Below are 138,901 nucleotides of genomic sequence, written 5' to 3'. Positions count from 1 at the left end.
TCTTAAATAGTCCAAACTAAAGTAACTCACTTAATTAAACTAGTCTGTTTCTGGAATTACTTCCAATTCCAAATTCAAGAATTTTGCTGGAATAATTGCACTTGAACTAGTCGCAGCTATAGATTCAAAAGGATTCGGAGGCACTTTCAACGTATCTTCCTCTGCTTCAAGCATATGAACTACACTTTTCATGGAGGGACGGTGCACCGGGTGCCACTGGATGCACCATAGTCCCACTATTGCAAGTTTCTTTGCAATTCTAAAATCTCCATCATCGTCAATTGGAATATACGTGTCATCTCCTTCGAGCAAATTGTGTATCCAATTCGGATATAGAACTTGAAATGTTTCTTGACTCGCATTTGTATTTTTTCTTCCTCCAACCATCTCAAGCAACAACATCCCATAACTGTAGATATCGGATTTGTAAGATACATTCCCGAAGTTTCTAGAGAAAACTTCAGGCGCCATGTATCCTAAGGTTCCCCTTGCTGCTGTCATGGACACAGTGCTTCGATTTTTGGAGCATAACTTAGCTAAACCAAAGTCTGAAATTTTTGGAGTGAAATTTTGATCTAACAAGACATTGCGAGGATTAATGTCGAAATGCAGAATTCTTTGGTTACAGCCTTGGTGAAGATATTCAATCCCTTTGGCTATGCCCACAGCAATCTGATGCATCTTGTTCCATCCAAAGAAGGTTTCCTTGTCACTTGACAGAGCAATGAAGCTCTGGAGATTACCATTGGGGAAGAAGTGATAAACCAAAGCGCGGTGAGATCCTTCGGCGCAGTAGCCAAGCAAGCGAACCACATTGACATGGTGGATTTTGGCCATTGTTCCCACTTCATTTATGAATTCTGTCCCATCTCCATCTGCTTTATTAAGAATCTTGACGGCAACCAGAATTTGATTAGTTAATTTACCTTTGTAGACAGCTCCATGAGCTCCTTCACCTAACTTGTCCTTAAACTGCTTTGTAATTCTCTTGATATCAGTATAAGAGAATCTTGTTGGGTTTAATGCTTTGTAGTCCTTCAAAAAAGTTTCAACTCTTTGTTGATCTTCTCCTTTGTTTCTATAATAGCAATATATATGATACATGACACCCAGTATTAGCACAAGGAGAGTTGCACCTGCATAACATTATAAACACATTGAACTTTCCAAGTAAATATACCATAATGGTGTTTAATCCAAGTTTAAGTTTGTTACCTGTAAGGGGTAAAAGAATGGATTCATGGTGTTCAGTGCCCTTGTTGGATACGTTGCAAGCAACAAAGCATCCACTCTTGAAAGTTTCTGTCGACCATACCAAGTATAATGGTTCCCAATTCCACTTTATGTTACATAAGGAAATTGGCAAGACATGACGAGTCAATTTTGTGCAGAATACAAGGTTGGACTCGATGATGTTGTCGTCATCTAAAGCAATAAGAATCGGGCAAGATAACAGATCTTGTTCCTCGTAGTAGCCGCTGAGGATGTTTGGTGGCACGCTTGAAGAGCAATCAAAGAAAGTACAGTTTGTTGGGTGTAGAGGATCATAAAAACTATCGAAATCAAGTGATTGTTTAATGGATTGGAAAGGATAAAATGATGAATAATTGAGTGTGAGAAAGAGTTGTGGAAAACAGTGTTTGGGATCATATACTTGTAAAGTGTTTGATGTGTAGCTAATGCTTGTGACGGGGAGTTTTACTGAGGATGGAAAGGCAGGCAGCTCAAGGATATTGGTTTTGTCTTCTGAACAGTAGAGACGCACGGGACATGGAACGGGATCATCATGGTAAATTCCCATGTCCGGATTCAAATTCAGCAGCAGCATCAATAATAATGCTGCCATGGTCAATGATAATATCAGATGAGATGGGAAATCAAAGTTTTCTTTGCTTTGTAAATGAACCAAGTTCAAAATGATAAAATATTGATTGTAGGATGGGTTAATAATTTTTTAAGAGGAGTGCTAGGGTATTTGTAGCCATCAAATAGTCATCAATAATAATTTTAATGGTGTGAGATTGGTGTGGGATTTCTTTCAATGACTCATTTTTTCTTCCACGTGGCGTTGACCTGCCACGTGGCGTGCCACGTCATCATGCCACATGGCACTTAACGTGTCACGTCATCGTCCAACTGACAGAATGACTAATTTGACTTATTTTTTATCTTTCAGGGACTAATTTGATTAAAAAAATCATTCGAAAATGAAAATAAAGATCGCATAATTTTTCAGAGACGAATTTGAGTATTAACCCAATAAAATATATTGTTAGATTACTAGACTAAAAAAATTGAATGGATAACTAATTAACGTCCAAACAATTAAAGTTAAACTTGAATGGAGTCTTGTTTATCACAAAATAATCCATCATAGTGTTGAACAAAGTAGATTTCCGTTTTGATTTAGGCATTCCTAGATGAGCAGATGGAAAAGCTTGTGGTGTTCACTACCACTCTTACACTTGCTCTTTCAAACTTGTTGCAATGGAGGAGCATGTAGACCTTCCTCTTGCGGCAAAATCACCAACATAAAACATCCTTTCCGGCTGAAGGATGATCCGGCAAGCTGTGGGGATTCCAGGTACGAGTTGTCTTGTGAGAATAACAGGACGCTGTTATATCTTTTCCCCGGTATAAGCTACCATGTGCAGGCAATAAACTACAATAACTTCACCATTCGGCTCGTAGATCCCGCCATCTCAGACTCAGGGGATGACTGCTCCACCCTTCCCCGATATTCTTTGTCCGTTAGAAATTTCAGTGACAGCTATAGCTACATGCATATCCCCAAATACAGTGAACCATATGGAGCCATTCAAGAACGAACTCATTATGTTGTAGTAAGAATGTTCGAGAACGTGATCTTTTTGAACTGCAGCTATCCGATCAGGGATGATCCACGATTCGTGGATGCTTCGCCTTGCGTTAAAGAAGGAGGCAATGTTTATGCTGTTCTTGGAGACATGGACGTGGGTGAATTAAGAGATGAGTGCCGTGTGAAGATGGTTGCTGCCTCATCCTTTCTTGTTCCACCGAGATCGTTGGTGGATTCATTCTTCATCTACCAAAACTTGTCATACGCTGAAATCCATAGAAAACTGAGTTACGGATTTCATCTTTCTTGGATGATCGGCGGTGCTTGTTCATCTGCCTGTGGCCAGCTCACTTCTTGCTTCTTCAACGAAACCTCTCCAAATCTCATCACTTGCCGAGCGCATCGCTGTTTCACTCCAATAACGTTCAATGAATGCGGTAAGAAAATTAAACTCCAAACATTATTTCCATAAAAAAAAATAATTTTGATGCATTACGAATGTAAAATAATTTTACACTTGTATCTAATTATATCAGCAAAAATAATTATTTTTTATATTGATGGCATAAATAGTCATTAAAATAATAAATATAACTGTACAATTGTGTAAAATGTTTTATAATATTAATATAATATTAATACATTAAAATTAAACTTAAAAAAAAAAGAAGAGAGTATAACCTAATCACATTAGAGCCAAGGGACCGGCCAAGACTGGAAAATCTCAATATATGTTTTCATTTCTTCCGCAAATTAAAATGTTACTTTTATTCCAACCATATATTGTATTTCAGTGAAAAGAAAAGAATGTTTGTTTGTTATTAACAAAGAAATTTGTGTGTTCAACTACCATTGCCGGCTAATACATTTTTACTGTCATTTAGGTGACGTGTCAAAGCTCCAAATCATTGCAGAAGGTATAAATTTTAGCAGCTACTCAAATAAAGATGTTAAAAATATTTTTTATAAAAATCTTTATGTTAAAAGTGTACTTTATTTATTTAACCACACTTTACAAAAAATAACATTTTTAAAACATATTAAAATAAAAAAATAACACCCTTACCATGTTTTTTAATAAATTTTCACTGATTGTTTTCTACAGATTTTGCATATGGATTTTTGGCAGGTAAAATGTCATTCCGTAGCGTATTATTTAGAGTTGGACGATTTTATTTTCCCATCCAATAATATTCTCTTGGGATAAAAGCGAGCCGGTAATAAATATGTTATTATTAATGTTATGTGCATAAAATTATATATGTTAAATTAAATTAAATAATTTTGTTTATTATTTATGTGGCATTACCGGTTAAATTGGTCTATATTTTTGTATTTACATAGGATTTAACAAAGTGACTGTCAGATATACCGGAGAGACAATTTCTGGAAAAAAAAATGTAGTAGCTGCTATTAAGATAGGTGCATTCACAGGACGGTTTCTAGTGCCATACATGATCCTCAAATATGCATTAGGTGTTATGTTTTTCTTTGCATTGTTGATCTACACATATCAAAGAAGACATATATCAATCTATGAGAATATTGAAGGCTTTCTACAAAACAATACCCTCATGCCAATAAGGTATTCATATAAAGAAATAAAGAAGATGACATCAGGTTTTAAGGAAAAGTTGGGAGAAGGAGGATTCGGCTCAGTCTACAAAGGACGGTTAATAAGTGGTCCCTTTGTAGCCATAAAAATGTTGGGTAAAGCTAAGGCTAATGGTCAAGAATTCATCAGTGAAGTTGCTACAATCGGTAGAATACATCATGCCAATGTGGTGAGGTTGATTGGATTCTGTGTCGAGGGTTCGAAACGCGCTCTTGTATATGAATTTATGCCGAATGGTTCTCTAGATAAGTTTATTTTTTCGAAAGTGGATAGTGTATCATTGACTTACCAGAAACTTTTTGAAATATCTCTTGGTGTGGCTCGTGGTATAGCTTATCTGCATGAAGGTTGTGACATGCAAATTTTGCATTTTGATATCAAGCCTCATAACATTCTTCTTGACGAGAACTTCATTCCTAAAGTGTCAGATTTTGGTCTTGCAAAGCTTAATCCTCTTGATAACAGTATTGTAGCTTTGACAGCAGTAAGAGGAACAATTGGTTACATGGCTCCAGAATTGTTCTACAAAAATATTGGAGCAGTATCTTACAAGGCTGATGTCTATAGCTTTGGAATGCTTTTGATGGAAATGGCAAGTCAAAGAAGAAACTCAAATCCAAATGCAGAGCATTCGAGCCAATTCTACTTTCCATTTTGGATATATGATCAATTGGCTCGGAAAAATGATGAGATAGAGATGGAAACTTTGATGCATGAAGAAACGAGTGAACTAGCAAAAAGGATGTTCATAACTGCATTGTGGTGTATACAATTGAAGCCAAGTGATCGTCCTTCAATGAATAAAGTGGTAAAAATGTTAGAAGGGAATGTTGCAAGCATTGAAATGCCTCCAAGGCCTTCATATTATCCAAATAATATGATTCACAGGGATTCTGAGATTAATTCAGGAGTAACTACTTTAAATAACTCTTCAGGCTCTTCAGGTTTTGACGAGGAGGAAATTACAACCAATGGTATGTGAGTGTTTTCTCGTTGATGACCAAAGCAATTTGCTTTTTTGCAATCTAGTTTCTTATTAAGTAAAAGGACAAGTATAACAAAGCAGAGGTGATATTTTTCTACACTGTGTTTTTAGTTATATTATGTGCGGCACGCTTTTGTTTATTAAAACCAATTGAATGATAATTTGATCACTTCGTTGTGGGCATGTGCGTATTAATATTGTTATTTTGATAAAATAAGTTAAATATAAGTGTATAACCTTTGTTTAGAAAAATGTTATTAATACCCCTTTCTTTAGAAGAGTGATATGTGTACTTGTGGTTGTCAAGACATGATTTATAATACAACATTTGAAACTGGTAGCATGCATGCAGGTGAATATTAATAGCAGAGAAGGAGAAACACAAATAATACTATGTAATTTTACATGCTAGTAAGTTTCATATGGTAATGGTAATTAGAACAAATTTTTGCTAATTCATGTGTTACATTATTACTTTCTCTCTTTACATGTGGAAAAAAGATACTAATCTAAGTTTAATTAATGTGTTTAATTAAGTTTCGGTAAAAAAAAAAGTCTAATCAAATCTTTATTAGATACGATTGATGTGTTTAGTTAAGGTTCAAATTTAAAAGAGTAAAGTATCATTTTTGTCCAAGGTTTGAGGTAAGTTCCAAAGTTGTCTCTAATATTTTAATTGTCTATTTAAGTTCCTAACGTTTCAAAATTGACTCAATGTTATTCTGTCATTAGGATCCATTAATAGAATTGACGGCGGCACAAAATTGATACATAGAACTAAATTTTAGTTTTATCCTTTAATAATATCAATTTTTTACTGTACATAGTATTCAATTATTTTTTAATCACATCTAAAGAAATTATACTTAATCACATTATTTTTATTCTTAATAAATTTATTTTTTTAATAATTTTATACTTAAAATTATAAATGAAAATAAAAATATAAAAGAAAATTATTTAGAATAAAAATAGTATGACTTAGATATAATTAAAAAATAATTAAATATTATATAAATAAAAAATTAATATTATTAAAGGATAAAATTAATACTAGAGCTAGAATAGGTTCTTTTGTTGGATAATCTTCATTGGTTATAATTGTAAGTTTGGTTTGTTCTCTTTATGCTCTATGTATGATAATTATGTTGGATTTACAATTCTGATTAATTAATAATGTTGACTAAACAAACAAACACACACGTACTGACGTACAACTTCATTAAAAATTTTACTGTCTTGACTCGTCCTTTTACTCAATAACTAAGAAACAAGATTGTAAAGAAGTAAACCATGTTGGTCATCAAGCAGAAAACTTTAACAAGGATTCGATGTACTTTCCTCCTCAAAACTTGAAGACACATAAGAATTATTTGAAGCATCTACTCCTGAGGAGTCAACTTCAGAATCTCTTTGAATCACATCATTTGGACAATATGAAGGTTTTGGAGGCATTTCAATACCTGCAACATCTCCTTCTAACATTTCCACTACTTTACTCATTGAGGGACGATCCCTTGGCTTCAGCTGTATGCACCACAACGCAATTATAAACATCTTTTTTGCTAACTCACTCCTTTCTTCATCCATCAAAGTTTCCATCTCAATCTCATCATTTTCCTCAGCAGCCAACTGATCATAAATCCAAAATGGAAAATAAAATTGACTTGAATGCTCTGCATGTGGATTCGAATTTCTTCTTTGACTCGCTATTTCCATCAAAAGCATTCCAAAGCTATAGACATCAGCCTTGTAAGATACTGCTCCAATATTTTGGTAGAACAGTTCAGGAGCCATGTAACCAATTGTTCCTCTTGCTGCAGTTAAAGTTACAATACTATTATCAAGAGGATATAGTTTTGCAAGACCAAAGTCTGAGACCTTAGGAATGAAATTCTCATCAAGAAGAATGTTATGAGGCTTGATATCAAAATGCAAAATCTGCATGTCACAACCTTCATGTAGATAAGCCATACCACGAGCTACTCCTAGAGCTATCTCAAACATCTTCTGATATGTTAAAGATATTCTATCCTCTTTAGAGAAGATATATTTATCCAAAGAACCATTCGGCATGAATTCATATACCAGAGCATGTTTTGATCTCTCGACGTTAAAACCAATCAACCTCACCACATTGGCATGATGTATTCTGCCAATTGTAGCGACTTCACTAATGAAATCTTGACCGTTACCCTTGGCTTTACCTAACATTTTTATGGCTACAAAAGGCCCGCTTATTAACTTTCCTTTGTACACTGTACCAAATCCTCCTTCTCCCAACTTTTCCTTAAAATTTCTTGTCATCTTCTTTATCTCTTTATATGAATATCTTATTGGCATGAAGGTGTTTCCTTGCAAAAAATCTTCAATGTTCCCATAAATTGATATATGTCTTCTTCGGAATGTGTAGATCAGAAGTGCAGAAAAAAATATGACACCCAATGTGTATCTGACGAGTATGTAAGGCACTAGAAATCTTCCTGTGAATACTCCTATCTTAATAACAGCTAACACATCCATTTTAGAGAAATTTTCACCAGTATCTTTGCCTACCACTTTGCGAAATCCTGTATAAATATATATATAATTTACGTGAAACAAGTTATTTATAGCCATGTCCTAACCAATGCAAATGAACGTTTGTTTTTAGGCTAAGGACTATATTGCTAACAGTAATGTTATTCATCCAAGGATGGTTTAGTCTTTAAATATAAGAGAAGAGTAGTGCTAGGGAGCCAATGGTCTAAGTGTATAATGTGACTAAATCTTTGCCTAATATGAATAAACTGAACATCACTCATACTATTCAGAATAACCATCTGGTACTGGAATTCACCAAGGATCGAACTCCTGACCTTTCAGTTCTAGAGCTTTAATACCATGTCATGTACCACTCATTCCAAAAACTTCAACTAATGAAAAAAGGTAACACTAATGATTATATCTCTAATACTCCCTAAACCTCCATTGTACACATTGTACAAATATACCATTGGCTCTCTAGACTTTCTCACTGAACACATACCGTTCTAATTATAAAAATAAAAGAGAAATGCTATTTGTACACCAAAATCATCCACTAGAATCAGCCACTAATATATTTGTGTATAAATACATGTGTGGTTTAATTTATTTTCAATGTGTATTTGTATTCTAACATATATTTTATACCGGTGGCTGATTTTAGTGGCTGATTTTAGTGTACACGTAGCATAATCCAATTTTTTAATTATTCATGTTTTCTGTTTTTGAGAAACAACTTCCAAGCTTGTTTAATTTAAATTAAATTGAATATATATTTCGAATTTTTGTAAAAGAATGTGTAAAACTTTCTATTGGGTGTATTTGTTTCAAAATTGTTAACGTCATAGGATATGTTTAATTTTGCATATGTCTCAGCAGTGCATACATGCAGAGACACAAAAATAGATATAGATAGCGAGATAATTTTATTTTTATATTTAGAACTGTATGTGTTTAGTTATATAAAACTATTTTATGTACACTAAAAATTAAATATCAAATAAGTTATTATATTTTTGTATATATTTATTGATATTAATTAATTTTTTTTCAAATAGATAATCAACCATAAAAATGATCAAACCTTCTGTTATAGTGAATAAATAATGAAACATATAGTAAACAAATAATCAAACTTATTTAGTTGTATAATAATTTTTTTTATAAAATATCAAACACATAGTATTTTTAATTTTTTATACGCAGTAACCAAGTATTGGTGATTATTTTTGTATACATATAATATAATTTTAAAAAAATTTACAAAATTTCTTTATCGTATATTTAGTTAGAAAGAACAAGGTTGTGTAAACTTCTTCTAATTAAATATTGTAAATTAAAAAAATATTCTTAATTTCTCATAAAAATTTCAGCTTTCATATCAAAGTAAGAGTCAGATTTGATTGGCTTTTAAAATACTTATTTCTTTTATCTTTTTAAAAAGATCTATTTTTAATAAATAAAAACTATTTATATTTGGATAAATTTCTAAAAAAAATTAAATATTAAAAATATCTTTTTTTAAAGCAAGATATAATTAGCTTTTAAAAAATTAAGTAATTTACTTTTTTAATACAAATATTTTTTAAAAAAATTATATCTAAATAGGTTTAAAATTAAATAATTTTTTTTCAAAAAAACCAATCTAATCTAACACTAATTAAAAGTAGAAAGAAAAGGTAAATGATGATAATTGATAAGTTGCACATCATAACATGACAAAATCTAATCATATGAACTACATGAGATCTTTCAAAATTATACTACTACTAGTCACCAAAAAAAAAAAAATTATACTACTACTCAAATAAAGTAGCAGCAGATTGAGCAGATGGTTTGTCAATCAACTAGGTTTCCAGCGATGGAATGAGTTTTTAAAATTTAATTTGGATACTTGGCAATATGCTTTTGTGCTCGTACATGTGGCTTCAACCTTAAAAAAATCTTCTGTAAAACAAAAAAACCCTTAAAAAAATATCTGTTAACAAATTGTTGAGATTATTGTGTTTTGGGTTATATGTCCCACGTCGATAATTAAATTAAATAAATTTATAGTATCTATATTTATATACAGTATAGTATATCCACATATTATCAATAGCATATAGATAGATACTTTTATAGTATATTATTATAATATTGAATTTACTGTCTCTTATACTTTTGATGAATGAAAATTTACTATTTTATCACTCATAAAAAATAAATATATAAGTTAAAGAATGAGATTTACCTTTCAAAATTCCATATGCAAAATCTGTAGAAAATAATCAGTAAAAAATTAGACACATGATAAAGATAATATACTTCCATTAATGCAAAAGAAAATAATAACAAATAGAAAATAACTTTTATGAAGTGATAACTAACAAGCAACAGTTTATTAAATTGTATTATTTTATGTTTGAGTTCTAATCTTCGTAATGCTTAGAGTTGAATACCTAAGCTAATTTCCTTGACAACGATTTTTCTTTCTTTTTTTTTTTCTTGGGTGAAGACAACCCAATTTTAAGTACATAACATATTTACACACTCTTCACATTTTTATCATATTTTTTTTCAATTAAAATCTTTGGGTTTGAACTCTAGACCTTTAAAATAGAGTAGAAAGAAAAAATATGTCAGGTGAGCTAATTAAAGCTCATTGGCGGATGAAGACAACTTGAACGAATATAGTTCTATTCATGTATGATTTATGGACTTTTTTTCTTATTTTTATGCAACCCAATCCGACTTATAGGCCTTTCAAAATAGAAAAGTATAAGTAGATAATAAAAATATTAAACAATATGAATAATAGATATATCGGATGTTCATTTTACTAGGTGTACGGATGGTTATTTTAATATTAAGATTTAGATAAATAATTTAGAAATGTAATGTATTTTTATTTAATTAATGGTTGTTCATGTTATTCAAGATAGTCATTATTTATCTAGCACTCCTCTAAAAAAAAGGCCTAAAAAATTAAAACAACACCGGAAGGGATAAAAATTCATACCTTTTGCAATGATTTGGAGCTTTGAAATTTTTCCTAAATCACAGTAGAAATACATTAACTCCCTAATTTTGAAGATATCATAAATGCAAAAATAATATTAAATTCAAAAAGAGAAAAATGAGCTAGGATTTACATAAACCTTTTAAGTTACAAAATTACTTTCTAAACCTTTCAATGTAGGATTTCTAATGAAGATACAAACATATAATACAAAGTATTAATAAACCTAATAATTTTTATAAGCTAATAAATACATGATAGAAAAATAAAAATGGATATTTATTTTTAGGAAGAATCTAAAATTATCTTATTTAACTTAATATTTATAATTTTAAAAATATTTGATAATAAAAAAAAATCAGTAAAAAACAGTCATAACTTGTCTTATTTAGCATTTATTAATTGTTACAACAATTAATAAATGCTAAATAAGACAAGTTATGACTGTTTTTTTTTGTCTATCTAGCATTACATGATAAAAAATAAAACTTACTGCATTGGACTCCCGTTGGACTGCCACAGAGATCCGTGCAAATGAGTCGTTGAGCGGTTTCGTTGAATGAGCAAAGATCGAGCTCCTCACAAGTAGATGCACAAGCACCGCCCAGCATCCAAGAAAGATCAAACCCGTAGCTGAGCCTCCTATGAATTTCACCGTATGACAAGTTTCGCTGTGGGGGACCAAGAAAGGATGAGGCAGCAACCATCTTCACACGGCAATCATCTCTTAATTCAACCGCCTTCAATCCTCCAACGACAGCATAAACATGATGATTACCTTTTTCAATGCAAGGGGCAGTGTCCATGAATCGTGGATCGTCCTTGATCGGATTGCTGCAGTTCAAGAAAATCACGTGCTCGAATACTCTTATTAAGTCTTCCTCCATTGTCGAGCCATTGACAAAAACTCGATATTGAAGGGTTCCGTATGGTTCATTGACGCCTTTGGAGACCTGGAAGGAGTATCCGTAACTGTCACTGAAATTGGAACGGGATAAAGAATAGCGAGGAAGGGTAGAACAGTCATTCTCTGAGATGGCGGGATCTACAAGCCGGATCGTGAAGTTGTTGTAGTTTATTGCCTCAACTTGGTAACTTTTACCGGGAAAAAGATATAACAGCGTCCTGTTATTCTCACAAGACAACTCATACCTCGGATCCCCACAGGTTGCGGGATCATCCTTCAGCCGGAAAGGATGTTTTACGTTGCTGATTTTGCCGCAAGAGGAAGGCCTACATGCTTCTCCGTTATCCTTCTGATTAGCTGCGCAAGTTAAAATTTGTTGCAATAAGAGTAGCGATGAGCAGAAGAGGGCTTTTCCTCCGCTCATCATGATTGATGTATGTGTGAGATGCTAAACAAATTTGTTGAACACCATGAAGTATAGACCATGTGGTAAGGGCAAAACTGTCTTTGCATTAGTCAATACTGGTATAATATTGACTTGGAATAAAGCAATTTGGTCTTACTAGGTATATTAATTTATGGAAAAGTATAAGGAGCTAATGGAATATTTGTTCAATGTGTACAATGAAGGTTTAGGGAGTATTAGAGATATAACTATTAGTGTTATCTTTTTCTATCAGTGTAAGCTTTTGGGATGAGTGATATCATGACATAGTATCAGAACTCTAGATCCGAAAAGTCAAGAGTTCGATCCTTAGTGAACTCCAAAATTAAACATTCCTAGATGGTTATTCTGTATGGACTCATTAATTTCTCCCTTGCATCCGTTTTTTCTAGGATTTATAATTGTGTTGTTGGCGATTTCTATGAAAAAGTTTGTTATTCTGTCAAGTGTCAACAGAAACAAAATTTCTCCCTTAACTTGCTTGCCATAACGACCATGGCAGCATTATTGCTGCTGCTGCTTGTGAGTTTGAATCTGAGCATAGGAATTTGCTATCACGATGGGGATGGTGATGATGATCCAGTTGGATGTCCCGCGCGTGTGTACTGTTCAGAAAACAACACCAATATTCTTGAGCTGCGTGGCTCTTCTTCTTCAGTGAAACTCCCCATCCGTCACATTAATTACACATCAAAAACTTTACAAATTTATGATCCCAAACACTGTTTTCCAGAACTCTCTCTCAGACTCGATTACTCATCATTTTATCCTTTCCGATATATTAAACATTCACTTGTTATCGATAGTTATTCTGATTCTCTAGAGCCAACAAACTGTACTTTCTTTGATTGCTCTTCAGGTGTGCCTGCAAACATCCTCATCGGAGGTCTGTTATCTTGCCCGATTTACAATTCTTTTGATGAGGACGATGTCGTCGAGTCCAACCTTGTATTCTGCACAAAATTGTCCCGTCATGTCTTGCCAATTTCCGTGTGTAACAATCGGACACGGTGGAGTCCATTAGACTTTGGGTGGTCAACAAAAACTTTTAAGAGTGGATGCTTTCTTGGTTGCAACAAATCCAACAAGGGAACTCAATCCAACAAGGGAACTCAACTCTATAAATCCATTTTTTTACCCCTTACAGGTCACAAACTTAAACTTGGATTAAACATCATTATTTTGCCAGCTTTTACATTGACTTTTGGATAAATCCTTTTTTCTTCTTATTACTAGAATAAGTTATTCTATTTGCATTGGATAGACAAGTTTAAGCATTTTGTTGTGGACCTAATATGATTGATTTTAGTAGGTATATCCATGACAGTGTCTATATAATTTTAATAATATTTTAATTTAAAATAAATATTATAAAAATTGAAATAATATTTTTTAGTTTAAAAAATAAAAATAAAAATTATGACTATAATTTTAATAATATTTTTTAGGAGTTGCTAAAATTATATAAGAATAAATAATTACTATAACTATAGATATAAGGTGAGTTTCTTGAAGGGTTTTAACCACACTCAGATCTGTCTTATTCCCAAGATTTCTGATACTAAAGATATGACTCAGGTAAGATCAATAAGCCTATCTTCAGTCTTTTACAAGATTATCTCCAAAATATTTGTACATAGGTTTCAGGGTATGATGAATAGACTAATTAGCCCTACTCAGAGTGCTTTTATTAAAGGCAGATTAATCTCTGATAATATCCTAATTGCTTACGAGTGTATGCATTACTTGAAGAACAAAAAAAAGGGTCTCGAAAATGAAATGGCGCTAAAATTAGATATGAGTAAGGCATATGATAGGGTGGAATGGCACTTTCTTTGGTTTATATTGGAGAAGTTTGGTTTTGACTCCCGATGGATCATGTGGATTCGAGAATTAGTGACAACTGTTTCTTATTCTGTTATTGTGGAAGGACAACCTTATGGTTTCTTCAAACCAAATAGAGGTATTCGACAAGGAGATCCTCCATCCCCCTATCTTTTTCTTTTTTGTGCAGAAGGTCTCTCCTTCTTGCTACACAAGGCAGAACAAAACAGACTAATTCAGGGTCTTCAGATACATAGGCGATGTCCCAAGGTCAATCACCTCCTGTTTGCTGATGATTCCATTTTATTCTGTAAGGCTAATCTTGAAGCATGTTTAAATATCCTGCATTTATTGAATTCTTACGAAAGCATGAGTGGCCAGAGGGTAAATCTTAATAAATCTGCTGTATTCTTTAGCCACAACACTCCGTCCACTACTCGTACACTACTGGCTAACTCTATGAATATTAATCATATTGGGGCTCAGGATAAATACCTTGGTTTGCCTTCTACAGTCTCTAAATCGAAAAAGGCTTCTTTTAGTATGATCAAAGAAAAGGTTCGGAAAAGAATCCAAGGGTGGAAGCGCAATCTTCTTTCGTCAGGTGGTAGACACGTATTGCTTAAGGCAGTGGGAGAAACTATTCCTATTTATACATTGTCTTGCTTCAAGTTGCCTGATTGTTTAATTTCGGAAATTCACTCTACTTTCTCAGTTCTTGTGGGGACAAAAAGATTCTGAAAGGAGGATGGCTTGAATTAGTTGGGACACTATGACTCGCCCACGAAAAGAAGGAGGCCTTGGATTTAAAGATCTCAGAATCCAAAATCTGGCGCTTTTAGGCAAACAGTTTTGGCGACTTGTAACACAGCCTACTTCCTTATTATCCAAAATCTTAAGAGGTAAATACTTTAGCAATGGTAATGCTATAACGGCAGAAATTGGAGTCTTACCTTCTTGGGGATGGAGGAGCATACTGAAAGGCCGAAAGATTGTTGAAAAAGGTCTTAATTGGGCTGTGGGTACTAGTGAGAATATCCGAACCTTTGAGGATCCTTGGCTGCCTCCTCCGTATCCTTTAATGATTTTTGACATGCCAAATAGACAGGCTATTTCTGAGTTGGTTCAAAGAGTTAAAGATCTAATTACTGAAGATAGAAATTGGAATCAGAATCTCATTCAAGAATTATTTTCCCAAGACATTGCAAACAGGATTTTGTCAGTTAAAATTCAGCAGAGTAGGGACAAATTGCAATGGGATTTGAACAAATCCAAGCAATATGATACAGCTTCAGGTTACAGAATTGGCTATTTATTTTACCATCCGCCTCTGGAGCTTTGCCCTAATTATATGCAGCAGAAAAAGCCGTGGATTGATCTATAGAAGTTGAACTTGCCTCACAAAATTAAGCTATTTATCTGGAAAGCTCTTCATGGCCGACTTCCGGTGCTTGCTCAGATTCATCACCGCATCCCATCTATATCACCAATATGCCCTTGCTGTCATGAAGCAACGGAAACAGTCACTCATTGTTTGATCGATTGCTCTAGAATTAAAGACGTATGGTCTCAGAGTTATCTTCGTGACTGTCTTCCCTCTCAGAGTTCTAACGACTTTTGGACATGGTGGACTGCATCAACAGAGATACTTAACCCGTTGAAGAATGCTGGCCGTAATCCTCAATTGCTTGCTATCATTTGTTGGAACTGCTGGAAAGCTCGCAACCAGTTGATTTTTGAAGGTTCTACTTCTATACCGTCTGCCATTCTAGCAAGCTCTGTCAAGTTGCTTCGTGAAATCTAAAGAACTCCCAGTTTAGGTCGTCATCTCCATGAGACAAGCCCTTAGTTGCATTCAATTTGATTTATCATTATTTCTTCTTTAAGATTTTTCTTCGTTTTTCGACCACGCACCGTTGGATGAATACCTTCAGTGTAGTGTTTTTGGAAAATCCCCACCTTTTATTATGCTGTCCTGCTTTTGGATATCTTTGTATTTCATTTTTTAATAATTAATGAAATATAACCTATTATCTTTGGAAAAAAAAAAAGGTGAGTTCTTTGGTAGCATAATTTTAATTGGCTAAAAATAACTATGTGTTGACTAACAATGTGTTTATAATGGCATGCAGGTGCAGCTCTCCTGTTCTCAACACTGGGTGCCTTGTATTATATATATTGCTATTATAGAAGCAAAGGGGAAGATCAACAAAGAGTTCAAACTTTTTTGAAGGACTATGAGGCATTAAACCCAACCAGATTCTCTTATGCTGATATCAAGAGAATTACTAAGCAGTTTAAGGACAAGTTGGGTGAAGGAGCTCATGGAGCTGTCTACAAAGGTAAATTATCCAATCAAATTCTGGTTGCTGTAAAGATCCTCAATAACACAGACGGAGATGGGAAAGAGTTCATAAATGAAGTGGGAACTATGGCCAAAATCCACCATGTCAATGTGGTCCGCTTGCTTGGATATTGTGCTGATGGATCTCACCGCGCTTTAGTTTATCACTTCTTCCCCAATGGTAATCTCCAGAGCTTCATCGCTCCGTCCACCGACAAAGAAACCTTCCTTGGATGGAACAAGTTGCATCAGATTGCTCTCGGCATAGCTAAAGGGATTGAATATCTTCACCAAGGCTGTGATCAGAGAATTCTGCATTTTGATATTAATCCTTACAATGTCCTGTTAGATCAAAGTTTCACTCCAAAAATTTCAGATTTCGGTTTGGCTAAGTTATGCTCCAAGAATCAAAGTACAGTGTCCATGACTGCAGCCAGGGGAACGTTAGGCTACATGGCGCCTGAAGTTTTCTCCAGAAACTTCGGCAATGTATCTTATAAATCCGACATCTACAGTTATGGGATGTTATTGCTTGAGATGGTTGGAGGAAGAAAAAATACAAATGCGAGTCAAGAAACATTTCAAGTTCTATATCCGAATTGGATACATAATTTGCTTGAAGGAGATGATACATATATTCCAATTGATGATGATGGAGATTTTAGAATTGCAAAGAAAGTGGCAATAGTGGGACTATGGTGCATCCAGTGGCACCCGGTTCAGCGTCCGTCCATGAAAAGTGTAGTTCAAATGCTTGAAGGAGAGGAAAGCAAGTTGAAAGTGCCGCCAAATCCTTTTGAATCTGCAGCTGCGACTACTTCAAGTGCAATTATTCCAGCAAGACGTCTGAATTTGGAGTTGGAAGTAATCCCAGAAGCAGACTAGTTTGATTTAATAGTATATTATTCGGAGTGGATTATAACTAACGAATCATTTAGTTATATCAAATAAATTGCAGTATTAGTATATATATTTGTTCTTAGACATCTGATTATAGAAAAAACATAATGAGGTTATCAATCATTGAAATATTTGTTATGTGTACTTGTGGTTGTCAAGACAAGATTTGTAATACAACATCTGAAACTTAGTTTGCGAGACTGGTTATTTCTGGTATGTACTTATGTTCGTTCCCACTAGTTTAAGGGTGAAATTTGTTGATCACATAAATTATGAAAATTATTTTTTAAGTTAATTGTATGTTATGGTGAGATTGGTAGCATGCATGCAGGTGAATATTAATAGCAGAGAAGGAGAAATTAAACACAAATAATACTACTTAATTTTACATGCTAGTAAGTTTCATATGGTAATGGTAATTAGAACAAATTTTTGCTAATTCATGTATTACATTATTACTTTCTCTCTTTACGTGTGAAAAAAGATACTAATCTAAGACTATTGAGCAGATTAAAACAATCAGCTATACATGACCTAAAATAATTATTTGTAAATTTATTTGTAACATTACTAAATTACGTCAGATAATTTTTTCCCCGTAAAGTTTTAAAATTAAAATTGAATTTACGGTAAAAAGAATTGTCCAAAATTTTTGCACGCTAGCTCAAGTAGACAGCAATAAGGCCCCACTGAATATAGTAATATTCTTATTCTTGTTTTAATCTTTTAATTAATAGAAAATTGGAAATAGTAGAGTTTTCAATTTGGATAGTGAATGCTGGAATAATTGCATAACTATTCAATGCTTACTTGTCAAATACTCGCTGGGACATACAAAATCTGATTTTTATTTATTAATCAACGTGTTAACATAAACGACTAGTCATCATCATATTTATGGCACATATTGTCATATTCACAAGCATTTCGTAATTTGGGGTAGAAATTACTTGAGAAATTGTTTATAAACCTCCAGAACAAGAATCTTTATTCCTTTTTTATTTTATCAATTGAAGAAAGTGCTGAATTTTCAATAAAGAACTTAAGAGACGTACTAACTAAGGCATTTGAAGAAAAGGATGCAGCCACACAAAAAGGAGAAAATGATAATTCTGTAACATATTGACAAACATTTCCTAACGTGTAGTTTAGGATAGAAATTAATCAATAAATTATTTATGAACCTTAATAATTTCTGTTCTTTTTTAGTTTTTATATTACGTTATAGAATGGAACTATACAATAAAGAAAAATAAGAAATATGTATATAATTATACAACCACCCATAAAATCAGTTACAAAATCAATTATGCAAATATAATATATATTAAAATATAAAATATATATTAAAAATAAATTAAATAATACATATATTTATACATTTTTTTACTAAAGATAGAAAGACTCGAATTCGCAACCTCTTAGATGAGTATAAAGAGACTATGTCGTTTGAGTTATAATTCATTATTTACATATATTTATATATAAATATATAATAATTAATTTTTTATATACATATAATATTTTTAATAATCATAAGAGAAAATTATATTAAGGACCGTTAAAGGAGGTAAACTAATATTAAAATTATTATGAAACACCGAATAAAATGGATTAAAAAAAGGACTACTTCAACCTTATTTTGTCAAAGCAGTTTAAGAAAAAGGAAATGTTATCTTCTGAAATACCTAGTACGACCCTTTCGTTTAATTACTTTTGAATTTCGGCAAAACTTTTTAAATTAATAATTGACTCATCTATATTATTTTCTTAATAGTACTACTAAAATGAGGTTGCATTATATTATTATTTTTTTTTTAAATTAGGAGTAAGACTCAAATCCATAATTTTTATATAAATATGAGCAAATTATACAATTTAAACTATAATTTATTAGCTGCATTAGCATTTATTAGTCCCAAAAAATATAGACCAAGAAATTTTTAAATTTATAGTAAAGAATTCTACCCCTATATACACGGAATAAAAATTCAAGTTATTATTGCGTAAGTCGTTGTTGACTTCTTCTTAGTTCTTACGCCCTAACTAGACTTCTAATATTCACTTATTAGTCATTTTGGCTGTTGTATAGTGTATTTTTTATTTTTCAATTTAACTAGATATTATTCATTAAAGTCTTCCAACTTTATTTTAGCTATTTTTTTACAAAAATTTCAAATATAATTACAATAATCGCATATAAATTTGATGTTCTTTTTTCTTTAACATTCAAAAAATCAATTTCAAAACTTTAAAATATAAATTATTTTAAATTAAATTTAAAATTTTTGAAATTATAACTTTTAAAAAAAATACTACAACATTTAATCTAAGAAACAAAGAAAACAAAAACAAAAACAATGAAGAGTTTTGCAAAAAGCATACGATGTCTTTTAACCAGGAAGCAAGAAAAATGAAAACAAAAAGTAAATAGAAAAAATAGTTTTTTCTTTTTTATTGTAATATTGTTGGTCTATAGTTACTTTAAAAAAGTGCTTAGTTTTCAACAACGAAGTTCAATCTATTAAGACATAATTGAGGAAGACAAGGATGTTGTAACCACACAGAAAGAAGATAATAGTTCTCAAACATATTGACAAAGTATTTAAGAAATTTCCTATGAACCTAAATAACTTTTAGTCTTTTTAAAAAAGCTTAATTTTCAATGTATAAAAAGTTCAAACGTATTAAATAAGCCATCTGAAAAAGATAAGGGTATAATAGTTATAAAACATATATTGATAAAGTATTTTCTAACGTAAAATTTGGATTAATATTTTCGGTAAACATTAAAATTGGTCCCTAAAAAATTTCAAATAAGATACTTTGATTTTCAATAAATTTTTATTCTTTAAAACTCCTCAAAAATTATTCTCCTTGGATAGAATGATCCTTTTGTTGTCTTCGATTAAAATTTTAATATGAATATCGAATAAATAAATTGTTAACAAATTTTTTTATAATAAGACAGTATAATTAAACTCTAAAATAGATTACTATAGACAAATTATTCTTTTTTTAAAACAATTAAGATAATCTATCAATAAAAATAATTCTAAAAAATTTTTAGAAAATAAAATTTTATTAAAAATAAAATGTATGATCTAAAATTCTTAAAACTAGTTTAAATATTTAGCCTATTATTTAACTAACTTCTCTTAAAGATATATTTTAAAAATACTATAAAAATATTTTAATAAAAATTATTAAAAGATAATATTTTTTATATTTTTAAAATATTAAATATATAAAAAACTTTAAAAAAATTTATTATTAACTTCTTAAAATATATCTTTATGATACCAGTCAAGATAACTAAATCCTATTTTTTTATTAACTATTCAGAATTTCAGATCAGGGCTTATTTTGTCAAACATGTTTGAGGGGGTGTTTTTTTTTTTTTTATAAATATCTTCTGAAATACCTAGCGGGACTAATTTTTTTTAGCTACAAATGACTTTTTGCAATTTATTTTAGATTAATTATTGCCTAATTTTATTATTTTCTAAACAGTACCATCAAAAAAAGCTAAGAATCAAAGAATTATAAAGTTTATCAAAAATACTATTCATACGCTAAAATTAATCGTTATTAATATATTTATATATAATTATATGTATAATTTAATTTATTTTTAATGTATATTTATATTTTAATATATATTTTATGTTAATAATTAATTGTAATAGCAAATTTTAATATAAATCTAATATAAAAAATTTATAGATAAAAAATACTCTTGACTAGTTGACTCGTGGTTTAGGTTTTTGGTATGGGAAAGTTTTAGGGTCCATCAATTTTTTAAAAAGTTGGCCAATATTTAACCATTAAAAGAAAATTAAATGATTTTATACCATTAAATTTAATCTCACACAATTAAAAATACTATTAATGGCCAATTGATGATTACAAAACACAAAAATTTTTGTCCCTAACCCTCTTTTTTGGATATTATTGCGTCAGAGATAAGTCGTCGTTGACTCGTTCTTACGCTCAATATCTCGAAAGAAGCAAATACCTTGGGATCATAAAATTATATATTGAATTGATTCAGATATTTCTTTTATTAAAAATGGATAACAATTATGATACTAGAAGTTCCTTTCTCTTGGTTGATTATGTAAGCTTATCCACAAAAATAAGAAGAAAAAAAAAATGGAGGGTAGAAATTTTGTTATTAGGAATATTTTGTAATATTATTTTGACAATGAAGTGTTAAAAACTTAATCAACATTCTACCACATGTTTTCTCTGCAATTTTTTATGAGTGACATAAATTAAAAAATTTCACACAAGCCATACAAATTTACGTCGAAATTAAAGCATAATGCAAAATACTGTATAGATTTTTGTTTAACATCACAAGCCATTTTACACAAATATAGTTATTGTCAAATTAACATTATCCATCTAACTAAGTCACTAACTGTTTTTCCTATAACAGATCTAAGAAACGAATCTCTTGTTCTTTGTAGTGAGTAGTGCGTGACAGACTCGTGTACAAGTAAACTTGGAAGAATACTTTATTTGTATATAACTATATAGTACAGAAGTATAATCTATAATAACACCCCAATAATATACAGCAACTGCAAGTTAAATGCCAAATAATATACTATCTTGCCAATGAGTAATAGCTCAAATGGCATAGTCTCCCCATACTCAATTAAGAGGTTGCGGGTCGAGTCTCCTATCTTTGGTAAAAATAATAATAATAATAATAATAATAATATACTATCTTGAACGAAACTAGTCTGCTTCTGGAATCACTTCCAATTCCATATTCAAGAATCTTGCTGAAATAATTGCACTTGAACTAGTCGCAGCTGCAGATTCAAAAGGATTTGGCGGCACTTTCAACTCGTCTTCCTCTGCTTCAAGCATTTGAACTACACTTTTCATGGAGGGACGGTGCACCGGGTGCCACTGGATGCACCATAGTCCCACTATTGCCAGTTTCTTTGCAATTCTAAAATCTCCATCATCGTCGATAGGAATATATGTGTCATCTCCTTCGAGCAAATTGTGTATCCAATTGGGATATAGAACTTGAAATGTTTCTTGACTTGCATTTGTATTTTTTCTTCCTCCAACCATCTCAAGCAATAACATCCCATAACTGTAGATATCGGATTTGTAAGATACATTGCCGAAATTTCTAGAGAAAACTTCAGGCGCCATGTATCCTAACGTTCCCCTAGCTGCAGTCATGGATACAGTACTTCGATTTTTCGAGCATAACTTAGCTAAACCAAAGTCTGAAATTTTTGGAGTGAAATTGTCATCTAACAAGACATTGTAAGGATTAATATCAAAATGCAGAATTCTTTGATCACAGCCTTGGTGAAGATATTCAATCCCTTTGGCTATGCCGATAGCAATCTGATGCAACTTGTTCCATCCAAGGAAGGTTTCTTTGTCGCTTGACGGAGCGATGAAGCTCTGGAGATTACCATTGGGGAAAAAGTGATAAACTAAAGCGCGGTGAGATCCGTCGGCGCAGTAGCCAAGCAAGCGAACCACATTGACATGGTGAACTTTGGACATTGTTCCCACTTCGTTTATGAATTCTTTTCCTTCTCCCTCTGTGCTATTGAGAATCTTGACGGCAACCAGAATTTGAGTGGACAATTTACCTTTGTAGACGGCTCCGTGAGCTCCTTCACCTAACTTGTCCTTGAACTGCTTTGTGATTCTCTTGATATCAGCATAAGAGAATCTTGTTGGGTTTAATGCCTCGTAGTCCTTCAAAAAAGTTTCAACTCTTTCTTGATCTTCCCCTTTTTTTCTATAATAATGATATACATGATACGAGGCACCCAGTATCGAGAAAAGGAGAGATACACCTGCATGCCATTATATATAAACACATTGAAGTACTAAAATCACTCACAAAAAAGAATGGAAATTCATAGAGATGAGTTTGATGGGTGCACGTGTTGTCACCTGCAATCGGTAAAATTATGGATTCATACTCCTTCCCTGTTTTAGGCTTCCCTTCATTAGGAGTCTCCAATTCAGACTCTTTGTTGGATATGTTGCAAGCAAGAAAGCATCCATGGCCACTCTGGAAACTTGTCTTCGATACCAAGTTGATTGAATTATCTCCCTGTATCAGATATGCGAAACTTGGCATAACCTTACGAACCAGTTTTGTGCAGGATACGAGGTCTAAGTCGATAACATCGTCGTAATCTTCAGCCACACGAATAGGGCAAGATAAAGTATCTTGTTCCTGGGAGTCGGAGTCTGTGGAAGAACAATTAAAGAAAGTAAGGTTGGTCTGCGTAACATTAAAAGAATATTCTCGATCACTATTGAAATAATATGTTGCGGATCGGAAAGGATAAAATGATGAGTAGTTGAGTGTGAGAAAGAGTTCTGGAAGGCAGTTTTTGGGATCATAAATTTCTAAAGTTTGTGATGTGTAATTAATGTGACGGACGGGGAGTTTCACTGGAGAAGAAGAGCCAGGCAGCTCAAGAATATTGGTGTTGTTTTCTGAACAGTACACACGCACGGGACATGGAACCGGAGGATGGTGATCCAGCTGGCAGTTCCCAAGATTGAGATTTAGAAGCAGCAGCAGAAACAATGCCGATATCTTCATTGCCAACAGAGGAATGCAAAATGTGCAAAATCACTTCAACCTTGAATAGTCTTGGACAAACACCAAAATATACAAACCAATACGCGTTTTACAATTTATTATTAAAAACTGCTTAATATTAAAAATTAATTAATTACCAATCTAAAACTCATTTAAAGGTTTGTTGTTGGATATCTTTACTGTATATTAAGCAGGAGAAAGTTATTAGCATGCTGACTTGCGGAGCGAAGACATCAATAGCCCTGACAAATGGAAAGACAATTTTGCCCTCTGGATGGGATGTCTTGATTTAGCTCCTTCCTTCCTTCCTCACAACCAAACACAAAAGTCTACCAAGTCAATGCTATTGACGAATGGAAAGACGATTTTGCCCTCAACAAAGTATGGATGGGATGCTTTGATTTACCTTATAACATAATCAAGATTTTTCATCATGAATCATGCATCAATCACCATGAAAACAGGCTCACTCTTCCACTACTTGCTCTTAATTACCACTGTTGCCTCCGCCGCCGGGGATGCTAACAGAACATGTGCCCCATCTTCGTGCGGCAAAGTCACCAACATAAGTCATCCTTTCCGGCTGAAGGATGACCCACAAAATTGTGGCGATGAGAGGTATGAGTTGGCTTGCGAGAATAACATCGCCGTGCTAGCTTTGTTCCCGGGGAAGAACTACCATGTTGAATCAATAAACTACAATAACTTCACAATCCGACTCGTAGATCCCGGCATCTCAGAAGATGATTGCTCCACCCTTCCTCACTATTCCATAACCGGATCCTATTTGTGGAATAATGAAGATGAAAGCAGACCATATGAAGGCAGTCAAGACCGACAGACTGATTTTCGTAATGGCTCCACACGAGTCGAAACTGTAGAATTATTCTATAACGTGGTTTTCTTGGAGTGCAGAAATCCGGTGAGGGACGATCCACGATATGTGGACACTGCCTCTTGCATTAAACAAGGCCATCATGTTTATGCCGTTGTTGGAGGGTTGACGGTGGTTGAATTAAGAGATGGTTGCCATGTGAAGCTGGTTGCTGCCTACTCATCATCCTTTCTTGCTCCACCGAGTTGGCCATATCAATTGAGCTGCAACCAAAACTATTCATACGCTGAGATTCATAGGATGCTCAGTTATGGATTTGAGCTTTCGTGGGTACCTGGTGCTTGTCAATATAAGTGTGGACTGAAGCGGAGTTATTGCGCAATCGACCAAACCGCTCAAAGTAGTCTCATATGTTTGCGGGATTCCTGTTACACACCACTTTTTGGGAAAGAATGTCGTAAGAATCTATAATTCCATCAACGCTTCGCTTTGGATAGTTAGATTATCAGATTGGAAGAATTAGTATATTATTGTTTCAATAATTTTATGTTATGATTTTAATTATAAAAAATATCTGATATATATTAATTAAAATTAATTATTAAGATTACTGAAACATTAATATTTTAAATACATTTAAATACTTTCCTATAAGATTAGGCTGCATTTGGATACTCTACTTAATTGTAAAATAGAAATACAGATACAAAACTTTTCTATCACAAAAACATATACTATTTCCATTCGAAAAATATTAGGTACAAACTTACAGTTATTTTTATTAAAATTATACTTAAAAATTGTTAAATAATTTAATATATTTAATTAAATTATTAACTGTCAAATTTAAATTTTAAATATTGCTTTCGTATGAATTTTTATCAAAATATATTTTTTTTTATTGTGTATTTTTATCACAAATGCTAAGAGTCAACATTTTTTTTAATTGTATTATAGGGGGATATAAGTCCATTTTTTTTATACTAATAGAATCCTAAAAATGGTGATTCTCAGTCACTTCTTTATTTTTATTTCACAAAACATAATACATATACAAAAAAAAATATGGGTGTAAGATACTTTTCTTTAACACCAGTATACGCACTATATCAAGATGTGAAGCGCACACAGGTCAAATATACTCTTTAGTCTTTTCTTCAATACTGAAACGAAATATTTTGTAGTATTATTTTTGCTATCTTCAGGACTCCAGAGCTAATTTGTTTCTACTGTCATTTAGGAAATGTGTCGAAGCTCCAGATAATCGCAGAAGGTATGCATATAATTTAGTTACTAAAACGAGTTAATTTAGTGTGCGACACGAGAATTTTTCATGGATCAAATTTATGTGTGGAACTATGTATAAATATAATTTAGTTCAAGGAATATTGTTTATCTCATTGTTTCTAATTGTATTTTCTTTTCTATTTTTTATCTTATACCATTGCACTTATTTTATTTTTCTCCTAGCGATCACATATATTATTATTATTATTATTATTATTATTATTATTATTATTATTATTATTTGCATACATTTCGATTAACTATATTACATTAAAATACAAAAGAAATCTTCAAAGTTTAATTTCATCGGTTAAATCAGTATCTTCTAATCAAAATATTTTATTGATCACTAATGAAAAATGATGACATAGTGTTGGTTTATGGTATAACCAGAAATATTTAGGACAGAGATATAAAAAAAATACGTAGGTGAAAGGAATGGGAATCACCCTATTTTACTTTACTGAAGCAGTACATTTATAGGATTTTAATCCATGATACTACCACATCACCACTAAACTAGGAAGTGGGATGAACAGAAACTGCCACATACCCACTAGATAAGAAAGTGGAATAACAAAAACTACTTTTCTCCTAAAGTGCAGGAACCACTAATTGACTAAAACAACAAACTGAAACAATAATAAAAAAAACTTAATGCAGTCCAAAAGCAAATAATTAACACTCCTCCTTGCTTTAGGATCTGCAAACTCCAATTTTCTGCCTCAATAGCTCAAACTTGCTGACAAGAAGTGGCTTTGTAAACAAATCTGCCAATTGATCTTCTGACCTGCAATAAACCAAAGTTATTTCTCCATTTTGCTACATCTCTCTTAAGAAGTAGAGCTTGATGTTAAAATATTTAGTCTTGCCATGACACATCGGATCCTTTGAAATCGCAATTGCTGCCTGGTTGTCGATAAACACTTCTGTCTTGTGATTCTGTTGGAGATGTAAATCACATAAGATCTTTTTCAGCCACAAAACTTGATTTACAGCTGCTGTTGCTGCTATGAATTCAGATTCTGCAGTGGATTGTGCTACTGTCTCCTGCTTCTTTGTGCACCATGAAAAAAACTCCTGAGCCTAAACTGAAACAATATCCGGAAGTGCTCTTCATGTCATCAATGGATCCAGCCCAGTCACTATCAGAGAATCCACACAACTTGAAATTTTGACAGCTCTCAAACTTCACACCATAATCAACAGTACCTTTAATATATCTCAATACCCTTCTTGCTGTCTTTAAATGCATTTCACTAGCACAATGCATACCTTTTCTGTCTTGAGGCTTGTCAACCTTTTCCCATGTGTTGTTTTTTTGAATCATTGAAATCTCATCCTCCATTGCCTTTTTCCATTTTGGATCCTTGAGTGCTTCTTCACAGCAACTAGGTTCGCATACTGCTACATTGCATCTTTGATAAATGTCTGACAGCAGTCTTGTGCCTCTGATGGGATGATCATCTTCTAATTCATTTTGACACAACTCTGTTGTTTGGTTTCCGCCATAATCATCTTCAATATTGTTACAAGGTTCAATTGTTTTTCGTGGGTTCTTCCAATCCCATTGTTGATCTTCATTGAAATGCACATCCCTAGACACAGTCAACTTTCTAGATTGAGGATGATACACTTTGTAGGCTTTTGAAACAGAACTATAACCCACAAAAATACCCAGAATTGCTTTCTTGTCAAGCTTGTCGCGCTTAACCTGTGGAACATGTGCAAAACAAACACAACCAAACACTTTAAGAAAGGTTAGTGAAGGCTTATATCCATACCAAGCTTCAAAAGGAGTTTTGTCTTTCAAAGCCTTGGATGGAAGTCGATTTTGAAGAAAAACGGCTGTGTTGGCCGCTTCAGCCCAAAATTCTTTAGGCAATTCCTTCTCATGCAGCATGCATCTGGCCATCTCCATTACTGATCTATTTCTCCTTTCACTAACTCCATTTTGCTCTGGAGTGTATGGGGTTGTGAGTTGATGTACAATACCAGCTTCTTCACAAAATTGATCAAATTGTGTTGAGGTGTACTCCTTCCCATTATCTGATCTTAGAAATTGTATCTTGCACCCACTTTGAGTTTCCACCATATTCTTGAACTTTACAAAGACTCCAGCCACTTCATGCTTGAATTTCAAGAAAAAAATCCAGCACATTCTTGTAAAATCATCTATGAAAAGAATAAAGTATAGACTACCTTGTAACAATGGAGTTCTTTGAGGTCCTGCCACATCAGTGTGGATGAGTTGCAGCTTTTGAGAGGCTCTCCAAACTGTTTTGGGAAATGACACTCTGTTTTGTTTACCAAATTGACAGGCATTACAATTTGGCAAATGATCAGAGAGTATTGGTAGACCTTCAATCATATCTTTCCTCTTCATGTTCAGCATCCTTTGAATATGACAGTGACCAAGTCGCTTATGCCAGAGTTCAGTGGGACTGACTTGGGTGATGTAAGCTGTCTGCTCCTCCACAATTGGATCAAATGAGAAGCTTTTTCCTCTCATTTTAACCCTTAAAATCTCCCGACCGGTAGTGTCAAAGATAAGACAATGTAGATTTTCGAAAAAAACTTTAAATCCCTTTTCTAACAATTGACCCACACTAAGCAGATTTTGGTCAATGTCAGGCACATACAGAACATCTGAAATGGTTTTCATACCTGAGCTAGTTGAAATTACAATTGTTCCTTTTCCTTTTGCAGAAATATAGTCACCATTCCCAATTCTGACTTTTGAGAATTTAGCAGGCTTCAAATCCTTGAAAAGAGTTTTATCATATGTCATGTGGTTTGTACAACCACTATCAATCAGCCAGCATTCAGAACTACTCCTTGCTGAGAAGCATGTTGCCACAAAGATTTGATCTTCTTCATTTTGCTCTACAACATTGGCATTAGCTTCATGTTGTTGAAATTTGCCTTTGCAAATTACAGCTTCATGTCCAAGCTGATTGCACTTGTTGCACTTTGCGTCTGGTCTTCTCCAACATCTGAAGGGTGGGTGACCCATTTTGCCACAATGCTCACAAGGTGGGTAATTTTTCTTTTTACCTTTGTCTTTGCTTTGGCTGCTTTGACTACTTCCAACTTCATGATGCTTGGCTGGTAAAGCACCTTCAACCACGTGATCTTGTCTCATAAGCCTTCGCTGCTCTTGGGCCTGCAAGGCATGTAACACTCCTGCTAAGGTGATTTTGGACAGATCCTTCGTATTCTCCAAAGTAGTTATTGATGCTTCATATCTCTCTGGCACTGTAACTAGAATTTTTTCCACAATTCTAGAATCAGTGAATTCAGTGCCGAGTAATCTAACTTTGTTTGCAATAGAAAGCAACCTGTCAGAGTATTCTTTGATTGTCTCAGAATCTTTCATTCTCTGCATCTCGAATTCTCTCATCAAGTTGAGCACTTGCATGCCTCGAATCCTCTCATCCCCTGCGTATTCTTCCTTTAAATAGTCCCAAATTGCTTTTGGTGTTTTGAGAGTCATGATTCTGGTGAAGATTATTGATGAAACACCAGTAAAGAGACATGATCTTGCCTTTGCCTTCCTTGTTTTTTTCTCCTTGTGCAATTTTATTTGAGCCATGGTAGGATTGTTTGGCAGCGGAGGAATTTCGTAATCCTCTTCCACGGCTTCCCAAAGGTCCAATGCCTCCAAATAAGACTCCATTTTAACTGCCCAAAGGTCATAGTTTTCTCCATCAAAGGTGGGCGGAGCAATTTGTGAGAGACTTGCTTCACCTTCCATTTTCACAGGCCCCGTAAGAAGAATGCTGTGATACCAATTTGTTGGTTTATGGTATAACCAGAAATATTTAGGACAGAGATATAAGAAAAATACGTAGGTGAAAGGAATGAGAATCACCCTATTTTACTTTACTGAAGCAGTACATTTATAGGATTTTAATCCATGACACTACCACATCACCACTAAACTAGGAAGTGGGATGAACAGAAACTGCCACATACCCACTAGATAAGGAAGTGGAATAACAAAAACTACTTTTCTCCTAAAGTGCAGGAACCACTAATTGACTAAAACAACAAACTGAAACAATAATAAAAAAAACTTAATGCAGTCCAAAAACAAATAATTAACACATAGAATATTAATTTACATAGGTGGACATTAGGACAAATCAGTTCTTGTGCCAAGAAGAAAAACGACTATGTCATTTTTTCTAGAGACAAAACACAGTATTTAAATGCCAGCTACTTTCTTCTTTCATCCTCTCAGCTCCTTCAATAATAGTGCAGCCATCACTGCCGTCTCCACTCTCAAACTACCACCAATTTTACCCCCTTTCCTTTTATCTCTATTATCCTATCTTTCAAACTACCATAATCACCACCACTGTCACCCAACACCACAACATAACCAACACCACTATTAACACCTTGATTGCCACTACAACTTTCTCAGCATCTCTTAAATTCCACCACTATCATCAAAGTTATTTAAGACAATAGCTTAGGTATTAACAACTAAGCAATACCTTAAGGCTTAAACATAAAACAGTAATACCCTAAATCGATCCATAAAAATTTTCTACTAAAAAATTCTGCAACAAATTTTAATTGCTAAATCAATTTCTAAATTTTTATTTTGTTAGCCAAATCAATCCTTACATAAACTGATTTGTTTAACTTTTTATCAAAATTTGACACAAAAGTTGATATATCTAATAAAATAAAAAAGTTTAATTACTCTATTGGTCCTATAGTTTTGCGAAATTTTTAATTAGATCCCTATACTTTTTTTCCTTTTAATTGAGTCCCTATACCATATTAAATTTTTTAATTAAGTCCTTATTAACGGTAAAAATTAAAAAAACGTTTATAAAATATAAATTTACTAATTTACCCTCACCCCTTCTCTTTTTTCTTTCACCCTCACCTCCATCATCTTCTCGCCCTCTTTTTCTGTCTCCACCCTTCTTCTATCAACAAGCTCCCTTCTTTCATGGCAGAAATGGTCATATAACACAATTTGCTATCACTTCACACTTCCCACTTCCATTATGAGACTCTTATCCACTGAGTAGTGAATACCATGAAAGCAATCCAATTCCGTATGTCTAGGTTGTACTATGACACATTTCATCCCACAATCCACTTCTAGATACCATCATCATCATTATCACTCCCTAAATCAATGATCTCCCGCTGCAGTATAGTCCAATCTCACCACCCCAATTTCACAATCTCATACCTGATTGACTCATGTGGTCTCTCTCCAGACACTGCTGCTCTTACTTCCCAAAAGCTTCACCTTCCTTCTGCTGAAGACCATACTCAGTTCTCACCCTTCTCAGGGAGCATGGTTTCACAGATACCCAGATTTCAAACCTCATCAGAAAACGCCCATTGCTCCTCTTAGTAAACCCAGATATCCTCTTGCCAAAGTTTCAATTTTTCCTCTCCATTGAGATTTCCAATACCAACCTCGCAAGAACCCTAACCGCTGACCCAACCCTTTTGACCCGGAGCTTGGAGAAACAGATCATACCCTCTTACAATTTTCTCAAGAGTGTGTTGATTTCTGATGAAAAGGTTGCAGCTTCATTGAAGCGCACATCTTGGGTCTTCCTCGAGGATCACAAGAAGAACCTCGTACCAAACCTCAATCTCCTAAAAGAGATGGATGTTCCTGAATCATGTGTTACGCTGTTGCTGACTCATTTTCTGGAGGCATTGATGCAGAAAAAGGAAAACTTTGCAAAGCTTTCTAAGGAGATTAAAGAAATGGGGTTTAATCCAAAAAAGACAACTTTTGTGTTGGCCATTCATGTGCTCTCAGGTGAGGGTAACAAATCCATATATAACCGCTGTTACGAGGTTTATAAGAGGTGAGATTGGTCAGATGATGACATCCTTATGGCATTTAAGAAGCACCCACATTGTATGATACTTTCAGAGGATAAGATAATGAAGACAATGGATTACTTGGTGAATAAGATGGGTTGGCCTTCAGGAATGACTGTTAGGTGCCCAGTGGTGTTGTTTTTCAGTTTGGAGAAGATGATTAAACCTAGGTGCTCTGTTGCTAAGGTTTTGTTAATGAAGGGATTGATTAAGAGGAAGTTGAGCTTGTCCACTTTGCTGTTGCCTAATGAGGACAGTTTCTTGGAGAAGTATGTGATCAAGTATGAGCTGCAGGTGAATCGAGTTTGGGAGGTAGAAGGAAAGGTGGTCAGGGGTGGAATAAGGGGGTGCGGTGGAGGTGGGAGGAATGAAGGTGAGAGAGAGAAGCAGGAGCAGAGGAGGGAGACGGAAAGGTGGAAGATGTAACACCCTAATACTTTTAAACTGAGTTAAGCTTTATTTGGATTATATTTAGTAGCTGATATTCAAAACCTTGGAAAATTTTTCTTTTAAAACAAAGATGAAATATTTATGTAAAATAATTTATAAATAAAATATATTGAATAATTAGTTTTTATTAGAATAGTTACTAGTTGAAAAATATAAGTGGATTTGAAAATACTAACATGAAAAACCAGTGTGCTAAACTATGAAGGCACAACAATGACAAGCTTTACTCATACCAAATAAAAAGGAAAACATCATAGTTACAATTGCAATCAGTCAAAAAGGATAAAACAAAATACATAGGAAATCCTAATTCTCTTATTTTGTTTAACTATGGCTAAAACAATCGCATATTCTTCCTTCTTAAAGTAAACATTTAATGTTTTGTATCTACATCCTCGATAGCTTGCTCCTACTAGTACACCTGTCTTTTCACCTCAACTGTATTACTTCGTACTGCATCGTTCCTGAAGATGGTACGGAGAGAGGGGTGAGAAACAAAAGTTTCTCAGTAGTTTTTATCTATATGGTGTCATCGTATCCATCCCCAGCCACTCCGAGTTTTTAAAATAAAAACAGTGATGATGCAATGTTGTTCAATTATTATTTTTAAAAGTTCTTATTTAGTCGGAGTGGTGTGACTTTTAGATGCTTCTCGTTTACTTATGTTATGACATGTGTAATGCATACAAAATGCCTATAGCGTTAAAACATATAAATGTAAACTCATAAACCTTGGTATGATATTCTCATAGGCCATAAGCAAGGCAAAATAAATAATAAACAAGAGAATAATAGTAACATTGCCATAGGTAAGTCAAACAAAATAGATCTGAATAAAATAAAGACCTTAAACAGTATCATACATCATATAAAAAGGAACTTTGGATAAAGAAGGATCTTTGAATGAAATAATAAACATAATCATAAATTAAAAAGGATAAAAGAAGAACAATCATGATCACACTTTTCATTGCACTTTTCATTACTTTTTCTCATAGCTTTTGTGGAAGGTATTGAGCTCAAACCGGTATAAGAGGTGGGAGTCCCCTTCCCTTACCGAAGGTTCTTATCCCAAACGTTTTGGCGATCACCTTCCCTTACCGAAGGATCATCTCGATCGATCCCCTTCCCTTACCGAAGGATCATATCGATATCTTGTCTTTGGGGGTCACCTTCCCTTACCGAAGGATCATTCCCTCAGTTTAATTTACAATCAAGGTTATTTAGACATACACAAGAAAAGAGTTATATCAACAAAGATATCTTATTATATAAAATTGATGGGCGTTCCCTTCCCTTACCGAAGGTTCCCAAAAGTTTGTCGATCACCTTCCCTTACCGAAGGATCATCTCGATTATCTTGTCTTTGGGGGTCACCTTCCCTTACCGAAGGATCATTCCCTCAGTTCTTTAATGCACATAAGATTGTTATTATAATACATAATGCGTATGAAGGAAAGAGACATTCTACCATGACATGCAAATAAAGCTAACATCTATGTTCGAAAACATTTAAAACATGACATATAAAAATTAGCACAAAAACCCCCTACCTCGAGTGAAGTTCCGCTAGGTATTCCGATGTAAATAGATGCGCTTTGTTAGTGAAGAGAGACTTGTTTCATGACTAGACTTTGTGTATACTAGAATGTTTTGTATAGAAAAAGGGAATAGAATGAGAAAGGAAGGATCAAATAGCTCTCAGGCATGTGCAGATTATGTTAGGAGGCATTTAGGTGAAATCTTCAATCTGGATCGTCACTTTGTGAGCCCTATAACTTTTTCTACGTTTGGAATTTAGAATTAGCTATTAGAGACAAATTTATAGAGAATTGAATGAGCTTTAAAACGAATCTTAAACGAAGTAAATCGGATAACCACATCTTGAGATATTCCCGAAATACTGTTAGTATATCAGGCTGGCTGATAAGAGCGCGATTTTCTACTCTGAACTCGTAACCGATTTATCTATCTAATTTAATTTAAATTTGATTTTATACTGAACTTAAGGAATAGAGCTAGTATTCTTATCTTTTCATATAACTAAATATCATTCAAATCTAATAAATGTAGAATTAATTATGACTATATTTTAAAAGGTTGTTTTATTGTCGGTTAGAGATTTACTACCACTAGTGCTTTCATATGTTTAAATTTTAAATTCAAATCTTAAATCATTACCATTTTAATTAATTAATTAGTTATTAAATAATGATTTGATTCAAAAAGTTGGGATGTTACAGAAGAAGAGTAAAGGGTTAATTTTATCTTTCTTAAAATAAAAAAGAGACATAATTTATGAATTTAGAAAAAATTGAGGGAATATTCAATTTAGGAATGGAATATTTCGTTAAATCAAACGGTTTTGTTATGGTAAGGACCTAATTGAAAAAAAAAATTGGTGCAGAGACCCAATTAAAAGGAAAAAAAGTATAGGGACCTAATTGAAAATTTTGCGAAACTATAGGGACCAATAGAGTAATTAAACCAAATAAAAAATTAAAAACTTATTTAGTGATTAAAATTTATTGAGAATTAAATTGTCGAACTAAAATTTTTTTAAGAACTGGTTTGAAATATTACTCAGATATAAAACAATACAAAATAATAAAATACCGCTTAACTATTGTTTTATTTATTTTAAAAATAAGTGTTTTTTTATTTTAAAATTTATAAAAAATTAATGTATTTAAACATAAAAATTATCCAGATACATTAATTTTTAAATGAATCTAAAAAATAAATGATCCAATTATTTTTAAAAAATAGAACATTACTATTGTCAATTGTGCATCGACTAATACTAGTTTATTGTCATTGCCATGTTTCTAATTTTTCACAAATTCTTCTCTACAGATTACGCGTATGGAATTTTGAAAGGTAGATTCTCATTCTCAGCAAATATTTTCTGTTGCACGGTGTGATTTCCATATTGAGTCCTAACTCTTAACGTGACTAAGAATATATTATTAGGGTACCACAAAACATAAAATATCTTTTAAAGAATAATTAATTTGCCATTCTTCTAATTTTTTCAAGAGTTAAATTGATGGTTGTTCTTATGTCAATTAATTATTTATGTAAAACCTTTTTACAGCTATCGAAAATCAAATTACATTCTTTGAACACCATGTTCAACTTTTATGTGTTCGTTAACAACGAATATATTTGAATTGTTTGATACTTTGATATTTACACAGGACTTCGGAAAGTAGTAGGAAAAGATGGTGGCGATTCTTTCTCTAAAGAGGATGTATTACCTATAACTATAATTGCTGTAGGAGTATTCACGGGATGGTTTATGGTGCCATACATGGTCGTCAAATACATATTGGGTCGTCTCATACTTTTCTTTGTAATGCTGATCTATACATGCCAAAGAAAACATGCATCAATTTATGAAAACATTGAGGAATTTTTGCAAGGGAGCAATCTCATTCCAATAAGGTATTCATATAAAGAGATAAAGAAAATGACAAGAGATTTTAAAGAGAAGTTGGGAGAAGGAGGATTCGGTTCCGTGTACAAGGGAAAGCTACCAAGTGGACCTTTTGTAGCCATAAAAATGTTGGGTAAAGCTAAGGCTAATGGTCAAGAATTCATCAGTGAAGTTGCTACAATTGGTAGAATACATCATGCCAATGTAGTAAGGTTGATTGGATTTTGTGTTGAGGGTTCAAAACGTGCTCTTGTATACGAATTTATGCCCAATGGTTCTCTAGATAAGTTTATTTTCTCCAAAGTGGATAGTGTATCATTGACTTGCCAGGAACTTTTTGAAATATCTCTTGGAGTGGCTCGTGGCATAGCTTATCTGCATGAAGGTTGTGACATGCAAATTTTGCATTTTGATATCAAGCCTCACAATATTCTTCTTGACGAAAACTTCATTCCTAAGGTCTCAGACTTTGGTCTTGCAAAGCTTAATCCTCTTGATAATAGTATTGTAACTTTGACAGCAGCACGAGGAACAATTGGTTACATGGCTCCAGAATTGTTCTACCAAAATATTGGAGCAGTATCTTATAAAGCCGATGTCTATAGCTTTGGAATGCTTTTGATGGAGATGGCAAGTCAAAGAAGAAACTCCAACCCAAATGCAGAGCATTCAAGTCAATTTTACTTTCCATTTTGGATATACAATCAATTGACTCAGAAAAATGATGAAATAGAGATGGAAATTTTAATGCATGAAGAAACAAGCGAAGTAGCAAAAAAGATGTTCTTAACTGCACTATGGTGTATACAATTGAAGCCAAGTGATCGTCCTTCAATGAACCAAGTGGTGAAAATGTTAGAAGGGAATGCTGCAAGCATTGAAATGCCTCCAAGACCTTCATATTATCCAAATGATACGATTCACAAAGATTCTGAGATTAATTCAGGAGTAACTATTTCAAATGATTCTTCTAGTTGTTCAGGTTTTGAGGAGGAACTTACAACCAATCCTATGTGAAAGTGCTTTGGTTGATGACTAGTGCAATTTGCTTTCTATGTTCTTGTTTCTATATTGTATTGTTATTTACGTTTATATGCTGTACGCTTTTGTTTATTACAACCAGTTCAACAACAATTTCATAATTTCATTTTGGATATTACAACCTATATATATTTCGCTAAGAATACATATATTTAACAACATCTCAGCGTTTAATTAAAGTAACATTTTCAGAATGTTAACAATGTCATAATACAAAATAATGATAAGTTGCTGTTGCATATTATACTGAAACAGAGACATCTCCAAAATAATACACCCTCTTTAGCACAAGATTTGTCCATCATAAGTGCCAGTCAATGAATTGTTTTTAAAATCCAAGATATCCCTACAAAAAGCATGTAAAAACAAATTCTTCATTCATTTTTTCTTTGATACAAACATGAGTGCATGAGTGATATATTTTACAACAATTAGCTCATTTATTCTGTTTCTGGAATCACTTCCAATTCCAAATTCATACATCTTGCTGGATTATTTGCACTTGAACTACTCTCAGCGGCAGATTCAAAAGGATTTGGCGGCACTTTCAACTTGTCTTCCTCTCCTTCAAGCATTTGAACTACACTTTTCATGGAGGGACGGTGTACCGGGTGCCACTGGATGCACCATAGTCCTACTATTGCTAGTTTCTTTGCAATTCTGAAATCTCCTTCATCGTCAATTGGAATATATGTGTCATCTCCTTCGAGCAAATTGTGCATCCAATTGGGATATAGAACTTGAAATGTTTCTTGATTCTCGTTTGTGTTTTTTCTTCCTCCAACCATCTCAAGTAATAACATCCCATAACTGTAGATATCGGATTTATAAGATACATTCCCGAAGTTTCTAGAGAAAACTTCCGGCGCCATGTATCCTAACGTTCCCCTTGCTGCAGTCATGGATACTGTACTTCGATTCTTTGAGCACAACTTAGCCAATCCGAAATCTGAAATTTTAGGAGTGAAACTTTGATCTAACAAGACATTGTAAGGATTAATATCAAAATGCAGAATTCTTTGATCACAGCCTTGATGAAGATATTCAATCCCTTTAGCTATGCCAATAGCAATCTGATGCATCTTGTTCCATCCGAGAAAGGTTTCGTTGTCGCTGGACGAAGCAATGAAGCTCTGGAGATTACCATTGAGGAAGAAGTGATAAACTAAAGCTCGGTGAGATCCATCAGCACAATAGCCCAGCAAGCGAACCACATTGACGTGGTGGATTTTGGCCATTGTTCCCACTTCATTTATGAACTCTTTTCCGTCTCCTTGTGTGTTATTGAGGATCTTGACGGCAACGAGAATTTGATTGGACAATTTACCTTTATAGACAGCTCCATGAGCTCCTTCACCTAACTTGTCCTTGAATTGCTTAGTGATTCTCTTGATATCAGCATAAGAGAATCTGGTTGGTTTGAATGCCTCGTAGTCCTTCAAGAAAGTTTGAACTCTTTGTTGATCTTCCCCTTTGTTTCTGTAATAGCGATGCATATAATACAAGGCAGCGAGTATTGACACAAGGAGAGCTGCACCTGCAATGGGTAAAATAATGGATTCATACTTCTTCCCTGTTTTAGGCTTGCGTTCATTAGTAGGAGTCTCCAAAACAGAGTCTCTGCAAGGGACAAAGCATCCATCGCCACTATGGAAACTTCTCTTCCATACCAATTGGATTGAAGAATACAGTAGCACATTTGCGGGTAATGGCATAACCTGACGAACCAGTTTTGTGCAGGACATCAAGTTTGAGTCGATAATATCATCGTCATCACCAGCCGCACGAATCGGGCATCTTGAAGAACAATTAAAGAAAGTAACGTTGCTGGGCTTTTCATCAAGAGAAAATGGGAAAGGATCAAATGATGAGTAATTGAGTGCGAGAAAGAGTTGTGGAAGGCAGTGTTTGGGATCATAAATTTCTAAAGAATTTGATGTGTAATTAATGCGACGGACGGCGAATTTCACTGAAGAAGGATGGGCAGGCAGCTCAAGAATACTGGTTTTGTTTTCTTTACAGTACAAACGGACCGGACATTGAACCGCGCAATTTCCAACATTCAGATCTAGCAGCAGTAGCAGAAGCAATGCCCAAATCTTCATTGCCAAATGTGGAAAATCAGTTGAAGCTTTACATCTGTGAATTATATTGACTTGGAGTAGCACGCAATTATAGAAACTAATAATACGTGTTTTCCCTTTCTCTTTACTTCCTTCCTCTCTTCTTCCTTTCTCTTTACTTCCTTCCTCTCTCCCTTCCTTCCTCACAACCAAACACAAAAGTCTACCAAGTCAATGCTATTCATCAATGGAAAGACAATTTTGCCCTCTGGATGGGAAGCTTTGGTTTAGCTTATAACATTATCAAGACTTTTCAATTTTCATCATGAATCAATCAATCACCATGAAAAGAGACTCACTCTTTCACTACTTGCTCCTAATTACCAATGTTGCCTCCGCCGCCATGGATGCTAACACAACATGTGCCCCATCTTCGTGCGGCAAAGTCACCGACATAAGGTATCCTTTCCGGCTGAAGGATGACCCACAAAACTGTGGCGATCGGAGGTTTGAGTTGGCTTGCGAGAATAACACCGCCGTGTTACCTCTGTTCCCGGGGAAAAACTACCATGTTCAATCAATAAACTACAATAATTTCACAATCCGACTCGTAGATCCCGGGATCTCAGAGGATGATTGTTCCACTCTTCCTCACTATTCCATGTCCAGTCACAACTTGAGCGAAACGGTACAATATGAACTGATATTTCAACGACGAGTGACTTATGTTGGTAATGGCGGTTCTATAACATTATCTGAGCGCATGGTTTTCTTGAAGTGCAGAAATCCGGTGAGGGACGATCCACAATACGTGGACACTTCCCCTTGCATTAAGAATAATGTTTATGCTATTATTGGAGGGTTGTCAGTGATTGAATTAAGAGATGATTGCCATGTGAAGCTGGTTGCTGCCACATCATCCTTTCCTGATCCACGGGCGAGATGGCCGTACTACGATGACTCATTGAGCTGCAACAAAAACTGTTCATACGCCGAGATTCATAGGATGCTGAGTTATGGATTTGAGCTTTCGTGGGTTCCGGGAGTTTGTGAACATTTCTGTGGACTCACGGACAATCCTTGCGCAGTCAACGAAACCGCTCCAGGTAGTCTCGTATGTTCGTTGGTGGTCAACGATACCTGTGTCACACCACTTCTGTATAAAGAATGTGGTAAGAATAATCCATCAACGCTTATACTTCTTCATTTTCGATTTCGAATTTGGATACGCTACTCGCACAATACTTAATTTGTTTCTATTGTGTGTCATTCAGGAAAGGTGTCCAAGCTCCAATTTATCGCAGAAGGTATGAATTTTTATCCATTTATCTGTGCAACTATGAATAAATTTAGTTCAAGGATTGTTCAACTCATTGTTTTTAATTGAATTTTCTTTTCTATTTTTATCTTATCTTATACCATTGGACTTATTTTATTTTCCCTGCCTATCACCTATATTTTTTTCCCTCAATGGTAGATATTTTATGATAATAAAATAAAGGGTTATGTTACGTGTACACTAAAATCAGCCATCAAAATCAGTTTCTAGTATAAAATACATATTGAAATATAAATACACATTAAAAATAAATTAAACCACACATATATTTATACATAAATATAGTAGTAGTTGATTTTAATGTATAAATAACATTTCTCTAAAATAAATGGTCCCAGTTGGGACAAGAAGGGGGTAATAATGAAAAAGTCCCCGCTATATTATTACTATTAGTATTATTATATATTTACATGTTGGTTGAATCAATTATTTGCACGCATTTCGATCAATTATGTTATATAATATAAAAAAACAGTATCCAACCAAGAATTATATATAAAAAGAGAAATTCTTAGAGATAAGTGATTTTTAGAAATTTTAGTTATTATTTTATGGTTTAATTATTCTGTTAGTTTTTATAATTTTATTAAATTTTTATATAATTTTTTAATTGAATTCTTATTTTAATTTTGTAATTAAGTCTTTTTTAATATAAAAAATATTAGAATTAACTGAATATTTTTTTGCAAATTGAAGATATTTATAATTAAAAATTTAATTAAATCTTTGATTGCATGTATTTTTGTAAAAATATTATGTTAATTTTAATATTTTTAATATAAAAAGGACGTGATTACAAAATTAAAAATAGTGTAGAGACTCAATTGAAAGGAAAAAAGTATAAAGATCTAATTAAAAATTTAATAAAACTATAAGGACCAATAAAATAATTAAACCATATTTTATCAATATAAATATTAAATTATTTTTAATAAATAAATTTTATTAATGTATATTGTAAATTTTGAAAAATATAAAATATAAATTATATTTATTTATGTGTATAAATTTTAATAAATATAAGTATAAATTATATATTTATTGTGTACAAAATTTTTATAAATATATATACAAATTATTACTTACCAAGTGTTGGCAAGCTGGTCATATATCATTGTTATATATAAAAATATATCTTTAATATTTATGTTTTTTATTAAATAAAAATATGAACTAATTTGTTTAATTTTTTATTAAAATCTGACATGAAAATTGATATGTGTAATAAAATACAAAGTTAAAAATTGATTTAGTAATTAAAATTTATTAAAAATCAAATTGTCCAACTAAATATTTTTTGGAAATTAATTTAAAATATTACTCAACATAAAATAATACAAAGCAATAAAATACTACTTAATTATTTTATTCATTTTAAAATAAGTCTCTCTTTTACGTTTTTAAATTTATTAAAAATTTAATGTCTTTAAACAGAAGAATTATCCAGATGAATGGACCTAAAAAATAGACAATCTAATTATTTTGAAAAGGAGTGAGCATTACTGTTGTGCATCGATTAATGCTAGTTTATTGTCTTTGCCATGTTTCTAATTTTTCACAAATTCTTCTCTACAGATTACGCGTATGGAATTTTGAAAGGTAGATTTCTCATTCCTCAGCAAATATTTTCTATTGCAGGGTGTGATTTCCATATTGTGTCCTAATGTGACTAATTAAGAAGATATTATTAGGGTACCACAAAACATAAAATATCTTTCAAAGACTAATTAATTTGCCATTCTTCTAATTATTTTTTAAGAGTTAAATTATCAGTAGTTGTTTTTATTCAATTAATTGTGGTGAAAACTCAGGTGCTTTCGACTTTAGATAAAGTTAATAACTGAAAGTTGTTAGATGATTTGATTGATTTGACTAAATTTTTATCTAACGACAAAGTCGACTGCACTGCACCTGAGTTTCCACCGTTAATTATTTATGTAAAACTATTTTTACAGCTATCGAAAATCAAATTACATTCTTTGAACACCATGTTCAACTTTAATGTGTTCGTTAGCAACAAATATATTTGAATTGATTGATATTTTATTTGATATTTTACCCAGGATTTCGAAAAGTAGTAGGAAAAGATAGTGGCGGCGAGTCCTTCAATAAAGAGGATGTATTAGCTATCATTAAGGCAGGAGTATTCACGGGAGTGTTTATGGTGCCATTCATGGTGGTCAAATACGTATTGAGTCTCATACTTTTTTTCTTAGTGTTGATCTACTACACATGCCAAAGAAGACATGCATCAATTTATGAAAACATTGAGGAATTTTTACAAGGGAATGATCTCATTCCAATAAGGTATTCGTATAAAGAGATAAAGAAGATGACAGAAGATTTTAAGGAAAAGTTGGGAGAAGGAGGATTCGGCTCAGTGTATAAGGGAAAGCTACGAAGTGGACCTTTTGTAGCCATAAAAATGTTGGGTAAAGCCAAAGGTAATGGTCAAGATTTCATCAGTGAAGTTGCTACAATTGGTAGAATACATCATGCCAATGTGGTAAGGTTGATTGGATTTTGTGTAAAAGGTTCAAAACGCGCTCTTGTATATGAATTTATGCCGAATGGTTCTCTAGATAAGTTTATCTTCTCCAAAGTGGATAGTGTATCATTGACATACCAGAAACTTTTTGAAATATCTCTTGGTGTGGCTCGTGGTATAGCTTATCTGCACGAAGGTTGTGACATGCAAATTTTGCATTTTGATATCAAGCCTCATAACATTCTTCTTGATGAGAACTTCATTCCTAAGGTGTCAGACTTTGGTCTTGCAAAGCTTAACCCTCTTGATAACAGTATTGTATCTTTGACAGCAGCAAGAGGAACAATTGGTTACATGGCTCCGGAATTGTTCTACAAAAATATTGGAGCAGTATCTTACAAGGCTGATGTCTATAGCTTTGGAATGCTTTTGATGGAAATGGCAAGTCAAAGAAGAAACTCGAATCCAAAAGCAGAGCATTCAAGCCAATTTTACTTTCCATTTTGGATATACGATCAATTGGCTCAAAAAAGTGATGAGATAGAGTTGGAAATTTTGATGCATGAAGAAACGAGCGAACTAGCAAAAAAGATGTTTACAACTGCACTGTGGTGTATACAATTGAAGCCAAGTGATCGCCCTTCAATGAATAAAGTAGTGGAAATGTTAGAAGGGGATGCTGCAAGTATTGAAATGCCTCCAAAGCCTTCCTATTATCCAAATGATATTATTCAGAGAGATTCTGAGATTAACTCAGGAGAAACTACTTCAAACAATTCTTCTGGCTCTTCAAGTTTTGAGGAGGAAATTGCAACTAACCCTCTGTTGAAGTTTTCTGAATGATGACTAGTCCAATTTGCTTTCTATGATCTTGTTTCTTATTATGTTAATTGTTAAGTAAATGGACAAGTATAGCAAGTGTGATATTTTTTTATATTGTATTTTTATTTATATTTATGTATGTGTTGTACGCTTTTGTTTATTAAAACCAGTCAAATGACAATTTGATTATTTCTTTGTGGGCACGCTTGTAATAATATTATTATTTTGATAGAATAAACTAAATATAATCTTTGTTTAGTTGTAACTCAATAATATATACAATGGCTAGAGAATGCAGAATAGTTAATATAACCAATACCAGAAGGAGACTAATTTTGTGAGACTGATCATTTCTGGCATGTTTACTTATGTTCCCCCTAATTTAGGTAGCGTTTGGTAGAGAGACAGAGACGGAAAAAATGAGACTGAGAGACAGAGACTAAGAGACAGGGATTGAAATAAATCTCAGTATTCTGTTTGGTGTAAAATGGGAGACAGGAATTGAAACAAGAATAAAACTCTAATTTAATTTGCACAAAGGGTAAAATTAAAATTAATTAATTGAAATGAAAGTATTTTAGGTATAAAATGTTATTAAAGTTTCAGTCTCCATCTCTAAAAATTTCAGTCCCCTGTGTCCCTACTTTTTGGAGGTACTGAAATACTGAAATTTTAGAGACAGAGACAGAAATTTTAGTACCAGTCTCTGAACTATCTCAGTCTCTCAATCTCTGTCTCAGTACCTCAAAACAAACGCTACTTAAGGATGAAATTTGTTGATCACAAAAAGTATGCAAATTATTTTAAGTTAATTGTATATTATGATAATATTAGCATGTGAATCTCAATACCAAAAGTTGAAACACAACTAATAAAAAGCAAACTAATTATTCAAAATACGCAATAAATGTAACTAATATTATAAATTAAATTAAATTAAATTACAACATATTCTTTAAATAAAATCAGAATACTTAATTAATATTATAAATTTAGTTACAGTATTTTCTTAATTTTAAATAAAATTCATCTCTATTATTTTTTCCAAGAAATAAACTATAGTTTTTCAGACTAAAAAAAAACACAGAAATGGGTTTTAATTATTACCAGAGCCCAAAATATAAAAAAATGATCAAATTATAAAATTCTTCTGGTACCTTTTGCATGCGATTTTTGGAAAGTTTTAAACCTATCCAAGCCCAAGAAACAAGCATGAGCTTCTCATCAAGCCACACGAATTAATTTTGTGAGACTGATTATTTCTGGTAGTACTTATGTTCCCTCTAGCTTAAGGGTGAAATTTGTTGATCACATAAATTATGAAAATTATTTTAAGTTAATTGAATGTTATGGTGAGATTGGTAGCATGCATGTAGATGAAGCTTACTACCCGAGAAGGAGAAACACAAATAATACTAATAAAGAAAAATATAGGATACCAACAAACTATCTGCTAACTTATTGTTAATAATAATTAATTATTATATTTTAAATACATATATAAAGAGACACATCCAGAAAATATATTTATAAAGACACTTTTATTAAACACAGTCATACAAAAAACATTTTTATTAGACACATTCACAAAGACACTTCCATAAAACACAATTATAAATAAATATGCTGTTGGTAACGTAACGAGACTGCCTAATAAAACGTCTCTATAGTCAAATAGGCATAGCCTTTGGTAAAGGCATCATTCTATTCCGTGTAATAGAATCAATAGGTATATTGAATCCATAAACGTTTTTCCAAGAAATATTGTATTCGTTTAACGCTTTAAAAATTATCTTCAGGAAGTCATAATCTATTTCACTCATAGGATGTTGTTTATCATTCTTAATTTCTGTGTCGTTTAAAAAAGAAGTTTACGAACATGAACTAAGCTGCATTCTTCCCTTCAATGTCTTCGTCTCCAACAGCAAACCTGTCCAGAGTTCAATGGATAGATTCAGAAAGTATGAGACAGCATAATATAAGCAAAGAGGATAGAGATGCTCACATATAGAGTTTGGTATAGGGACCAGCTTTAAAATAACCCTTGGATTCAACCTTGACAGAAAAAAGACCACCCGTTTTGAGCTTCACTCTGGCATAATGAACAAGGTCATGAAGCCCAGATTCATTCTGTTGCATGAACATATAAATCAGACTTTCTTTTTCTTTCTGGTTGTGATGACAACAGAAAACATGCAACACCCGCCAAGTATCGTCCAGACCATCTATATGCAGATCTGCCATAACCATCCTCCTAGACAAGTCGTACACATACCAATTAGAGGCTAGCTCCTCAACAACTAGGAGATAATCACTAGATCCCAAAAGAACAAGTGTTGTAGGACACAACACATTACGACGAATTTTCGGAAATTGGCACTCAATGGGTTTCCATCTGTTTGCTTCAACATCATATGACACAATCGATCGTCCTCCCAACCTACTAAAACGATACAAGAAAATGAGGGTCTTATGATGCTTGGTGCTCTTGTCCTCCCACAAAAAGTAAGATTCAGGATCCATAGAACCTTGAATGAAGGCGTTATAAGGTACTTCCCTTCTATCCCAGTAATCTGATTTTGGGTCATAAATCTCAATCCAACCACCCCCAAAGATTAACAACTTGCCATCATAGGGGACTACTAAAGCTCTATTACGACTGATGAACGTGTTACCCAATAATTTCCAAATCCAAGTAGAACCATCGTATTTGAGGCACCAGAATTTTTTGGGGTAATGTAGGTCCATGATCACCCCATAATCTTTTGGAATACCACCCATCAACCTACCAGGGACGAAGTACAAGACACCACCAACGGAACAGAATTCTAGGGACTTTGATAGCGAGGAATTTGATAGCGAGGAATCAATTTTTATACCTTTGGCAAGAGGAGTAACAGGACCTGCTTCTTCAAGATCAACACAGCCATTCTTCATCAAGTCCGCTTCAGTGACAGTTAACATCTTGTGGGTGAAGGTAGTAGAAGAACCCACATCCTCAACATTTTCCACAAAAACATAAAAGCGCTCAGGTTCAGATTGGTGGCACTTGCCAACAGCAACTGTATCTTCCAAAACCGCACCTTTCAAAACCCCAACAGCCCTTTGCCACCAGTTGTCAAAATCAAAATCAGGGTTCAATTGAGTAGCGTGACCCAAATCCCTAATGTGATTGGCGGCCTTAGCCATCAAATTCTTGCCATCTTCGGAAACCCTACCGACCACACCAAACGCACTGAAAGTGCAAGCCTTCACAACAAACACTTCACCCTCAAAGTTCCTCGCTTTCTCCTTCAGCCACTCGGCGAAGTCCTCTGGTGCCGGAGATCGGTTCCAATGTTCCGCAGTTGAAGCAATGACGAGGACGAGGTTCTCCTTAGGTAGGTCTTCGGGCTCGTAATCAACCGTATCTACGAGCTCTAAAGTAACACCGTTTGAGGCTAACATATAGCGGAGGTGCTGCGCCAGAGCTTTTGACGTTCCGATTCGGGAAAAGAATAGGATCTTGCCACATGGTTTGCATTCGGGTTCGGGTTCGGATTGTGGACCGACCGTTGAAAAGTCTCCTTTGTGGGGTGCTTGAAGGAGGCTCTTGCGGCGACCCTTGTATATTAACATGGTTAGGGCAGCGGCTGAGGCGGTGGCCGCGATGTATAAGAGAGAGGATACCGTCATATCCACCTGTAACGAAGATAACTTAGCTTTCATTATTGCCTTTTTTTTTCGTTTTAGGGTTCTCTTTTTTTCGTTGTTGAAGAGACTCAGAAAGTGTTCATCGATGGCGCAAACTGGGAATGAGATAATAAAGTGTGATCTCTCACCTTTAATTTTATAAGTGGGATCAAAAATAAATAAGTAGGGGTGTACATGGATTGGATCGTATCCGCAGATCCGCGGTAAATATCCGCATCCGATTCGAAAATTGCGGATACGATCTGATCCGCAAATTGATTGGATCCGATCCGCACTTTTTACTAATCGGATCGCGGATATCTGCTCTACATCCGCGCATCCGCAGATCTACACTATAATAATTAAAAAATAAATAAATATATATATATATGTTTGGTATTATATTTACTTGTTTGTATGCTTTAGTTAATAATTATTATTCATATATTGTATTATTTTATTTTTGTTATTTAGAGAGAGTTTGATTTAAAATATTTTAAGAATAAATAAGTTTAAAAGTATGAAAGAAATATTTTTATCGAATTCTTTTATATAAAAATATGATTAAAAAGAGAATGTTTAATTATGCGGATATATCCCATATCCGATCCGATCCGATCCGCAAATGGCAAATGTGCGGATCGGATCGAATCGGATCCGGCACTAAAAAAGTGCGGATATCATATCCGATCCGATCCAATTCACAGACACCCCTATAAATAAGAGAGAACAATAAAGAGTAAGATTAAACATTAACACCATCCAATTTTTTTTACATAGGAGAGGATCCACTCCCAACAGAATAAGGAGATGAGCTATATTTTAAAGGTGATGCGGTTTGTGGTCATTTTGGTTCCTCTTGTTATTATGGAGCTCGCACCCTAACACTATAGCACTAATCCACAGTTAATATATAGAATTACTTACATCTAACTTTAGTTATACATTACAGACAATAGCTTAGGTATAAACAACTAAGCAATACAAGTTACACCTTAAACATAAAATAATACAAAGCAATGAAATACTGCTTAGTTATTAGTCTTTCCTTTTTAAAATAAGTGTTTTATTTTATAGATTCATTGAAAATTTAATATACTAACAAGTAAAAAAGATAGTTATTTTAAAAAGGAGAGAGTATTACTATTGCGCATCCACTAATAATGCTAGTTTATTGTCTTTGCCATGTTGCTAATTTTTCACTAATTCTTCTCTACAGATTACGCGTATGGAATTTTGAAAGGTAGATTCTCATTTCTTGGCAAATATTTTCAGTTGCATGGTGTGATTTCCATATCTATTGAGTCCTGATCTGTCACAAAGAAGACATTATTAGGGTGCCATAAAACATATAAAATATCTTTTAGAGACTAATTAATTTGCCATTCTTTCAATTTCTTTAAGAGTTAAATTGGTGCTTTTTCTTATATCAATTAATTATGTATGTAAAACTTTTTTACAATTATAGAATATCAAATTACATTCTTTGCACACTATGTTCAACTTTATGTAATCGTTAGCAACGAATATATTTAAATTGATCGTAAATTTTATATTTACACAGGACTTCCAAATTTACTTGTCCAATTTGCTTTTCATGATCTTGTTTTTTATTATGTTAATTGTTAAGTAAATGGACAAGTATAGCAAGTGTGATATTTTTCTATATTGTATTTTTATTTATTTTTATGTGTTGTACGCTTTTGTTTATTAAAACCAGTCGAATGAGAATTTGATTATTTCTTTGTGGGCACGCTTGTATTAATATTATTATTTTGATAGAATAAACTAAATATAATCTTTGTTTAGTTTTAACTCAATAATATATATAGTCACCAAAAAAAAAAAACTCAATAATATATCTATAGAATGGTTAGAGAATGCAAAATAGTTAATATAACCAATACCAGAAGGAGACTAATTTTGTGAGACTGATAATTTCTGGCATATTTACTTATGTTCCCCCTAATTTAAGGGTGAAATTTGTTGATCACATAAAGTATGCAAATTATTTTAAGTTAATTGTATGTTATGATAATATTAGTATCATGCATGTGAATCTCAATACCAGAAGTTGAAACACAAATAATAAAAACCAAACTAATAATTCAAAATACACAACAAATGTTAGAACTTACAAAATCAAAATTGCCAAAAATAAACTCACATTAAAACTAGTATAGTAGACTAAATGATTATGCTTAGAACCATCACAGATTCACCATCCTCCTTCTAGTTTACTGGAAATGCTAATTGTTACTTCCTGGATTTCTTTGATGCTCTGTACAAAAAATATACATTTGACTATTTAATTAAAAAAAAATACCATACACAAATTGCAACTTTGGCATAAACAAAATCTGTAATATTCACTAGACAGGCTGGGATGTTGTAGCAAGTGGAGCACTTGGTGCTGCTGCCACCTTCTCTCTAGGACCCTAAATATTTCAAACACATAACACACAACTGCAAAAATTTTAGTTATAAAAAACGAATTTCTTGCTCTTTATTATTATAAACGAGTCTAAAATATTGAAATAAGTGAGTAGTAAATAACAGACTAGATGTACAAGTAAACTTGGAATAATACTTTATTAGTATATACTATATGGTACAGATATATAATCAATAATAACTACGTTTTCTGGTTGATGACCAAAGCAATTTGCTTTTTTACAATTTTAGTTTCTTATTATGTTAAGTAAAAGGAAAAGTATAGCAAGCAGATGTGATATTTTTTTATATTGTGTTTTTATGTATATTTATGTGCTGCACCGCTTTTGTTTATTAAAATCCGTTGAATGGCAATTCGATCATTTCGTTGGGGCATGTGTATATTAATGAGACTAAATATAATCTTCATTTAGTTTTAACTCAATGATATATACAATGATTATAGAATACAATTAATATGACCAATACTTTTAATTTTGGGATTTTTTTTTACGTGCCTACTAATTAAATAAATATATCAATTAATTATTAATAAATTTAAATAATAAATTAAATTAATTTATAACATATTCTTTAAATAAAATCAGAATATTTAATTAATGTTATAAATTTAGTTACAGTATTTTCTTAATTTTAAATTAAATTCATCTCTATTATTTTTTCCAAGAAATAAACTATAGTTTTTAGACTAAAGAAAAACAGAAATGGGTTTTAATTAATACCAGAGCCAAAAATATAAAAAAAAAAATGATCAAATTATAAATTTCTTCTGGTACCTCTTACATCCACACGATGCCTGGTATGATAAAAGCAAATTTAACTATAGAATGTACAACTAAGTTTCCTTATCTTTTTACATGTGATTTTTGACAAATTTTAAACCTGTGCAAAATAGCTCTATAATTTGAGATAATACTAACAAAATAATTACTATAGCTGTTTGCATTTTTCCAGGGCTTCTCTTTTGGTTAGATAACAGGGCCTAAGCCCAATTTTTCCAGGGCTTTTTTTTTTTGGTTTTTTTTTCAGGGCTTTAATAACCTCAAAATCATCCCATTCAAGATTCAACCCATATGTCCAAAAACGAACCTTGTTGGGCCATCTCCAAGCCCAAGAAACCAGCATGAGCTTCTCACTGAAGCAAGACACATTTATATGGGTAATAGTAGAGTGCTTGGTCAACTTATACCCAAAAAAAAGAGAGTGCTTGGTCAACTAATACAGAAGAACATCGTTCAATCATTGTGACTACAATATGCCTATGATTAAAAACATGTTAAAGAGTAAGAGAGAAAAAGTATAAAAAAGGATTTTGAGAATGATATAATTTATTAAAAATAAAAAATAAAGAAAACGTAACTATTATTTAGAACAAAATAGGATATTAAATAAACTCATATTTTTTTTAAATTTGAAAAAAGAATTTTAATTGAATAGAATATTAAAAAATAAAACATACAGATATATACTGATAACTTTGTTAAAGATATAAATACGGAGTATTCCCCTTAATTTACGGATTATACGCTTGTATTCCTCATCAATTAAAAACGTTATTAATTCCTCTTTATTTTCAAAAGAATGTCGGATTTTAGTCATTTTATACAAATAATACTAAGAGAAGGTATAAAGAGCTAATAGAATATTTGTACCATGTATACAATAGAGTTTAGAAATGTTCGATTCAGTATTAGAGATATAACTATTAGTATTACCTTTTCTTATCAACTTAAATTTTTGGGATGAGTGGTTTATTATTCTCGGTATCTGATGGTTATTCTAGATAATATAAGTGATGTTTATTTTATTTATATTGGGCCAAAAATTTAGTCTATTATACACATTGTACACTTAGACCATTGATTCCTTAACAATTCTAATGCAGAAGGGCGATAACTGAAGTACAAACGAAATGAAATCTTTAGTATATCAAAATAAATTGCAGTTATTTGGTCTTAGATATCTGATATAGGAAAAACGTAATCAAGCTAGCAATTATTTCTGGTGTGTACTTATGTTTCCCCTAGCTAGTTTAAGGGTGAAATTTGTTGATCACATAAATTGTGCAAATTATTTTAAGTTAATCGTATGTGATGGTGAGATTGTTAGTAATAGCACGCATGTAGGTGAATCTTAACACCAGGATCTAGAAATAGTATTATGGGTCAATAATACATATAATTTTAAAAATTATGTAAAAAATTATATAATATAAGATGTATTGTAAAAATATACTGATAGAAAATATATTTTAAAATACAAAAAATATATGTGTATTTTTTACTAACGAAGTGGTTGATTTTTAGTATTATAAAATTTATCGATAATAGAATTTGTATCAAATTTTTTAATAATTTTTTTCAATATAATTAAAAGACAATTAACAAAAAATTCATCTTTCATTTTGTTATTGAGTTGTTTTTCACAATATTTATAGTTAAAAAAGTTCTCTTAATTGTAGTTGTTGAAATAGAGAGAATTAATACCAAATGAATCAAAAAAGACAATCACAAAAAAAAAAGAATTCACTTCATGACATTTGAAAATTTTTATATAATTAAAAAATATTAATAATAATATTTTTATTTAAATTTTTTAATATTATTATTTATTTTTTAAATATTAAAATTTATTAATATTTAAATTAGACTAAACTTTTATTTATACTAAATTAAATATTAAATAATTTTTTTAAATAATTATATATAATAACTTTTTACTATTATTTTTTTTTTAAAAGTCAGAGAAGGAGAAACACAATTAATACTAAAATATATATATATATATAAATTGGCAGCTATTTTTTTAGGATACACGCATAATGATGGTAGATTTTAATTATATTAGGTATACATAAAAAAATTTATCAAATTAATTATTGATATAAAATATATATTAAAATATAAAATATATATTAAAAATAAGTTTAACAATATATATTTACATATAAATATATAATATTTAATTTTTTAAATATGTATAATATTTTTAGGTTTATTTTGACAAAATTTTTTGAAGAAAAGTTTGTGTTAATTTTTTATTTTATGTTTGATAAATAAAAAAATTATATATTTATTTATGTAGTTTTTAAAAGACAGTAATACTCAAGGATTAATAGTGTTCAACTCCTCTATCTTGTGATTATTATGTACTGGTGCATATGGAATGCTCGTAATTGCTAGGTATTTGAGAAAGACTCTTTATCATCGAACTCTACTGCGCATTTGCACTACACTGCTGCATTAAAACTTCTTCCAGAACTTGCTGCATTCCAAATTGAAGCGCTATTTTCTTTTCTAAATTAAGTCTTTCTTGCTCTTTTGAGTAATATTTGGGAAAATTCCAAATCTATTTCTCTTAACTCAATAGTTAAGTTTTTTTGCAATTTTATTTCTTTTATCTTTGAAAAAAAAAAAAGAAAACATTAGTACTTTTTAAAACACTTAAAAAAACTTTTTAAAATTAATTTGTTCTTGTCAAAATTAAAAAATCTAACATAATTTTAATATACATTAATTAATTTTTAAATTTAACTCTTTTTATGTCTATTATTATATTTTAAAATTTAAAAATTATTTTATCAAATATAATTGTTAGAATATAATTAACATTAATTAGATCAATCAACGTTATTTAGCATATATGTATATTTATTATAGAATATTATATTTTTATTATTTTGATTCATCTAACACTTATATATATTTTTGTATATTGTATCATTACAACTCACTCAATAATACATATATATTTTCAATCTTTTAATCTCTTATTTTTAACAATAATTATTATTATTTATGTTTATTAAAAATTATTTTTAATTTAATTTATTAAATATAAATATGACTAGTTTTAAAATATTATTTTTAAAGTATATAATATGATATATAATAGTAAGAACAACTTGTTGCTAATTCATATGTTACATACATATTAGTATTACTTTCTCTCTTTACATGTGAAATAAAAAGCTACTGATTGCTAAATTATTTTAGATCATTTTTTCCGTTAAAAGAGTTTTAAAATACAAATTTTGAAAAGTTCTATCATTTGACATTTTATGTTTTATGGTATTTTTTTAATTTAATTGTTCAAATATTAATTTATTATAAATTTGAATTTTATTTAAAGATTTATATATCACTGATAAATTAATTATTGTATAAATAATTCTAAATTTTTTACATTTATTTAAACAGAGTAGTGTGGTAACTATTAGACCTAAAAAAAATTTTAAGATAGTTTTGTGTACAATTCAACTCAAAACCCGGAGTAAACAACCTCAACCGGACTTCAAGAATTGGGGGCTACTCAAATAAAGATGCAAAAAATATCTTTTTATGAAGATGCTTTGTATAAAAGTGTGATTTATTAATTTGGTCACACTTCAAATAAAAACAACACTTTTATAACATATCAAAATCTAACCCTACATTTCATCATCTAAAGATCAAAAAGAAAAATCATCACATAAAGACAATTATAATATCTTCATGGGAGTACCCACCTCAATAATTAAGTATTTACGATCCAATAATTGTCGGTGACTTTTATAATGCTAGCTAAGGTACAATCAGGCCCCCCACTAGAAAAAAGTCACGGTCGGGCGTCGGTGACTATTATAAAAAAAAGGTTATGTGCCAGATACACGCACTTACCGACGTACGAACTCAAGTTATTATTATTGCGTACTAAGTCGTTGTTGACTTTTTCTTACTTCTTATTTCGTAGCTAGACTTCTACTAGTAACCTTCACTTAAGTCACTTGCAAAAAAATAAAAATAATTTAATACTTCTTACGCCCTAGCTTTTTTCTATTTATTACTCCAATTTACTTTTATTATTATTATTATTATCTCAAATATCCAATTACCTTTGGCTAATAAAATTGTTCATGTTTTTTTTTTCTCCAGCCATCTCAAGCAATAACATTCCATATCTGTAGATATCGAATTTATAAGGTACGTTGCGATTTGCGAAGTTTCTAGGAAAAACTTTCAGCACCATCTACCCTAATAATGTTCCCCTCGTTGTTGTCATGGATACCGTACCCGAAGACAAGGATGTAACTACACAAAAAGAAGAAAATAATAGTTATCATACTGACAAAACATTTCCTGTCGTATAGTTTATTTTGGGGTAGAAATTATTTAAGAAATTGTCAATGAATTTTAATAAATTTTATAAATAAAAAAAGGTTCAGTTTTCAAAAAAGTTATTCAAATCGACGCATTAAATAAGGCATTTTTAAAAAAAATTCTAAAGTGCTTACCATATAAAAAAAGCATATCATATTGACCTTATGTGTGGAGATATTCGAAATAATGAGGTTAAAGGTTTTAAAATAAAACAAAAATTAAATTAAAAAACCAGTACGTCAGCGAAATAAAGCAACAATTGAATTATGCCCATTACCATCTTCATCTATATGATTTTCAAGTGTGTTATTGTTACATGCATGACTCTATTATTATCATTTTTATTTAAGTAAAAAAAATTAATCATAAAAATATAAATTAATTTAATATTTGTTTAAAATTATAAAAAATATTCAATAAAATTATTTATTAAAATATTTTAATAAAAACATAAAATGAAGACTCATTATATTTATTTGTACAAATAACAATACCGAAAAACTTACGCAAGATCATCAACTTAGAATTAAGTATTAATTTTTCATAGAGTCATTTTTTTGGTCGTACTTAGAGTGTAAACAAGATATGTATTGAAATTTTTTGATCAATTTCATTTAAAATATAAATGAGATGCATGTATATTTACACTACAAGAAAACATTGATTATCGTCGGATTTAGCGAAGGACGTTACCAGCGGATTTACCGATGAATTTAGCGGCAATTTACGAGTGAAAATTCGTCCGATCCCGTGAATGATTTACCGTCGAATTTAAGAATCCATAGCTAAATCCGACGGTAACTAGAGGTGCAAAAATTAATTTATTTAGCGCCAAATTTACCGTGGAATTTTTCGGCGAAAAAATCCGACGGTAATAGAATTTTAGTGAAACCTGACATTTAGACAACAACGACCATATTACTGTCGGATTTTTCTGACGGTAAATTTCGTGGTAAATTTGGGATAAAATTCAAACACAAAATGCTTCTCCCTCACTTCTGCAAAGATACTCTCTCTCTCTCTCTCTCTCTCTCTCTCTCTCTCTCTCTCTCTCTCTCTCTCTCTCTCTCTCTCTCTCTCTCTCTCTCTCTCTCTCTCTCTCCATTGAAGAAGCTTGTGCCGCCACCACATGGAGCTGCTGTCGTCGCCGATAAACCACATTGTCATCGTAGATTAGCATGTCGTTATCACTGTTGCTGGCATCTCCATAGAAATCCTCCGCCGTGCCGCCGTTGTTGGTGTCACCTTGCATTCGGAGGTCCACCACGACTGAGGTCCACCGCACCAAAGGTAAGATTGTTGTCTATTTTTTCTTTTGGTTGTCTGTTATATTACTAAATCCTAGTTCCACCACCATAAGTTTCACTGCCACCTCCTGTCACCACCACATTTCTACCATCCTGCACCCACCATCAAAAATAATTTTTCTATAACACTTGTATTTTTTTCATTTTTTTATGTTTGTTTAGGATTTTATTAGGTATTTTATTAAATTCTTAATTAAATTTTTTAATGTATTGTGTGATTAGTGTTTGTTATATTAATTTAGTGTAATTAAAAATTAAATAATGTTAGGTTGGGTAGAGTGTAATTTAGGATTTGTTCCTAGTTGATGGTGATTTGGATGATTGTTAATTTTCTGAGTTTATTGTTGTCTGAGTTAATTGTTTTTTAAGTTAATTAGTGTTGATTGTTAATTCGGTCTCTGAGTTAATTTTAATGTGTTAAATTTTTAAGTTAATTATTGACTTATTGTTGATTGTTAATTTTCTGAGTCAATTAGTATTCATTGTTGTTAATTCTCTGAGTTAATCTTAACTTGTTAATTTTCTAAGTTAATTATTGACTTATTATTTATTGTTGCTAATTTTTTGAATTTATTATTGTCTGAGTTAATTAGTATTGATTGTTGTTAATTCTCTGAGTTAATCTTAGCTTGTTAATTTTTTAAGTTAATTATTGACTTATTGTTGATTGTTGTTGATTTTTTGAATTTATTGTTGTCTGATTTAATTATTTTCTAAGTTAATTAGTGTTGATTATTGTTAATTCTCCGAGTTAATCTTAACTTATTAATTTTTTAAGTTAATTATTGATTTATTGTTGATTGTTGTTAATTTTTTGAGTTTATTGTTGTTTGAGTTAATTATTTTTTAAATTGATTTTGCTAAGTTAATTGTTGTTAATTTTACTAAGTTTGTTGCAATTTATTCATTTAATTGAATATATGCTTATAGACGGCAAGTCTTTTATGCTGATAATTCTTTGTTCATAGATTAATAGTTTATGATGCAAAACCTTCAACTAAGTTTGTAAATTACTAAAATGTATAAGTTTAAATAGATAATAATTAGTTTAAATAGATAATAAAATGTATAAGTTTATCTTCTCTTCTCTTATATATATGGAACATAGAGCTTGACTCGATGCTATTTCTATTCAGAAAGAAATTAAGACAGTAAATATTCAACGAATCAGTTCAATATCACAGCAAAATTTCAACAATTTAACAAAAGTTACAGAATTATGTTCAATTCCAATTACAACCATCTAAGTTCAACAAAAAAATTTAACAATCCAATTTAAACAAAAAATACCAGCATAACAAAAATTCAAGAATTATATTCAATGCCACAACAACAATTCAACCAAGTTAAAAGAAATTCAACCAAAAAAATATTCAATAAAGCATTTTAACTTTTTAAGTAATTCAGAACAGAGTAAAGCAAATTTAAGCCACTAAGATAACTAAAGAACTATTTAAGTCACAACATCATATCAAAACCAATAAACCTTGTTTGTCACATAAAGCTCCAACTTCTAAGTATAAACAGATAAAAAACATTTTAATTTTTTGAATAATTCAGAATAGAGTAAAGCAAATTTAAGCCATTAAGATAACTAAAGTACTATTTAAGTCACAGCATCATATCAAAACCAATAAACCTTGCTTGTCACGTAAAGTTCCAACTTCCAAGTATAAGCAGGTTAAAATGTAGAATGTCCTCAAATCTCATGGCTTAAAAAATTTGAATGCTCATAAACAGCTACTAAACCAATAGTGTGCATCAAAGCCTCCCAACAAGATTTTGAAATTTTTAATCATAAATAACTACTATCTCAATATATTTTGTGTTAAACATCATTAGAAATAATAAATTAAGACACAATGCTCAAACAACAATCAACATCTAAAATAATAAATCAAAATAATAATAATTTTTACCAAAATAAAAATAAAAATAATTGTTAACAGTGGATGACAAAGGTGTGACAAAGGTAGAAGGAGTAGAGAGGTTTTGAATCCTGTTGTTGTTGTTGTTGTTGTTGTTGTTGTTGTTGTTGTTGTTGTTACATGTTAGGGACAGTGGCAAATCTAATCATCATCAACATCATCATTACTTGCAAATAGTTCACAAGGTGCTGAATTGGCAAATGATTGCAGCGACTATAACACGTTCTTTGTGAAAGTGTACATGGAAGGCATTCCAATAGAAAACTCAACCTTTTAGTTTATGATGGCTACCATAAATTGGTTAAAGCTCTTGAACAAATGTTTGACACTACCATATTCTGTAATCAACTCTATCCCTATGCCTCTATCTCATTTACCTTTTTTTCCTAATTAAAATAAGACTGAAGATGATAAATATTAAAGAGGTCTTAACTTACCTGATGAACTAGCAGCAAAGGGGAGGAGAAAAGCAGCGATCCAAATTCTAAAGTTAGAGAGGCGGAGTCAGAGAACCAGAGACAAAGAGGTAGAGCCAGAGCTAGAGTCTCGCAAGTTATAATCGCAAAGTGAAGCTCATGCAGTCCAACCACTACTAGTCTGATTTGACAACACCAGCGGCATACGTACCTCACGGCGAGTCGGCGACGCTCCAAATTGGGGATTCCGATCGCACGAAATTCAAATTTCAGAGGGATAGAGAGATAGAGTCAGAGATTGAGACTTGAGAGAGGTGAAAATTTGAAGTTTTGGCCATGGAGAATTAGAGATAAATTGTAAAAGTGAGAGAGATTAAGAGATTAGAAACTGTTACTCTGCTAGGGCTCTTCTTCCATGATCTTCTATTCAAATTGGGTTATTGGGTTGGGTTAGGCTGCAATCAGGGCCAAGAAAAAGAACTTCTTCAACCTGAAACACAACAACGCGGTAGAAACGACAATTTTGATAATTCTGCTTTTTTGAGTGGCGATTCTGCATGGTGCAGTTTAATTCTGGACGATAAGTAGAAACACAATAAAAAACATGAAACAAAAACGTAAAATCGTATATTTTCACGAATTAAAATACAATTCTGACTACCTTAGTAATCACATACAAAATAGATAATAGTTATTGAATGATTATAAAGGAAATTTTGTATTGATGACCGTTATGAGACATAAATTAAGAAAAGAACTAATCATATCAATTTTATTTTTAATATCTTCTGAAATACTTAGCAGGATTAACTTTTTGTAATTACACATGAATTTTTGCAATTTAGATCAATTATTGGCTATTTTTAGTATTTTCTAAACAGTAAGTTTAATTTTTGGAAAAAATTTTACACACGGCCCAAGCACACGTTACGCTTGACTCATTGGTCATTGTGTAGATTTATAAGAGTAATTCTAGTAAAATATTTTTTAAGCATCATTTTTTATTTTTATATTTATTAATTGATCTGATTTAAAATTAATATTTATATTAGATATAATTTTTAAAATAATATTAATATGAGTATAAAGAGATATCATTTTAAAAAAAGTCAAATGAAATGTTGTTACTTGTATATTTAATGAATTTATTAAATAAATATTGTAATATTATTAAATTGAAATGAGTCAAATGAGACCAAAAATGAAAATAATAAATATTATATTAAATTTTAAATTAATTTTTATGATATATAATTTATAAATATTTATATAATATATTGTAAAATTTAAATAAAAATAAAATAAAACCAGATATTGAAAATACTCTTAGTATCATTGGGTAAGTCGTCGTTGACTCGTTCTTACCCTCAAGGCCTCAATATCTCAAAAAAAGCAACTACCATTTTTTTAACTGCATATGTTAATTATATATTCAATTGATTCAGTTATTTTTTATTGAAATGGGGGTACAACTAGTATTTTTTACAATAATATTATGAAATTATAAATTTTTTAAAATTACCTAAATTACGAAAAAAAAATCAGAGTCAAAGAACCACTTTTATAAAAAGATTTGGCCGGGAACAAAAATTTTCGTTGGCCAAAGACAACAGAGTTTTTGTGGATAACAAAAAGATCAAATAATAAATTTTTTAATTATTATTTTTTATACAAAAATTTTGTTGATTTATTTAATTTATTATAATATAAAAAATTTTAATTTTTTATTAATAATTTATTTTAATATATATTATGTAAAAATAAAATAATTTAATATATATTATATTTAATTAGATATTTAATCTATTGTATAAATAAAAATAATTAATTTATAAATTTATTATTTTAAAAATAATTTTTTTCTCTTTCTATAAATATATAATTATAAAAAAATTTATACTAATAGTTATAAAATTAACTCAATCACTTTTTTTAGAACAATTAAATATAAATTATGTGTAATAAATATTAAAAAAAATATAAATTATAAAGATAAATAGTAAAAATTTAAAAATAAATTCAAAAATTAAAAAGAGATGCACAGAATAATTATTTTTTTTATGAATAATATTATCAAATTACTTTTTTAATGACATTTTATTACGAATTTAATAATATGTCTTATATTTTTATTAATTTATTTGAATTATATTATTTTGTTTATTTTTATTTTTTATAGAGATTTTTTTCAGTGTCTACAAATTACAATTACACTAATGAAAGAAGAGAATAAACAGCCATAGAAAAAAAAAAAAGAGAGCCTGCATGCATAAGGAAAAGTCTATGATCAGTAATTTTTGTGTTTTTTGGTCAGCACTTAGTCATCAAAATAAAAGTGAGTGATCTTCCATCATTAGATGTAATCTTACACCATTAAAAACACTATTGATGGCCAATTGATGGTTACAAAATACCAAAATTACTGCCCCTAACAAAGAATAATTTTTAATTAATTGTAACGAAAGAGTACATAAAATACATTTTAATTGTTAAATTAAGAATAAATTATAAATATATATAAACTTCAAATGAATCGTGAGTAATAACCGCTTTATATAATGCAAATAAATAAAAAATGTTAGAAATTTATTAAAATTTATTATTCTTTATTATTGTTTTTAATTATTAATATATTTTTTTAGTTTAATAATTTAATAATATAATTTAATCTGTATTATTAGTTTAATAATAAATTCTCATGTCGTATAGTATTTTTTCAAATAAACTAAAACAAGATAAGACACTAAGAGTAAGATCAGGATAGAGACATAAAATTAATGTTATTATATTGAATCCCGTTAGAGAGTCAATGTAGTATCTATACAATGGGCTGTTTATTTAGCCTAATATGAGTTAAAAAATGATCTAGAATAAAATACTATTAATTTTTCAAACACAATACACCCATACTATCTAGAATAATCATATGGATACTAGAGATAATAAACATCTGATATCCTATTGAATCGAACATTCCTAAACCCCATTATACACATTATACATATATTCCATTGACTCTCTATACTTCTTCTATTATATTTTGTTTAATAATAAACTAGATCAATTTATAAAAATTTAATTTATTTTTATATTTTTTATTAAAAAATTGAGAAAAAATATAATAATAAAAAAATATAATTAAAAAAATTAATAAAAAATAAAAAAATAAAAAATAAAATATATTTTTTATTAATATCTTAATATTTTTTATTAAAATAAATATAAAATATATTAGTTTAATATTTTTAAATATAATATTTTTATATATATTTTATTTAATAAATACAGTTTTATATCTCTATGTTACTATTCTGTGCAGGTTAACAAACGCAAACGTATAGGACATTGGAACAGTTGATAATTTTTCCTATACTTTATTCAACGAGATACTTCATTCCCCAATACTTGCTTTCAATTATTGTCTTGGTGTTCCGTCAAAAGATAGAAATTATTGTCTCTGTGTTGGGTTACTTTAATTTACTGACATTATTGTGTCTTAGATCAATAATTTCCACGGCACTATATTGATAACGTTAGGAGGTCCCACGTACTCTAGTAGTTGTAGGGATATAAGAACACTTTAATTATTGAACACTATATGATTTTTTTTTGTTGGGTGTACGAACACTAGAGAATTGCAATTAATTAAGTAATCTTCGTGAGCTTTTTGTTTGATACGAATTAACTAAAAATCAATAAGATTGAAATTTTGTAATGCTGAATTAGAATTGAATTTTAATTCTAATTTATATTATATTAATACATTAAATTAATTAATTAAAATTAACAGTGTATAATGTATATACCAATTTAGCAACTAGAAGATAACTTGGCAATGCAAGGAGACGGTGCAGGACAACGGCGACGGCAGGGATTGGAACAGTGTACGGTTGCATCAGCGGCGGCGGCAGACGCAATACACAAAAGCAGGGGTGGCGACAATGGTTGAAGCAGCGAACGGATGCAGTAGCAATGCAACGGCGACGGCGGCGGGCGCAGTACACGAAAGCAAGGGCGGCAGCGACGGTTGAAGCAGTGGCAGTGCAGCGGCGGCGGTGGATGGGACAGCAGAGAGAATGGAGGGAGAGGGATAAAGAGAGGGGGGAAGATAACAGGTTAGAGAGAGATGGATTTTCGAAATGAGAAAGAAGGAAATTCGCGATTCGAATTTAGGACACTGTCGGATTTATCGACGGTAACGTTGTGTGGGAAATCAAAACGCGAAGTTTCATTTGGCACCTTTTTCTCAATGGTTCCCGCCAACAAGTTACTAGCGGAATTACCATCGGAAGCCGATATCCAACGATAAACATTTGATATGACAAATCAAATTACAAAAATCGTCATTGAATCCGATGGTGAATCTGACGCTAATCTGCAACGGTAATGCCTTTTTTCTTGTAGTGTAAACCAAGCTCATTATCGGTTTATTTTGCATGTAGATGTCTATTCTTAATGCAAATGGAATGTTTATTTTTCATAGAAATGAGATATTTGTTCTTATGAAACGGCTTATTTGCACTCAGGGTTGGTGACGGTGGCGGCGTTGGGAGCTTCTTTGCCAGCAAGAGGGGCTGTATGCTGAGGTAGGTGACGGTCAGCTAGCTATGATGAAAAGGGGGTTTAGATTAGAAGGGAGTGTAATTAAGTCAAAGCAAAATTAGGTAAAAGTGGTGAGTTTATGGTGAAAGTGAAATGATGGTTAGTAGGTCTGAAATGCCGCCCGTTATTCACATTGTTTGCACCTTTCACTATTCACGTAGCCGGATTGGATCGATAATAACATCACAACACAACACGTATTAAGTGTTTGTTTGGGCGCTATTATCTTGTTAAAAAAAATATCTTTTTTTCAATGAAAAAAGATATTTTTTTATTTTTTAGCGTGTTTGGCAAATTTTTAGTAGTAAAAGTAAAAGTACTAAAAAAATAAAATAAAAAATCTTTTTTGAGAAATTATAATTTACATTTTTTTTAAAAGATTTTTTTCTTAAAAAAAAAAGATATTTTCATATAATAAATAAACAAAAAATACTTTTATATTGTTATACCCAAATATAATTAATAGATAAAAAAAATCTTTTTATATGAGATATCCAAACATAAAATTACTTTTACTTTTTCATAAGATCTTTTAAAAAAAATAACTCGAAAAAAATCTTTTTTTAGAACCTCACCCAAACAAACCCTAACCCTCTTTTTAATTTAAGTATTAACATAATTTATTAAATATTATTTACTATTAACCTAATTCAGCAAAAAAAAAGGAACGCCCTACATCACAGAGACACAAAAAAAAAAACATCACACAGACACGTACACATACACCAAGTATGTGCTAGTTAAATGCATAGTTATCAGAACCGAACCGGTAATCAACCCGGTCATATGACCGGGTCATCGGGTTACTGGTTCAACCGGTGGGTCACTAATTCACCCGGTTAACCCGGTCATAACTAAAAAAATATAAAATTATATTAATAAAATTGAAATAATGTCTTAAAACTTAAAATGCGAGTCTTACAAACATTAATAATCAAATATCAAGTCTTAAACATAACTAATAATCTAAAGGAAGAGTTAATAAACTAGTTTTTAGTACAAAATATGTTCTCAGTTTAAATCAACTAGAGCAAGTTAAAGATAACACAATCATTAAATCAAGTCCAAGGGGTGAGCTCAAAGTCGGCATCAACATCTTCATAGGGCAAATTAGGAGCTTGATCAACATTTCCCTCATTTTGATTTGTATCCATATCTTCCATAGCATTGTTACTTGGTCCATCATTATCTTGGTCATCTTCCAAATTTAATTGATCTACATTTGTGTATTTTTGACAAATCAATATCAAGAATAATTCATAATAGCAACTGACGATTAAAATATTCAAGCAATTGAAGAATTTACCTAGATCATCCAAAGTTGGTTGAATGGACATATTTGCCAAATCATTTCGTAGAGCATCAACCTCTTCAGGAGTTAAAAACGGCGGTGAATCTTCCAATATCCAATCCGAATGCTCATTAAATGTATCAAGACAAATTGGATCATAGCTTTGCTTTCTCATTAGATTCCTATGTTATCAAGTTATGTAATTACTAAACTAAAGATTAAATTTTAATGAACAATACTTTTTAAAATTAGATAAATAATTATAGAAGATACCTTTGTTGTAGCCTCAAGTTATAATGAACGAAAACAAGATCATTAAGCTTTTGGTGTTCTAACCGATTCCTCTTCTTTGTGTGGATGTGTTCAAAAATACTCCAATTTCGCTCACAACCAGAAGAACTACAAGTTTGACTTAAAACACGAATGGCTAACTTTTGTAAATTTGGTGCTCCAGTTCCATAAGATTCCCACCATTGGTCTTAAAATCAAAAGAGGCAATGCATTACAAATAGCTTTTCTAAATAAATTAACGAATAAAGAAAGATAAAACTAAATAAAATATTTACCTGGCATCACTGTACTTCGTTCACGCAGTGCAGATTGTCTTCCAAAATCATCTTCAGCATTAGAATATATTCTCTTCTCACTTGTCAACTTAGTATTCAATTCTGGATCATCATATGAATATTTCTCAATTACATCTAGTAGGCCAGAAGTGGTTTGCATATGTTTTTCAAATTCAGCAGCATTGAATCGAAAAGCAGGGTTTAACCAATAGCCAGCAGCATGAAGATTTCTTTTAAGTTGTGAATCCCAACGAGTATCCAAAATCTTCAAGTAAGGCTCCACAATCTTCTTTCTTCGTCGAAACCTCTTCACCATCTCTTCTCTAGCCATATTAAAAGCTTGATAAAGAAAACCCATTGCAGCTTTATCTTCACTATCCACAATACGAAGCACACGAACAAGTGGCTCAGTAAGCTTGACAACATCTGTACATTGATTCCAAAACTTAGAGTCTAAAACTTGATCCACAAATGTTTTAGCTTTAGCTTCTTTGGAGTAGGCTGAGATTGTCCATTCTTTAGAAGTTACCATAGCTCTTAATGCATCTTTTTGAGCCAGAATACTCTGCAAAGCTATGAAATTGGTAGCAAAGCGAGTTGGAGCTGGACGAAGTATTTCTCGTCCACCGGTAAACTTCCTCATAAGATACAGTGGATGACAATGATTATATATGTATTTAGTAATCTTTGAAGCATGTGAAACTGTCTCACTGACTTCATTCAACTTTCCAATATCTTGCAACATCAAATTAATACAATGCGCAGCACAAGGAGACCAATACAACTTAGGGAATTCAGCTTCCAACAACCTTCCAGCAGCAACATAATTTGCAGCATTATCCGTCACTATATGAACAACATTTTCAGGACCGACAAAGTTGACAACATCCTTAAAAAGCCTAAACAATAATTCAGCAGTCTTGGAGGCATGAGAAGCATCAACAGACTTTAGGAAGATAGTTCCTTTAGGACAATAAACCAAGAAGTTAATTAAAGTGCGCCTACAACGATCAGTCCATCCATCAGCCATTATAGTACATCCAGTTCGCTTCCAAATTTCACGATACTGTTCAATCATCTTTTTCACATCCTCCACCAACTTACTCAACAAATACCCACGAACTCTACCAAAGTTTGGACCTTTATATCCTGCACCCATGTTTGCAATAGCATCAATCATTGGTTGGTAATATGCTGAATTAACTGCATTAAATGGCACAGAAGCATCAACCATCCACTTTGCAATGGCAATGTCACATTTTTCCACAATTTCTTTACTTTGCAATACACTTTTTATCGTTGGTTGGGCTCCAGGTGTTGTTGAAGATGGGAAAAAAGTCTCTATTCCAGTAGTCTTTTTCCCTTTCCTAGCTGCAGGTGGTGGCAACCTTGTCCTTGAATGTTGGAGTTGTTGCTGTCGTGCTTCAACCTCTTCCATTCTATCAAATTCTCTTTCAACATCATCACATGCTCCATAACTTTCTGCATAATTTTCTTGAGTTTTCCTTTTCTTATTCATAAATTCTTCAATACTTTGCCCAAATTGATGAGCAACAGCAGGTGGAACCTTTTTGCACTTCTCAACATCTCCTCCTTTTCCAGCCAAGTGATACTTAAATCGATTAATCCCACCTCCCCTAACAGGTTTGTCACAATATATGCACATCATAGTAATTTTCCCTGTTTTTTCCACAATTTGTTTACAATGACCCCAAGCTGGATCAGTCTTTCCTCTATTGTTATAAACTCTTTTAGTGGTAAGATCAGGGGTAGGAGTTGCTGATGATGCTTGTTCTTGAGATGGTGGCGTTTCTGATGGTGTTTGAGATGAAGCCATTTTTAAAATTCTAGCAAAAAAACCAAAAATATTTTCAGCAACAGGATTTGCTTAAATCAGTTTTTAAGCAACCCAACAACCACCACCACCATTTCACCAAAGTTTCCTGAATCCTGATTCAACTAACAACAACTCCAAAGTCTAAAGTCTAAACAAACCAGCAGTAAACAACAACACCAAAGTTTTCTGATTCAACTAACAGCAACTCTAAACAACCAGCAACTAAAAAACTATATACCAAATTACCAACACAGCAACTAGCAACAGCAGCAACCAGCAACAAACAGGGAAAATACAATTCAAGAAGACAAGAACAATGCAACAGAATTGAAGTGCCTCTCAACTGAGAAAGATCGGAAAGGCAGATTCAAGACAAGAATCAAAGGACTAGAGAGCAAAATGAAGAAATTTTTTGACAAATGCCAAGGATCCGAAGCAGAGACCAAATTACCAACCAGCAACAATATAATTCAATTCAACAGATACCAAATTACCCACCAGAATCCAGCAACAATACAATTCAAGAACTACTCTAAAAAATCAAATTTATCAACAGATTCCATAACAATAGGTCAATAGCAGAGGCACTGACCTGAGGGAGCAGAGGAACTGAGGCAGAGACTGTGAGTGACGGAGAGGTGAGGCCGCAGAAGCGTTCTGAGCTTTCTGAGCTAGTTGATGAACAGCGCTGATGAGGACCACCCGAGACTGAGAGTGACGACGAGAGGTGAGGCCGCGACTTGATGAACAGCGCCGACGAGAGGTGAGGCCGCGACTTGATGAACAGCGCCGACGAGAGGTGAGGCCGCGACTTGATGAACAGAGCCGACGAGGACCACGCGAGACTGAGAGTGACGACGACGAGGTTGGCAGGGGGGTGACGACGAGGACGACGCGAGACTGAGAGTGACGACGAGGTTGATGAAGTTAGACTCTCAAAGTCTCAGAGAGTCAGAGAAGTGAGAAGTGAGAACTCTTCTCAGACGCCATTAGAGAGATCAGGAGATGTGAGGTGAGGGCGTGAGGGCGAGGCAATGGGGGAAGGGGGGGATAGCCATTAGGGTTTGAGGTTTCAGTTCAGTTTGGGGAGGGGGGAAATATGCATTAGAACGACGCCGTTTTGCTTAGGAATAAAAAAAAAAAAAAAAATTCCCAACCCGGACCGGGTCACGTCACCCGGCCGGATCACCGGTTTTCATCAAAACCCGCCGGGTTGAACCGGGTTCCACCGGGTTAATTGCAAGTCCGGTTCAACGTATGGCTCGGCCCGGGCAGGTGACCGGGTGACCGGGTTTCCGGTCGAACCGGCCGGGTCGAGCCGGGTCTGATAACTATGGTTAAATGCATGCCTAATAATATACTATCTTAAATCAAACTAGTCTGTTTCTGGAATCACTTCCAATTCCAAATTCAAGCATCTTGCTGGAATATTTGCACTTGAACTACTCTCAGCGCCAGATTCAAAAGGATTTGGCGGCACTTTCAACTTGTCTTCCTCTCCTTCAAGCATTTGAACTACACTTTTCATGGACGGACGGTGCACAGGGTGCCATTGAATGCACCATAGTCCCACTATTGCAAGTTTCTTTGCGATTCTAAAATCACCATCGTCGTCGATAGGAATATACGTATCATCTCCTTCAAGCAAATTGTGTATCCAATTCGGATACAGAACTTGAAATGTTTCCTGACTCATGTTTGTATTCTTTCTTCCTCCAACCATCTCAAGCAATAGCATCCCATAACTGTAGATATCGGATTTGTAAGATACATTGCCGAAGTTTCTGGAGAAAACTTCTGGCGCCATGTACCCTAACGTTCCCCTAGCTGCAGTCATGGATACAGTACTTCGATTCTTGGAGCATAACTTAGCCAAACCGAAATCTGAAATTTTTGGAGTGAAACTTTGATCTAACAAGACATTGTAAGGATTAATATCAAAATGCAGAATTCTTTGATCACAGCCTTGGTGAAGATATTCAATCCCTTTAGCTATGCCGAGAGCAATCTTATGCAACTTGTTCCATCCAAGAAAGTTTTCCTTGTCGCTGGACGAAGCAATGAAGCTCTGGAGATTACCATTGGGGAAGAAGTGATAAACCAAAGCGCGGTGAGATCCATCGGCGCAGTAGCCAAGCAAGCGAACCACGTTGACATGGTGGATTTTGGCCATAGTTCCCACTTCATTTATGAACTCTTTCCCATCTCCTTGTGTGTTATTAAGGATCTTGACGGCAACAAGAATTTGATTGGACAATTTACCTTTGTAGACAGCTCCGTGAGCTCCTGCGCCTAACTTGTCCTTAAAATTCTTAGTGATTCTCTTGATATCAGCATAAGAGAATCTGGTTGGTTTGAATGCCTCGTAGTCCTTCAAGAAAGTTTGAACTCTTTGTTGATCTTCCCCTTTGTTTGTGTAATAGTGATGCATATAATACAAGGCAGCGAGTATTGACACAAGGAGAGCTGCACCTGCAATGGGTAAAATAATGGCTTCATACTTCTTCCCTGATTTAGGCTTCTCCAAAACAGAGTCTCTGCAAGGGAGAAAGCATCCATCGCCACTATGGAAACTTCTCTTCCATACCCATTGGATTAAATAATCCCGTAGCACATCTGCGGGCAATGGCATAACTTGACGAACCAGTTTTGTGCAGAACACAGTTTTTGAGTCGATAGCATCGTCGTCGTCATGAGCCACACGAATCGGACAAGATGAAATATCTTGTCCGGCTTCGTCGAATTCTATCAGGTATGATTGCCCTCTTGAAGAACAGTTAAAGAAAGTAACGTTGGTCCGCATGTGATCAAGAGAAAATTCGCTATCGTCGAAACCATATCTAATGGATCGGAAAGGATAAAATGATGAGTAATTGAGTTTGAGAAAGAGTTCAGTAAGGCAGTATTTGGGATCATAAATTTCTAAAGAATTTGATGCGTAATTAATATTACGGACGGGGAGTTTCACTGAAGAGGGATAGGCAGGCAGCTCAAGAATACTGGTTTTATTTTCTTTACAGTACAAACGTACCGGACATCGAACTTGAGGATGGTCATCCTGGCAAATCCCAAGATTGAGATTTAGAAGCAGCAGCAGAAACAATGTCGATATCTTCATTGCCAACGGAGGAATGCGAGATGTGGAAAATGACTTCATGCTTTACATCCGTGAAATGTGAATTGACTTGAACAAATACCAAAATATAGAAACTAATACGTGTCTGCTTAATTTATTAATTCACTGGATGACACCAAAAAAGAAAAGATTAATTCACTGATCGGTAAATTTACTATTAACTTATAAGCAGCTTATTATGCATCACTCTTTTTAGCACGCGGACTTGCATTGCTGAGTGAAGACAAAAGTCTACCAATGCAAGTCAATAGCATTGACAAATGGAAAGACGATTTTGCCCCCTCAACAAAGTATAGATGGGATGTTTTGATTTAGCTTATAACATAATCAAGAGTTTTTATCAACAATCATCATCATGAAAAGAGGGAAAGCGTTCTCCTGCTCACTCTTAAACTACTTCCTCCTAATTACCACAGTTTCCTCCGCCGCCGTGGATGATAACAGAACATGTGGCCAATCTTCGTGCGGCAAAGTTACTAACGTAAGCCATCCTTTCCGGCTGAAGGATGATCCACAAAACTGTGGCGATCCGAGCTACGAGCTGGCTTGCGAGAATAACATCACCGTGCTATCTTTGTTACCGGGGAGAAACTACCATGTTGAATCAATAAACTACAACAACTTCACAATCCGACTCGTAGATCCCGGCATCTCAGGGGAGGATTGTTCCACGCTTCCTCGCTATTCCTATTTCGGGACAAATCTTCAACAATTATCATATGACGGCATTCAAGAACGAGAGGCTTATTTTCGTAATGGCTCCACATCAGGAACGGAATATGTAACATTATTCTATAACGTGGTTTTCTTGGAGTGCAGCAATCCGGTGAGGGACGATCCACGATATGTGGACACTGCCCCTTGCATTAAAGAAGACCATCATGTTTATGCTGTTTTTGGAGACTTGGCGGTAGTTGAATTAAGAGATGGTTGCCGTGTGAAGCTGTTTGCTGCCGCTTCAGCCTTAATGAGCCCCGACCAAAACTGTTCATACGCCGAGATTCATAGGACGCTCAATTATGGATTTGAGCTTTCATGGCTAAAGGGTGCTTGTGAACATAAGTGTAATAGCAGTATGCATTATGCTTGCTCAATCGACCAAACCGCTCAAAGTAGTCTCACTCTTACATGTGTGGAGGAAAAGATACACGGCTTAGGCTGTTACACATCACTTCTGCAAAAAGAATGTGGTAACAATCTATAGTTCCATCAACGCTTATACTTCGCTTTGGATAGTTAGAATTTTGTTTAATTGTAAAAGTAGAACTACAAATATAAAACTTTTCTATCACAAAAACATATACTATTTCCTTCCAGAAAATATTAGGTATCACCTTTTGTAGAATCGTTAAATAATTTAATATATTTAATTAAATTATTATTTATTAATTTTTAAATTTTAATTATTGATTTTGTATGAGCTTTTATTAAAATATATTATTTTTTTATCACAAATGCTAAGAGTCAATTTTTTTTAATTGTATTATAGGGTGATATAAGTCCATTCTTTTAAGAGGAATATTAGGGGCCAGCAATTTTGGTGTTTTGTAACCATTAATTGGTTATCAATAGTATTTATTAATGGTGTGAGATTACATCTAATAGTAGGAGATCATTCACTTTTATTTTGATGGTTAAGTACTGGCCAAAAAACACAAAAATTACTGTTTCCTATACTTTTTCTTCTTTTATTACTAATAGAATCCTAAAAGGTTGATTCTCAGTCACTTCTTTATTTTTATTTCACAAACAGAATCTAAAGATAATACATATACATAAAAAAGATTAATAGTTCTTTGAAAAAAAATATTTTTAAATTTAATTTTAAAATTTTTTTTAATTAAATTGCTCTTGTAAAGATTATGAATTAATTATATTTGTCCTTTAATCACTCTATTAACAATTTTATTCAAAAGTTAATATTATAAAATATTAATTAATAACATATATAATATCTGATATGTCTAATTAGATATTAAACAAATATATTTATAAAAATTTATTAATTTAATTATTTTTTTAATCACAAAAATCCTATTTCTAATATGATATAGTGACTAAATTAATAGATTTTTGTAAACATATTTAATCAATGTCTAATTAAACATATTATGTATTATATATATTATCAGTTAATATTTCAAATCATCAATTATTAACAAAAATTTTATATGTAATAATTAAATGACATATATAATTAATTCATAATTTTTAAAAGACTAATTTAATTAAAAAAATTTCAAAAACAAATTTAAAAAATATTTTATTTTTTTAATGACTAATTTAATTATTAATCCACATAAAAAAAATATTGGTGTAAGATATTTTTCTTTAACACCGTATACACACTATATCAACATGACGCACACACAAGTCAAACATACTCTTTTCTCCAATACCGTGGTAAACACTGCCACGGGATAATTTGTAGTATTATTTTTGCTGTCTTCAATACTCCAAAGCTAATTTGTTTCTACTTTCGTTTAGGAAAGGTGTCGATGCTCCAAATAATTGCAGAAGGTATGGATTTTTATCCTTATTAATTAGTTATTAAGGTCTGTTTAAAAAAATTTAAAAATAATTTTTTTGAGTTTTTTATCTATAAAAAATAGTAGTATTAATATTTGATATAATTTTTAAAATTAAAATATAATTTTTTATAAAATTATTTAAAAATTTATAAAAAATTTAAAAAACAATCTCTCATAATATTATTATTTTTTATTATATTTCTATAAAATAAATATTTTTAAAATTAAAAATTTAAATATAAAATAATTTATTTATAAACTATTTTTAATATAATTATTTATTATTTAAATTATTTTTTTTTAAAAAATTAATTAATCTATTTACCCAAACCGAATTAAAGGAGAATTAATTTAGTGTGCGACACAAGAATTTTTCATGGATCAACAAGGGACTATGTATAAATATAATTTAATTCAACCAATAATGTTCAATTCATTGTTTTTAATGGAATTTTCTTTTCTATTTCTATCTTATACCATTGCCAACCACCCCCCCTCCCCCCGGCGGCGGGGCCCCCAGCAATCACCTGTATTATTATTATTATTATTATTATTATTATTATTATTATTATTATTATTATTATTATTATTATTATTAGTAGTAGTAGTAGTAGTAGTAGTCGTTGAATCAATATTTTTTGCATACATTTCGATTTTATTATTATTATTATTATTATTATTATTATTATTATTATTATTATTATTATTATTAGTAGTAGTAGTAGTTGAATCAATATTTTTTGCATACATTTCGATTAGTTATGTTTCATTAATACAAAAAATCAGTTACTAATTAATTACTATAAAATAATATATATTTAATATTTATAAAAAATGTGATTATACCTTTGTAAAAATATTTAATTATTCTGATATAAAAAATTTGATATTCTATTATAAAATATAATATTTTAGTGGTCGATTATTTTATTAAAATATATGAAATAACATACATAAATATACAATAATATAACTAATTTAATGATCAATTTTTTATTTCTCATCTTTCAACAATATTAAGGGATTTTTTATTTAAATAAATAAAATAAAAATAATAATTACTAAAATAAATAATTTTAAAAATATTTACCGTTTTACATTCTCTAGTCATATCTCATTTACATTGTAAATGAGATAATAATTCATGTCTGTAAACGAGATATGGCACGTCAGCTGCAACGTGTTTATCTCGTTTACACTGTAAATGAGATACATGAAATGTTTATCTTGTGTATAATGTAAACAAGATATATAGAAGACAATCCCTACAGCTATAAAAGGATGTATAACCCTTGGTATTCTTCACAAATTTTTTCTATCCTTTTTGTGTCTCATATTTCTCATAAATACAAGGCATTAATGGCTACTAATAGTCCATACATAGTTGTGCTTGTTTATCCCAATTGTCGTATGAGAAATGGCGACAACGGAGTGACATTTGAGTGTGAGGATTTGATATTGTTTCGCACTCAGCGTGTGGAGACATTGTCGTCGGATTTGAGGAGTTTGATATTGAGCAAGTTCGGTGGTACACAAGCGAGAAAAATCGGAAGGGTGGCGTATAGGTTGCTGGCATCCATGGGTAACGGAGTCTTCCGGTTTCGACTATTCTGACTTCTAGGGGATGAGCATGTGCGACTGATGTTCGACATTCATGGGAGGATCATGGTGGAGCAGGTAACAGAGCTTTCCGCAGAGGTGGGACACAGTGGTGGTGGGAGTTCCGTACACTCGACCTATGTGCAGGACGACCGACCCCCCGCACCACCGCCCATTCATGTCGCCATTCTAGTGGATGAGGTATAGGAGGGCGAGGAGGAGTCGGACAAGGATTACGTGGCGGACAGTACGGACAGCGACTCGTCCGATGGTGGGGATGAGGATGAGTGTGTTCCAGAAACACCTGTCCAGACTGTGGCTCGCCATGTCCTGCCTCCACCTCACCCAATTCCGGCGCTATCAGCAGTGCCATCTCACTATCACAGTCTGGATCTGGACTCCATGCATAAGAAGACTTCGTTTCCTGACATGGGTGAAGAGGATTACAACCTACACGGCGGTGTAGAGTTTCGAGTCGGCCACAAGTTTAGAAGCCGAGAGGCAGTGCTCCAGGTGTGAAGAACTACAGTATTCGGAGGAGTGCGGAATACCGGGTGATCGAATCAAACCGATTAAAGTACCATGTGCAGAGCCGTCAAGGTGAGAATGAGTGTCAATAGAGCCTCCGTGTGGCCCTTCGGCAGAACCTTAGATACTGATAAGCTTAAATTTAATTGCGCTTTTCAGTACTTCTGTACAAAATATTAAGTAGGTGTACGACATGGCTAAAGCAATACTGTTTTGTTGTGTTTAGGAAGGTTCAGAGGGTTGGTGGAGTGCACAGTTGTCTAGCACCCACCATCCATCGCGTTTCTCCGATTGTAGCTAATCCACCATCGCTCATGGCGGCTATCTTCCCATGGGATCGCGATAGAGGACAAAACAACGGCGGTGGGCAGTGGCAAAGGGAGCTAAAAGGCAGTGCCAGTTCCTCCATGCAAGTTTGCCACAATCAGTAGATGCGGATTGGACGCAGTGGCAGCGGTGGGTGCATCTCCGAGGCAGAGAAACAACAACATGTCTGTCCTCTTCTTCAATGAGAATGAGGAAGAGATGTTGGCTCCTAACAATGGGTTTGGTTTCTATTGTGGGTCAGACCAATATTTAACTTCTGAAGTCCAGACCCAAATTCAGGAGGTGATGGATGATACATTGAGTCCATTTTAAAAAATTACAATTTTCTTAAACCAATTTTAGATTTATGTAGTAATTATACTTTGCTGGTTTTGAGTTGGATTAAATTTTTTTCAATAAAATTAAATTTTTTTTATGCAATAGTATAGACAATATTATTTCGGGATTGCTTAGAATTGTATTTAGCTTTTATAATTTTAATTAAGCTTTAAATTTTTTTCGCAACTTGAGGACAAGATTGTTTTGAATAGAAAGATAATGTTAAAATTAGTATTGGGTCTACAATTCAATTAAAAAATTATACTATAAATAAAAATATAATATGATAATATAAATATACATGATGTAATTAAAAATTATATTTTTTCTCTTTGACTTTAATTCTAAAATTTTTTATCTTATTCTCTCTGAATTTTTACTTAATTCTCTACTCTTGATACGAATTTGTATCATTTTTCTATGACTTGCATCCCTTGAAACGTTTTCTCTACGCTTATGATTGTTTTATTTTAAAAATATATCATATTTGTTATGGAGCTCGCACCCTAAACCTATAACACTAACCCACCATTGATAGAATTACTTAATTTAATTACATCTAACTTTAGCTATACATTTAAGACAATAGCTTAGATACTAACAACTAAGCAATACAAGTTAGACCTTAAACATAAAATAATACAAAGTTTTAAAATACTGCTTAGTTATTATTTTATTCTTTTTAAAATAAATGTTTCTTTTACTTTTAAAATTTATTAAAAATTAAGATATATAAATAGAAAAATAATGTGAATACATTAATCTTTTAATGAATCTAAAAAAATGAATGAAACGATTATTTTGAAAAAAGGGAGTATTACTATTGCAAAAATGTTTGGAGATCATAGTTTGGAAACTATAAATAGCAATAACTTTTTTTTTAGCTTTTGTTTAAATTTATTAATTACTGCTAGAGTAAATGCATAGTATTAAATGTAATAAATGTATAATTATAAATGTTATACAAATAAAATTATAAATAATAAGTTAAATAAAATAACTTTAGATTATTATCTTCCTAGTATTACTCTACTATTGTGCATCGACTAAATGGTAATTTACTGTCTTTGCCATGTTGCTAATTTTTCACTGATTCTTCTCTACAGATTACGCGTCTGGAATTTTGAGAGGTAGATTCTCATTCCTCAGCAAATATTTTCAGTTGCATTGTGTGATTTCCATATTGAGTCCTAATGTGACTAAGAAGATATTCTTAGGGTAGCACAATAAAGACTGATTAATTTGCCATTCTTTTAATTTTTTGTTAAGAGTTAAATTGGTGTTTGTTCTTATGTCAATTAATTAATTATGCAAAACTTTTTTTACAGCTATTGAATATCAAGTTACATTCTTCGAACACCATGTTCAACTTTTAGGTGTCCTTTAGCAATAAATATATTTAAATTGATTGATACTTCTATATTTACACAGGACTTGGAATAGTTGGAGAAATTAGTTTTTCCTGGAATGGTATTCCTACGCAGGCAGGAGTATTAACAGGATGGTTTATGATCGTCAGATATGTATTGGGTCTCGTATTTTTCTTCGTAATATTGATCTACAAATGCCAAAGCAGACATGCATCAATTTATGAAAACATTGAAGAATTTTTGCAAGGGAACAAACTCATTCCGATAAGGTATTCATATAAAGAGATAAAGAAGATGACAAGAGATTTTAAGGAAAAGCTGGGAGAAGGAGGATTCGGTTCAGTATATAAAGGAAAGCTACGAAGTGGACCTTTTGTAGCCATAAAAATGTTGGGGAAAGCCAAGGGTAATGGTCAAGATTTCATCAATGAAGTTGCTACAATTGGTAGAATACATCATGCCAATGTAGTAAGATTGATTGGATTTTGTGTAGAGGGTTCAAAACGCGCTCTTGTATACGAATTTATGCTGAATGGTTCTCTAGATAAATTTATCTTTTCCAAAGTGGATAGTGCATCATTGACTTACCAAGAATTTTTTGAAATATCTCTTGGAGTTGCTCGTGGTATAGCTTATCTGCATGAAGGTTGTGACATGCAAATTTTGCATTTTGATATCAAGCCTCACAATATTCTTCTTGACGATAATTTCATTCCTAAGGTGTCAGACTTTGGTCTTGCAAAGCTTAATCCTCTTGATAACAGTATTGTATCTTTGAAAACAGCAAGAGGAACCCTTGGTTACATGGCCCCAGAATTGTTCTACAAAAACATAGGAGCAGTTTCTTACAAGGCTGATGTCTATAGCTTTGGAATGCTTTTGATGGAAATGGCAAGTCAAAGAAGAAACTCGAATCCAAACGCGGAGCATTCAAGCCAATTTTACTTTCCATTTTGGATATACGATCAATTGGCTCAAAAAAATGATGAGATAGAGTTGGAAATTTTGATGCATGAAGAAACAAGCGAACTAGCAAAAAAGATGTTCACAACTGCACTGTGGTGTATACAATTGAAGCCAAGTGATCGTCCTTCAATGAATAAAGTAGTGGAAATGTTAGAAGGGGATGCTGCAAGTATTGAAATGCCTCCAAAGCCCTCGTATTATCCAAATGATATTATTGAGAGAGATTCTGAGATTGACTTAGGAGAAACTACTTCAAATAATTCTTCCGGCTCTTCAGGTTTTGAGGAAGAAATTGCAACTAACCCTCTGTTGAAGTTTTCTGGATGATGACTAGTCCAGTTTGCTTTTTATGATCTTGTTTCTTATCAAGTAAAGGTTCAAGTATAGCAAGTGTGATATTTCTCTATATTTCTTATTTCTGTGTTGTACGCTTTTGTTTACTAAAACCAGTTGACTAACAATTTGATCATTTCCTTTGTGAGGACGCGTGTATTAATATTATTATTTTGATAAAATAAGTTAAATATAATCTTTGTTTAGTTTTAACTCAATAATATATACAATGGTTAGAGAATAGTTAATATGACCAATACCAGAAGGAGCCTTATTTTGTGAGTGATTATTCTGGCATGTTTACTGATGTTCCCCCTAATTTAAGGGTGAAATTTGTTGATCACGTACACTATGCAAATTTTTTAAGTTAATTTTATGATATGGCGAGATTGGTAGCATGCAGGTGAATCTTAAAATCAGGAGAAACATAAATAATTAAAAAACAAACTAATAATTCAAAATACGAAACAAATGTTATAGAACTTACAAAACCAAAACTGCCAAAAATGAACTCACATCAAAACTAGTACAGAAAACTTAATGATTATGCTTAGAACCATCAAATATTCACCATCCTCCTTCTAGTTTACTGGAAACGATAATTGTTACTTCTTGGATTTCTTTGGTGCTCTGCATAAAAGATATACAATTGACAATTAAAAAAAGAAAAACACCATACACAAATTGCAACTATGAACTATGACATAAACATAAACTGTAATACTCACTGGGCAGGCTGGGATGCTGTAGCAGGTGGAGCACTAGGTGCTGCTGTCACCTTCTCTCTCGGACCCTAAACATTTCAAACACAAGTGAGATAATTTTAGTTATAACTTAGGAGAACACACAAAACAGTTAAGTGTTAGAGAAATGTTTTGTACATTAGGGTGTACACTAGGGTAACACCCATCTCTCCTCCATTGGATGGAGTGTAGAACTTAACAGGTCTCACTGTTACCAGATGGAGGAGTGAAGCGTGTCGACTTGATGTACAAGAAGAATGAGTACAAATTATACATCTCTAAGTATTATCCCCATGTGCAAGGATTATGAGATTATAAACCCGTGAATAGAACTCACTTGGGCCAGGCGTTCCTCCCTTCGAGCAGATTTCCTTTCCCTGCTAGCCTTGTTCTTTGCGCGCTTGGCCTCGAACTGATCAGACAAAGTCTTTTCTCTAGCCTTCTCAGCCTTGGATTTGTGGATGCTCTCCATCAAAACTCTCTTGTTCTTGAAAACATTACCCTTCACCTTCATGTACATATCATGGTACATGTGCTTGTCGATCTTCTTTGATTCCCTGTACTTACGAAGCAATCGCCTTAGAACACGCATCCTCCTCATCCAAAGTACTTTGGTGGGAAGCCTTGCCTCCCTTGTACCCTTACGCTTACCTGATAATATTTAAGTAAGCATTGTAATTAGCAAATGATGACCAGGACCAAAATGCAAATTCATTTTATGCCCAGCTAAGAAAGCTCCACATGTATTTCGTGGCTATAACTTATCTACAAACCTATCTAGCAGAAGTATTACAAACTTCTTTTCAATCAATAAGCAGCTCTGTAAAGCATGACTTACAATAGGAGTGAAAAATTAAGGTTCAATATCACTTAGTGGCTTATCTAAAGAGTGATATATCATTGTTCAATGATTTTCTAACATCTTTGAAAATCCCCTGGGAGGCTTAGAATTGATTTTGGGAGGAAGTAAAATTGATTTAGTAAATTCCAACACTGTTCGGTTTCTAACTCTCAAGATCAAATTCTTGTTCTATAATAGATTTTGGGCAAACTGAAAACATTTTTTTATTTTCTGACTGTTACTTTAACAACTATGATCAAACATAAAACAGTTTAACCAAATAAATTCTACCATAAATAATTCAACCTACAATTAGTTTCAAACAAGTAGAATCGAACACAAAACAAACTAACTTCTCAGTTATTATGCTTCAAGTAGCGAACAACCAATAGTACCATGGCCATATTTTGTGAATATGCATCAGCTACAAACTACTAGAATTTAATCCATCCTAATATTGAATTATAAGATCAATTATTTTCACATTGAGAAATGCTGTGTACTCATCTTTGCCTCATACACCCACCAAACATATAACCCCCACCACCGAATGAAGGTTCGGACTCAGGTTGAAATATGGAATTAGATCTCACAAGTCACACCTCATCAAATGGTGAGGATTTGTAATGTTGGCTCAGTGTACAAAGCAAAAATAAGCACAGATCGCATATCTCTTTTGCATTTAAGTATAACAAAAATTACCGTATCCGGAGTGACGACCCTTCCGCTTGGCTTCCTTCATCCTGCGAGCCCGGGAGCGTGAGTGAATCTTGGTTGGCTTCCTGATGATAAATCCATCCTTAACCAACTTTCGAATGTTCTGGCCTATGAACAAAGCACCCACCAAGCTAAGTAACGATCAATGTTTTGTTGTCCAATAGAGTATATCAAAATAAGTGTCTCAAATTTGATTGATGTACTTTATTTTACTCTTAAAAGTAGAATTTTGAAGCTAGAAAGTGCTATCTATGACCATTAACCAGTAATAATGTTCACTAAAAGTCTTAGATTAGCAACCTCCGTGGACAATACCTTCAAGGGTTTAGGGTTTTTTTCTTTTGGGAGGAAATGTCACTAAGTAATGCTAAATGGACAAACACCATAGCGTATTACTACTAGGTACAGAAAAAAACACACCACATTCAGATATCAGATCCAACTGAATACACAAATCAAAACTTTGAAAAAAAAAAAAAAAAAACATGCGGTGTTAAAATAGAGTGAAAATTTTAATGAAACTTGAACAAACTTTTTTTTTTAGATAAAGGAGCTCACTAACTGTTTCTCTCACAGGAAACTAATTATTTTCTAATTCTTGTTTTCTTTATTTTATTTTCTGTTTCCTCAGAGCTTAGCTACAACGAAGTAAGTTTTTTACAATTTCAAAAAGGTGCGGAAAAAATAAAATAAAAAAACGCAGGCTTTTGTTTTTCATTTTGATAGCATCGACATTTCTTCGATCCTAATCTAGCTAAATGGAGCTGAAAATGTTGATAACAATAAACTGGAAGAGAGAGAGAGAGAGAGTGAGAGAGAGAGCATACGAGAATTGGCCATGGAGATTTCGTTGACTTCATTGGGATCAAGCCACACTTTTCCTCTTCCACACTTGAGAACGCTCGCCGCCAATCGCTTCTGCAGCTTCAGCGACACCATTTTCTCCCTTCACAGTTCTCTCTCTCACTCTCTCTCTCTATCGCGAAGTGCTATATATGTGTGTCTGCTTCAAATGGCAACCCTTGTTTTCTGTTAATGGGCCGGTCCTCACTTATGGACCCAATATGAAGTTTAGTATTTGGGCTCACCTCTATCACAAGCTCATCATAATTATTGAAAGTATAGCAAGTTGGGCTGCTGGCCCTTCATGCACCAAAAAAAAGGAACACTCTGTCGAAATTAGGAGAAATAAAATGACCAAAAAAAAGGGTAAGTTAGAGAATTCCAATATCGAGTGTACTGTGTATGTCTTCTAGATAATCTTGAAACTTCATTTTGTTTTTTTCTTTTTTTGCTATTGTCATTTTGTTTTTATTCCGGGGTTGTGGATAGAAATTAATGTGCTTCCATTTGTTTAAAAGCCCATTCTTCTCAGTTTTTTTTTGGTCCCATTCATTTCAGTTTGGTGTGAAGGTAAATCCTTTCAAGACATTTGTACATTTGGATATTCGTTTCATAAAGATCAGAATATATAATACTTGATTTAGAAATATTTAAAATTGTTTTTTTCTACATTTAAAAATTGTATACAATTTAAAAAAAAACTATGAATAATTTTTAATACATGATTTAATTAGAAACATTTGGCACTTTATTTAATCAAAACTCAAAAGAGTTCTATTTTGGTCCTTGGAATCAAGTGTTACTTTTCTCAAATTATTCTTTTACCGTAAATTTGAAATTTTAAATCTTAAAACTTAAATACAAAATTTTAAACCTAAATCTTTAATCTTTCAGAAAATAAAAGTTAAAAACATAATTTTACAATAAAAAATAAATTAATATTGATTAATTAAAAATGATTTCTTATACTATTATTCATTGGAATGTGGTGGTTCTAATGAAACTGAGTTAAGAAACTCACCAACTTCAAGTAATTAGGCGGCGCTACAAATTACAAATTAAAGATCTGGTGGGGTTTGCTTCATTTAATTTCAAATATTCTTGTGAACTTAGATCAGAAATTCAATAATGAACCAAGATCAGAGTTTCAGAAGGTGGTTGTCGTAGTACAATACCCCAGTAGGTTATTAAGGTCGGTTTCTATGGACAAATATGGCACTAGAAATTTGACACATTACTAAATGTTCATCTGAAAAATACAATCATTATATGAGTACATAAGAGATTCCATCAATATATACTTATATAGTACCACGGATCACGTGGCCTTCACATGCTAGCTTGAGATTTTAAATCTTAATAATTAATAGTGGTGCCTAGCTTTTGCTTCATAGAAGGTTAAAGGTTTGGACTTTTGATGAATGGTTTAACAAATTCAATGGACATCTGAATTCAATAGTATTTAAAGTAAATTAAATGTGTGTTTGGAATTTGGATACTATCAAGGTGTAAGCAAATATTTTTTTTAGGAAAATTAAGTGTGTTTGATAATTTTAAGCAAAATAAAAATATTAGAATTTTGTTTTTAAAAGTTATAATTTTCATCTTTTTAAATAATATTTTTTTACTTTAAAAAAAGATATTTTAATCTAATAAATAAAAATAATTTTATATTATTATACTTAAACATAATTAAAAATTAAAAAAAAATTATATTAAATATCTAAACATCACATTACTTTTTTTTTAAATTCATCCAAACAAAGCTTAATTAAGTTATTATTTAATCAATTTTTAGAATCATAAAAACTAATGATGATTAATCTAACAATTTAGTGGCTAGGTTTCTTCATATTTTATTTAAACTTAGGTTTTTTTTTTAACTTGTATATATCTCCCTTTTCAATTTTTTTTTAAATAATTATTTCTAACTTTAGTACTTTGCTACAAAGAAAAATAAATTTAAACCCTAAAAATGGCTTTGAGTTAGATCGGCCTTCCCAGATAAATTAGTATGTGCGAAAATTGATTATTAATTAAGAGATTCCGATTACATATTATCAAGAAAATTATAATATATAATAATACGGAATAAAGAATAAACAAAAAGACAATGATTGAAACTAAATAAATTAAAATAGAAAAATAGGTTAAAATTGAATATAAAAAAATATTTTATTTTTTTATTTAATTTTTTGATATAATAAAAAATAAAATCCTTAATTTAATTTGTTCATATCATAATTTAAAAATTAAATAAAAAAACTCACTCAATTTAATTTTTCTGTACGATAGATATAATCATTTTAGAAATATTTATAATTTTTTATTAAATTAAAATAAAAAATTCTAAATTTATTAACATAAAATTTAATTTATTAATTAAATAAATAAAATTAAAATATATAAAATTAAATTAAATATTTAAAAATATAAATTAATAACTACTAATTAATACTTAAATTCTTTCTATAGCAAACATCTGAAACATGTAATACATTTAATAAAGAAAAGTGGGAACCGATGTAATATGTAGAAAACATTAACTATAAACTTTTCCCTTTGTTTTGTATATATATATGATCATTAGCCTTTAAAGTGGGACACAAATTGATGATTATGATTGTATGCAAAGTGTTCCTTTATAGATAAACTCAAACTCTTTATTTCATCCTTTTTATTGTCTTAATTCTCTTTACTTCATTGTGGGGTTAAGATCTTTAGATTCTACAAAAGTTGACACAAGAGGATAAGAGTAGAAACAAAAGTTATATGGTGATGAAACCTTGTTATTTTGTCATGGATAATAGTAATGTAAAGATGATACATTGGATAGTGCTTTATAATTGATTTTTTTTTTTAATTTATCCAAAACAATATATTACAATTATTTGATGATGAAATCATCATATGATGAAGAAATTGATATAACGTAACAAGCTTTATTTGATTACTTTGTGTTGTGTATTAATCATTTCCCTCACTCACAAAGTGATGATGTGTGTGCTAATATTTTAGATAAATTAAAAGAACTAATTTAATTTATTGCATGCAATATCTATTCTCATAACATACATTGGATAAGATTAGATATTTTTTAGAGGAATAAATAGTTATTTTTATAGCTAAAACATTTTGTTTTTTATTAAAATAAACTTCAATGTTTATTTTTAACAAAATGAATCTTAAAAAATATATACCATTTAACAAAATAGTTTCAATATTAACTCTTCATTATACACGTTACCAAAATGTTTAAATAGCACATTAAATATTTACTTAAAGAGTTAGAGTGATATATATATATATATATATATATATATATATATATATATATATATATATATAGGGTTGATTACATTTTAACCTGAACAAAATTCTAAACCCCAAATTAAGTAATTGGTGGGAAAAAAAAAATTTATTGATAGAGAACGACATTTCTATTTGAAAGAACAACTATGAAGACTGCATCAAAAGAAGGGAAAAATTATTTGATGAAACCTGCAGCTTCTGCTGTTAGGAAGTGGTGATGCTAAAATTCAATATTCGGACCAACCCTAAGCGTTAGTTTTTTTGTTGTCCTTCTTGGATATGTCATTTTAAATGAAATCCATTGAAATAAAATTTGTGATTCTTCTTATTTGTTAAATTTTTTTCTTTTTTTTTTTTTTCTATTTTGATAGAAATTGAGAATGGAGCACAGCTATTTTGTTTGGGTTGATGAAGTAAAAAAAGAGATTAAAAAAATTAAACCGAATGTTAGAAGGAGCGAAGAGATGGAAAGTTTTGGGCAATTAGTCTGGAGTTGTTTAGAGGCACATGATCGTGTTTGATAGATAAGACAAAGATATGAATATTATATCTAGAGATATTAAATTAATATATTTTATGTTTATTAAGAATAAACATAAAGATACTAATAAAATATATAATTTATTTTTTATTATTTTTATTAATTTTTTATAATTATTTTTTTTTAATTTTTTTAATAAAATAAAATAAAAATAAATTAGACTTTTATAATTTATTTTAATTTATCATCAAACAAAATATAAAAATATTAATTTTTATATTTCTATTTTTTATGTCTTATATTTAACGTATTCTGTTATCCTGTTCTCAAAATTAAATGCAATTTAAAAGAATTATAAGATACGTAACTATGAAATCATCTGTAATTGAAGAACATATAAAAAAAGATAGAGACTTTGTTGTTAGTGCTTATAATTGGAATAACTTTGGTTATATTTATGAAGATGTTCTCATTATTTAGGTAGTGATAGTGTTGTTATTGCTGTGTGATAGTAAAAGTTAGTAGTAGAGAATGCTAGCTTTAGGTGTGTTAAATATTAAAATTGTATCTAAAAATGAATATGTATTTTACTATTACTATTTTCTAAACATGTGCTGAATGATGATTTTTACTGAATTAATAAAGGTCAACTAAAATGTTAAAGGGTGAAATAAGGGTTTTAAATTTAATAATCTCTGATATAAAAAAAAGTAATATTGCATCTAATAACCTTTTAGATAAATACTTAATGTGTCATCTAAATATTTTTATTAACGTCCAGAATAAAAAATTAAAGTCAAAATTATTTTGTCACACGGTGTTTATTTTTTAAAATTTATTTTGTCAAAAATAAATATTAGAGTTTATTTTAATAAAAACATAATTTTTTGAGTATTAAAATGACTATTTATTCTTGTTAAGAGTTAAAAAAAATACTTAAAAAGAAAACTAAGTGAAAACAAAATTATGAAACATACGGCGAGTGTGGTAGTAAAGATTTGGTTGTTTAATGAAAGAGGAAAGAATGAAGAGAATGAAACACTAAAGAGATGATAAGAGAAGAGAAGAAAACAAGTTGGAGTGAGTTGGCAAATGAGATGAAAGCAATTTTACGTTTAACTCTGAACACCTCGAACACTGCACATTCCACGCCTTCCAACCTCACACCCCATACTCCCCCCATTAAATTCCAAATAGAAAAACAACAAAAACGTTAAACTAAAAAAAAAAAAAAGTTTTATATATATATATATATATATATATATATATATATATAATTTTGTTATTATGTACTCTAAAAATACATATTAAAATTATTACTAAAAAAAATTTTAATTTTTGTATCTTAATAAATATATACACAATAAATATATTAAAAATTTATTTTTATCTTTTTAATTAATAATTTTATTTTATGTCCTCAATTTAAAATTGTTATTATATAATTTTTATGTTAAAATTTTTTACTCTCAAAAAATATTTTCAAACTCCGCTGATGTTTAACACATGCTTGCCAACCTCCATATATATATTGATAGTAAAAAAAATTTAAATTGACTATTTTAATTTTTAATACAATTTTTATTATATAAAAATCATTGAATATTATTCTTATTTGATAAATTGATCTTTTTATTATTTTAAATTTAATTTGTCTTAAAGTATATTTTTTGAGATCAAAATATTTTATAATAAAATTTATTTGTCTAACATATATGTTAAAAATACGATTAAAGCCAATAAAAAAATCAATCTATTGAATAAGAGTAATTGTAAAAAAATAACAGAAAAAAATTTATTAAAAATTAAAGTGTACAATCTAAAATTTTTGATGACCAATTTAAATATTTACTTTATATATTCATTGAGAAAAGATCCTCTAAAATAAAAAATGTAACAAATTAAAATACTAACTATTATTAAATTTATAAATTTTATTATGTTTGAGTTTCACACTTTTATTTAAAAATAATTAGTCTTTTCTTTTATCAACTAACTCATTTTAAAAGAGTTAAATTTATATATTTTTATTTTTTTTATAACATATTGAATTCCCCTAAGGTTTTATAAACATATATATATATATATATATATTATCACATTTTAAAATATATGACTTTAATATATAAGTTTATGTCCATATACATATATAGTAATACATTACAATTTTGAAAATAAAAATATGTAGCATTTAATTTGTATACATTATCATTTGGTCAAAGATAACATTTTTAAACAGTACATAAAATATGCAAGCCGTTAAGTCTTCATCTACTGAGTGTTTTTTCTCCCACTCCTTCCTTGTACTTTTCCTGAACTCTACTCTTTCTAAAGTCTAAACAAGTACTTAATACATTAGAATATAGCATTATTTAAAATAAATTAAAATAGAAGACAATTCTTCTAAATATAAATATATAATCAATATATACAATCATAAAATACATTTTATTTTGCATTGTTTCGTCTTGTATATTTGATATGTTTTTAATAAGTAACATATATTATAATCAACCAAACAAATCAACTAATCAAATATATTATGAGTTTAATTTTGATGTATTAATAATATAAAATATTTTACACAATAGTATAATTATAATTTTTTTTGTAATTATTTATAAAATTAATATAAAAAATAATTATTTTGACTAATATGACATTATGTGATTGAATATACGTATAAATCGATTTTATACTTTTATAAATATATTATTATCTCTTATTTTTTTGAAAAAAAATACATCAATTAAATATCATCTAAGAAAACCGTTATTCACTTATAAGTGTTATACTTTGTTTATTTTAATAGTTAGAATTAAGCTAATACCTTAATCAAGTAGGATTAAATGTTATTTTATATAGTTTCTTCATTCATATCATCAGTAACAGTCATTCCAACAGCACCAGTTTAAGCTTCTCTTTCTCTCTCTCTCTCTCTCTCTCTCTCTCTCTCTCTTTCATATGCTTTTTCATTCATTTCAATACACACACCAACCTTCTGAGCTCTTTCTCTCTCTCTTCTTTCTCTTTCCTTCTGTTGAAGACAACAAACACAGGATTTGACAGCAAAAAGATTCTGAATTTCTGAGGTTAGAACTTAGAAGAACAAGAGGAAGAAGAAAATGGGTGAAACAGAACATCACCACCACCACAACCACCAAGCACCGCCACCAGTTCAGGCACCACCACCAGGTCCACCACCGCCAAATCTTGGTCTTTCAAGGGGTCCCATTTGGCAACCAGCTGAACAGCTTCTTCAGCTTCACTACTGCATCCATTCCAACCCTTCTTGGCGTTAGTTTCATCCCTTTTTTCATTCTATATACATGTCTGTGATTGTGTCACTTTTTTAATTGAATTATTGTGGTTGTTTTATATTTCATTCAAGTTATTAAATTATAATCAGTGTTATTTAGTTGGGAGAATATAATTGGAATCTTTGACAGAAACTATGGTGGTGGTGGTTGTTGGATGAAATGGAATGATATGACTCACTTTTTCTCATAAGGGTCAACAATCATGTCATTCTGTCAACTAAAATTCTTCAAAGTTTCTAACTTTATATAAAAATTTTTATTTTTTATTATTTTCAATGCCAAAAGCTGATAGTAAAGTTATGCCCTGATGTTAAAAGGAGTCAATAGTTCTGTGCATGTCAAAACACAAAAGGGTTGTTGAGTTTTTGTATTATTTTAAAGTGGAAAAAGAATAAAAGCTCAGTTCTTTCAGTTTTGGTGTCTCTATCTTTGTTGTTTGATTTCTTTTTCATACGAGTCTGTGTGTGTATATGCAATGGTTTATTTTGCAGATTGCTTTTCTGGTTGTTACCTTTATTCTATTTTTCTGATACCGAATCTTTTGTTTTTTTTGAAAATGGGATGTTCCTTTTGTATTTTTGTTCCTGTCAGTTGTGTGAATTGCGTCAATGAATCAAAGTATCAAAGTATTCTTTTATGTGATTCGGTATGTGTAAAAAGTTATGTGAAATCCATTTTCTGAGTATTAAATTCTGGTATCCAAAACTTTATGGTGGTTAGTCTTAATCTTAAGTATTCACATTTTGATCATATCTTGTAATAATTTTGGCAGCTGAGGCACTTCTTCTGGGTTTCCAGCACTACATTGTGATGCTTGGGACGACAGTTTTCATTGCAACCACCCTTGTGAATGCAATGGGTGGGGATGCCGTAAGTCCCATGTATTCTATCTTAAATAATCATCAATCTGGACAAAATTGGAAAGTTAATGCATACCAAATATATTAACTTTTCACTTTGTCCAAATTCACAATTAGAATCAAGAGTAAATGGTCAAATTAGTCCATGAAAGATTACTCGTTTTTTAAATTGGTCCCGAAAGATTTTTTTAATCAAATTCGTCTTTTAAAGACTTTAACTTAGTCATGTTAGTCCTTCTGTCACTTTGTTTGTAGATGGTGTCAAAATTTGCTAATGTGACACGTTAAGCGACACCCCAACACACACCTAGGAGTCTTAATTGACTATTAATATGATTAGTTTATGAAATTAAATCAAATCAACTCCAAATTGAGGGATTTCAATGCTTCAAGTTCTCTCCTCAATTAGGTTTTGATTTGATCTAATTTCATAAAATATTATGTTAATAGTCAATTACGACTCCTCAGTGTGTGTTGGAGACTTGGAGTGTCACTTAACGTGTCACATTAGCAAATTTTGACACTATTAACAAACGAAGTGACAGAAGGACTAACATGACTAATTTAAAATTTTTAAAGGATGAATTTGATTAAAAAAATCTTTTAGAGACCAATTTAAAGAACGAGTGATCTTTCAGGGACTAATTTGACCATTTACTCTTAGAATCAACCATGTTACCTACACACAAAAAGTTAGCTACTAAATTCTATACAAAATACAAATAAAAAATGAGTTAAATAATGTATTCATGCACAAATATATAGTGACTGAATTTTGAGATGCAGATAGCATTTTTGTTTTAGAATAGAGGTAGTATATAGTAAGATTTTCCCTTCTTATGCTTTTGTGTAATTGACTCTAGGCCGAATTAATTCTGGCAGAAGTGATTTACTTAGAACTAAGTTTGATGTAAAGTGAATTATATTTGATAGTTCTTCTAAAAATGGTTCTAATAGAAAGAAAGAAGAATTTCAATTCTGTCCAGAATCAGTTCTAGAGTCCAGAATTGATTTTGTGTCCTATTAGTAATTCTTCCTTTTTGCTATTCTTGAACAGGGTGACAAAGCTCGTGTGATTCAGACATTGTTGTTCATGTCTGGAATTAACACACTACTTCAGTCTTGGTTTGGGTCGAGGCTTCCGGCAGTGATGAGTGGATCGATTGCTTTCATTCTTCCGGTGCTGTCCATCATAAATGATTACACAGACATGACATTCACATCGGAGCATGAGGTTTGTACATCAAGATAACAGAATGCATTGCTATTGAAGTATTTGATTGCAGTTGGAACTTATGTGTGTTCTGAATTCAGTTGTACCATGTTATTCATGATGATCTTCTTTTATTTAGTATTTTTAAGGTGCATTTTTCTTCTTTGCTTTTAGATAAAGCATTCTTGTTCTAATAAACCAGCATTTTGTCGAGTAGTACCAATCTTTCGACTACCACAAAATAGTTATCATTCCGAGGGAAGTAATCTTTTGAGGGTCAAGATTGTGGCTTACACTATTTGACTGAATTGCTTTCTCTAACATGAAAAGTGTTGATCCTGAAGCTAATGTAAATTGACTTTGGCACTTGCAGAGGTTTACCTATACAATGAGAACAATTCAAGGTTCTTTGATAGTTTCGTCTTTCATCAACATCATCCTCGGTTATAGTAGGGCCTGGGGGAATCTAACAAGGTAAATTTATCTCAATTTTCTCAACTTTGTTTCTCACTTTCTCTTTTCTCTTTAATACTTCTGGTGAAGTGGTGATCCTTCTTTCTGAATCAGATTGTTCAGTCCGGTAGTCATTGTACCGGTCGTATGTTTGGTGGGTCTTGGGCTGTTTGCAAGGGGCTTTCCACAGGTAAATTAACATTCCTATGTACTTCATTGAGATTTGTATGATCCTACGTTCAATATCCATATATTTATAAAATGTGTCACTAACGTCTGTATTAGTGTATTTTGTGATATATGACTCTCCCTCCTTTATAAATATAGCATGGAAAGAGGTTGGTGTAAATATGACAAATTAAGGGTTCTTAAACTCAATTATCTTGTTCCATGCAGCTTGCGAATTGTATACAGATTGGACTACCTATGCTCATTCTATTGGTCCTAACCCAGCAGGTTTTATTTAGCATCAAAATCTGTTTTTTGTAGTTTTACTACTTTTATCACCTTTTTATGTTACAATACCTTCTTTTTTTCTGGAATTGCAGTACTTGAAGCGCCTACATCACATTACACAGCATGCTCTTGAGAGATTTGCTTTGCTTATTTGTGTTGCTGTCATTTGGGCATTTGCTGCTATCCTCACCGTGGCCGGTGCATACAACAATGTTAAACGATCGACACAGTTTAGTTGCCGCACGGATCGTTCATATCTCATGTCTTCTGCTCCATGGTATGATCACAACATAGACTCTTTAGTAACTTACAAGTTTCAATGCTCTTTCTGGAACTTAACGAATTTAATTTTAATTTTTTTCCCTTCCAGGATTAAAGTTCCATACCCGTTTCAGTGGGGTACCCCAATATTCAAAGCTAGTCATGTCTTTGGTATGATGGGAGCAGCACTTGTTTCTGCAGCCGAGGTACAGTATCGGTTCCTTAATACACTATCCATTTCAATATATCTGTCAAAACATTAAAAAACTAAACAGAGTAGCTTGGTGTTCAAGCATCCTGCATTATGCAGGGTCCGGAGAACGGCGCAGCTATAGGATGTAATATAGTCCTTGAGGTCACATGGAGATAACTCAATCGATGTTCCAAGACTATCCTTCATAAAATAAATAAATAAATAAAGTATTAAATAAATGTTGATAATGCATTAAAATTAAATTAAGGATTTAATGGTTAATGTCATATCATCCATTAACAATCCTAAGCTTTTTGCTTGTGGGAATTTTAAATGCAGTCTACTGGTACTTTCTATGCTGCGGCGAGGCTTTCCGGTGCGACATCCCCTCCTGCATATGTGCTCAGCCGAAGCATTGGGCTGCAGGTGAAGTTTTAATTTTCTTTTTTTTTAATAACTACCAGTCTGATGATTCTTCTGTCTTGCTACAAAATGATGATATTCCAAAACAATTTTGACACAAACCCTTGTTTTTCACTCCTTATTCAGGGTCTTAACATGCTTCTCGATGGCATTTTCGGTGCTGTTGTTGGTACTACTGCCTCTGTGTAAGAAACTTTCTTTAAGAACCTTTGTTGAATGGTTTTTCCTTATATGTATAAGGTCTAGTTATTAAGTTGTTGACATATTTAACGAATCACTTAAATTCTTCGTCGATGATTCCTTAACAACGGGACTCGGACTACACAGACCTTCAACTGAGTCTTACATCATCAGCAGTTGGAAATTTGGAATCTACAAAATTCTGTGAAAGACCAAATTAGTGGCAGCTGAAATTTATGCTTGCAACTACTATGTTATCAGATTCAAACTAATTGAACAAAGATTTGTATATATTCGTGTGATCATGTCTGAGCTGCCTCCTCAATTGCAATGAGTGCAGGGAAAATGTAGGCTTACTTGGTCTAACGCACATCGGGAGCCGAAGAGTCGTCCAAATATCATGCGGCTTCATGATCTTCTTTTCTATCTTTGGTATAATAACTTCTTTTTTTACTCTTATATTTACATTCTTTATTACAATAAATTGACAATAACTTTTTGCAGGGAAATTCGGAGCCTTTTTCGCATCGATTCCTTTACCAATATTTGCTGCTATATATTGTGTTTTATTTGGTATTGTGGGTAAGTGATGCTGCAATTATGTCAATATGTTGCATATTATTATGATAATTTTCGCATAGTAACTAACTAGCTTTTTCTTGCAGCTGCTGTTGGGATTTCGTTTATACAGTTTGCAAATTCCAATAGCATGAGAAACATGTATGTTTTGGGCCTATCCTTGTTCCTAGGGATCTCAATATCTCAATATTTTGCCATGAACACGGCTCCGGATGGTCACGGTCCGACCAGAACGAATGCCGGATGGGTAAGTATCTAATTTTCCAAGGTTTATTTGGTAAAAACTCAAGTGAAGTCGATATCTGAGAGCCGTTAGATGAAAATTTAGTCAAATCAGTCAAATCATTTAACAGTTCTCGAGTATCAACTTCAGGTGGAGTTGACTGCATTTGAGTTTCCACCGGTTTATTTAGACCTGGTTTGGTAAAATTTTCGTATTGCATGAACACATTTTTATTGAGTAATCTACCTTCTCTTTTGTTATAACAGTTTAATGACATCCTTAACACCATTTTCTCGTCTCCTCCAACCGTCGCTATAATTGTCGGTACGATTCTCGACAACACCCTCGAGCACAAGCAAATCGCCGAGAGAGGACTTCCATGGTGGGTACCTTTCCAGAATCGGAAAGGAGATGTTAGAAACGACGAGTTTTACCATTATCCTCTACGGCTTACTGAGTATATACCCTCTAGGTTTCTCTAAAAGCATTCTCCAAACTTGTATCTAAACCTTGCTTTTAATTTTAAGCATAGTTACAAGAAGAACTCTCAAATAGCGCTTGTAAAATATGGATAAGCAATTTTTATCATTGGCAAATTTTACCTTAACCTGTATAAATGGATTTTTGACGTATAATTCTTTCTATGTTTTATGTTCTTACATGCAAAAAGTTCATCCAAATATATTAAGCTTTTTTAGCATGTATTCATAACTAGCATGCTTTAGTGTGAACGAGGAGTGTTAGGAGGCCAACAACTTTTGTGTTTTGTAACTATTAATTCGCCATCAATAGTGTTTTTAGTAGTGTGAGATTATATCCAATGGTTAAGTGCTGGCTACAAAACACAGAAGTTGTTGCCTTCTAGACTTTCTTTATACCTTAATCCTTGTGCACCAAAAGAGTGTAGTATAAAATATAAGTAATTCAAAGGTTAATTTCTTTGGAACTATGATTTGGCAACAACTCAACCTTCATGGCATGTCACCTTCTAGAGTCTTTTAACTTCTCAACTATAGTATAGAAAATCCTTTCCTTTTTCTATATATAAATCTTAATGTCAATTATGCCCTTGTTTATCTCAAGGAGTTTTGGGTTTTGGCTAGTAAGATGCGTCATTCATGAGGCATGAGATGACATAATTCTTCCCCAAAAAAGGAGGACAAATAAATTGGTTTACTTTGGGGGGAAATACATTTTATAATCTTCCAAATCAAAGGTTAATATACGTTTATGAAAGTTACATTGGAAGTATTCATTATTGTGTTTTTTAAAAGAAGACTTTTGTTTTGTCAATTTGTGATATTGATTGGTTACTCTCTCTATAGTGAGGTCATCAAATTATATATTTTATCGATCGAGTAATACTAGAGAGTTAATTTTTTTTGGTTATTATTAGTCAATTCTTTTTAAATAATTTTCAATTTTGTATTCTAAATTATAAATTTTTAATTCTAAATTTTAAATTTTAATTATAAATCTTAAATCATAAAAAATGAGAATTTTTAGAATTAAGAAAATAGTTAGCTAATGTTGATAGATTAAAAGTTGGCAAAAATTATTTTTTTTTATGGAAGTTTGGTGTATTGGCCAAATATTAAGAATGTAGATGTATTACTGAATGGTGGGATTCAATTTTAACACGGTGGGGGCGTGTTGACAGTGCCTCAGAGGCGTGTCAGGCAATGGAAACAAGCATGTGGACGTGGTGAGGTAGGTTGGAGGGACGTGTGGCACAGCTCTGCCAACAAGTAGGGGCGTGTTGTCTCTAAATCTTGACAGTCCAACAGAGTGGGGCGTGTTGTCTCTGAATCTTGCTAGTCCAACAGAGTCTTCGCTCTTTTTCGAGGAGCCTGGAGCAACACGGGAGGCGTGTTGCAGGTGGTCTGCATGCAGGGGACAGCCCCCCACTCCTGTAGTCAGCAACGTTCAAAGTCCCTCTATAAATTGAACTTTTGGAACCATTTCTCATGCATAAATGCTTCATATGTTCACTGTGAGAGGAGAAGCTGAGAGAGTGAAGATAAGTGTAAGAGTTAAGCTTTTTTGTGTTGTTGTTGAATGCTTCACAATTTGATCGTGAGAGAAGAAGTTGAGAGGCTAAAGAAGAGTGTTAGAGTTAGAGTTGTTTGAAAAAAAAATTATGTAAATTTTTTTTTTTAATTTGTAGTGTTTAAAAATGGTACGTAATTATACGACACCTAAAGAACATATCAGCAATTATTTGGATCATCCAGTTTATGTAAGTTCATAAATTTTATTATTTTATGTATTTAAATTATTTTTTTAATTTTTGTTGTTGTTAGTAATATTTATATGAAAATATAATATTATTATTTTAGTATCATTTTTTAATAATATTTACGAATAATATTTTTAGTTGTCTAATATAATTATATATGTTCTGTTTTATATAAATGTAAATATTATTTAAAAAAAAATTTCGAATATAAATGTTATAAATGTTCGTTTATTTTTTAATATAAATATTATTATTATATTGGTTTTTAATGTATTTTCAAAAATAAATATTATTTGTACTAATTATATTTATGTATAATATTTAAATAAGTAAATATTTTTTAAAAGTTTCTCTCTCAGTGTGCTTCATCTTTCTTATTTATTCCGGTGTATTGTTTTAAGTTGTCCAATTTCTATTGGGTAGGCGATAAAAAAATCAAACTGAAATTAATAATTTTAAAAGACACTCACTAATTTTTTAAAAGAGGCACCCAATGCTCTTAATGGATAAATAGAAATAAATAATAATATTTTATATTTATATAAATTATAATTATAAATATTTTTTAATATTTTTTATTTATTTAAACTAATATTTAGTGAATAAATATGTTTTTGTTGAACCAGTCAAATAGGAATGGCCTTATAGCCTCAACCAATAGCCTTATAGTCTCAGCAACTGTGTCCGAGTCTAACTTGGAATGATCCTGTAAAATCATTCCTATGGTGCATGTGTGCTTGCCATTGTATCTCCGTATTTCCCAACAACTTTTTTTCCGTATCAAACTGGTTCGGATAAGTCAGTCGCACCCACGCCCATACGTCTTGCATTTTGCATAGAACGTCAATGATTCGGACTCATAAACATTGTAGTCGACTCCTCTAGAGATAGTGTAACTTTTGATTGCTGCGACGACAGACTTTCTAGAACTATACTCCATTCCTATCTTAAACTCTCCGTCCTCAGGATCAGCAACACCTATAAAAAGCAGAAATCATCATTCATTGATCCATCTGAAATATAAATTTACAAAAACATATTATTCACTCATCACGTACCTATATTTGCATATTCCGAAAATTCCGGTGTATTCATCGCGTCAAGATCCAAATTACGCATAAAATGTGGGACGTTCATCGGTTGACTGACTGCGGGGAGAACCACCACATTCTCCACTTCTGCTTCGACTCCCACATCACCATCCTCGTCTTTATCGCCAGTTTCATAAGTGGCTTCGAAGTCCTCTTTGCTGTCACTGTTCATTCCTTCGTACACTGTAGCTCTATCATCCTCTATATCTAAATCATTTTGAATCTCATCTGCCTCTACGTCTTCAAACTCAACATACAGCTCAATCTGTGGCTGTCGTATTTGAGTTTGCCGGTGAATTTGGAACATATTTTGCATACTCTCCTCGTCAGTGATCGGCATGATATCAAACTGTATTAGACCACCAAAAATTATAACCGGATTCCGGCACAATATACTGCTCACTCTCCTCAATATACTCTTCTCCATGCTTTGACAGAGACCGTTTTGAAGCTCGATAAACGTCATGGTGCATGGAACCACAAACGAAAACGGATTCTCACACACAAACTTCACTCCCTCATGACTATTTCGTATAATCTCACCATTACGATACACTATCACGTTTGCGGTACCCTCCATTACACTAGCAACACACTCAAAGAACACTCTTCCTCGCAATAAAAATGGTACCGGACTTTGCCTTTTATAGATGAAGTACTCAGCACGCCCACCCCTGCGTTGCGATCACCAACCAACCAGCCTTCGACACGTGTAACACGCCCCCCGTGCTGACTCAGTACGCCCCCATATGTTGCAGTCTCGTGCAATTAGACTTCGCCACATGGCATTCACGCCCACCCATGTGCTGACTCAGCACGCCCTCCCATGTGTTACAGTTTCGTGCAACCAAACTTCGCCAAGTGGCATTCACGCCTACCCATGTGCTGACTCAGCACGCCCCCATGTGTTGCAGTCTACATGCAACATGTACTCCCACATGTTGAAAATATCTTTTGACATCACCAATCTGCAAATACACACACTGCACCCATTTTAAACTCAAACACCAATTTTAATCCCATAGCCAAATTATTTTGCCAAAAGTTGGTTCTTTATATATTTTTTTAGAGTAAAGTATCGTTTTTGTCCTAACGTTTGGGGTAAGTCCTATTTGTGTCCCTAACGTTTAAATCGTCCTATTTGTATCCTTAACGTTTATAAAAGTGATTCAATGCATGTTATCCTACTATCAATTATACTAACAAATCAGATTATATTTTTCAATTATTCTCACTTGAATGTATTTATTCTCAATTAGGTCTCACTTGGATGTATTCGATTTTAATATTATACCCACTATTTGTGTTTAGATTCAATTATGTCCCTAGAAAAGTGAATTATGTAAATGTTGTAGGAATTAGTTTCAACTTTTGATGAGCTATTTTTCGGAATGGATCATCGATTCTACCCCAGACATTTGTATTATAACTTCAAGAAGAGATTTTTAAAACTCAAACTAAAGCGTTCATGATGTGTAATTGACGGCAGGATAACATTGAATCACTTTTACAAACGTTAGGGATACAAATAGGATGATTTAAACGTTAGAGACACAAATAGGATTTACCCCAAACGTTGGGACAAAAACGATACTTTACTCTTTTTTTTATTAATAATAATTCTATTAGGTGTATATCATGAAAACTAGGTATTAGTATAAAATACTTATTGAAATATAAAATACACATTGAAAATAAATTAAATAATATATATATTTATACACAAATATATAATGACTAATTTTGGTATACACATAATATTTTTATACACCGGAGCTTAAATCTTTCCAAAATATTTAAAAAGAAAATAATTTTTTGACCAAGATATGTGTCAAAAGTTTTGGATATACTAAAAATTAATTATTAAATTAATTAATTATTATATATTTCTATATATATTACATTTTATTTCACACTTTTCATATTCAAATATGGTATGTTATTCTTTAGTTTATTTAGTGACTTACTTTTAGTGTATATGTATTATAGTTATAAATACATACAATCAAATAAAGATTAACTTATATTTAACCAATATAAAGCCAATTTTTTGTAGTCACAAAAAAAAAAAAAGCCAATTTTTTGTCTTATGCCACTAACTGACAATTACCGTCTAGATATAAGAATATTAATGTGAACTATCTTAAATTCAAACATCCAAATTTTGCAAACATCTACTGCTGTAAGAGCTGGTTGAATTATCACGAAACATGAGCTTTTAATTACTAGTTAGATATCTTAAATTCAAGTTTTAAAATAATAATAAAAATTATGGCTCAAATAGTTCTATTTCTCAAGAGCCTCTCCGACAATCAAACTGAACTAATTAAACCGAGTGGTTTCATTATTCGCAACACGCTGTATACACTTTACAATCACATATAGTTTGGTGATGATCAAATTAAGTTGACTAGGGTAGGCTTGACTTGCTTGCAAGATTTATACATCATCAATAAACAAAGGATAATAATAATAAAAGAAAGAGATATTGACTAAGGTGGCGGATATCATTATAAACCATACAAGATAAAAAGAAAAATAGACCAAGGAAGGTTCTCAGCAAGTAACACATTACACAAGTGACAGTGACCTTTGGAGTTTGGAGAGAATCTTGTCAGCTGAAACCTATATGTGATGCATATTATCAGCTTCTCACGCGTTTTCATTTTATTAAGAAACAAAAAAGTAATATTATATTTTTTAATAATATAAAAGAAAATAAAATTGAGAGAAAATAGTAAAATACCCACATGCCCTTTAGTGGAAGCAGGCTATTGGAAGTTGGAACTAGTCTTTTTGACATGCGTACATTGTATATGTCCATGGTGGTCACAAGATCCCAAATTTTATAGAAGAAAAAGAAGCATTTCATTTTGGAAATCTATCTATCTATGAATTAATATGATTCTTTCATTCTAGCCGCCTTACTCTCTACAATTTTTCCATCATTGCTTGTGCTGCTTTTCTTGACATATCATTAAAACTAAACAGAAAATCAACATTGGGAAACAGATGAAGCCTAATATGATTACATCTGCTTAAAGAAATTGACATAACAATACAAATCATAGAATTGGACATATTTTGAAAAAAAAATCTTATTAAATTGACAATTAAAAATTACAGATTAAGCTAACTCAGAAGACTAGCTAACAGATTATGTCATAACCTGCACTAAGGTTGAATAAAGGTATGATAGAAACTTTCTTGAATGAGTTTGATGTATTTTGGTCTAGCCATGCTGAGCCCCCTTAGATCCTTCCTTGTGGTCTTGAGTTCGATTTCCGGCGAAGGTAATAACCGTTTTGGGAGGACGGCCATGACCCTCGCACGGCCGCACCAGCTTATAACACGGTTCAGACACCAGTAGGAAATCACACCAAACAGAATTTACCCATCAAGCATACCCTAACAAAATTTGCTTCTAGGCAAAAGAAATTTTCTATTTTAAACTAGTTATGAACAGCTACTTACAAGGAGTCAAGGATTAGGAATGTGAACATCAAAACAATCAAAGATTGAGGGTCAATCTTTTAGCCAATCCAGATCATATTGCTGTTCAGATACTTGAATATGAAATTCTTTTGGTTTGGCCTTTTGAACATCTATCCACATATCTTGTACCTCCTCATCACAAATCACAAGCCTTAGATTCTTCAATGACAATGCAGACTTTGGTATGCTCCTAATCATGGAGCATTCCCTCATGTCAATCTTCTCCAAATTGACCAACTTACCAATCTCATTAGGGAAGCATGCCAGGTTAACACATTGAGAAATGTCTATGTACTTCAACCTAATCATATTACATATGCTCAGAGGAAGGGACTTCAAATCCGGACATGCGTATAGCCGGAGGATCTCAAGCGATCGCAGTTGCCCCAATTCGGCAGGTAGTTTTGTCAGATTGTGACAATTTGTTAGACTCAAGTTCTGCAGGGAATGTATTTCACAGATGCTTGAGGGAAGATCAGTTACATCATCACAGTGATCAAGAGTGAGTTCGGTGAGGTTTGGGAAGATTCTAGATAGGTCTGCTTCTTTGAGTTCTTTCCCCTCCAAACTGTTATTGATCTTGCAAAGGACTAGACATAATTTGCTTAGGTTTTTCATCACAATGCCTGATAACTCTGGAGTGGAAACCTTTTCAAGCCAGAGACTCTTCAAGTTTGTCAAATTCTCAAAAACTGACATATTGTGAAGGCATGCATAAGAAGCACTGTAGTTTATTATAATCAATGTCTTCAGATTTGGCATTGATTGAATGAAGGGAGGTAGGAAGTATTCACTGGATGAAAAATTAATAATCAGAACTTCAGCCTTGGGAAACTCAAGGTTGCACCAATCCTTTTCTTTCATTTCACCTGAAACATGAATAAATTCATCAAATTATACAAAGATGAAGCAAAGTTAATAAAAAGAAAAATAAATTTTGGGAGAGATTGGCTACATACCCGTGTGAATTGAGACAATCTGAGCCTCAAATGGTTTATCCTTGTATCTCAACCACTCTTTAGGGAGACCACTTGCTTCTCGCTTTGGCATAACCAATCGCCGGCGTTCACAAATGCTGTCGCAGTTGCTCATATTGAGCGCAAGGTCTCTGAGTATATCATGTTGAGTAACAGATATCTCAAAGCAACTGCTATACATGTCCCCAGCACTGATATTAAAACATCAAAAGGGGTTTTAGAATGGTGCCATTACTATAAAAAACAATCAAATCTGAGTTAAAATGCAATTTTTAAAAGGTGCATACCGCGCCTCTTTCACCAAGGTGAGAAGATTCTTGTTTGAAAGCTCAACGACTATGGTAAAGGCTTCGGTTTGGCAGATATCATGCATTTCGGCCCACATATTGATGAGGATGTCCAGAGGGATTTTCTTGTCCTCAGGAAATGAACAAAGGTCCAAGAAGCATTTCTTGATCTTCTCTGGCAGGAAGTTTACACTGATTGCCATTCTCTCAATCAGATTGTTTTGGTAAGATTCCCCAATGCTTTGGCCTTGAGATAGCCTTGTTTTGACGCCTTCCCAAAACATTTCATTCTGATCTCTCAAAGAAGCTCCAATCACTTTAAGAGCCAGTGGAAGCCTTCCACACTCTGTCACAACCTGTTTGCATTTGGATTCAAGAAACCACCAAAAACAAAGTTAAGTAAACTCCACAAAGTAAAATTATTAGGTGCTTAGTAAGGACTATGCTCCATACACTAGTATGATAGTACTCTCTCTATTTTCTTGTATAACATTTTACTTGAGCAAATTCTCATTACCTGCATTACTAGATTCTCATTAGCAGCTACAGGGATTGATTTCTGTCCAAAAGCATGATGACAGAACAAAGATAGTGCATCCTCTTCACTCAACAGTTCCACCTCATAAGTGGCATTACAAATTTGGAATTTCTCTCTGGAAACAACAAGGAATTTGCAGCCAGGTATTCTGCACACAAGCTGTTGCAGCACAGAGAGTGACCAGACATCATCAAGAACAATAAGGTTTCGAGTTTCGGTTTTGCAATCGAATTGCGGCATCCATTGGGGAATCACATAATTTGGATTCAAGTTTTGATTCCCCATAATGAACCCCCAGATCCTTGCTCTTAGCTGCTCCACATTTGGGGACTGTGACACAGTCAAAAACAAGATTCTCTCCTTGAAAGAAACTGCCAAAAAAAAGTAACCATTAAAACCTTTTGAAATTGAACCCAAACGATGATAACTGTTTCTTCCAAATGCTTAAGTAATTCAATTAGAAACATATGAATGGTTTTACATCTAATACTTACATTGAACTTGTTCATCTCTGCAAACATCTCTAGCAAGAGTGGTCTTCCCTGAGCCACCAATACCAGAAATCCCAACCACCCAAAGATCATTCCTCCCAACAAGCATCTCCTTGACTTTCTTCTTCCCAAGCTCCAAACCCACACGTGAATTCCCTAAACTACCCTCAGCAATCTCCATGCTCCTCACAGCCTCCTCGACCCACCCTCCACCTCCCATCCCCCCCATCTTCATGGTCACAAAGTACTGCTCCAGCCTCCGGTTCGATGCCTCGATCCGGTCGAACCGCTCCGCCATCTCGAACCGCGTGTGGTGCACATCAGCAAGTATGTGAGTCTGCATCGGACCCTCTATGAACTTTGATACCGTGTTCTCAAGCTTCTCCATCTTTTTAGCTAGCTGAAAGTTCTTGTACACATTCCAACGGCTCGAATTCAGAACCTTCAACAAAATTAAAAAACAGAATCAATACATAGATCATACAAACAAACTCTTCAATATTTTAGTAGCACATATTTTGAGTTAACATAAAATTTAATTACATAATAAGAACAAGAACCATAGATGAAATAAAATTGCAGCATAAACATGATTTAGCCACCGTTGGTGGAGTTAGTTATGGAATTAGTTAGTTAGTTACTTAGAGATGAATTACCTTGTGAGCGAGTTCGACACCGGAGTGGAGGATCTCGGAGAGGCGGTGAAGCTGTTGCTGACGTGGCTGAGGGAGTTCAACGCCGGAGTATTTGATCTCTTGTATGGTTGGAAGGAGTTCAGTTATGTAAGTTATGAGCTGATCTGCACTTCCACGGCAGAGAATGGATTTGCGAGAGATGGTTACGAGATTCCGGAGGAGCTCGCCGGTGAGCTCGTTGCTAATTAACTCCGTCAGGGCCATTACTTTCTCAAGCCACTTTTGCTCTTCTCCGGCGAACACTGGTGGTGGTGGTGGTGGTGGTTGGTTTTTCTTTGCCTCTTGTTTGGTTGGTTGGTTGGTTGCGTCACTTTGTTTTTTGTTATGTATCTATGATTGTTAGTCTTATAGTTTGGTCAGCACTCTAACTCTAATGGTGGGTTGTTGAATTCACTGTTTTGCCCCTCAAGTGTCACCTTTTCCCCCCTTTTAGTTACTATTATAGATTATAGATAGATATAGGTAGTTTTTTCTTTTCCCTTTTTTTTAGTAATATCACTGGCTCTTTTGCTTAAAATTATTTTCTTATTTTTAGATATTAATATAATTTATTACAAATTATCTAATCTAATACTAAACTATTAAGAGAGGGTTGTCAGATAATAGAAATCTAACATGTCTTAAAGGAGAGAGCTTAAGAGTGGGTTGACTGTGGTACTTTCTATAAGAGTTGTATCATCTGTGGTCTCTCTTCCTTCATTTCTTCTGCATCATTATTAAGTAATATAAAAGGTAAGGGTAAATACCCTTTTCGGCCCCTGACTTTTTACCCGTGGGACATAGCGCACCTGATCATCCTTAAACCTCATCCAGGCCATCATCCACTAACAAAAATAGATGAGACGACCCTGCAACCGGATGACAATCGGTTGCCAGTCTAACGTGTCAGATTGAGGCTAAGGTGTCAAAATATCAGTGCCAGCCTGCCAGGTGTCAGTTCCTTTGGTTGAAGAGACTAAAAACCCCTTCTTTAACATCTTCCTCTTCTTCTTCATCCTCCTTTTCTTCCTCTTTTTTCGCTTCTTCAAAACCATTATCAATGGCTTTTTTCTCTTCAGAGCCATCATCAATGGCTACCCACAAACCAGAAAAGAACCCCCTGAAACCCACACAAAACCACAAAACCGAAGTTCGTGCCTGCATCGAAAACGAATTCAAATTCATGACTTTTCTTTCCCCACATCCTAACATTGTTTAGATTTTAGAGCCTATGAGGATTCTTATTCTCTCTCCATCGTCGTTGAACTTTGCGAACAAAAAACCCTATTCGACCGAATTCCTGATCGACCTTTGTTGGAGATAGAAGCTGCTACAAGCTTTGCGAACAAGAAACCTAGCACACAAGGATGATTTGCAAGGATCCTTGAAGGAGAATTTCAGCAGAGCAATCTTTGAGTAAGTTTTTAACTTCTCTTTTTTTTTTATTCATGATTAGTAAGTTTTTGTAAACTTATATTTTTGTTCCTGGAGATTTACCTAATGGCGGTATTGAGTCTGGTGGTGTCCATGGCGGAGGAGAGATTTGGATGGGAGGCGACTCGGATTGGGCACGACATCATGGCAGGGAGGAGGATGTGCATGTGGTTGCTGTCGGGGATGTTCGTGGCAGTTTCGTCGCTGATCCGATGGAAGGTGGTTTAGGGGGGTGGTGGTTTAGGGCGAGAAGGAGAAGAGGAGGAGGAAGAGAGAACTACAATATTAGTGGTGAAGGTGAAGCACGACGATGATGGTGATGGTGATGGTAATGGAGATGTGAAGAGAATGGAGAAGAAGAAGAAGAAGAAGAAGATGATGATGTTAAAGATGAAGTTTTTAGTCCCTTTAGCATTGATATTTTGATATTAAGTACATTATTGACATATTAAGTAATTATTAACACGAGTATTGATGGTTTATTTTGAATTTAATTACTAATAAAATGTAATACAATGCCTTTGTGTTTATTTTTAGTATGATCAGTGACATTTTGCAGTTTTTCTTGTGAGATTGAAATAAATGGAATAAGTTGAATACATATTTTAATACTTATGGTTGCAATCTTTAACAAATTATCTAAAACTATTATAAGTAATCTTTAAAATTTTTACAGCACCCTTAATAATTTTTAAGTCATTTTTTAAATTTCACTTAAATTTCACAGACGCTTGCTATGATCTTATTTTTTAAGCGTGTGTGAAATTGTCTAATTATGATATGATTTTTAATATTTTATAATTTATCTTTTTAGTATATAAAAAAATAATACATGTTTAACATTTAATTCTTTTAACTATTATAAAGATAATTAAATTTATAATTCAATATGCATTATGTTGTATTGTCTATCCATATTATCAATATTACATCGAAGTAATATTTTTTTTAGTAGAGGCTAATATTAGAGTATAATTAATAAATTATGGTTTTAATAAAATCCTAAATATTTTTATATAATTATTAGAGTACTAACGTTCTTCTATGTTTTTTTTATTATGTACTTCTAAATAAAATAACCCTTCATTCATTTCATGTTTAATTTCATTTGTTTTCTTATCAACTTTTGTTTATCTTTTTTTTATATGCTTTTTAGATTCTTTTATTCCCTAATACATTTATGACTTTTGTGTATTTATTATTTACCATATATTTTGTAATCATTTCTACCTGTATCTTTAATATGTACCCTTTTAGTTTTCTTTGATAATCGTAATTGAATCATGTCGCGTGCCTCCAGAATATCGGCTTATTGGGTGGAATGTTGCTTTAATATAATAGCTCTTCAGTTTTCAATTTAATGAAAAGAGATGAACATGATTTGATTATCCTTACTTTTAAATAAATATTCAATGCTCTCCCTAAAGTTATTACTTTCTCTTCCCATCCGTCCATTTCCTTTTTTCCATAGCTAGCAAGGATGTATGACAACTATTTTTAAACTCCTTCTTTCTTATAATTTAAGTGATTGTGCTTTAGTTTAGTGTTGAATTTTTTTTAAATAAAACATTATTTTTTTATTTGGATAATAGAAAAGGTTGTAATATAAAAATATGAAAGCCACTCAGATAAAGACGTCTAAAACGTCTTTTTTTAAAGATATTTTTTAATAATTAAAATTTAACATATATAATTGATTGAATCATGTTATTTTTTTTAAAATTAGACTAAACAAATTGATTTAATAATATTATGGATCCCGCTAGAGAGACAATGAATTATTTGTACATACTATCTAGAATAACCATCTGAGTACTAAGGATAAACCAAGGATCGAACTCTTGACCTTTTGGATCTAATGCTCTAATACCATGTCATGATACCACTCATCCCAAAAGTTTCAGCTGATGAAAAAAAATAACACTAATGATTATATCTCTAATACTCTATAAACATTCATTTTTTATTGGCTCCTCTAGTACAAATATTATATTGGCTCCTCATATTTTTTCTAATATTATTTTTTTTATAAAAAATGATTAATAATTAAAATATGAAGCAGAGCGAAGATGAGCTTGGCATATCACAACAAGCAGCAGAGGGAAGATGAGCTTCGGATATATCTATGACTGAACAATGGCAACAAGAACAGGAACGAGGAGCTAAAAGCTACTGCGGAAGAAATATAGAGGCGCCAACGCCGCATCGGCCAACGAAGGCGCTGCCGCCAAGAGAAAGGAGCGAATGGAGGAAGGTGAATATTGCTAATCTGAAATCGTGTTAGGCATTGGAGATAAAAATATTGAAGATTTCGTAAATTGAATACTAGATTTTGATGGTCGCAAATTGGGGAGAATCTTGTGTTGGATTAAGTGTAGTTATACTTTGGAATTTTAATCACTAATTCCAATGATATACACAGTATTTTTAGTCAGTATATAAACATAATTTCTTACATAAAATATGTAGAGAGAGAAAACTAAAAATACATAGTTGATAGTTACACAAAATTAGGGACAAGAAAATTGACACCAAGGTCAATGAATCACTCTTTAAGCCAATCCAAATCATAGTATTGCTCTGAGACTTTAATGTGGAGATTTGGTTTTGCCTTCTCAACCTCATTCCAAACCTCTTGTACCTCCTCATCACATATCACAAGCCTCAGATTCTTCAATGACACTGTTGACTTTGGTAAACTCTTAATCATAGGGCATTCCCTCATGTCAATCTTCTCTAAATTCACCAATTTTCCAATCTCATTAGGGAACATTGCAAGGTTAACACATTGAGATATGTCTATATACTTCAACTTAATCATGTCACATATGCTACTAGGAAGTGATTTCAGTTCTGGACAAGCATATAGTCTTAGTATCCCAAGTGATCTTAGCTTGCCTAGTTCTGAGGGCAATTTGGTCAAATTGTGACAGTTTGTGAGACTCAAGTTTTGAAGTGAATGTATCTCACAAATGCTTGAGGGTAATTCAGTAACATCATCACAATGATCAAGAGTGAGTTCACTTAGGTTGGGAAATGCTTGTGCTAGGTTTGCTTCTTTACCCTCTAAACTATTATTTAATTTGCATAGGACTATGAATAATTTCCCTAAGCTTTTCATTATAGTGCCTGATAATTGAGGGGTTGAAACTTTTTCAAGCCAAAGGCTTCTAAGATTGGTCAAATTCTGAAAAACTGATACATTGTGAAGGGAAGCATATGATGCACTATAGTTTATGATAATTAATGACCTCAAATTTGGCATTTTTGCAATGAAGGGAGGTAAGTAGTATTCATTGGATGTGAAATTGATGATCAAAACTTCGGCATTAGGAAACTCAAGGTGACACCAATCTTCTTCTTTCATTTCACCTGCAATGTTTAACATTCCTACTAATATGAATGGCAGAACAAAGAAAAAGAACAAATTGTCACAAAGATAAATTTCAAAGACTTGTTTAGATTTCAAAAGATTAAATTAGTAACAATCTCATCTTTGGAAAAACTAAACAAGTCTATAGTACCTAAAAAATGTATTTTAGGTGTTGAATTATCATTGTTCCAATATTTCTGACTAATTTACCATTGAAATCGAAATATAATATACCTGTGTGAACTGAAACGATCTGAGCCTCAAATGGCCTGTCCTTATATCTCAACCATTGTTTAGGCAGTCGGCCGTCATCTTCCCGTTTAGGCATAACTAATCGGCGGCGTTCACGGATGCTGCTGCGATTGCTCAAATTAAGAGCAAGGTCTCTCAGTATATCATGCTGGGTAATGGAGATCTCAAAGCAGCTGCTATACATGCCACCAGCACTGACATTGAAATATCATATCAATATGGTTTAGAAATTATACTATCATTGTGAAGTAATCAAACAAAACAAAACAAATATAAATATCACATTTTAGCTTGCATACCGAGCCTCTTTCACTAATGTGAGAAGATTCTTGTTTGAGAGCTCCACAACAATTGCAAAAGCTTCTTTCTGATCAATATCATGGATTTCAACCCACATATTAGTGAGAACATCTAGTGGAATCTTCTTATCCTCAGGGAATGAACAAAGATCTAAGAAGCATTCTTTGATCATTTCTGGTAAGTGATTTGTGCTGATTGCCATTCTATCAATGAGGTTGATTTCATAGGATTCACCAATGCTTTGTCCTTGAGATAGCCTGTTCTTGACACTAGCCCAGAACATCTCGGTCTGATCGCGCAACGAAGCTCCGATCACTTTAAGAGCTAACGGAAGCCTTCCACATTCAGTCACAACCTGTTTTTTTACATTGGATTCAAGAATCAGCAAAGAAATTATCTTTGGTATCATATATATATTCACTCACGTGCTTCAAACTAATCAGCTTAAACTTTTTGAATAAGTAATTTCATAACGGTACATATAATATTGAAAATAATCCAAAAACATGGTATTATTGAGCATTACATGCTTGATCAAAGTTAAGAACTAAAATTTTACCTGGTTGACCAAATTCCTATCAGCATCTAAAGGAATTGATTTTTGACCAAAAGCATGGTGACAGAACAAAGCTAATGCTTCCTCTTTACTCAGCAATTCCACTTCATAAGTAGCATTGAAAATTGTTGGAAATCTCTCTCTCGAAACCACAATGAACTTGCAACCATGTACTCTGCACACAAGATGTTCTAACACAGAGAGGGACCAAACATCATCAAGAACAATCAATCTTTGAACTTCACTCCTGCATTCAGTTTGTGGCATTCTTTGAGGAACAACATAATTTGAACTTATGAAGCCTTGATTTCCCATAATGAAACCCCATATCTTTGCTCTTAGTTGCTCCACATTTGGAGATTGTGACACTGTTAGGAACAAGATTCTTTCCTTGAAATGACCTGCAAAACTTAATCATCAAAAACCAGTACTAGAAAATTAAGAATTTCTCTTTATCCCAACATCTCTATCGTAGTCATATGCATTGGATTCAAAATGGTTCTAAAAGGTTACACAAGTCAATCTGGTCTCTTAAGGATTCAATAACTCAATTTAGTCCCTAAAAAAGACCAATGTGAGTTTAGTTGATCATTTCATTAACATTTCACACTCATAACTCTAATGTGTGAGGTAAATTGTGTCATTTTCATGTTTTTAATGTGTCATATAATACTTAATGGTGACACGTCAATTGAAAATTATCAGAAGAACAGATTTGATTTATATTGGTATTTCTTAGATAACTAAATTGAAGTATCAAATCTTTCAGGAACTAAATTGAATCATATATGATTTTCTAGGAATCAATCTCATCAATAACCCTATTCTTTTATAAAAGGAAAAGGCAATTGAAGTTGAAGATCTTCAAAAAAGAATTGAAGGCTTACTTCTGACTTGTTCATCTTTGCATACTTCTCTAGCAAGTGTAGTCTTCCCTGAGCCACCAATCCCACAAATCCCAACAACCCAAATATCATTCCTTCCAATTACCATTTCCTTAACCTTCTTCTTTCCAAGTTCCAAACCTACACCTAAATTCCCCAAATTACCCTCCACCCCACTCTCATCCACCTCCATGCTGCTCACAGCCTCCTCTATCCACCCTCCTCCTCCCACTCCTATCTTCATGGCACTAAAGTACTGCTCTAGCCTCTGGTGTGACGCATCGACCCGGTCGAGCCTCTCGGCCATCTCAACACGGGAGTGGTGCACATCAGCCAATATGTGAGCCTGCATTGGACCTTGCACAAACCGTGACACGGTCTTCTCAAGCTTCTCCATCTTCTTCGCTAGCTGCAAGTTCTTGTACACGTTCCACCGGTTCGAATTAAGAACCTTCAACACATTTTGCACAGATCAATTTTAATACACTACCAATGTAAATTACATGTATATGAAATCACAAGAATTATTGTAATGACAACTTAATTTATTTCTTTTCCATGCTGATACTAAATTAAACATCTATATAGAAAAAGCTTTTACACTAAATCACTACAATCAAGTTTACTCTATTCACAATAATTGAAACCGCTTTAATAATAAACAATATCCAAAACTATATCAGCAACTCTGTAGAATTTACTTCCATTCCAGCTTCACTGAAATTCAACTAGCCTAGTATAACTCATCTTAGAATATTGGAACCTTCCATTCAAATAAACTCAAAAATCTTGTTATACTAAACGGCTTAAATCAACTAAGTGTTTTTTCCATCAAATTTTCAGTTACGAACAGTTTTGTTTTGTTTTTCTGCACATCTTTCGAGACACTTTCTGTTAGAAGTAACTGTTTGTGCGTCTCGATCTGCGTGCAAACTAGAAATAACCGTTACAGCACCGAATAACATTTGGCAAAATATCATTGCATATATAAAAATAAGTTAATCGAAATTAAACCTTATGTGAGAGCTCGACGCCGGAGCGAAGAATCTCGGAAAAGCGGTCGAGCTGACGCTGCCTATCGGCGGGAAGCTCGACGCCGGAGTACTTGATCTCTTGAATGGTAGGGAGTAATTCGTTGATGTAAGTTCTGAGCTGATCAGCGCTTGTTCTGCAGAGGAGTGACTTGCGTGATATGCTTATCAGCATCTTCATGAGCTCCGTCGCGATCTCGCCGGCGAAGAAGTCGTTCAGAGCCATCTATCTATGTTTCTTGTTCTTCTCCGGCCTCTCTTTTGCTGCTACCATTCAGTGGTGGTAGCTGGTGGATGGTTTTTCTTTCTTGGTTGGTTTATTTATTTTGGAATATTAGAATCTCCACTGGGATACTTGAATTCACTATAATGCCCTTCATGCAATTATATGTTTTCTATTTTTGCATTTTATTACTGTGTAATTGTGCATAAATTTGAGCAATAAATACTCTTAACTTCGTTATTGTTCCGGCCCGGCCCGGCCAGCGCATTGTCCGACCCGATCCGAACGGCCGATCCAGCGAGTCTCGTATGTCTGGATTGCGATCTGGACACCTATTTTTTGGCAGCGAGCTACGCGATAGCTAGGAGAGGAAGCTTTTAGGAAAGAAACCTTTTTTGTGGGACTCACCTTACTGATAGAGTATATATGGGAAGGGTCTTATCCTTCTCCCACGGTACATCACTATTCCATACTCTCACTGTCATCTGTAACTCTAACTTGGGCGTTGAGGTGTCATTGCAGGTGGCTCCCTCCTCACATCACGACAGTTCGGGAGGTCGTCTACCCTCAGGTCTCGCTCACCAGACCCAGATCAAGGCCGATTCCCACCATTACATCCTGAAAACATCTCCGACCCGTCCAACACACGAAGTACTGAACAGTTATACCATTTTGTTATTAATTAATTATAATATATTGCTTAGTATTTATATGTTTTATTATATTATATGATGTATCGGCATATTCGTGTCTTACTTGTCTTATTGTGTATTAGTGTATATGGATGTTAATTCATCCCTAGACATTGCAACAGAACAATCTGTTGTGTTAAAAGTTAAAACCTAGCATGGATAATATTTTGAGAACGAATCTTTCCATTTTTTCCTATTGATTTTTGTGATTTTACACTATTTAAGACTTAACTGCGAGTTAAAAAAGAAATATATGTAAGAAAAAGTCTTGTTATAAAATTTAATGATGCTCATTAATTTATATATATATATATATGAGAAGAGATCCGATATAATAAGAATAAATCTTGCTGACTTACACTATCGAGTAATTTGTTAGTACCAATTTCATCAATCCGATCATTAATCGATTAAATTAAATACAAAACTTCAACAAATTTTTAATAGTATAATTTAGATTCATTTAACTATTTAATTAACCACTCATCTTTGTGTGGTTTTAAACACTGCTTGTATCAGTCTCTGCCTTTTGTCAGTTTCTATATGTGTTCATTATTTGGGTTCTTCTTAATTTTTTAGTTATTTTTGTACCTCCTTAATCACTCACTACCTATAGTATTACTAGTAACCTTAGTGCTTATAGAAATTAAATATTACCTTTCGAAAAGAAAAAAACACACACACGTGTCTTTAAATTTTAAAAATCTTCCTGTGACGTAGAGTAACATTCATCTATAAATATATTGTGTATAGTTTTATTGTCATTAAGATTAAAGTTTATTAGCTTAATCAAACTTTACTTCCGGTTAATAGATACATAAATAAATTTTAAAATTTACACTTACAGATTCAACTAACTATGGAAAATGCATGTATGCCTTTTTTTAATACTCGTTATGAAAGTAACTAAAATTGGGAATCCAAAAGGGAGTAGATAATCAATTTTTATTGTACGATGATATTGATGCATGTCTCATTCACTAAATTGGCCAAATTGATAGCTGTCTACACTAAATATTGACGGTAGAAAAGTAACCTTGGCAACATTATAAAACTTAAAGTACGAAATTAGAACGAAAGAAAGGAAAAAAAAAAAAAAAAAAAACTACCATGCACATAATAGGAATCGAAGAGAATTTGGTGTACAAATTTTAGTTTTTAAAATATTTTCACTATCTACATATATATATAAAAAAAATTTGTAATTATTATTAAAATTTACCATAAATTCTACCATGTCCTCTCTAAAATAAAGGGTAAATTATCCCTTATGGCATATACAATGATTATTGATAAATTATCTTTCAATTAGAGTTCCAAAATTCGAATGAAATCGTCAAATTTAATTGCTATCTCTAATAGAAAATCCTAAAAATGAAAGAGCTAAAAAACTAATAGAAATTTCTGATATATTAGTTAAAAATGATGGTAATTGGTGCGTGAAAGGAGACACCAAGGTATTAATTGCTCTTAAATTATTTTTCAATTACTATTCAGATAATAAAAATCCTAAGATGGTAATTATTGACTCATTATTTTTATGACTAACTAATATTTTAGTTTGTTTTTGTTATATAGTTATACAAGGCTATGAGGGTTGGTTATATGAAGAGGAGTATCATTGTTGATCCGACTGAATTTTAAGAAAAATACTAGGAAGAAAATCTTAAGAAGGAGAGAGCTGAAAAATTAATAGATATACTCGTTGAAATGAGAGATTGAAAGCATATGAACAAGTTTAAAATCCTAACCTAATTAATTGGAAATGGTGATTGGATTTGAGAGGAATTATGGTTTTAAAATTGGAGAAGAAGAGGTGTATTTAGTGCGGATTATAAAAATGACACTACTATCAAGTTTCAAGACAAACATCGTGTCAATTGAAAAGAAAAGAGAAGATAACGTGAATCTTGGAACTCTGGTAAAAGAATAATTTATGAATAATCACTGTATATGTTACAAGGGGTAATTTACCCTTTATCTTAGAAAGGGTAGAATAGAATTATATTTATCATTTTCAAGTTTGTTAATGTTATATATATTTAATAAATAAAAATTGAATTAACAAACACGTTATATAATAATAATAATAATAATAATAATAATAGTAGTAGTAGTAGTAGTAGTAGTAGTAGTAGTAGTAGTAGTTAGGTATAAAATTTTTGTTTTACTAAAGAAAAATGTATAATAATATTTGTTTAAGATAATTTCTAGGAAACACTAGGCATACACCCACTGATACCAAGTATTGGTGAGTGACAGCAGCACGTGTTATCAAAGTTATTTGATTGTGCGAATAAATCAATAAATATTGTTGTTCTCCATGAGTCCATGACATTATTGGATGGTCATTACCAATTTCTCAATTAGGGATAACGTCAATGGAAGAAAAGCCACGTTGACGTGTGCAATGACCACTATATCCCTAATCAAGTAATCATCCCTCCTTAAAATTGAGCAAACAGAAAAAATAGATTTTCAAAAAATATCCGATTGATTTCTAGAAAAAAAAAAAAAAAAAAGATTACGGCTGATTTATGCTTATGGAATATGCCCAAGACCTAAAGTCCTTAAAATTTTGGCACAGATGTCGGGTCAAAAAGCAAATCATGTGGTGGCAGTGGTGCACAATTGCACATAAACCATGACTTTATCATATATTGGTCTTCGTCTTCACTTGAAGCAAGCAACTCAGTATTGAGTGCTTTGCATTTTTACAGTTTCTTCTTCTTCCTTTTTTTTTTCTTTTTCTTTTCAACTTCTTCCTTTTTTATTATTTTTCCTTTATTAGTATGACAGGTTGAGTGTCTTGCTAGAATTGCACTTCGTGGGCCTCAATGGCTCAATCTAGGCATATGAAACAAAGAAAAAAAGAGAGAGGACATTTCGCAGATCTTTCATAAATCACCATCAATAATCTGTCAATTAATACAATCTTGATACTTGATGCTGACAGGGTAAAATAAATTTCAAATTATCACATGCTAATAAAATAAAGATAATCTCCTTTTCCTTGCCGCAAGTCGTAGATCAGTATTTGTTTTTAGCTTTAGAGAATAACCAATTTGTAACAATCATTTTTTTTTTCCCTAATGGATGAGTGTATGATGGCATGCAGCAGGCTTAACTGAACGAAATTTTCATTTCTTATTATGTCTTAGTGAGATTTTATTTTCATTTTCTGATATATTAAATTTTAGCTGTGTTTCATGCCGGTAATTGTGCTTAAACAACACTTATGAGTTATCACATCACTTACCAACATGCATGTTAATTACCTTATGTCTTAGTGAAGTATATTTAGATTATAAATTTACAAGTATAGAAGAAGAGGTGAATAAGTCTGAATAACTTAAAAAGAACAAATCATAAAATAAACAGGGAATGGGACTATTGTATATACCTAAAATCCAACCTGATCAATGCATTGACAAACTAAAATTATAGCACCCTAAAACAGAAAGCCTTGTCTTCCAAATACAGGATCCAAATCCTACCTTGTTCATCAAAATTTAGCATAATAGAAGCTCAACTTCAACAACTTTTCTTGGGGTGTCCCACCCAAAATAAGCAACAACTCCATTAATGGGGAGTATGCAACAAAATTCTCATTATGTTCCGTTCAGTCATATAGTTTGTTAAAGCATAAAACATGCCTCCACTATGGCTTGTAGAATATTCATAGTACAGACATTGCTTTCATAGGTTCGGTCACATTTTATTCCCCACCAAGAACCACCTACCATACCATGATGTTCTAGAAAGTAAATTTCTAATGATTTGACTTTTCAACTGGTAGAATTCACTGTGTGAACCATGGCTTTTTTATCCAAATAATTCAATATTTATTGCTTAAAGTTTTGGCTACAAATCTTTAGAAAAGAAAAAGGTGTTAGAAGCACTTCAACTTTCAACACTTACTTTACTTCTATGCAATCACTTCAAATGACCTGTCTAAAACTTGCAAACATAATCAAAGCAAGAAGGTTACAATAACACATTCCTATCACAATTTAGCAATGTAAATACAAATTGAAGAAATGAATGAAAAGTAAGAGAAACATACTCCTGTGCGTGTTAAAAAGGCCATAAAGGGAAGTCAACTACTCAATTCATCCATGTTTCTTCACGAGTCTTCAAGTATGAAGCTGCTGATGCTGTGAATTGCTATGCCTTTGAAATTCAGAGCCTTAAAACCTTACATATGGTTATGCTGTATGCATTTCGTTTAAATACATAACCTTCTATTATTTATACATAAAAATTCGACATTAAATACTTGTTCTTGCATCTGTTACACAAATATGGTACATGGGGCTGCTATGTAAGCATCCGCATACACTACTTCTCAAGTTTTCTTCCTTTTTTGACTAATGAGTAATCATCAACTCGACAAAACTATCTTTTAACATGTGTTGAATAGATCATAGCAACAATACTATCATAATCATAGCAATTTGATTGTTTTAAGGGTCCATCAACATAGCCTTCGGCTACTCATCATAAACCCAAGTTCTCACACGAGAATGAGGACGCATAACTCTTCCTTCTGCAATTTTCGAGTCAAGCAATTCAAGTTGTTTTCTTACCCATGGAGGATCATATTTACTCAACCACAGAACTTCACCAGTATCCTTGTGTTTAAAATCAGGCTGTTTTGTGTTATATTTGCTCTTTCTATGATCCCACCACTCATATGGATTGGAAAAAAACACATGCCATAGGTGAAGTCGATTTTGATTATTTTGGATACTATCTGCAGCTACATTAGTTTAAGATGGAAAGAGTAAGAACATACATTAACACAGGAAAGACCATGAAAAACTATTAAGATAACCCAATTCAAGGTCAAGAAGTAATAAAATTTTGAGACTAACTTCAACCGAGGCAATTAAGAATGAAGCATAAGCCTGTTTCCTTGTACAAAAAATCTCCAAAGGAAGGAAATAACAGAAATGCATTATAAACTCAACTAATAATACTATACTCTAAAACTGTGAGTGCTTATAGGCACAAAACAAGATCTTTTTAAGACCCTTTTCTACTGTTATCCTTTAGATTTACTGAATCAATATTCACCTACCCAATATCATTACAACTTCTCTTGTCCATTCATTCTGCACTCAGTCAAGCTAGGAACTTACATTTATCTAAAAGCTTTTAGTTGATTGCCACCCACTTGAGCAAATTGTTTAAATACGTCCACACAAGAAGGATAACTATACTGTCCATGATTTGTATGAACATAAAATGATCTACCATACATACCTTCAATAGATTCTAATCTTTTGTGCCCCTCATGGCCTATTTTTCGAGCAACAAAATCCAGCTCCTTCGCAACTAGCTGCAGTGAGACAGAAGACAAATTTATAAAAACAATGTGCATATTGAAAAAGCTGTGCTGATAAATGAGGAATTGCAAACACAAGAATGCTATGAGTTGACTTTCAATAATGTGCTTTAATGCACAAATCTAAGGCAAACTCCAACCATGATGAATGATGAACAACGGGCAAACATGGAATATTTTGTTGTGAAGAAGAATAAGTAGTAATCAGAAAAAAGTGATACGCTGATAACAACAGTAATGCATGATAAAAAAAACAAACTTACACGCAGAGAAAAGAAAAAAAATGGAAAACTTGAAATTTGCATAATTGATTTAAAAAATTAGTAACTTCTATTCCTTAAATTAAGTCAATTATCTGTTCAAAAGAAGCTCAGCAAAACGATCCATAAATTCTCCAACATCAGCAACACTTTCAGAGTAGAGTACCAATCAAACAAGAAGCTAGAACTTAAACACACATGATGTATCATTGGATCAAAGTTAAACTCCCAAAGTACCAAAATCAACAAGCATGGTAATCATAATTGAACCTACAAAAATTATCCCCAATTTAAATTAAGAACACCAAAGAGTAAAAACCAAATACCTGATAGTTAACATTGTCATTTCCACTATGATCAACTTTGGTGTAAGAACGCAAAGAACCTGAGACATATATAAAATCATTCGCTTTCAAATGTTTCAAAGCAATTTCCGCTAACCGATCCCACATAGACAAGACCACCCTGCCAACAAAATTGCAAAATCAAACACTATGATTACAAGCTCCAAATGAGACATTTTGTGAATTTTAAAAAAAAAAAATCACCTTAAGTTGGAGCTATGAGAATCAACGCATCTCGGATTCGAAATCTTCAACACAGTGAAAACACCGAAACAACCGTTTTTGGAGCTAACGGGTTTCGGCTGGCGCGTGACGGTTCCAATGAAGGAAGCGTTGTTCTCAATCCCTCGATGCCAATCGATAGTCGATGGTCGTTGGAACTTCAGCGTGTGGCTGTACGCGGCGCTGGTTCCCGAAACGGCATCGTCATCAAACGAGTGCGTGAATCTGCGACACTCCTTGAACGACGTCGTTTCGGGAGTTGCAGTGGAGAACGGAAAACACCTCTGTTGAGAAGGAGAATAAGGTAACGAAGCTGGAAATTTTGGTTTGGTTAAGAAGAGTGGAATGAGACGGAGGAGTTTCGAGTTCATAGACTCCGGCGAAGTGAATTTTGGCGGGCTCCGGCGAGACTAGATTTTGGTTTCGTGGTTTTAGTTTTTCAGAGTTGGCGACTTGGCGTTTGGTAGGGTTGTGAGTATTTCTTCTTTTTGGGCTTTTTGGTAAAGGTTCATGGGCGAAATGACCCAGCCCAGAAAGAGCCCGGAGAATATTATGCACAAAGTGAGCTATAACATGACCAAGCATGACAAAAAAAAAACATGATCAAGAAAAACAGTGAGATACAGTGAGATAATACTCAATTTTATCGCTCAAAGTAAACCGTTAATCCTCAAAATGATCTTTGGCTTCTAACTCAATTTAACTTTTTAATTGACCTAAATTATGCTCTAAAATTTTAAAACGTGACTCAAGTTGGTCTCTTCATCCATTTCTGTCATCAAAATGATAACGTAACATGATTAAACAATGTCGTTTTATTATTTACGTATAATTGATAACGTTTGGATTTTTTATTTAAATAAAATAAAATAAATGCATTAATTACCGAAATAAATAATTTTAAAAATATTTATCATTTTCTGTTTCCTAATCATATCTCGTTTACAACATGTATCTCGTTTACACTGTAAACGAGATACGTACAATGTTTATGTCGTTTACACTGTAAGCGAGATACATTGAGTTATGTCCTACCGGCTATAAAAGGATGTGTAACCTTTGGTATTCTTCACAAACTTTTCGTATCATATTTCTCACAAATACAAGGCATGGCCAGTAATAGTCCGTACATAGTTGTGCTTGTGTATCCCAATTGCTGTATGAGAAATGGCGACAGTGGGTGACATTTGAATGTGAGTATCCGATATTGTTTCGTACTCAACGTGTGAATACGTTGTCGGATTTGAAGAGTTTGATACTGAGCAAGCTCGGTGGTACAGTAGAGAGGGAAATAGGAAGGGTGGCGTATAGGTTACTGGCCCCATGGGTAATGGAGTCTTTTGATTTCGACTGTTCCGACTCCAAGGGGACGAGCATGTGCGAGTGATGTTCGACATCCATGGGAGGATCATGGTAGAGCAAGTAATGGAGCTGTCTGCGGAGGTTGGACATAGTGACGGTGGTCCTTCCGTACACTCGACCTATGTGCAGGACGACCGACCTCTTGCACCACCGCCCATTCATGTCGCCGTTCCAGTCATAGTAGCTAGAATCTCGATTTAACTCTTAAAATCTTTCGATATTACGATTTTAAATGAGTTTATCGATTTTACGAAATTTGTACTAAGTCTGACGATTTTACGATTTAAATCTTGTTAAGATTTTACGTTTTACGTTTTTTATTTACTTTTTCGATTTCACATAAAATCTCGATTTTCTCTATTTCCAGTGGATGAGACGGAGGAGGGCGAGGAGGAGTCGGACAAGGATTATGTGGCGGACAGTGGTGATAACGGATCTTCCGATAGTGGGGATGAGAATGAGTGTATTCCGGAGACACCCGTTCCGAATGCGGCCTGCCTTGTCCTGCCTCCACCTCTTCCGATACTGGCGCTTTCGGCAGTTCCCTCTCATTAGCACAGTCTGGATTTGGACGCCATGCACGAGAGGACTCTGTTTCTTGACACGGGTGAAGAGGATTGCAACCTAGATGGCAGTGTAGAGTTTCGGGTCGGTCACAAGTTTAGAAGCCGAGAGGCAGTGCTTCAGAGTGTGAAGAACTACAGTATTCGGAGGAGTGCCGAGTACCGAGTAATAGAATTAGACCGTTTAAAGTACCATGTCCAGTGCCGTCAAACTGATAATGGGTGTCAATGGAGCCTCCGTGTGGCCCTTCGACAGAACCTCGGATACTGGTAATATTAAGTTCATCTGTGCCTTGCCTTTCAATACTTCATTACGATATACTAAGTAGGTGTACGAAGTGCCTAAAGCAATGTTGTGTTGTTGTGTTCAAGGAGGTTCGGAGGGTGAGTGGAGTGCATAGTTGTCTAGCACCCACCATGTCTCAAGACCATCGTCAGCTAGACAACAATCTGATATGCCAGGTCATCTTGCCTTTAATTCAGTCCAACCCCTCTGTGTCCATTCCGGTTTTGCAAGGTGCGGTCCAAGCGAGCTATCACTTCAAGCCGTCCTACAGAAAGGTGTGGATGGCCAAGCAGAAGGCAATTGCACAAATCTATGGGATCGGGAGGAGTCGTACAATAAAGTTCCCAAGTTGCTTCAGGCACTGCAAAGCTGTTTTCCTGGTACCATCTGTGACCTCCGCATCAAACCATTCTACGATGGGCACCTCCTTGTACGTGACTGCAGTATGTTCGACAAGGTATTTTGGTCTTTTCCGTCATGTGTAGAAGCATTCAAGCATTGCAAGCCCTTTGTCTCTGTAGATGGTACGCATCTCGACATCTGTATGGCAGGTATGGTGGTGTGTTGCTTATTGCGGTGGCTCAAGATGGGAATAGCAACATCCTGCCTATTGCCTTTGCCATTGTGGAGTCCGAGAGCACCGAGTCATGGTCGTTCTTCCTAACTAATCTGAGATGCCACGTCACCCCCATAGGACGGCCTGCTGGTTATCTCCGACAGATCTCATGCTATCAAGGCAGCGCTTACCTCCGATGACAGTGGTTGGCATCCCCCTAGAGCCTACCAACTATATAATGAACTGTAATCCTGCGACCAGGCTCGAACCTCTGCCTCCAACCGTCGTACCACTACTGGAGTCGCTCCGGCCACCAAACATCCTCACCGCGACCAGTGGTGGTCAGAAACCTAACGTTAAACACATTAAATAAATAAAATAGTCTCACTATCAGAACAACAAACAACAGCAAACGTATAAATTTGAAGATTCTAACCACGTTCATACTTGTCAAGATTGACTGGAACCTCCGGCACTGGCTGCTCCCCATTGAACTGACGTTTCACCCGATCGACGTGGTGAAACCGGACAATGTTAAAGCAGACTATAAGAGCGGCCGACAACCAAGTACCCCACTCGTCCTTCTCACGGAACCAATGTGGGCACAGGGCTGCAGTGCAGGGTCGTCGTACACCCTCCATGCAAACTGAATAAAAAAAATGTTTAATAAAATAACAAGTATTACAACATAGCAAGTAGAAGGAAATATCAAAATATTTAATTTCATGAATTACCTCATCAAACCGTAAACCGATCGATGGATACCCTATAGTGCAAGACCCTGGACTGGTACTGGTCTCTACTCTGCTGCTGCAATCCGACCAATCTGAAAGTAACAACGACATATACAACTCATTAAGTTACAAACATTGCGAATTAACAGCAATCTTTAACATGAAACGAAAAAGTAATATTTCGATACCTGGTAGCTAGCGGGTACTGGTAGACTCCTCTAACTGGTGGACACTACTGAGAAAATCTCTGGTAAATCCAACTCATCAGCAGCGGAGTGCAACCGGCGATATCCATGACTCCCCACTGTGCCGCCAAACACAGTTACTGGTAAGTCCAGGCCAGCACAGCAGAGCTCATGATAAAGCCCTGCACTCCGTGAAGTCCCGGAGAAGCGGCAGCCACCGTACGTGCACCATGTTGTTGGACTTGTCTGTCAGCAGATACCCTCCGATCAGTAACATAATGTAGCATCGGATATACTGTCGGAGGATCTCAGGATCGTCGGTGGGGGGCATCTGTCGGACACGATCACGCAACCATACCAGCTTTAGCGTGAACGACTCCTTCCTCTGCGCTGCCTGTTGTGCCACCACCGGAGGCCTGACACTAAGCAGCTACTCCACCATCGCCCACGTCTCAGTGTTGTACCACCGGCCGAAGTCACGTAGGCACCCTCCAACGGGGTTCCCTTGTGCACGTAGGCCCAGGTGGTACGCCACGTCCTGTAGGGTGATAGTGACCTCACCCCACGGAAGATGAAACGTGTGCGTCTCCGGACGCTATCGCTCCACCAGTGCTGAAATCAGGGAATTGTCAAATGTGAAGTCCCTGAGCGACACCGTGTCGCTGAATCCGGCATCAGCCAGATACGGGACGATGGCGTCGGGTGGATGAAGGGTATGGCTGACTCGCCGGGGCAACAGAAGGCGAGGCCTCTGCGGAATGAAAAATAAATTTTTAACCTATAAATACATAATAATACATTTTCCTACTCTACTTAAGAACAAAGTACTACTCCTACTGAGGAACATACTACCATGTGTTTACTCTACAGTTGTCTCTAACTTACTTATGTCTCTAAATCGTAATTAAGTCATACAAATCTTACACAAGCAAAAATTGTTCTAAATTCATCATACAGTCCAACTCCTAAAACTCCTTACTCGGGGCTTGTCACTATGAGACTACCCTAACAATGTTCACATACTTAGATTAACTGAACATAACGCAACTAACCGCAAAGTCGGCCGCCCCAGCGTAATGCGAAGTCTCGTTTAGTTTGTTGATGTCACCGTCGATGCCCGCCTGGCCTGCCATCACCGTCTCGGACTCAAATATGAAAGGAAACTTATAAAAAAGGGGAGAAAAAGTTTGACTAGGTCAAAATGGGGTCCAAAAATACTGTGTAAATGACTTGTACTTATAGGCGCCGCTCAACCTTATCTCGTTTACAGTATATGTAAACAAAATAGACACGACACAGCTGACGTGTCATATCTCGTTTATACTGTAAACGAGATAGATGCAATATCATCTCATTTACAGTATAAACAAGATATAACTGAAAAACAAAAAACGATAAATATTTTTAAAATTATTTATTTCGATAATTAATACATTTATTTTATTTATTTAAATAAAAAATTTGATAACGTTTTACTCCTCTTTTTCCTTTTTTTTTTCTCCTTCTCAACGTCTGGATCTCCTACCACCCAGTGTCACCGTTCAATCGCACATTCTCAATCCCACCACCACCACAACCCTCCTCTTCCTCAACTTCCCCTCATCTCACCACGTCATTTAAATTTAGCTTTAATAATTAACTCTGCTTTACCGTTACTATATCTGAGTGAATGTTTATATCAAAACCATTTTTTCCATCCAAAATTCACATAACCAAATAAGTTATGGCATTAGAAGCAGGAACCGACCTATGTAATATAATGAGGGGGCATTTGTCTCTACTCTTATTTTATTTTTTTTTTAAATATATATATATAATATACTCCTATCTTAAATTTTAAATAATTTTATTATAAATAAATTTAACTCAATTATTTAAAGTCTTAAATTTATTTTATTTTTCTATTATTTTGACTATTAGTTAACCTAATTAAATTTAGTTTTTTTTTTCATTTTCAAATTCCAACCGTCACCATCCACTCCTTTATTCTCTTAAACCTTTTTTTTAGTTTTATATTTTCAACTTTCTTTTTCTATTCATTTTCTAGTGGTCATCTTCTCTTTATCAAAAAGTAAATTTTAAATTCTCTATTTTTTTATATAACTCTCTATGATTTTATGTATCTTTTAATTTCATTGTTTTTCTTTTTAATATTTTCAATTACAAATTTTAATTCAAGCAATTATAGTTTAGATATTGATCTAATTTTTTATTCTCTTCATAAATTTATATATTTTATTTTATTCTCAATTTAGTGATCTTTATTATTTATTTATTTATCTTTTGTTCTATTTTATTGTATGTAATTATATTGCATATACATTTCTAAAGTTAATTGATCAATTTACTAATTTATAATATATATATAAAATATCTTTCATTCTGTTTTATTATATTTTTGTTTATTTTTTTATTTTAATAATTAATGTGTACTTTTATTTTTTTAAATTTTGATTAATATATATTTTAATAATAATGTATATTACTTTTACTCTCAACATAAATTTTTTAGATCTTATCACCGATTAAAAGCATGGACAAATAAATAAATAACAACTAAATCCTGTTAAAGAACCTACGTCTTTAACGTATAACTTTTTCCACCATAATAATCACAGATCCACCTTCATACATTATTACCTAAATCTTTGAAGAAATGGAAAATGAAAAATCAAACATTTAAGAAATTTTTCTCTGAATTTTTTTAAAACGGTACTTTAAACAATATCATGAAAAGGTGGTGGTGGTGGTTTAGACATTGAGGAGGAAAAAGAAGAAGAGAAAGAGAAATAAAACGACATCGTTTAGGTACAAATAGTAAAATGATGTCGTTTAATCGTGCCACTTCATCTTTTTTAGTAATTGAATGTCAACTTGAGTCATTTTTAAAATTTTAGAATATAATTTGGATCAATTAAAAATTGAAGGACTAAATTGAGTCGGGTCAAATTTCAAAAGTCGTTTTGAGTATTAACTCTACGCGCAAGTCTTAATATAGTCTTTAAAGTTTCAATTGTTTCTATTTAGTCCCTAAACTTTGCAAATATAATTCATGTTAGTCCCTGGCATAATTTTCGATGCACAAACATTAACAGAACGCTGACATAGACAGTTGGATGATATGGACTCTGTAAAACGACGTCATTTTTGTTTTGACACGAAAATAGCCCAAAAATTCCATCGTAAGTAGTATTTATTGAAACTTTTTCTCTTAAAGCAAGTGATTCGAAGTCATTTTTTAGTTATTTGAGCGCCAAAACCAAAATGGCATAGTTTTACAAGTTCCAGCATGACATTTGATTGTCCATGTCAGCACTTCATTATTAATGTTTTTTGTCGTAAATTATTTCAAAGACTAATGTGAGTCATGTTTGTAAAGTTTGAAAACTAAAAAAGACTATTAAAATTTCAAAAACTAAATTAAAACTTATATACAAGTTCAAGGATTAAATTGAGTATTAAATCAAGCTATACTTGTCTTTTACTAAAACTCTATATAAATTTTCACAAAATTTTAGTTGTTCATTTTAATTAAAAAATTTTAATTATTAAATTAGTTTCTTAACATTAACAAAAAAATTAATTTTTAACATTATTTCATTAGATAAATTAATTTTTTTTCTATCAAATTTTGGTAAATAAATTAGATAAAACAGTCTTTATCATTATTTGATATAGACATATATAATAGTACTTAATAAATTTTTTAAAAATTATATACAAAAAAAAATTAATTATTATATATTTATATATAAAAATATGTATTGTATAATTCATTTTTAATTCGTATTTTATATATTATCATATATTTTATACGAATAATTAATTTTTAGTATATACATAATATTATTATTTTTAAAATTCTCAAATTAATTCTTTCGTATAGAGAAACAATCTAATATGAAAACTGATTTAAAAAAAAATAGTAAGATATTCATTTCAAAAATGAAAAGGAAAATAAAAAAGGAAATTGATAAAGAAATAAAGAAGGAAAGCAAAGAAGTTTAAGCAAGCTTCCATGTCTAAAGCCCAATGAGGAGTTGCTGCGCTTAAGTAAGAATATGCTGTGGAGTAGTGATGTTTTTACTTTGAAAAATCTTTGAATTTCTTTGAATATTCTTGTGCCACATGCAACCACCACCGCCAAAGCATTTTATTGCCGGGAACTTGGCTGAAGTGATGATGAACAGGTGAGAGCTGCCAAACTTGACTCACCCAATTGATTCACCCAAACTATATATATTTGAATTAGGATTTTGTTGTTTTAAGATTTGCTACAGGTAAACAGTTTTTTAACCATAGATCTTCCAAAAAGTGGAAACTCAGGTGCAGGTGCAGTCGACTTCAGGTGAAGTTGATATTTAAGAGTCATTAGATAATTTGACTGATTTGACTAAATTTTCATATAATAATTCTCAACTATTAACTTCACGTGAAGTCGACTGTACGTGAGTTTTTACCCTTCGAAAATCTTTACTAAACTACCTCTGCCAATTCTCCATAATCTTTACTAATCTCCTCAATTAAGTTTATTTTTCCTTTTTCTAAAGTCGTCGTCTTCTTTTAGTTCTATAAAAAAATTCCAACACATCTCTTCTATCTTTATTGTCTGTCTCTATTTTATTATAGAAATAAAATTCAACGTAATATATATACTAGTATTATGAATTCCCGGATTATATTAATCATACATGTGTGGATTTCAACAAACAATTAAAACCTCATAGACCTTAGCCTTTTTTTTTGGCATTATGATCGTCATGATGTGTTGTCATTGTTTTACTGCTGGTCCTGGCCATGACATTGACATAAATAATACAAATTAAACTCAAAAGTTATAATAGTCTATAGTTATCTCTCACCGTTCACATTAGACTACTCTTCTATTGTTCACAATTCTCTCAATCTTACACACTTAAATTTGTTAACAATGGTCACTTTTTTTCTCTCATTTTAGGGTTTGTCATTTGTCAACATTGACTCTATCTCTATCTAAGTTTGTGTGATTTACGTGTTTATATTGTTCTTTACAATTTAATTAGTTTGCATCACTTGTCATCTCTTTTTTCTTCACAACCAATACGTAAGCCTCCCCAATTTCTAATCTTGGGTAAGTTAATTAATGCTAAAGTAGAAATTTTAATTTTTAAGTACTTAAAAGGGAGAATGGTGTAATGATATTTTTTTATGTAATTTATATGATAGCAGCTATATCTGGATTCTAAACTTGGTAAAAAGAGTCTTACATAAAAGATGGAAACTCAGGAGCAGTCAACTTCACGTAAAGTTGATATCTGAGAATCGTTAAATAATTTAACTGATTTGACTAAATTTTCATCTAACGGCTCTAAGATATCAACTTCACGTGAAGTCGACTTCACCTGAGTTTTCACCTATATAAAAAGGTGTACATGCAAGAACTTCAACAATAAATTCAATAAATTTAAATGATAATTAGAATAGAGTTCCCAATTCATATGCTTAATAATAAAGGAGAGAATTTAACGAAAAAATTTTATAATTTAAAAAAAAAGTCTGAATTCTCTTGATTTATGAAGATGAACAAAATTTATCCACAAAAATAAAAAATTTTGAGTTTGATCTGGATTGCAAATTATAAGTGGATTAATTCTATAGTAATAATTTCGATATTGCTAAGAAGACAAAAAAATAATAATCTAAAATTAATTTATTGAATTTAACACCTATTTTACATATATAACTTTTATAATTATATATTTATTATATCTAAATTATAAATTTTTACATCTAATAATATTATTTGATTATTTACGTGATAATTAATAAATACAAAATAAGGTAAGCAAAATAAAAATAAATTTGATAAAAGGATTAATAAAAATTAAATACCATAAACTAAAAATATATTTTATAATTAAAAAATATCAGAAATGAGAGATATTATAAAAAAAATAGAAAAAAAACATTGACTTGAAAAAATATTAAACATAAAACATTGACATACGAGGATAGTATAGGTGGAAAACGACAAGGAAAAGTTACAAGTTGCCAGGAAAATGCTAATGGTCCCAAAATAAATAAATAAATAAAAGGATTATGCTAATTGTACACCAAAATCAGTCACCAAAGTCAGCTATCAGTATAAAATACATGCTGGAATATAAATATATATTGAAAATAAATTACATGTATTTATACATAAATACATTAATAGTTGATTTTAATGGCTGATTTTAGTGTACAAATAGTATTTTTTTAAACAAAATGAATTGACATAAGATGTTTCCCATGTGAGTGTTTAATTTCCACGCCTTAGTCTCTTATATTTATTGCCACATAAAACCGCCACTAAAAAAAATAAAAGACTTTGATCAAGTAATGTTCATGTTCTGATCTTCCGCTACATACTCTCATCAAATGCCTCCAATAATTTCACGCAAACCATCATCACCACCATCATGTGTTGTGCATGATCATCATGATGAAAGAACCAAGAAGAAACAAAGCAACTATGAGAGATCAAAAACATGTAACAGTATCAACACCAACGTTCTTGATGAGGTTAAGCATGTTACAAGGCAGAGGAAGTTGGTTAGGCACCTTAAGGACAAAGAAGTCTTTGGTTTGTTGCATTTGCACTCCACAGTCAATTGTTCTTGTTCTTCTTCGCCGGAGTTGCCCGTGTCGTCGAAGTCCTGCTCGCGAGGCGGCAGTTCTAGCATCAGCTGCGGACACTGGTCTATTTCTGCTGTGCCGCAGCCGTTGCCACTCCCCGAGTCATCATCAGCTTCATTGGTGATGACTCGGAGAGCTGAGTCAACGGGCCTCGGATTAGGCCATGTCCACCTGCTTGGATCTCCTTCCACAGAACATCCTAATTTTGCTTTGACTTTGAGGTAATATGCTTAATTTTATTATTATTCATTTTTTTTTCTTCTAAAATCAAGGACATTGAAGTTAGGAACTATTTGTTAAAGAAGAATGAAAGTTTAATATATGACCTTGTTGGTGTTTAAATTAGAAATACAACAGACTTTAATTAAGTAATTAATGATGACAAGTTTTGCTATAATTTTTATTGAAATTTTGTTGTGTATATTTAGAATTTAGTTAAAGAAGGTTCTAAAGACATTAGTTAAGGGAAAGAAAATGAGAAAAAAATTTCTCTTTTTTATATATTTAATATATATATAATTTAAAGTTTTACATTTTTTAGTATAGCTTTGCAATACTTATTTTTTATATTTAATTTTGCAAATGAATGGCACATATCAGCTCAAATTATTAATAAATTATGCAATATAAAAATATTTACTTATTTAGCACCAAAAAGTTTTGGTTGACCAATTCTCTTGGGATTATTGAAACAAATGAGGGGAACGGCATTTATTGGAATTTCAGTTGAACAATTGGCAGTATCTGCAAGAGAAAAAAATTGCAAAGTTAAGTGCTACTAATATTAATTAAGAATTTTAGTTATGTGATGTGTTTGCTTTTTTTTTTTCTCACATTTACCAGAAATGTAACTAAAAGTTTATAGCTATGGTTCTACCAAAAAAATTATAAAAAAAATTATAGCTATTTACACTAGAAAAATAGTTAACTGTCCAAAATAATGGGTAAAAGGTTCATCTGACCAGGTAGTTTTACATAGGAGTATTATCTTTTGCATAATAATTAGTAGGGTCAACGCTAAATATTTTACTAATCTAATAATAATCTGCTATTTTACATGATAATGAATATTAGGAAATGTTACTTTAATAATAATGTAATAAAATTTAATCCTTGTACAGCTATCACATATTGGTCCTAGATTGTATATACTATATACATTAGAATATAATAATACACCAGTGATCCATTTAAGTAGGAATGAAGGATGGTGGATAATATTTTAATGGATGTTTTAATATAAAAGGTTCAAACAGATACTTCAAAAAAAAAAAAAAAGGTAAATGGTAATTAATTAACTGGGAAAAATTTTCTGAGGCTGTGGTGAGAAGTGCCTTTTATTATTTTTTTCTTCTTCTTTTCTTAATTATTTTATTTTTCGGAGAAGTTTGATCCAGGAAATTTTTTTCCCTTTACCAAAAAATAATCAGGAAAACAGTGAATCATGGTGCATTGACATGTACAAAACCTTCAAGCAATTTGGATAGACCCTCTGCAGAGCTTACAACTATAGCAAAAGCAAAAAATAATCTGAGAGTGCACATTCCAGCTAAAAGTTTCTTGGCAGGTTAATTTCTTATTCATTCTCTGCTTTTTGTGGCCCTTGAATCAAATATTGGCAGGTTAATTTGTATGAGTGGAAGGATTTATCCTCTTTTAATTAAATGTTAATGGTTTGATCTTCTTTTTGGAAGTTGTATTTCTATTTTTGTTTCTACTAACAATTCAGTCACAAGATAGAAATATTTTGTCTATTAATGTGTCTGTTTCTTTTTCTAAACATGTTTGTGTTCTCAAACCATGTTTGATGTTTGAGACAAAATAAAAATACAGACGAAATATCTTTATTTTGAGATTTAGAATTTAGAATTTAAGCACAGGACACTGATGGACAGAGACACAAAATTTTGTATTCTTATATTTTGTCTGGTGATAAACTAGAATAAATTATGAAAATCTAATTTATTTTCATTTTTTTAATAATCCATGTCTCCTCTGCCAAACGCAATTTTGTGTCTCTGTGTCCCTGTCTCAATATCCTGTCTCTGTAAACAAACGCAGCCTAGAGACAAAAATATAGAGTTAATATTTAATTTGGTTTCTGAACTTATACATCATCCTCAATTTAGTCCTTAAAATTTCAATTACCTCTATCCTAAAACTTTACAAACGGGATTTATATTAGTCCTAGGAACAACTTTTGGCACACAAACATTAATGAAGTGCTGACATGGACAATTAGATGCTACCTTAAAACCTATAAAATAACATCATTTTAGTTTTGGCGCTCAAATAGTCGAAAAATGACGTGGTATCACTTGTTTTGGGAGGAAAAATTTTAATAAACACCGCTTACGTGTTTTTAGATATTTGAGTGCCAAAACAAGAACGATATTTTACAGAGTCCAACATGACATCTAACTATCCACATCAGCGTTTCATTAAGGTATGTGCTTCAAAAATTATTCTAAGGACTAAAATCACAAAATTTGTGGATTAAATTGAGGTAGTTCAGGAACCAAATGGAATATTATCTCAAAAAATATAATGGTAACTATTCCGTGTTATCTGATATAATTTTACGTTTATGTCTTGAGATAGTTACCATGCGAGCTTTTTAGAGACTCTCCTTAACGATTGATGTTAATGCAGGGAATAGTTCATGCAAAATTCCCCCATCATTGTGTCATTATGATGAAAATGATGATGATGATTGTGTGAGTATTTCTGGTTTGAGCATGCATGTTGCTGCTAAGAGTGCTCCATCAAGTGTCTTCTCTAGTCCAGTCACTAGTCCACATGGATCAAACAACAATCCACAACATTTCTTTGATCATCACACCATCAATAATTTCCTTCAACAATTCAATGACAATGTTTTGAATTTGGATCATCATCATCATCATCACCACCTACCACAAGCTAATAATAACAAAAATAATGTTCATATTTGCCCTGCTAGCTTAAGTACTGCTTATTCTTCTAATCCCAAACATAACCATGTTGATGCACATCCCTTGCCACTTCCTCCTAGAGTTTTATCATCAATGATCCTACATCAACCATCACCTTCTTCAATGAAAGGCCAATGGCAGAAAGGGAAACTAATCGGTCGCGGAACCTTTGGAAGTGTTTATCATGCAACCAACCTGTATGCAATTTTCTGCTCATTCTTCATCTTCTTACAATCCACTTATATGCTTGATTTTATAGCTATTCATGTGTATGATTTTATAGAGAAACTGGAGCTTCTTGTGCAATGAAGGAAGTGGATATAATTCCTGATGATCCTACATCTGCTGAGTGCATAAAGCAACTAGAACAGGTAAATTACATTGACCTCTCTACACACTACTGTTTAATTTATAAATTGTATAGAATTTTCTTGAAGTTTAAGTTATATGACACTCGCTATCCTTGTGTAATCTATAAATTGTGTGACCGTGTAAAGCTGTCAGTGCATCAAAATTAAACTCGTGCAGATATACTTAAAAATATATCAGAGAATCAACTCCACATAGCACTATCTGTTTGGGCCCTGACTATGGCAATTGACATTACAGGAGACATGAACTATGCCATAAATGTTCATAAAAACAGCTTCAAATAGTGTAGTTAATTTTTTGACATGTTTTGGCTTATTCCATCTTTGTCTCAGGAAATCAAAATCCTTCATCAACTACACCACCCCAATATAGTGCAGTATTATGGAAGTGAAATAGTGAGTGACTTCATTAAATTTTTCTTTAATATTTTGTGAATTTCAATTAGATTTGACATTTGTTTTCATCAGGTTGGTGATCATTTGTACATATATATGGAGTATGTTCATCCAGGATCAGTTAATAAATTTATTAGGGAGCATTGTGGAGCTATGACAGAATCTGTAGTTCGAAATTTCACAAGACACATTCTCTCTGGATTGGCCTACTTACATAGCACCAAGACTATTCACAGGTCATAACATTCTTTGTTCAAAACAATTTGATTTTGTTTGTGTTGTGTTGAATGAAAACAATGTGATGTGTTTAATGAGTAAAATGTCAATTTGGTTTTCAAGGAATTTTACATATAGTAAAAGACAAATTTGTTGTTTTAAAACTTTGATAGATTATTTTGATGTAATTGACAAGTGATTCATAAGCTGAATCTTCCTACAAAGTAAAATTGATTTTATTCTTTTATTTTTATAATAAAGTCTAAATTGGAATTTGTTGACTTGTTCTTTAGGGATATCAAAGGTGCAAACTTGCTTGTTAATGAATCTGGCATTGTCAAGCTTGCAGATTTTGGGATGGCCAAAATTGTGAGTTTCTTTATATACATTGTAACTTCTTTTTTGGTTTTTAGTTGTGATTGTGGTGGTCATGATATCTGAAGAACAATAATATAATGTGCTATTTGCAGCTTTCAGGGAATTCATATGAACTTTCTTTGAAGGGAAGTCCTTATTGGATGGCTCCTGAGGTATTTCATTCATTACTCTCATCATCATCAACTATATTATAATATAGTGATTTAGATTAGTAATAATTACAATAATTACATACCCCCTTTTGAATTAATTGAAGGTGATGAAAGCTGCCATTAAGAATGAATCAAATCCTGATGTTGCCATGGGCATTGATATATGGAGCTTAGGCTGCACTATTATTGAAATGTTGTCAGGAAAGCCTCCTTGGAGTGACCTTGAAGGGGTAACCAAATTACCTTACTATATATAATGCGATGATTATTTACGTCAAGATGATAATTGAGAATCGTAACTAAGTTACTTAACATAAACATATGTGCACGTCTTAACTATCAAATACATTTTTATAGGATAAAGTATTCTTTTGGTCCTAACGTTTGAGCTGAATCCTAATTTGCTTTCTAATGTTTCAAACGTCCTATTTCAATCCAAAAACTTTCAAACATCATATTTCAATCCCAAAAATAGCTTTAAGCGAGTTCAATATTGTCCCATCATTAAATTTGACACAAACAATTCGCATATGCGAGTGATTGTTAGGATTTGGTGTTTTGTACAAAAAGAAAATTAAGGAGAAGTGTTACAAGAATGTTTTCCTTATGTTTTTCTAACACATGAAAAAAGATATAACTTAACTAGTAACGTTATCAACGTCCACATCACTTATTTTGTCACTGTTAGCGTCAAATTTAATGATAGGATCACATTGAAACCTGTTTAAAATTTTTTGAAATAAAATAGGACGTTTGAAACGTTACGGATCAAATCAGGATTTAGCCCAACCCCATTTTCATATCAGTAGTCATCTAATAACATATAGTTTTTGGATTTTTGTATTTGATGATTAGCCATCAGCAATGTTCAAGGTACTACAGAGCACACCACCAATACCAGAGAGTTTATCATCAGTGGGAAAGGATTTCCTGCAGCAATGTTTCAGAAGGGACCCTGCTGATAGACCTTCTGCAGCAATGCTTCTTAACCATCCCTTTCTCCACAACTTTCATGATCAAGATAATCCTCTAATTCATCCTCATTTAAATTTGTGTCACAAAGGAGACCAAGGACAAGGAGTAAGTGCTAATCACACTTCAATTCATCATCATTCATTCATAATTTATTACATTTTCAATGGAATAACAAGTCTATTCAATTATTTGTAGGATAATTCGTCTAGTCCCAAAGATAATACCAAAAATAGACATGATGTATTGCCAGCCTCCATGAGCACAAAGATTTTCAACAAAACTCAGAAATTAATGGGGTTTTTTTCTTTACTTGCTATAATTTAATCTATGTTTACAAATTACAATCCTAGCAAATCCAATTCTAATGTTGTCTTTGCTTTATGATAGTGCTGAGGAATCTAAACACATTATTATAGCTTCCCATCACAATCTTCAATCTTCAGTTAAAGCTGGCACCTTCAATTACTTGTCTCTTGCAAAGTCCAGCAACCTGTCATCCCTGCCTCACTCAAATTTGAAGCATGTCATGAGCTGATAAGAATTAAATCAATTTTGTTTGAACTAAATTGTAGTAAGGATTATTCATTATTCATAAGCTGCTAATTTTAGGATAACATTTGACTTGTATTCACTACATACTAATGATACTATATATTGTGTACATAACAAGGCTCTTGTTTTATCGAGAAATTCATGTGTAAATATAATTAAATGTATATTATTTTAGCTGAACCATTATTTAATTTCCCTGTTTCTATTATGTCATGATTGTATATCTTAGTTCATTGCAAACCAAATTTTATGGAACAGAGTAGAGCTATAGCTATGATCTAATTTTCATTAATAGTAGTATTATTAGCAATACAACTAGTTAGGGTTGTCAAACGGATCAACTTGGTCTATTTAAGCCCGCCCCGTCGGACTAGCACGTTTTATTCACCGGCCATAAATTTTTAGTTCAGATTGTCTATAGTTAACCCAATAAGTTAAATGGGTTGACCTATTTATCCATTTATTTTATTTTTTGGTAGAAAATATTATTTTTAGGTAAAAAATTCTAAACATATATATTTTTTAGTTGATGGGTTGGATTTTTGAGTTTTGCCAAAAAAAAAAAACTAATTTTTTAAAAAAAAAAGCGAATAGAAAATAAATAGGCTGGCCGTTTAGTCCGCAGGTTAGTCCGTTTAATCTTCTATCTTTTTTTTATTAGTTGAGCTCAGCATGTTTAACTCGAAATTTAAACGAGCTTAATTTTAGAGACAAAATCTACCCTTTGAACGAATAAATGAGCTGATCCTATGGATTTAATTTATTTTGACGACCCTACAATTAGTCAACTACTATTTAATAAAAAAATGAACAATTATTATAATAATTTAAAGTTTCCATCTAATACAAAGTTATTGTACAAACTTACACAAAAAGCATACAACTATTTTACAAAGAAAGAACAAGATGAATTCTTTAGGAGTAACTTTTTTTGTGAATTATTTTAGAGTCCAAATCCAGCTAATCTTCCAAGAATGCCATGTTTATATGGCAAGTAAGTCTTCTTCTTCATATCCTCAGATTCAGCTCTCTTCATTGCATAGTGCAACTCATGTGGTGACACGTGTCCCTTCTTTCTAGAAGAAGAATCTATGGATCTAAAGCTTGATGTTTTGTTAATACTCTTGTTATAGAGAATGTTCTTGAATTGATCCTTTGTTGAAGCTCTTCCTTCAGAGGCACTTCGGAACAACAACAAGTCTTTTATGCTCCATCTTTTTGATGATGAACCACCCTTGTTGTTGTTATTGGAGGATGATGATGATGATGCTAAGATTGATGAGGATTCTAGTTTGTTGGTCAAAGGTGGTTGTTGTTGTTGTTCTTGAAATGGTGTTCTATATGGTGAGTGTGATCTTGTGATCCTTCTACCTGAATTTGATGAAGACAATGTTGATGATGATGCAGGGGTTCTGTCTCTTCCTCTTCTCTGTTGAGTTTCTGAACAAGTGGAAAACTAATTAGATTCAATAACAACAATAATATAGGTCTTAATACATGTTTTATTGAAATTGGGTGGATTTAATTCAATTTCAAAAACTAATAACTAATTAGAAATATATAATCTCTTAAAGGTGAAAACTCAGGTGAAGTCGACTTCACGTGAAATTGATACATGAGAGCCGTTAGATGATTTGACTGATTTGACTAAATTTTCATCCAACGGCTCTCAAGTATCAACTTCATATGAAGTCGACTTCACCTGAGTTTTCACCTCTCTTAAAACCAAGAGTTGATCACAAAGTCAGTTTCATTTTCTTGCTTCATTAATAATTTAAAAGCACTAATGATTAGTAATTACTTTCCTAGAATAAATTTTTTAAAAGAAAACTATCTTTTTTTTTCAAAAATATAATCCATTAATTAACATACCTTGATGAGACTCATTAGCCTCCTTTTTCTTTGAGAAAGCTTTGAATAATATGTTTCTTTCTTTTTCTTCTTCTTCTTTTTCATGAGTTTTTATGAACAATTCATTGCCCTTAGGCTCCAAAAGCTTGATCTTGCCACCATCAAAAAGTTCCTCGGCCGAACGAGAAGGTTTCTCCGATTCGCGACTCACAAAAAATGCAAAACCTTCGTCGTCATCTTCGCCGTCATCGTCGTCTTCATTATTATTAGTAGTAATACCTTGTTGAAAATGCATTGCTGAAGAGGAAGAGGAAGAAGAAGCATCATGAATAGTAGAAGAGAAGTATTCATGAAAATCAGCATATAACTCAGAAACCCTAGATGGACTTGTTGGTGCACTCAAGTAGTATTCTCCAAAACGTTTTGGTGAAGAAGGTGCACTCAAATATGGTGAACTCATTGTCCCACTAAATTCAAAATTATCCATACTTGAAGAATTTTGCACCATCACTTCCATGTCTTTTTTTTTCTCTTGTCTTGGATATGCTTTATGCCTAAATTAGGTTTAGGTCATGGTTGTATATTATATATATATAGTTATATAAACACATGTGGAGGGAAGGTGGGAGGAAATAGCTATTCTTGTTTCTCAATTGTGTACTATTCAATGATTATGATTTATTGTATAAAATATTTTATTAATGATTATGTGGCATCAATACATGGATATTCAATCAATGATATGATATAAAATAAAATAAAATAAAATAAAATAAAATAAAATACTATTTATCACCACATGTTCTCCTCATATAAGAAATATCTATTAAGTTTATTTGGAGATCAATTAATTTTTTTGGTTTTTTTATGGTGGAAACTCAGGTGCAGTCGACTTCACGTGAAGTTGATACCTGAGAGCTGTTAAATGATTTGACTGATTTGACTAAATTTTTATCTAACAGTTCTCAAGTATCAACTTTACGTAAAATCGACTTCACCTGAATTTTTACCCTTTTTTTATTGTGGATATTTTGTTTGTGCTTCCAAATTAATTATTAAAAAATTTGAGACATCAATTTAATTCTAATTTGAGTTAATATCCAAATTTCTTTTAATTTTCTTGATTGACTAAAAATAAAATTATCTTTCAAGAACTAAATTAACATTACTATTTTTTTTTTGAAATTTTTGTTATGACCAATTTGAGATTTTAGTCTAGATACTTATTTCACATGTGTTATAATTAGTTCTGTGGGCTAATTCTATTTTTCAAATTATATTTTCCTTATTATTCTCAAATATAGCATATAATAACTAAGTACCAGTTGGAAGAATAAGATGGGAAATGGATTGATGAAGAAGTAGATTATTTATTTATTTATTTTGTTGACCAAAATTATTGGCATAGATAATATAATTAATTATTAACTCGTTGTGGGATAGTTAAGAGAAGCCGCCTTCTATTACCATTATTGCATTAGATTTCATTTATCATTTTATGTCAAAGTCATAATATGTTAGCCTGTGTTTAAGTGTGAATAGAAAATCAATCAAACAATCGTCTTATAAGAAAAGTAAAACTATCAACAATACAACTTGCTTGTTGTCCCACAAGGGTGATTATTAAAATTAAATACATGCTTGGAAATAAATAAATAATACATAACTTGTATACAATAAACTTATCTATTTAGCACATATATTAGGGCGGGGCTAAAATATTATATATTATTGAAAGGGATATAATATATTTAAGTGCACGCTTCAAAAAATAAATTAAATGAACTTAAATCAACTAATTTGTATATGACAAATATGTATATACATTTCAAACATAATATATAAGTACACATACGTATACATGTAGATATGTGTAGCAAATAAGTCATCATCATCCACTTGCTACACAAGGCAAATCTGGGTGTTATATATTAATTAGATTACCTTTAACTTGGTCAATTTCAAGCTGCCATTATATAATATGTTATCATATGTATACCTATAATCTAGAAGAACCATGCCAAGTCAACATAAATTTTAGTAACCAAGCAATAAAAATGACAATATTATTCGAATTTGTGGATATTCATTCCATTCTTATTTATTTGGATGGATTTTTAGCAAAATAAAATCTTAAATTGGATGAAATTGAATTTAGGTCATTTTTGTCTTATATATATATATAATTTTAATATATATTATATGTAATATATATAAAATAATTATTAAAATAATTAATAATATTGTATCATATTTAAATTTTTATTTTAATTTATGTTATGTATGTAATGATGATTATATAAATTTTAATCTTCGCAAAATGTGTTATGGCAGTTTAATCAAATGACATAATTAGATGTTCTGTAATTTAATAATAATTTTTTTTAAAACCGATATTATTTCAAAAAAAAAAATGCGACAATTTTTTATCTTTCACTATTTGCAACAATTTTTATATGGTGGAAACTCAGGTGCAGTCGACTTCACGTGAAGTTGATACCTGAGAGCCATTAGATGATTTAATTGATTTGACTAAATTTTCATCTAATGGCTTTCATGTATCAACTTCACGTAAAGTCGACTTCACCTGAATTTTCACTTTTTTATATATGTTATGCTAATTTCTGAGATTTATATTTGAAATTGTGAGAGTTTTAAACTCCTACGAATTACATATCCTAAAATCAATTATTTTAACTATAGCCTCGTTGGAATACTTATCCTTTAATTTAATTAATTAGTAGTTTAGTTAGTTATCACCATATTTATGTATTTACATATGTGTGGCATTGAACTGATATTGTAAAGTGAAACACATGCTAAGAAATAATATACAAATTAAATATGGCAGTATATACATATCATTTTGCTACTTTAATTGGGCACCGTTTGTGCGTTGTAATACCCACTAAAGATCAAAAGCAAAATACACATATAATTGCCCCACAAAAAGAAAAATAATCCATCTAG

General features: G+C 32.4%; 21 protein-coding genes and 1 pseudogene across 28 annotated transcripts; 9 read left to right on the top strand and 13 right to left on the bottom strand.

Annotated features, from left to right (window-relative positions):
• Positions 1-39: 39 nt before the first annotated feature.
• LOC107647793 (rust resistance kinase Lr10-like) lies at positions 40-1,846 on the bottom strand. The gene is made up of 2 exons (XM_021105365.2): positions 1,216-1,846; positions 40-1,136 (listed from the first exon to the last, which is right to left on the bottom strand). Exons 1-2 carry the CDS (start codon positions 1,844-1,846, stop codon positions 40-42), a joined length of 1,728 nt encoding a protein of 575 aa, XP_020961024.1.
• Positions 1,847-2,420: 574 nt separating this feature from the next.
• LOC107647792 (LEAF RUST 10 DISEASE-RESISTANCE LOCUS RECEPTOR-LIKE PROTEIN KINASE-like 2.1) lies at positions 2,421-5,415 on the top strand. The gene is made up of 4 exons (XM_088490000.1): positions 2,421-3,255; positions 3,703-3,735; positions 3,924-3,947; positions 4,163-5,415. Exons 1-4 carry the CDS (start codon positions 2,421-2,423, stop codon positions 5,413-5,415), a joined length of 2,145 nt encoding a protein of 714 aa, XP_088346126.1.
• A 1,224-nt stretch (positions 5,416-6,639) lies between these two features.
• LOC107647791 (LEAF RUST 10 DISEASE-RESISTANCE LOCUS RECEPTOR-LIKE PROTEIN KINASE-like 2.3) lies at positions 6,640-12,311 on the bottom strand. The gene is made up of 4 exons (XM_016351840.3): positions 11,439-12,311; positions 10,946-10,978; positions 10,178-10,201; positions 6,640-7,988 (listed from the first exon to the last, which is right to left on the bottom strand). Exons 1-4 carry the CDS (start codon positions 12,277-12,279, stop codon positions 6,736-6,738), a joined length of 2,151 nt encoding a protein of 716 aa, XP_016207326.1. The 5' UTR covers positions 12,280-12,311; the 3' UTR covers positions 6,640-6,735.
• Positions 12,312-12,696: 385 nt separating this feature from the next.
• Positions 12,697-17,606, top strand: LOC107647790 (rust resistance kinase Lr10-like). The gene is made up of 2 exons (XM_088490001.1): positions 12,697-13,444; positions 16,254-17,606. The coding sequence occupies exons 1-2, from the start codon at positions 12,793-12,795 to the stop codon at positions 17,348-17,350; spliced, it is 1,749 nt and encodes a 582-aa protein (XP_088346127.1). The 5' UTR covers positions 12,697-12,792; the 3' UTR covers positions 17,351-17,606.
• Positions 17,607-21,864: 4,258 nt separating this feature from the next.
• LOC107647789 (rust resistance kinase Lr10-like) lies at positions 21,865-24,104 on the bottom strand. Of its 2 annotated transcripts, XM_088489937.1 has the most exons (3): positions 23,312-24,104; positions 22,101-23,211; positions 21,865-21,980 (listed from the first exon to the last, which is right to left on the bottom strand). In XM_088489937.1, exons 1-2 carry the CDS (start codon positions 23,973-23,975, stop codon positions 22,115-22,117), a joined length of 1,761 nt encoding a protein of 586 aa, XP_088346063.1. In that variant the 5' UTR covers positions 23,976-24,104; the 3' UTR covers positions 21,865-21,980; positions 22,101-22,114. The 2 variants fall into 2 exon arrangements, with proteins under 2 accessions (XP_088346063.1, XP_088346062.1); XM_088489936.1 differs by having other exon boundaries at positions 21,865-23,211.
• Positions 24,105-24,310: 206 nt separating this feature from the next.
• Positions 24,311-37,002, top strand: LOC107647788 (LEAF RUST 10 DISEASE-RESISTANCE LOCUS RECEPTOR-LIKE PROTEIN KINASE-like 2.1). The gene is made up of 4 exons (XM_021105364.2): positions 24,311-25,267; positions 26,051-26,083; positions 35,278-35,301; positions 35,622-37,002. Exons 1-4 carry the CDS (start codon positions 24,409-24,411, stop codon positions 36,875-36,877), a joined length of 2,172 nt encoding a protein of 723 aa, XP_020961023.2. The 5' UTR covers positions 24,311-24,408; the 3' UTR covers positions 36,878-37,002.
• On the top strand, positions 30,890-32,397 carry LOC107646202 (uncharacterized; annotated as a pseudogene).
• A 242-nt stretch (positions 37,003-37,244) lies between the features above and the next one.
• Positions 37,245-40,385, bottom strand: LOC107647787 (rust resistance kinase Lr10-like). 2 transcript variants are annotated; one of them, XM_088489935.1, is made up of 2 exons: positions 39,172-40,385; positions 37,245-39,127 (listed from the first exon to the last, which is right to left on the bottom strand). In XM_088489935.1, the coding sequence occupies exons 1-2, from the start codon at positions 39,207-39,209 to the stop codon at positions 37,342-37,344; spliced, it is 1,824 nt and encodes a 607-aa protein (XP_088346061.1). In that variant the 5' UTR covers positions 39,210-40,385; the 3' UTR covers positions 37,245-37,341. The 2 variants fall into 2 exon arrangements, with proteins under 2 accessions (XP_088346061.1, XP_016207321.1); XM_016351835.3 differs by lacking the exon at positions 39,172-40,385 and having other exon boundaries at positions 37,245-39,149.
• On the top strand, positions 39,290-43,800 carry LOC107647786 (LEAF RUST 10 DISEASE-RESISTANCE LOCUS RECEPTOR-LIKE PROTEIN KINASE-like 2.1). Its single transcript, XM_088489934.1, has 4 exons — positions 39,290-40,136; positions 40,239-40,271; positions 41,879-41,902; positions 42,367-43,800. The coding sequence occupies exons 1-4, from the start codon at positions 39,290-39,292 to the stop codon at positions 43,632-43,634; spliced, it is 2,172 nt and encodes a 723-aa protein (XP_088346060.1). The 3' UTR covers positions 43,635-43,800.
• A 1,337-nt stretch (positions 43,801-45,137) lies between these two features.
• LOC107605703 (uncharacterized) lies at positions 45,138-47,396 on the bottom strand. Its single transcript, XM_016307667.3, has 2 exons — positions 45,619-47,396; positions 45,138-45,543 (listed from the first exon to the last, which is right to left on the bottom strand). The coding sequence occupies exons 1-2, from the start codon at positions 47,319-47,321 to the stop codon at positions 45,498-45,500; spliced, it is 1,749 nt and encodes a 582-aa protein (XP_016163153.1). The 5' UTR covers positions 47,322-47,396; the 3' UTR covers positions 45,138-45,497.
• A 16,631-nt stretch (positions 47,397-64,027) lies between these two features.
• LOC148563161 (uncharacterized) lies at positions 64,028-69,998 on the bottom strand. The gene is made up of 5 exons (XM_088489651.1): positions 67,417-69,998; positions 64,988-66,834; positions 64,695-64,899; positions 64,437-64,603; positions 64,028-64,346 (listed from the first exon to the last, which is right to left on the bottom strand). The coding sequence occupies exons 2-5, from the start codon at positions 66,822-66,824 to the stop codon at positions 64,189-64,191; spliced, it is 2,367 nt and encodes a 788-aa protein (XP_088345777.1). The 5' UTR covers positions 66,825-66,834; positions 67,417-69,998; the 3' UTR covers positions 64,028-64,188.
• Positions 67,927-69,981, bottom strand: LOC107647784 (rust resistance kinase Lr10-like). Its single transcript, XM_016351833.3, has one exon. It carries the CDS (start codon positions 69,979-69,981, stop codon positions 68,200-68,202), a length of 1,782 nt encoding a protein of 593 aa, XP_016207319.2. The 3' UTR covers positions 67,927-68,199.
• A 297-nt stretch (positions 69,999-70,295) lies between the features above and the next one.
• On the top strand, positions 70,296-78,145 carry LOC107605705 (rust resistance kinase Lr10-like). 5 transcript variants are annotated; one of them, XM_088489652.1, is made up of 4 exons: positions 70,296-71,150; positions 72,448-72,480; positions 76,370-76,393; positions 76,695-78,145. In XM_088489652.1, the coding sequence occupies exons 1-4, from the start codon at positions 70,316-70,318 to the stop codon at positions 77,924-77,926; spliced, it is 2,124 nt and encodes a 707-aa protein (XP_088345778.1). In that variant the 5' UTR covers positions 70,296-70,315; the 3' UTR covers positions 77,927-78,145. The 5 variants fall into 5 exon arrangements, with proteins under 5 accessions (XP_088345778.1, XP_088345779.1, XP_088345780.1 ...); XM_088489654.1 differs by having other exon boundaries at positions 71,072-71,150; positions 72,453-72,480; XM_088489656.1 differs by lacking the exons at positions 70,296-71,150; positions 72,448-72,480 and adding exons at positions 73,455-74,690; positions 74,845-75,227.
• A 206-nt stretch (positions 78,146-78,351) lies between these two features.
• LOC107605706 (large ribosomal subunit protein eL19y) lies at positions 78,352-81,216 on the bottom strand. Its single transcript, XM_016307670.3, has 5 exons — positions 81,061-81,216; positions 80,219-80,341; positions 79,013-79,326; positions 78,661-78,725; positions 78,352-78,562 (listed from the first exon to the last, which is right to left on the bottom strand). Exons 1-5 carry the CDS (start codon positions 81,170-81,172, stop codon positions 78,538-78,540), a joined length of 639 nt encoding a protein of 212 aa, XP_016163156.1. The 5' UTR covers positions 81,173-81,216; the 3' UTR covers positions 78,352-78,537.
• A 6,467-nt stretch (positions 81,217-87,683) lies between these two features.
• LOC107605702 (nucleobase-ascorbate transporter 3) lies at positions 87,684-93,665 on the top strand. 2 transcript variants are annotated; one of them, XM_016307665.3, is made up of 14 exons: positions 87,684-88,166; positions 88,962-89,059; positions 90,107-90,283; positions 90,636-90,736; positions 90,830-90,905; positions 91,112-91,171; positions 91,264-91,448; positions 91,542-91,638; positions 91,965-92,051; positions 92,175-92,233; positions 92,569-92,660; positions 92,733-92,810; positions 92,894-93,054; positions 93,297-93,665. In XM_016307665.3, exons 1-14 carry the CDS (start codon positions 87,995-87,997, stop codon positions 93,510-93,512), a joined length of 1,659 nt encoding a protein of 552 aa, XP_016163151.1. In that variant the 5' UTR covers positions 87,684-87,994; the 3' UTR covers positions 93,513-93,665. The 2 variants fall into 2 exon arrangements, with proteins under 2 accessions (XP_016163151.1, XP_088345630.1); XM_088489504.1 differs by having other exon boundaries at positions 87,754-88,166; positions 91,264-91,638.
• A 2,403-nt stretch (positions 93,666-96,068) lies between these two features.
• LOC107647780 (uncharacterized) lies at positions 96,069-96,940 on the bottom strand. The gene is made up of 2 exons (XM_016351829.1): positions 96,328-96,940; positions 96,069-96,247 (listed from the first exon to the last, which is right to left on the bottom strand). The coding sequence occupies exons 1-2, from the start codon at positions 96,938-96,940 to the stop codon at positions 96,069-96,071; spliced, it is 792 nt and encodes a 263-aa protein (XP_016207315.1).
• A 2,421-nt stretch (positions 96,941-99,361) lies between these two features.
• On the bottom strand, positions 99,362-103,254 carry LOC107605701 (putative disease resistance protein At4g33300). Its single transcript, XM_016307664.3, has 6 exons — positions 102,805-103,254; positions 102,152-102,590; positions 101,637-102,028; positions 101,120-101,475; positions 100,815-101,023; positions 99,362-100,724 (listed from the first exon to the last, which is right to left on the bottom strand). Exons 1-6 carry the CDS (start codon positions 103,045-103,047, stop codon positions 99,886-99,888), a joined length of 2,478 nt encoding a protein of 825 aa, XP_016163150.1. The 5' UTR covers positions 103,048-103,254; the 3' UTR covers positions 99,362-99,885.
• Positions 103,255-106,602: 3,348 nt separating this feature from the next.
• LOC107605700 (disease resistance protein ADR1) lies at positions 106,603-111,004 on the bottom strand. Its single transcript, XM_016307663.3, has 6 exons — positions 110,636-111,004; positions 109,625-110,072; positions 108,741-109,138; positions 108,181-108,536; positions 107,864-108,075; positions 106,603-107,628 (listed from the first exon to the last, which is right to left on the bottom strand). Exons 1-6 carry the CDS (start codon positions 110,876-110,878, stop codon positions 106,802-106,804), a joined length of 2,484 nt encoding a protein of 827 aa, XP_016163149.1. The 5' UTR covers positions 110,879-111,004; the 3' UTR covers positions 106,603-106,801.
• Positions 111,005-115,388: 4,384 nt separating this feature from the next.
• LOC107605698 (protein OSB1, mitochondrial) lies at positions 115,389-118,232 on the bottom strand. The gene is made up of 4 exons (XM_016307662.3): positions 117,726-118,232; positions 117,504-117,642; positions 116,836-116,911; positions 115,389-116,329 (listed from the first exon to the last, which is right to left on the bottom strand). Exons 1-4 carry the CDS (start codon positions 118,112-118,114, stop codon positions 116,061-116,063), a joined length of 873 nt encoding a protein of 290 aa, XP_016163148.1. The 5' UTR covers positions 118,115-118,232; the 3' UTR covers positions 115,389-116,060.
• A 1,449-nt stretch (positions 118,233-119,681) lies between these two features.
• Positions 119,682-120,710, top strand: LOC148563160 (uncharacterized). Its single transcript, XM_088491199.1, has 3 exons — positions 119,682-119,938; positions 119,998-120,411; positions 120,506-120,710. Exons 1-3 carry the CDS (start codon positions 119,682-119,684, stop codon positions 120,708-120,710), a joined length of 876 nt encoding a protein of 291 aa, XP_088347325.1.
• Positions 120,711-127,706: 6,996 nt separating this feature from the next.
• Positions 127,707-134,289, top strand: LOC107605697 (uncharacterized). Its single transcript, XM_088492084.1, has 12 exons — positions 127,707-128,307; positions 129,517-129,653; positions 130,739-131,237; positions 131,324-131,411; positions 131,745-131,807; positions 131,880-132,043; positions 132,317-132,392; positions 132,494-132,553; positions 132,658-132,783; positions 133,409-133,633; positions 133,724-133,824; positions 133,916-134,289. Exons 1-12 carry the CDS (start codon positions 127,829-127,831, stop codon positions 134,061-134,063), a joined length of 2,166 nt encoding a protein of 721 aa, XP_088348210.1. The 5' UTR covers positions 127,707-127,828; the 3' UTR covers positions 134,064-134,289.
• A 585-nt stretch (positions 134,290-134,874) lies between these two features.
• On the bottom strand, positions 134,875-136,518 carry LOC107605696 (uncharacterized). Its single transcript, XM_016307660.3, has 2 exons — positions 135,953-136,518; positions 134,875-135,520 (listed from the first exon to the last, which is right to left on the bottom strand). Exons 1-2 carry the CDS (start codon positions 136,446-136,448, stop codon positions 135,024-135,026), a joined length of 993 nt encoding a protein of 330 aa, XP_016163146.1. The 5' UTR covers positions 136,449-136,518; the 3' UTR covers positions 134,875-135,023.
• Between the last annotated feature and the right edge of the window lie 2,383 nt (positions 136,519-138,901).

This window comes from Arachis ipaensis, chromosome B6 (assembly GCF_059453495.1).
Source record: "Arachis ipaensis isolate K30076 ecotype BB chromosome B6, ASM5945349v1, whole genome shotgun sequence".
Classification (NCBI taxonomy): domain Eukaryota; kingdom Viridiplantae; phylum Streptophyta; class Magnoliopsida; order Fabales; family Fabaceae; genus Arachis; species Arachis ipaensis.
The sequence above is the reverse complement of the archived record's forward strand: the minus strand, read 5'-3'. Positions and strand labels throughout refer to the sequence as shown.

What these genes read in the sequence shown, in the direction of transcription:
- LOC107605698 (XM_016307662.3), bottom strand. Translation starts at nt 118,114, where the DNA reads ATGAACTCGAAACTCCTCCGTCTCATTCCACTCTTCTTAACCAAACCA. An exon ending in TCTCATAGCTCCAACTTAAG is followed by an intron (nt 117,643 to 117,725) that starts GTGATTTTTTTT and finishes TTTTGTTGGCAG; the next exon opens with GGTGGTCTTGTCTATGTGGG. An exon ending in AAGATTAGAATCTATTGAAG is followed by an intron (nt 116,330 to 116,835) that starts GTATGTATGGTA and finishes AAACTAATGTAG; the next exon opens with CTGCAGATAGTATCCAAAAT.
- LOC107647792 (XM_088490000.1), top strand. Translation starts at nt 2,421, where the DNA reads ATGAGCAGATGGAAAAGCTTGTGGTGTTCACTACCACTCTTACACTTG. An exon ending in GCTCCAAATCATTGCAGAAG is followed by an intron (nt 3,736 to 3,923) that starts GTATAAATTTTA and finishes TGTTTTCTACAG; the next exon opens with ATTTTGCATATGGATTTTTG. An exon ending in TGCATATGGATTTTTGGCAG is followed by an intron (nt 3,948 to 4,162) that starts GTAAAATGTCAT and finishes GTATTTACATAG; the next exon opens with GATTTAACAAAGTGACTGTC.
- LOC107647784 (XM_016351833.3), bottom strand. Translation starts at nt 69,981, where the DNA reads ATGAAGTCATTTTCCACATCTCGCATTCCTCCGTTGGCAATGAAGATA.
- LOC107647789 (XM_088489936.1), bottom strand. Translation starts at nt 23,975, where the DNA reads ATGAAGATATCGGCATTGTTTCTGCTGCTGCTTCTAAATCTCAATCTT. An exon ending in CATAATTTTACCGATTGCAG is followed by an intron (nt 23,212 to 23,311) that starts GTGACAACACGT and finishes AATGGCATGCAG; the next exon opens with GTGTATCTCTCCTTTTCTCG.
- LOC107605701 (XM_016307664.3), bottom strand. Translation starts at nt 103,047, where the DNA reads ATGGCCCTGACGGAGTTAATTAGCAACGAGCTCACCGGCGAGCTCCTC. An exon ending in ACCTTGGTGAAAGAGGCGCG is followed by an intron (nt 101,024 to 101,119) that starts GTATGCACCTTT and finishes TTTTAATATCAG; the next exon opens with TGCTGGGGACATGTATAGCA. An exon ending in GATTGTCTCAATTCACACGG is followed by an intron (nt 100,725 to 100,814) that starts GTATGTAGCCAA and finishes TTCATGTTTCAG; the next exon opens with GTGAAATGAAAGAAAAGGAT.
- LOC148563160 (XM_088491199.1), top strand. Translation starts at nt 119,682, where the DNA reads ATGCACGAGAGGACTCTGTTTCTTGACACGGGTGAAGAGGATTGCAAC. An exon ending in CGACAGAACCTCGGATACTG is followed by an intron (nt 119,939 to 119,997) that starts GTAATATTAAGT and finishes TATACTAAGTAG; the next exon opens with GTGTACGAAGTGCCTAAAGC. An exon ending in ACTGCAGTATGTTCGACAAG is followed by an intron (nt 120,412 to 120,505) that starts GTATTTTGGTCT and finishes TCTGTATGGCAG; the next exon opens with GTATGGTGGTGTGTTGCTTA.
- LOC107605702 (XM_088489504.1), top strand. Translation starts at nt 87,995, where the DNA reads ATGGGTGAAACAGAACATCACCACCACCACAACCACCAAGCACCGCCA. An exon ending in CATTCACATCGGAGCATGAG is followed by an intron (nt 90,284 to 90,635) that starts GTTTGTACATCA and finishes TGGCACTTGCAG; the next exon opens with AGGTTTACCTATACAATGAG. An exon ending in GCCTGGGGGAATCTAACAAG is followed by an intron (nt 90,737 to 90,829) that starts GTAAATTTATCT and finishes TTTCTGAATCAG; the next exon opens with ATTGTTCAGTCCGGTAGTCA.
- LOC107647787 (XM_088489935.1), bottom strand. Translation starts at nt 39,209, where the DNA reads ATGAATAGCATTGACTTGGTAGACTTTTGTGTTTGGTT. An exon ending in GTAGACTTTTGTGTTTGGTT is followed by an intron (nt 39,128 to 39,171) that starts GTGAGGAAGGAA and finishes AGAGAAAGGAAG; the next exon opens with AAGAGAGGAAGGAAGTAAAG.
- LOC107605706 (XM_016307670.3), bottom strand. Translation starts at nt 81,172, where the DNA reads ATGGTGTCGCTGAAGCTGCAGAAGCGATTGGCGGCGAGCGTTCTCAAG. An exon ending in AATCTCCATGGCCAATTCTC is followed by an intron (nt 80,342 to 81,060) that starts GTATGCTCTCTC and finishes CTTTGTTCATAG; the next exon opens with GCCAGAACATTCGAAAGTTG. An exon ending in GGGTCGTCACTCCGGATACG is followed by an intron (nt 79,327 to 80,218) that starts GTAATTTTTGTT and finishes AAATATTATCAG; the next exon opens with GTAAGCGTAAGGGTACAAGG.
- LOC107605700 (XM_016307663.3), bottom strand. Translation starts at nt 110,878, where the DNA reads ATGGCTCTGAACGACTTCTTCGCCGGCGAGATCGCGACGGAGCTCATG. An exon ending in GCGTCGAGCTCTCACATAAG is followed by an intron (nt 110,073 to 110,635) that starts GTTTAATTTCGA and finishes AATGTGTTGAAG; the next exon opens with GTTCTTAATTCGAACCGGTG. An exon ending in CAAAGATGAACAAGTCAGAA is followed by an intron (nt 109,139 to 109,624) that starts GTAAGCCTTCAA and finishes TAAGTTTTGCAG; the next exon opens with GTCATTTCAAGGAAAGAATC.
- LOC107647788 (XM_021105364.2), top strand. Translation starts at nt 24,409, where the DNA reads ATGAATCATGCATCAATCACCATGAAAACAGGCTCACTCTTCCACTAC. An exon ending in GCTCCAGATAATCGCAGAAG is followed by an intron (nt 26,084 to 35,277) that starts GTATGCATATAA and finishes TCTTCTCTACAG; the next exon opens with ATTACGCGTATGGAATTTTG. An exon ending in CGCGTATGGAATTTTGAAAG is followed by an intron (nt 35,302 to 35,621) that starts GTAGATTCTCAT and finishes ATATTTACACAG; the next exon opens with GACTTCGGAAAGTAGTAGGA.
- LOC107647791 (XM_016351840.3), bottom strand. Translation starts at nt 12,279, where the DNA reads ATGATGAGCGGAGGAAAAGCCCTCTTCTGCTCATCGCTACTCTTATTG. An exon ending in TCCAACGGGAGTCCAATGCA is followed by an intron (nt 10,979 to 11,438) that starts GTAAGTTTTATT and finishes ACTGTGATTTAG; the next exon opens with GAAAAATTTCAAAGCTCCAA. An exon ending in GCTCCAAATCATTGCAAAAG is followed by an intron (nt 10,202 to 10,945) that starts GTATGAATTTTT and finishes TATTTTCTACAG; the next exon opens with ATTTTGCATATGGAATTTTG.
- LOC107605705 (XM_088489652.1), top strand. Translation starts at nt 70,316, where the DNA reads ATGAAAAGAGGGAAAGCGTTCTCCTGCTCACTCTTAAACTACTTCCTC. An exon ending in GCTCCAAATAATTGCAGAAG is followed by an intron (nt 72,481 to 76,369) that starts GTATGGATTTTT and finishes TCTTCTCTACAG; the next exon opens with ATTACGCGTCTGGAATTTTG. An exon ending in CGCGTCTGGAATTTTGAGAG is followed by an intron (nt 76,394 to 76,694) that starts GTAGATTCTCAT and finishes ATATTTACACAG; the next exon opens with GACTTGGAATAGTTGGAGAA.
- LOC107647780 (XM_016351829.1), bottom strand. Translation starts at nt 96,940, where the DNA reads ATGGAGGGTACCGCAAACGTGATAGTGTATCGTAATGGTGAGATTATA. An exon ending in TTCGGAATATGCAAATATAG is followed by an intron (nt 96,248 to 96,327) that starts GTACGTGATGAG and finishes TGCTTTTTATAG; the next exon opens with GTGTTGCTGATCCTGAGGAC.
- LOC107605696 (XM_016307660.3), bottom strand. Translation starts at nt 136,448, where the DNA reads ATGGAAGTGATGGTGCAAAATTCTTCAAGTATGGATAATTTTGAATTT. An exon ending in GGCTAATGAGTCTCATCAAG is followed by an intron (nt 135,521 to 135,952) that starts GTATGTTAATTA and finishes CCACTTGTTCAG; the next exon opens with AAACTCAACAGAGAAGAGGA.
- LOC107605703 (XM_016307667.3), bottom strand. Translation starts at nt 47,321, where the DNA reads ATGAAAGCTAAGTTATCTTCGTTACAGGTGGATATGACGGTATCCTCT. An exon ending in CCCTATACCAAACTCTATAT is followed by an intron (nt 45,544 to 45,618) that starts GTGAGCATCTCT and finishes AACTCTGGACAG; the next exon opens with GTTTGCTGTTGGAGACGAAG.
- LOC107605697 (XM_088492084.1), top strand. Translation starts at nt 127,829, where the DNA reads ATGCCTCCAATAATTTCACGCAAACCATCATCACCACCATCATGTGTT. An exon ending in ATTTTGGGATGGCCAAAATT is followed by an intron (nt 132,393 to 132,493) that starts GTGAGTTTCTTT and finishes TGCTATTTGCAG; the next exon opens with CTTTCAGGGAATTCATATGA. An exon ending in CTTATTGGATGGCTCCTGAG is followed by an intron (nt 132,554 to 132,657) that starts GTATTTCATTCA and finishes AATTAATTGAAG; the next exon opens with GTGATGAAAGCTGCCATTAA.
- LOC107647786 (XM_088489934.1), top strand. Translation starts at nt 39,290, where the DNA reads ATGAATCAATCAATCACCATGAAAAGAGACTCACTCTTTCACTACTTG. An exon ending in GCTCCAATTTATCGCAGAAG is followed by an intron (nt 40,272 to 41,878) that starts GTATGAATTTTT and finishes TCTTCTCTACAG; the next exon opens with ATTACGCGTATGGAATTTTG. An exon ending in CGCGTATGGAATTTTGAAAG is followed by an intron (nt 41,903 to 42,366) that starts GTAGATTTCTCA and finishes TATTTTACCCAG; the next exon opens with GATTTCGAAAAGTAGTAGGA.
- LOC107647793 (XM_021105365.2), bottom strand. Translation starts at nt 1,846, where the DNA reads ATGGCAGCATTATTATTGATGCTGCTGCTGAATTTGAATCCGGACATG. An exon ending in CATTCTTTTACCCCTTACAG is followed by an intron (nt 1,137 to 1,215) that starts GTAACAAACTTA and finishes AATGTTATGCAG; the next exon opens with GTGCAACTCTCCTTGTGCTA.
- LOC107647790 (XM_088490001.1), top strand. Translation starts at nt 12,793, where the DNA reads ATGGCAGCATTATTGCTGCTGCTGCTTGTGAGTTTGAATCTGAGCATA. An exon ending in CATTTTTTTACCCCTTACAG is followed by an intron (nt 13,445 to 16,253) that starts GTCACAAACTTA and finishes AATGGCATGCAG; the next exon opens with GTGCAGCTCTCCTGTTCTCA.
- LOC148563161 (XM_088489651.1), bottom strand. Translation starts at nt 66,824, where the DNA reads ATGGCTTCATCTCAAACACCATCAGAAACGCCACCATCTCAAGAACAA. An exon ending in ACGAAGTACAGTGATGCCAG is followed by an intron (nt 64,900 to 64,987) that starts GTAAATATTTTA and finishes TTTGATTTTAAG; the next exon opens with ACCAATGGTGGGAATCTTAT. An exon ending in ACCAACTTTGGATGATCTAG is followed by an intron (nt 64,347 to 64,436) that starts GTAAATTCTTCA and finishes ACACAAATGTAG; the next exon opens with ATCAATTAAATTTGGAAGAT.